Raw genomic sequence first — 106,810 nt, 5'->3', positions numbered from 1 at the left:
AACTCCTTTAAGTTGTGTGACTTTATCTCTCCACACTGACTTATGACAGACATGTGTCTCTCCTCAGTAAAGTTTCTCTTCATGATGGAGGAGGAGTTTTGTTCATTAGCACTGACACTTTATTGATATATATGGAGAAAATACAAATGCTGCCTTCTGATTTGTCACTGATTGTGTTTGAAGATTTCTCCTGATCTCTCTAATAAGGCAACAGTGAGTGTCATTGGCAGCAGCAGTAAGTCTCTCTCTCTCTCTCTCTCTCTCTCTCTCTCTCTCTCTCTCTCTCTCTCTCTCTTTAGGGGATGAGAGCACCCTGTTTCTTCAGTGTCTCTGAGGGAGAAGAGGAGAAACTTGTACTGAATTAATCAAACTGTGTTGAGTAAGAGACATGAAGAGCTGTTTGACACTCGTTTTACTGTCTTCAGTGGTTACACGTATCACAGCTAGTGAGTAAACACTTTGGGTCATGAGATAAATTATATTTTTTCTATATCTTTACTGTTTTGTAAATTTGAAGTGAATTTAAATGTATCTTACATGACTTTACATATTTTCTTCTGTTCTATATTTCTCCTATAATATCACATTATTATTGTGTTTGGTGTCGTGTTGTTGTTGTTGTTATTAGATGGTCATTTTATGATGTATTTCTCATGGACAGACAGTGTTAACGTGAGACTTGTAAATGGGAACAGCCGCTGTTCTGGTAGAGTGGAGGTTCTTCATAGAGGTCAGTGGGGAACAGTGTGTGGTAGGGGATGGGATAAGACAGATGCTGAAGTGGTGTGTAGAGAGATCAGCTGTGGAAAGGCTTTAGCAGCACCACAGTATGGTTACTTTGGAGAAGGATCAGGACCAATCTGGATGGATAATGTGCGCTGTAGTGGATCAGAGTCTACACTGAAGGACTGTGGATCAAGTGGATGGGGTGTTCATAACTGTGATCATCGTTATGATGCTGGAGTTATCTGCTCAGGTAATCTGCTCAATACATCACTCAGTTATTGCATCACTAATCAGCCTTTCTTCTGTAAACTTCACATATACATGAACTTTAATGCAATTTTTTCAAAGTAATTGATGTAGCTGCTGAGTTTTCATTAAATATTAATGTTGAAACAACTTAATTAACAAATTTTTAAACTAAACAAATGTAACTGACATCTATGTAATATCATAGACACAGTAAAACAGATTAACACTCAATGCCTTTACAACTCTAAAGAAAGTGTATTTATGTTTTATATTAATTTAATCAGAAACCATAAACTACGGAAGGTTTACAAGACTTGCTGATGGACCTCATCTGTGTTCTGGGAGATTAGAGATACTTGATGGAAACACGTGGGTTTCAGTGTGTGATGCTGCCTTTGACCAGCAGGATGCAGAGGTTGTGTGTAGAGAGCTGGACTGTGGGGCTCCTGTACAGGTGTTGGGAGCTGCTGCTTTTGGCAAAGGAGAGGGTCAGATGTGGACAAAAGAGATTCAGTGTAGAGGAAATGAAACACTCATTCGATTCTGTCCATCATCATCTTCAAGAACCTGCTCCCATGACAACAACGTGGGACTGAAATGTTCTGGTAAAATGGCAATGTTTCAACCTGTGTGTTAAGTAATCAAATTCTTCATATAGAGTAAATACTAAACATGCAGCACTAAATTATATTTGTTTTCTCAATACCATCTTATGAACTGTTCTGTTCTTCAGGAAGCTTATTTGGGTTCAGCAGGACTAAGATTTACTCAAAAAATGTCTGTTCTCTTCCCTTTATTTTCCTTCAATTCTATTTATTCGTCCAGGTTACTCTGAGCTTAGATTGGACAACGGGCCAGATAACTGTTCTGGTCGAGTGGAGCGTCAGTATTTCAATGAGTGGGGAACAGTATGTGATGGATGTATGGATATGAGAGCTGCCAGTGTCCTCTGTGGACAGCTGAATTGTGGGATTGCTGTGTCTGTTGTGGGAGCGGACTGGTTTGGAGAGGGAAGTGGTGAAATCTGGGCTGATGTGTTTGATTGTCAGGGGAATGAAACACAACTCTCACAATGTCCCATCACTTCATGGAGTCGAGCTGAACGTTCTCATAGACGAAATGTTGGAGTCATCTGCTCAAGTGAATATTTTACACTCAAGCTCAGATATATACTGTTTCTTCATAACATTAATATATTTATTTTCAGTTTCCTCTCACCTGCACATCAGATATGATGTGTTCCTTTATTCACATGAACTAACTTTCAGTATTTAGGTAACATTTCAGAACTTCTCTTCAGATTCGTCTCTGGCTCTTCATGATGGGCGAGTGCGGTTGTCTGGAGAGAGAGAGTGTGAGGGGGAGGTGGAAGTTTACATCCATCAGGTCTGGAGAAGAGTTCTGCTGGACTCCTGGAGTCTCACTGAATCCTCTGTGGTCTGCAGACAGCTGGGCTGTGACTCTGTGCTGAAATTCTACAGCTCCTCTTCATCCAGTCCTGAACACAGTCATGAGTGTGTGATGGGCTTCCAGTGCTCTGGGAGTGAAGCTCATCTGGGGAACTGCAGCTCTCCACAAACTCTCAACTGCAGCTCCACACAACAGCTGTCAATCACCTGCCTTAGTGAGAACAACAATATCTGGACATTTTCATTCTCTGACAATAGATTTATATAATTTAACATGCATTTCTCTTTATATATATATTTATGTGATCTCAGGTCGTGGGTCCATCAGGCTGGTGGGTTCTGGAGAAGACTGTGCAGGGAGGCTGGAGGTTTTTCACAACGGCTCATGGGGGACAGTGTGTGATGACTCCTGGGATATTAAAGATGCCCATGTGGTGTGCAGACAGCTGCAGTGTGGAGTGGCCCTCAGTAACCAGCAGGTACCAGCCTGGTTTGGTCCTGGTTCTGGACCCATATGGCTGGATGAGTTGAACTGTGAGGGGAATGAGATGTCCCTGTGGAACTGCTCTTCTCAGGTTTGGGGAAAACATGACTGTCAACACAAAGAGGATGTAGGAGTCGTGTGCTCAGGTAAACTGTACACTGCAGTGATGTGTATAACTGCTGTTTAGTAACATAAAAAATTATTTAAAACATATTTTAACTTCACAGTTAATGATATATATACAGTATTTGATGTTTACCTCCATCCATTGTATGTAATACTTATTGAGAATGACTTTAGGATGATTTGCTTTATAAATCAGAATGGGGTTGGATGAGAGTAGAAGTTAATTCAACAAATTATTTTGCATCCAGAGTTCAAAGAGATCAGACTAACTGATGGTTGTGAAGGGACTGTGGAGGTTTTCTACAATGGATCATGGGGTAATGTATGCTGGAACCAGATGGACAGAGACACAGCGAGTCTGATCTGTCAAGAGCTGAACTGTGGAAGATCTGCCAGTGACCCCGGTAACTCACAAGGACTAAAGTCAAATTGGCTGGATCAATTTAAATGTCGTCCACATGACTCAACTCTGTGGCAGTGTCCATCTTCAACCTGGGGAGAGAATGACTGCAGTGAAGATGAAGTGGCCAAAATTTCCTGCTCTGGTAAGATCATTTACAATTATTTGAGATGGTTTCAGTGGTCGTGATTCTATAAATATGATTTCTTTTTTTAATTTTTTTATTTGTAATGTAAATTGGGAATTAAATTGTTTAATGTTATAATCTCAGAGGAGAGTCGTGATTCTCCACACAGTCTTCTGACATGTTCTACCTCACAATCGCCTCACCAGAGACAGTGTTCACGTAAGTGTTTCCTTTTGTCAACAAATATGTTAAACAAGACAGCTAAATATTTATTACTGTAAGCCTGTTTTCTAAATGTTTTTTTAATTTTGCACTTGAACCCTGAAATATTATATTCAAACTAAATTGTAAGTTTATTAATTATTATTATAATTTTAGTTTTTTTAGGATTCCTAGTGTCAGTTTCAGTGTGTTTTTATTGTTGTAAATGGGTTGATTAATTGTTGGTTGACGTGTGTGATTCAGATCATGTTCCTCTGAGAATGAGTGGAAAGAAAGGCCGGTGTTCAGGGAGACTGGAGGTGTATCATAACGCTGTGTGGGGTTCAGTCTGTGATGATCAGTGGGACATCAGGGATGCTCAGGTGGTCTGCAGGCAGCTGGGTTGTGGAGCAGCACTGAGTGCTGATGGGAATGCAGCCTTTGGTGCTGGTGAAGGTGTTGTGTGGCTGAACAGAGTCGAGTGCAGAGGGAATGAGATTCACCTGTGGGACTGTCCTCTCTCCCTGAATAACCACACAGACTGCTCACACAAAGAGGATGCTGGACTCACCTGTGCAGGTGAGATTATTACACTGTTGAAATCAGAACTGCCTCCCTTTAAGATAATACCCAATTTATTTATTTGTTAATTTTAGCGCTAATTATATTCATTTTATTATTTTCAATATGACAATAATTTCAGCATTTTTAATGTGTTTGTTTTTACATTAACAGATTTGTCTGTGTCCACTACTCCTGCCCCAACAACATCAGCTTTTCCTCGAGTTTCAGAAACAAAAAGGAGACCAGCACGATCAACATCAATCACTCGTCCACAAAATCCTCCTCCTCTCTCCATCCCTCCAGTGGTTGTGATTGTATTTGGAGCTGTGCTCTTACTGCTCTTACTGCCACTCATTATACTGATTCAGCAGAACAGAGTGATGAGGAGAGGTACGACAGATGCACACATCATATACAAGTTCAATTCTGATACAATCAACTATCTCAGACACCAAAAACAACCTATTGATTTTTTTTTTAATGTCTGTGGTGTAACTGTAATACTGTATCTTATTCAGTGTCTGTTGTGAACTGACAGCAGGTTTGTCTGTCTTCACTCACAGCTCTCTTTAAGTGGAGACACAAGACTCTGACTGAAGCCGTTTATGAGGAGATTGATCACAGACACACAAACAGACACAATCACTTCACTCAGAGGGGTGAGACATCATGAGAGAACATTATTTAAAGCTTTAATTTGTGAAATATGTTCATTAAATACAGAAAAATGTTGCCAGAAATGGAAAGATATGTTCACAAGCAAACACTTCAGTAACTTATATGTTAAGATCTGTGACACCAGTGAAACATGGAAGAAATGGCATCCTCCAGCTACTGTATAATTCATAGATCTGTCACGTCATCTAAATTATGAAGCACATCAATGTTAAAATCTGATCCACTGAAGGTTTAATGTTGTCAATCAGATCACATTCTGCCTTAATAATTCAGATCACATGTGTAAATATTAAAGTCAATGTCTCTCATTAATGTTATGTTGGAGAAAGTGTAGATGAGAGCATTTATTATTAGTGCTGTTAAACCTCCTGTTTAAACCATCACAGAAAACCACAGAGATGCAGGTGCATGTGTGTGTGTGCGTATCAGTGAGTGAGTGAGTGGGGGTTAATTCTTGTATTTATAGGTACTGCAGGTGTGTGTGTGTGTGTGTGTGTGTGTGTGTGTGTGTGTGTGTGTGTGTGTTTGCCTCATCCTGTGTGTATTTCTGGAAGCCGGCAGTAAGGAATGGGTTCATGTGAGGATACGCGTGTGTGTGTGTTTGCAGAGTGCAATCAATGTGGCATACAATTTTTTAAAAAATTTTGTGTCTTTTTCTCATTCCTTTTTTTAAGGAGATTAATATTGGTGTTTCAGTATTTTTTATGAGTTTTAGTGTTTTACTGTCGTCTGATTTGATATTGTCTGATTCTCACTAACTCCGTGATCTCTATGATGCAGTGAAAAGAGTGAAATCTTGAGGAAATGATGATTCAGTCTGTTTGTAATAAACGTGTTTCAGGCTGATCTCCTCTCATTTAACAGGAAGTCTCATCTCTGAAGAACAGCATTCTGGGTATGAAGATGCTGAACTTCTCTCAGGTTAGAGAGCTGATGAGTGTTGATTCATGTCACATTTCAGTTATACAGTACTTACATTACTTGCAAATTCAGCAAAGAAATGTTAAGTATGTAATTCACAAACTCTACCACTCAGGGCCGGCCCAGTCTCTGTTGGCGGCCTAGGTGAGATTTTAGATTGGTGCCCCCCAGATCACCAAAACACAAAAAAAATATAAGTGCAGTAAACTTTAGGTCCCTTTCAGCACACTAAAGCACAACATTTTGAGGTTAGTGCCATCCACGAATGGGTCAATCTTTTGCAATCAATCTTTGTGCAAAATAAATCAAGGATCTGTGGTTTCCAAACTGCACACATCTGGACTTCTTTGTGGCAAAGTACCATTTTTAATACATTTCAGGAATAGTATCATTAATATGTTTAATAATGGCAATAAATTAAAAACAGACAAGATCAGATGCCAATAAAAATAATTTTATGCTTCACACTTTTCAGTCCTCCGGTGCCCAGGTACTCTATGAAGATCAAATTTCAATGATAAATGCTCTTTTGGCATTTTCCATTAACAGGCAAGTGCCAGCTTTACAGATCCCAAACAGAGGTTTCTCTACAATTATCTGATGGACCCATTTGTAAACTGTCCATCATGGTCTATTTTTCTTATCAATTATATTAGTTTAAATTTCCCTGATACGTAGTATATTTGATGTTTTCTCCGTGTAGTCAGCAAGTCAACATTTTCGGTTGAAAGTGACAATTCATGGCAAGCGCGAGTTTAATGAAACTAGTGTCCTTTTCAATAATTAGAGTTGGGGAACGCTCTTTTAAAAGTGTACTTACGTTATTGATATTTCTAGCAGCAGAGCAATCTGGTGATGTTTAGACAGACAAACAATGTGCAGGCAGAGAGTGGGACACAAGCGAGCATGAGATAGCGGGTGGGCACACGAGCAAGCAAGATATAGAGAACATTTAAAGGGGTCATGAACTGGATAATAAAAGTTTCCTTGATATTTAGACATATAAGAGGTAACTGTACCATAAAAATATACTGTACATTTCAGAACTCAACTTCCTCCTCAATCTAAAAAGAGCATTTTTAGTAGCCACCCTGCTGAAACATCTAGTTTTGAAATCTGTCTGTTTGTGACGTCATGAAACCTTGCTTATTTGTATTTACACATCCCACAAAACGCGTCTTCAGACCTTTGGCTCCGCCCACTGGCGCACAGTTCAAGTCAAGAGAGCAGACCTTGTGTGGCTAACTATTCCAAACATAACACCTAAGGGGCCCATTTTGACTATTTTTGAATATATTCCTGCACTAGACAGACATCTTTGGCCGCTTGATACATATCTTGTGCCACTTTTAAAAGATGCGGTGTCAAGTTGCAAATCTCTCATTCAGCTGATGCCTCTTGTTTATTTGAGCACAAACGCAACATGGACGCATTCTTTCGCACATCTGCACAATTTCTAATTGTTGGTGTATGTAAACATAGGACGTCTTTGATGATGGACATCTTTGACAATGGACGTCTTCGACCCTTTGTTTCTGCCGATGTGCACCTCAATGCAGCTTCAGTGTGTATGTGCGTAATTTCAGCATTCTTTGGACAATGATGTGTTGGTTTTTATCGGCTCATGTCAGTGTCGATTGCTTGTGAACAGACAAAATATGATTCCAGCTTTGCAAAGGAACTGTTATTGAAGGAAGGGGCCGTTAAAAACACTTATAAGACGTAAGTAAAGCGTTTCATTCATGAATATTTCAAATAGCATGACTGTTTGATAGTTTATGGTGCTGAGTGTTAACAGTTGTGCTTGAACAGTTTAATATATTCAGATGCAATGTGTTAGATGTGCGTTATGTGTAAACCTTGATATTTAGTTTTAAAATGTTCTTCTGAATGAGTTTGCTGAATTTGAGGGGCTGCATCATGTTATTCAATCAGAACATTGACCGTTTACGATGAAGTTTTAAGGAGACATTTAGGCCAAAACTGAGCGTTTCTGACTGAGGTTCAAAAACAGGGTGAGAAAAAATCATATATTACTAAATTGTGCAAAAAAACTTTCTTGACACTATCAGTGGACCTCAGGGAACAAAAAAATATTATAAAAAAATAGCACTTCATGACCCCTTTAAAAAAGCACTTTGAAAGTGTGTGTGCTCTCAGCAGAATAATCACATAAGGACACGGAAACATTTAAAAGTAACAAATATACTGAATGTACAGTGTGATAGTCCTACCTGTGGAAAGCATCTTAATATGAATACAAAGTTAAATCCCGGACCGTTTATTTTGAAATCCCAGCCAGATGCTTTTTCAGGTCCTAAAAAGAAGAGAAAGGGACGTGTGGTCACCTTATGTAACCATTTATCCATAAAGTAAGGATGTTGGAGGCACATGTTGCACAACACAGGTGTAGAGGGGCACACAGTGATCATGAGAGGCCACACTTATGAAAAAAATAAAAAAACCTCTCGTGCGGCGCCCCCCTGTCATTTTGCACTCTATGCAACCGCATATGTCGCCTATGCCACAGACCGGCCCTGCAACCTCTGAATTAAATATTTGACCGTCAACTCAATGCTATTGAAATACTGCAGCTTATAATACTAATATACTAGAATCTCCTGCTCTGTTCTCCTGTTCAGAAAAAGAGTTCAAGACTGAATATTATGATGACGTCACCAACGGCAGTGGCATAAAAGGTCAGTGACATTGTTTTTAACTGATCACATGATTTCATTGACACCCGTTTTATAAAATTGGTGGCTTTATGACCTGTAAAGAATATATTTTGTTTAAAAAATAATTATTTTCAATGCAGAAGAGATGGTAAAAGTAGTCACTCCGGGATACTATGATGATGTCATCACTGATGGACTGAAACCAGATTGTGAGACCGGTGAAGTTCTGTTATTCTATAATGACATATTTTGAATAATCTCCTAATCTGTGTACTAAAGGATAAAATAAAATTTGTTTGTTTGTAATGGAATCTGTTTCATGTTAAAGTTGCAGAAGACTCACCTGAGAGGTACGATGATGTCATCACCACAGGACACAATTTTGATATTAAAAAAGGTATTTTATTATTTTATTGCATTTATTAAATAATATTAATCTAAAATCAAGCCCAGTATAGATAATAAAAGATTATTTTTTGGCTTATATGGAGTGGTGGTGGCGTAGTGGGCTAAAGCACATAACTGTTAATCAGAAGGTCGCTGGTTCGATCCCCACAGCCACTACCATTGTGTCCTTGAGCAAGGCACTCAACTCCAGGTTGCTCCGGGGACTGTCCCTGTATTAAGTGCACTGTAAGTCGCTTTGGATAAAAGCATCTGCCAAATGCATAAATGTAAATCTTATTTCTTCATTTGCATGTGCAGTGGACACACCAGATAATTATGATGATGTCATCATTAATGGACACAGCTCAAAAGGTGTACTCGGTGAGTCACAATGTTTGTATTATTACCGTGTACTAGTGTTGGGTATCGAGTCCACCTTAGTCGAGTCCGAGTCTTTAAACATAGAGTCCGAGTCGAATCCGAGTCCAAAAGGGGCCGAGTCAGAATTAATCTGTTCATGAATCTGAATTAAAATTTTAACCGTAAATCAACATCAATATTTTAAGCTTATTTGAACTTTCAATATAAATGTAACAAAAACACCTCTATATTTTATGATTAGTTTCCTGCTGAACAATCTTCAAATGTGCTTTAGGTGTATGAAGACAAAACTGTCCTTCAACACACTTCCTTTTGCGTTCTGTTGACATTTCAATTATTTGTTGCTCTTTCCCTCCATCAAATATAGACTGAAGAAAGTGAAAGATGCGATAGTCATTAAAACATAAAGTTATAATTATTTCTACTTCATTTTCAATTGTCCTTTCAAATTAGTTTATTATTTCTTTAGATGGGGATCATTTTAGATAAAACTATATACTGAGATTTCTTCATATCTGCCGACTGGTTTGGGAAAATAATGAGTCAGCACAGTATTAATTAGCATTGCTGAGAAGTTACATCAAATGCTACATCTGAAAACACTGGTAAAGCCCAGTGCTAATATTAGAGCCATTTAACACAGACATGAATGTTAATTCATGGAAAACGTGGGGCAGTTCTACACACTGCTTTTGCATCTAAAACCCTGATGTGTCTGTGTGTTATCATTTAAAAAATAAGAGGTATCATAAAAATGTATTTAGTACCACCTTGAAGAAGCTGTTTGACAACAGATATTCACATACGGTATATTTCACGGGACAAAATGGTAACTGAATTTAAACAAATGATCCTGTTCAAAAGTTTACATTCCCTTAGTTCTAAAAGGATTAGTTCACACAAAAATGAAAATGATGTCATTCTTTACTCATCCCTGTGTTGTTATATCTGTGTTGATTTTCTGTCTTTTTCTTAACACAAAGGGAGAAATTGTGAAAAATAAAAATTGTGCTCAGTGATGTCACACAATGGCAGTTTATGGTGACCACTTCTTCAAGTTTCAAAAGAACACAAAAGTATAATTCAGAAGTCTAACAATTTATTGTATGCGACTCGTGTCTTGTTCTGAAGGAATACGATAAGCTTTGGTGATTATCAAACCGAAATCTGATGTATTATAAAGTGAAACTCTTCACCGACCGTTGATCTCCTGTGCGCATTCATGAGACAGACTGCACGTGAGTTTTGGAGATACTGGCACCAGAGCAAACCCTTTAATATGGCGTGTTGCTTTCTCAATGATTAATGACGGTTTGTCCTGAGCTGTGAAGCTGCCAACTTTTCGTAAGAAAATGACTGTACATTCTTTGGTTTCCCAGCATCTTCTGCACATTTGAGTTCTTCGTAACAGTGGCTCAATGATATAGACATCCAGCTTTTGACACTTAGGACAATTGATGAACACATACACAGTTATTACAAAAGGTGCAAACATTCATTGATGCTCAATAAGGCAACATAAGAACCAAGGGGATGCAAACTTTTGAACAGGATAATTTATGTACATTACAGTACATTTTGTGTAATGTAGCTTTTGAAGGGCAGGACTACATAAAATATATAATTTTTTATCTCTTATATTTGCATACATTCAGAAAGGGTGTGTAAATGTATAGGCCCTAGGAATAAAAAAGGGAGTGTGCAAACTTCTGTGATATGTATATATGTGAACTTTTATATTTTATTTTATATTTTGTTTTTCACTATTTAACTACATTACTTAGCTTTTTTAATTGACAAATTCCATGTAGCCTATTCTATCCATATAATTTCATATTGCATGTGTAATTATGAGGAGAATTTAAAATTCAAAATACAATCCCAACATTTAAAGGAATATTCTGGGTTCAATACAAGTAAAGCTCAATCAACAGCATTTGATTATCACAACTCATCCCTCCTTTTCTTTAAAAAAGCAAATATCAAGGTTACCGTGAGGCACTTACAATGGAAGTGAATGAGGACAATTTCTGGAGGGTTTGTGAAATGTGAAGCTTATAATTTTATAAAAGCACTTGCATTAATTCTTCTTTTAAAACTTGTGTATTATTTGAGCTGTAAACTTTAAATTGTCATTTTTATAGTCGTTTTAGGTGTTGTTGACATTACATCATCATGGCAACGAAGTTGTAAAATTGTCTAACTTTATACAGAAAAGGTCAGTAAGTGATTTTATCACACTAAAATCATGTTTACATGGATATCTTTTATGTCTTGTGGTTATACTTTGAAACAGTCAGTATTTTAACTTCCAAAAATTGGCCCCATTCACTTCCATTGTAAGTGTCTCACTGTAACCTCGATTTTTGCATTTTGTTTTTAAAAAAAATTTTAAGAAAAGGAGGGACGAGTCAATGTATTTTTGTGGTAAGCAATATTATGCCACAAATGCTGTCGATTGAATCTGAACCCGGAATATTTCTTTAAGGGCTTGTATGTAAAAAGTGTGTCTGAATGTGACACTTGTCTGATATGGAGGCCCAAACCTGCATAAATAATGAATGAATAAATGTAATAATAAAAAATAAATAAAGGAATAAATGTCTTGATAAAACAAATATAATTATTTTTTTCATTAAATTTATTCCTGAATTTCTTATTGTATGACTTTATTCCTTTATTACAGTATTTTCTATATTTATTTTTAACTTTATTTTTATTCTTTTTAACTTTTAATTATTTATTCATTTATTTTGCATATTTTTTTTATTTATGTGTTAATTTATTTTGCATATTTATTTATTCCCACATATATTTATTTCCATATTTATATATTTCCATATATATTTATTTATACATGTATTTATTTTTACTTTTCTGTGTGCAACATGGAAATGAGGGAGGCGGTCCTTGCGGAGCTCCAGTGCATCATTGGTTGAGAGCTCAATATTACTTATCGGAAGCAAATAAGATGGACCAGAGCCTCTATATGGCTCTGAGATGGACGTCCCACCATAGCACCACCTGACTCGCACAGATTTAGAATATGCAGGGAAACGTTTTGTAGAGAGTTTAACAATCCAGGATGTGCTACAACATTCATACGGGCATACAGCTCTGTTAAAACATCAATAAGCACCTCTACTCTAAATGAAAGATCATTTGATGCGTGGTTATTGACTTCATTCGCAAGTTGCGTAACTCTCTAGATATATGTGAAGAGTCAGCTATACCCTAGATTTTTTTATTGCAGATGTATACATACATAAACGATCAGGGAAATGAAGCATGGTTGTATTTTTTACAATGAACAATCATAACAACAGATGGATCATAACAATAGTATGGATTTGCAGACATCAAAATATGAAGTTACATATGCAGAAAAAAGAGAAAAGGACAAGGTTAAATCATATCATTTATGAAACTTGCTCATTTTGTTTTGTGATTGTAGTATAAACAATACATCTTGGATTGACATAAGCTCTTATGTTTTTAGCCCCACAAATAGCTATAGTTCATATGGCTATGACCTAACCTCACATCAAAACAAGTCAAGAGTAATCGAGCACACGCTTCAATCTACAATAAGCCAATGGTAAACAGGACCCGCCCACATAATTATCATACAAGAGACAGAAAAGTAAGAATAAATACAAAAATAAATAAATGTGGGAATATTTAAATATAAAAATAAATACATGTGGGAATAAATAAATGAATGCATAAATAATAAAAAACAAATGAAAGAATAAAACATTTTTAAAGAATAAAAATAAAAAGAGAAAATAATAAATAAAGGAAAAAATAAATACAAAAAATTAATTCAGGAATAACTTTTATTAAAAACTAATTATATTTGTTTTATCAAGACATTTATTCCTTTATTTATTTTCTTATTATTACATTTATTATTTATTTATTTATTTATTATTTTTGCATGTTTTGTCCTCCATAGTCTGATTTACCTCGAGAGGAAAATGAACATTCAGGAAACATCCCGCTTACATTTTCACATGGATCAGGTTCTTTCAGCTCGTTGTTGAAAACGCATTTTCGCATTATTTTGGGCATTTGCGCTGACTGACGGGACGATACAGAGTGTATGACGTCATTGCCGTGATATCCAGACACATTTCAGATGATTTGCTGAAAGACTAAAATGAAAATATCATCAAATTAACGTGCGACAAAACAACATTTATTTTCTTCTCTGCAAACGACACCAGAGACAATAGCGAGAAGGAAAATGAGGAGATTTAATTTAAGAAGGAAAAAATCATTGACCCCACCAAAAACCGTGTAATTAATTAATCGGGACCCAATCTATAATTAAATTATAAACAAAACATTTTGCTGCCCAAAATATATTTATATTTCATTGTGGAAAAAAATGAAAGAACGTATTTTAAGCAGCTCGTCAATGCTTTTAAAATAAAATTAAATTAAAAAAAATATATATATAGCCTATGTGCTGTCTATCTGTTTTTCAGAGTTGCAGTCTGTTTTAGCAATAAAAATGTTTCCCGACTTAAAAAGTTCCAGTTAATTCATCAAGGACCAGTTTAAGTTTATAACATTGTGTGGACCACAAGAGATACCTACATGTGTGGATACATTACGCCTAAAAAGACTTCATAGCACAATATTAATAATGTTTTTCTGAATTATTATTTTGTATATATTGTTTTAGTAAACTGTGAGAGACATGATGTGGGTGAATTGACTTAATGAAGTTCTTCTTCACGATGAATTCGCGATGCGAGCACCGACTTGGCTCTTCTCTTCCGCGAACCGGTTCTTTCGGACGCTTCGTTTCAATGAAATGGTTAAAAAAAAAAAAACGATTCACCAGTTAATTTACATGATGACGTCAGTTAGGGATGTGCAATACCACTTATTTTCTTTTCAATCCAATACCAAGTACTTTTAGGCCAATATCCACGATATCGATACAGATACTTCTAATAAACTGAATTCTTTGGATCAAATTAACTTAAATTGTGTGTGTATATATATATATATAGGCCTATATATTATTTAAAATTATAAGGCTGCTTTGTTTACCCTTTAAAATGTAGTAAGTAGCCTATGAGCCACATATAAAACCACAAAATTAACTACAGATATTATAATATTTTTACTATTACTAAAACCATGTTATCATATGGATACTACAGTAACGCTGTATTGAAACCATGGTTAATTGTATCAAAACCTTGGTTAATGCCAAAAAAGAAGAAGAAGAAGAAGAAGAAGAAGAAGAAAAAACGATTACTACAGTCATGATTAATACAACATCACTACAATAAATCCATGGGTACTTTTCATAAAGGTGTCATTTATTAATGAGGATTACAGATCATTATCAATGTTTTAAATACTCTGAATTTAAATAACCTGTAAAAATTGTCTCACAAGCCCATAATAATAAATGTCACATCTAGGTTTGTCATTTCTTAGTGTGAATAAATCCAGATGCTGTTTTTCTGTCATTGCCTCAGGAAAGCACTGCTCCCTCTTTGAGCGCTGTATGACTGAAAGTGTGAGTGCTGTCTGTGACTGCTGGTGTATTTTACCATTTCTGGCACGTCAAGATGAGCAGAAGAAAAAATAGTTCCGGTGCCTGTGCAACTATTCGCTCATATAATAGTTTTTTCCACTTCGAAACTCATGAAATGCATTCATATTCACGTTATCTAAATAATAAGTAGTTAAAATCACTAGTTAAAAAAATGTCTTTATTTTTATGTGAGGATCGATATTCTTGATACCACATCAGAATAGGAAGTATTGATACATTAGTATCGATCCGCCCATCTCTAACGTCACAATATATAACGCTAATGCGTCGTACAATACATGCACAAACACATTCAATAAAGTTATATGTAAGGGCTTATATTGCTGATTATAACATTTTATTTCAATTTTTTAGTTTAAGTTATAAAATAAGTGTGTTTATTATCATCAGTGTTTCATTCATTGATCTTACAACACATCCTACATTAAAGTTTTGCACCTAAAGCACCCAATTCTAACACTGATGTACAAACGTGGATGTCCTACACATGTCTAAAGCATAAAAAGTGATTAAACTATTAATCAACTCACCCTTTTTTGCACAAACCATGATCCAGCTCATCACAACTTCAGATATAATCTGCATGCTCAAGAGCAATTTTTGAAGGGGACACCTAGGTTTTTTTTGTTGTTGCCCCGTTTGCATTTGTATTATTTTATTTCTTAAACAATTATTTTAAGAATATATCATTATATTATTTACAATACACATATTTTAATGATATTTTAGGGGGGGACAACCTTCAGATGGGGGTCCGGTTCTCAGTATTTTGGACTCCTCCGAAAGAGGCGATTCTCAGTTCATTGTACTGTTGACACGAGAACTGTTACGTCCAGACAATTCAGTCTGATTTGTGAACTCGTTGGAGTGGTTAATTGCAAAGAAGAGTTGGCAAAAGCAGATATCACCAGTTCGAGGATCATATTTCTCCCTGTTATCAGCTCATTTTGATTCTGAGTGTCAGGCACATCCGAGAGACAGGTTAAGATAGAGTAACTTGTGGATCAGTGTTGACTCGAGACGTGAACAGTTAAGATTCAGTCCGATTTGGTGAACTAGTTCAACTCGTTCACTAAAAAGAACCGGTTCAAAAGAATTGATTTGTTCATGAACTGGACCTCATTACTTGTAGTTTCTAGTACATTGGCTACATACCTGTTTTTGTCATGTCAGCCACCTCGGTAATCATTGTTATACAGCAGTCTACATTCAAGCATATTGATTGACTGAGTGTGCCGCTGTGCAGGTGTGTTTGCTCAACACGGTGAAACAAACTCTTGCAACGTCTCACAGGGTGCTACAACTGCTTGCAGACAGAATGCCCATTTATTTCTGTTTCATTATTTTTATTTATGTATTTTGTTCATTGCATCACAAATCAAAAGCCATGGACTCGGCTGGACTCCCGAGTCTCGAATCCGAGTCGAGTCCGAGTCTGTGACAAGTCTAAGTCCATTAAAATTGGACTCATGATTCGGACTCGAGAACCCCAACTCTAGTGTGTACATACACTCACCTAGAACTTTATTAGGAACAGTATGGTCCTAAAAATAGTTCCCAATATGGTCTTCTGCTGTCGTAGCCCATTCGCCTCAAGGTTCGATGTGTTTGCATTCTTAGATGCTATTCTGCACACTACAAATGTACAGAGTGGTTATCTGAGTTACTGTAGCCTTTCTGTCAGCTCAAACCTGTCTGGCCATTCGCCGTTGACCTTTTTCATCAACAATGTGTTTCTGTCCACAGAACTGCCGCTGACTGTTTGTTTTTTGTTTTTGGCACCATTCTGAGTAAACTCTAGAGACTGTAGTGTCTGTTGTGCATGAAAATCCAAGGAGATCAGCAGTTATACCAGTCAAACCAGCCTGTCTGGCACCAACAATCATGCCACCAATTTTCCCTATTGTGATGGTTGATGTGAACATTAACTGAAGCTCCTGACCCATATTTGCATGATTTTATGCAGTGCATTGCTGCCACATGATTGGCTGATTAGATAATCAAATGAATAAGTAGGTGTACAGGTGTTCCTAATAAAGTTCTAGGTGAGTGTGTATGTTAACATGTACATTAGACATGAGAACTGGGTAATCAAACAGTCCCTTAAAGGAAAAGGGATCCATGAAATTAGTGTTTTACAAAGAGTGTGAATTTTTATTTTCCATGTGATTTGTTCTCACGTGTGTTTCAGAGGGAGTTCAGGAGGAGTATGATGATGTGAAGAGTGTCAGTGAAGATGTGAGAAACCTGTTTGGTAGGTGATTGTAACAATTTTGTGCCCATTTGTTTTCTAACATCTTTCATATTTACATACATTTAATTAGCATTTTTTTTTTTTTTTCATTTTTCTATTTTTATTTTGTTAAAACAGACTATGATGATGTGGGGGAGGAGTCAAAGAAATGAAGGACAGTAAGACTCAGTGGCCACACCCACTGCCTCTGACATCATATTACAGTTTCTGGATCTGAGAAGAGTTTATGAGAACATACAGTGTTACTGAAGATTCAGTGTCTCCATGTTTTTGTTATTTCAAATATATTTGTACTCAACAATGCATGTATTTTTATTTAGTTTATTATTGAATTGATTTGAAAAAGTGATCTTATATCACTTTGAATTTTATATTCAGATTTTGTAATGTTCTTTCATACCTTTTTTAAATGAAATTAAATTCATAGCAGAAATTTTGGACTGATTTCTTTTTTGTTATTATTATTTGACCATGTATTAATAATAATAATTCTATTTACTTAATTTGCCTGATTAATAAATAAGCAAGACATATAATTTACTGGACATGTAATTCACTTGATAGCTAAAAAAACTGTTGCTCAAAGGAACAGCAAAGTTTGACAGTTTCACTGTTTCAATGAAATGAACAGCTATAGGAGAAATTATTTTAAACAGGATTCGGCAAAATTCAGAATATAATAATTTCTTTCAATTGATGAATTGAATTGTAATTTGATTTGTCCTCGTCCCATTGGAAGTAAAATTTTGAACTGAATTGAAAAGAATAAATTCAACAGACGCACACGAGTTTTGTGACAAAGCATAAATAATTAAGATTCAACTTTATTGTCATTGTGCAGAGTACAGGGCCAATGAAATGCAGTTGTTTTCACATATCCCAACTATTAGGGTCAGAGTGCAGGGTCAGCCATGAAACAGAAACCCTGACCTTTCAGTCAGTAACCCAGAGCCTTAACCGCTGAGCCACCACTGGCCCCTCATAATAATAATTACATAATACATTACAAATTGTGTCTATTTATTCTCTGATATGTAGAACACATTTTCTCCAACACTGTCAAAACAATTAACACACACACACACATATATATATATATATATACACTCACCTAAAGGATTATTAGGAACACCTGTTCAATTTCTCATTAATGCAATTATCTAATCAACCAATCACATGGCAGTTGCTTCAATGCATTTAGGGGTGTGGTCCTGGTCAAGACAATCTCCTGAACTCCAAACTGAATGTCAGAATGGGAAAGAAAGGTGATTTAAGCAATTTTGAGCGTGGCATGGTTGTTGGTGCCAGACGGGCCGGTCTGAGTATTTCACAATCTGCTCAGTTACTGGGATTTTCACGCACAACCATTTCTAGGGTTTACAAAGAATGGTGTGAAAAGGAAAAACATCCAGTATGCGGCAGTCCTGTGGGCTGAAAAATGCCTTGTTGATGCTAGAGGTCAGAGGAGAATGGGCCGACTGATTCAAGCTGATAGAAGAGCAACTTTGCCTGAAATAACCACTCGCTACAACCGAGGTATGCAGCAAAGCATTTGTGAAGCCACAACACGCACAACCTTGAGGCGGATGGGCTACAACAGCAGAAGACCCCACCGGGTACCACTCATCTCCACTACAAATAGGAAAAAGAGGCTACAATTTGCAAGAGCTCACCAAAATTGGACAGTTGAAGACTGGAAAAATGTTGCCTGGTCTGAAGAGTCTCGATTTCTGTTGAGACATTCAGATGGTAGAGTCAGAATTTGGCGTAAACAGAATGAGAACATGTACCCATCCTCTGATGGCTACTTCCAGCAGGATAATGCACCATGTCACAAAGCTCGAATAATTTCAAATTGGTTTCTTGAACATGACAATGAGTTCACTGTACTAAAATGGCCCCCACAGTCACCAGATCTCAACCCAATAGAGCATCTTTGGGATGTGGTGGAACGGGAGCTTCGTGCCCTGGATGTGCATCCCACAAATCTCCATCAACTGCAAGATGCTATCCTATCAATATGGGCAACATTTCTAAAGAATGCTTTCAGCACCTTGTTGAATCAATGCCACGTAGAATTAAGGCAGTTCTGAAGGCGAAAGGGGGTCAAACACAGTATTAGTATGGTGTTCCTAATAATCCTTTAGGTGAGTGTATATATAACTAATTGAAATGTGGCCATATGGCACCACACAATGCCCAATACATTGTGATTAAGATAAATCAATAAACATTTGGTGTAAATTATAGAAATTAAAGTTAACTTATTAAATATAATTAAATTGTAAAGCTTCACGATGTAGAAAGTTTAATTTGAGTTGTCATTTACTCATGTTTCCTCACATCTTTGCACTCTGTATTTAAATGGATCAATCAGTTCATCAGATAAATAAGACCAGAAGCTTCATCCTGATCAATACAAAGAGTGAAATAAAAAACAATGAAATCAGATTAATGAAAACTCCCCGCTAACTCCAAAAGTTTCTGATGTAAAATGGCTTGCCCATCCGGCCTACCTAGCTGACATTTTCAGCTGACTTAATGATCTAAATGCAGGACAAAAATACATCAATCTTTCTGATAATATTGAAGCATGGACCAGAAAACTGTCATTATAGCGAACACGCTTGGACAATGATATCTTTGATGCTTTCCCGTTACTGGACGATTTTCTGAACGGGAAACAAGTTAATATGAACTGCAATAGATTATTAATCCAGAAGATGGCAATAGCACATAATAATGTTATCATGATTCAAGAGAAGACACATTTGTTGTCTCAAAGACCTGTTTTCTCCAAAAGAAAGATCCTCCTCTCGGGACTTTTCCACTGAAATTCACTGCAACAGCAGCTGCTGGTGTGCTTCGGCATCTCTTGACAGAGATCTTTGAAACGTCGTGTGCTTGTTGCGCTTGTTTTCATCGCCTTGACTGTGCGGACGGCTTCATCTATTACTTGTTTTAGATCGGGTGGCATTTTCTTGACTGCAAGTGTTTGTCTATGTATCATGCAATGTGTCCATACTGCATGTGGAGCGACGGCCTGCACCTTCACAAATCCACGTTGTTTACCTCTTATGTTCTGCACACTGATATCGCGCAGTATTTCACAGACAGTATTTCTGGTATCTGAATATGAAATGCATTTTGTGGGACACTGAAACATATGAACTCATAAAATGTGTAGTTGGAACTGAACTTTTAGCCTAGTTTTAGACACCCAAGACACCCAGTGGGGTATAAAAATACGATTTTCTGACATTTTCTATTCACAGACGCCGCCAATTGAATGGCCATGCTTTTGTCCACTGTAAATTGAAAATATTTGTCAAGCTATTGAAAGGCTATTAACAGTTCACAATAAATGATCGTGTCAAGACAAACATTTTATTTATTTATTTATTTATTATTATTGTTATATTTTAATGTGAGAAATCTCCGTCTCATTGCCAGTGCTGTGTATCATTCTGTCACACTGTGTATTAGAATATATTAGAGCACCAGACAAAGAACATAATTAATGTAAAGTGAAATTAAATTGACGAGCGAAATCTGAAATAAAGCTTTTAATGTAAGTGACAAGTGAGATGCTCCCTCATGTGGTAACTCAAGGACAAGACACTTGACTGCTCGTCTTTTAGACAGAGTATTTCAGTAAATGTGTTGCTTCCATCTTCTGGATGAGTGACGCATTGCAGCATTAAACATGTTAAATTTTGGGCCGATTTAAATTTTTCCGCAATTATAAAAATATAATATACAAAGTATTAACTTGTTTTTGTTTTTAAAAACATACTGTGATGAGGTGCTGGAGGAGTCAAATAAAGGGGGTGGGACAATGTAAATGAAGGACCACAGCCTCAGTTCATTAAATCATATTACTGTTACTGGAGCTGGAAAGAGTTCGAGTGATCTTATATTGTAATTAAAGCAGTATGTTTTAATGTTGTTTTACATTTTTTTGTAATGAAAGTTCATTTCTTTGCAAAATTTGGCAATAGAACATTTTTGTCAACTATTTGACCTTTTATTTTTATATAAATATGAATGCTATTACAACTGATAAACAAAAGATATGATTAATTTAACATGTTTGCCACAACAAAATCTTTCTTTCTGCACACTTTAAACTTCAATTAACATGTGTAAACCATAATAATGGCCAATTGAGCCACCACTGGATTTACAACATTCAGGATTTATGTGCAAAGATTCTTGTAGGTACACATCCATCAAAACGGCAGTTTTTGCAGGGGCGAAAATTTCATCAAAATGTTGGGGGGGACAATAAACATAAAAATTCTCAAGAGCAATTTTTGAAGGGGTTTTTTGTTGTTGCCCCGTTTGCATTTGTATTCTTTTATTTCTTAAACAATTATTTTAAGAATATATCAGTATATTATTTACAATACACATATTTTAATGATATTTTAGGGGGGGGACAACCCTCAAATAGGGGGGGTCCTGACCCCCGACCCCCGCGATTTCCGCCTATATGTGGTGGTACAAATTCATTCAAATACAAGTTTGAGTCTTCTTTTGTGGATTGCCTCTGAATTATTTGTGCTGAGCTTGAATCTTTTGCAGCAGCAGTTCCATCTGCAGGTTGAGGTTGGGCTGACCCTTCTTGGTTTTTCTTTTCAATAACTGATATGTGGCCATTTTCTTCTCCTTGTATTTTTTTAAAGCCTCCTCCCTCTGAGCTTTGTCTTTCAAGAATTCCTGTAAAGATAGTGAAAAAAATTAATCAGTTATTTGCCAAAGAATGTAAAGAGTGATGAATGTATATGCTTGATATAATAAAGTATGCATCTGTAATGACTTTAATTAGGAGATATATATATATATATATCTATTATGGACTGTAGAGAGCATGTATTTTTGGGGAAAACACAAACTGTTGTTTTCTGTAAATTCATGTTGTTTTAATGGAATAGTTCTGCAACATAATACATCATCTGGATATAATCGTTTTAAATTGGCCAGATTTTCCTCACTCACCTCCCTTTTTCGTACACGTTCCTCCTTTATCCTCTCATATTCTTGCTTGGTCTTCTGGTAAGATGACATGTCTTTCTGTTTCCTTTGGACGAGTGGGGCCATGTGGGAGCTGATGACACAAATAAGAAATTTGGCTTTATCGGTTCAAATGACAGCAAATATTGGCAGAATGTTTCAATAATATATATATTATACAAACATATACATTCATACATATATAAAGAGTAAACTCATACAACTCTAATTTAAATACATAATAAATGTACCTCTCAAGCTTTGATGTCATGTCTGGTTCATTAGAAAAATCAGGGGCAGTATTTTGGTCTGAAGAGATGTTGGGTGTTGTGTTTGAAACATGTTTCTCAGTGAAAGTAGAATCCATTGGCACAGTGAGTTCTCCCTCTTCTTCTTCATCCACTGTTCTTCCTTTCCATCTTTTCTTCTTTTTCTCCTGTTCTTCTTCATCTAGCCTTTCCTTTTCACCTTGGTACAGATGCTTTAGATGCTCTGGATATTCCTCCTGTATCTGCACTTTTGAATGTTGCATTTTCTTTCTCTCCTTTTGAAGAAGTTTGTTGTATTCACGTTTTATTTTCTGCTTCCTGTTGAAGGCCCTGGCCTGATGCAGGATATGCCAGACATAAGAATAGATTCAAAACTACAGACTACATGCTATGCTGTGTCATTTTAATCAACAGTGGCATTATATAAACAAACTGGCTTTGAAAGGGTTACAATCCTAAAAATTAATGAATATTTGATAGTTATGATGAAGACTGATGTTAGTTTAAAAAAATTAACTAATTGAAAGTGGAAAATAATATTAATATAGAATATTATTATTGCAGTCCCACTGTACATTTGACCGTTCGAATGAATTTTATCCTGCTTTGACTACCTAGGTCTTAAACACCCCAAAATGTCAACAGTGTCAGTCACAGCTTTCACACATATTAGAGATTTTCGCTCTTTTCTGTGTCCATGAGTAATGGCGTTTAATGACACACAAAAGAGGAAAATAGACGATGTTAGGCACTTTCCATATCGTTGAGTGTCGCGAACTCGCACACAGTAGACTTTTACACGTGTGATGTTTGGAGCACGTTCATGTTTGTGAGACCAGTTGAAGTGTTGTCTGCTGTCAGTTCAAACCATGAGCACATGGGGGCTGTAGAGGGTAAGCTGGCAAAAAGGTCTCTGTTTACATGTACAGAGTTATGGTGAATCTCAGTAATTAAAGTAAAAGGTGCACTCAGTAATTTTTTCACCTTTTAAAAATTTGACTCCATAAGAAATTAATTATAATTTTAAAACCTATGTATAAAATATTTTTATTTAAATCTACATGGAGAGGGTCTCTTCATGGGGCAGCCATACTATAATCACATGACCAGGCGAATACTACTTGCACAATCTCAGTAACTGCCTTGTTATTGTCAATGGCATCAGTAACTGAAAACTTTTGCATTCGATTGATGCTGCATCCAGGCCCCTAGATGTCAGTGTAAGTCCAAGATAACATGCATAAAAAATACTGAGTTCACCTTTATTGTGGCTAAATTTGTTCTAAAATCTTGGACTGGTGTTTGGGGCAGCATTGTTTCTTACATTGATGGGTGCAAACAAACCAAAATAATACTCCTTTTTCACTCTACATCTTGCCATTGTCTCTAGGCATGATCATAATTTCATGCTTGATTACACTTCCTAGTACATGACACATGCACTGAGTGCTAGATTGCACAAGAAGTGTAATCAAGCTTGATTGCCAAGGAGACTGCATATGTAAAGATTTATAGTGAAAATTGAGTTAAGTTACATTTTGGTCTGTTTTCACCTAAAACTGATTGGATTGCTTCAGAACACATGAATTAAACCATCAAAGTATGATGGATTACTTTTATGTTGCCTTTATTTGCTTTTTGGAGCTTCAATATTTTGGTTCAAATCCACTTACATTGGATGGATCTAAAGAGCAGAGATATTCTTCTAAAAATATTTGTTTATGTTCAGCAGAATAAATAAAGTCATACACATCTGGGATGGAATGAGGGTGAGTAAATTATAAGATAATTTATGGGTGAACGTTTCATTTAAATAAATTACAGTTTTTGTATTCTATTGCATCCTTTTCTCCATCTCTCTTTTTTTCAGGTGATAGACGTGGGTTCGGTGAAAACACTGATGGCAAAGAACAAGGGTCCAGAAACGAAGATCTGTGGTTTCAGATAAGCCCTGTGCATTTCCAAAAGAAGTCCCAGAGAATGTATAATAGGCCCAAATGGTTCTGATGCAGGAAGCAGCTTCCTCAGTATGCTGTCGATAGATGTCATAGAGGACACATCACTCTGTGTCCACCCCAGCCAGCTGAGCCTGGAGGAGAGAAAGAAGAGGAAGAGGGAACATCTGGAGAGGAAGGATCGAGAAGGGAGGGGAAATGGTGGCAATAGTGATCTTTATTCCCCTCTGACCTCATATGGCACTGCAGAAATTGAACTCAAGACACTTATCACAGAACAAAAGGTGAGGGCTGGTTCATGAGATTTACAGCTGCCTTTGTGATCTATTTAAGAAGTCAAGTTGCAAGTCAAGACTTCATAAAAGTTATGGAACAAATAGAACTTTGGACATTTTTCCTTTCAAAATATTTGGGATTTTAAGCATTTTGGTCATGCTTTTACATTTGTCACTGTGTAGTGTTTCAATAGCTTTTTATTTTTTGTCTTTGTGGAGGAATACAAATGTCTTGGACATCCTCTCTCTCTTTTCTATGGCTGTAAACCAGGATGCTGTTCTGGTTGGCTTGCATACGTGTGGAGATCTGGCCCCCAGCACTCTGCGGATGTTCAGGGCCAAGCAGGAGCTGCAGGCAATTTGCAGTGTGGGCTGCTGCTACCACCTGCTCTCTGAAGAGTTTGATCAGGACAGTCAGGGTAAAAGCATTTCCTCACAGTACAAACACACACATGCTCAAATGTTTCTCTGTCGGTTTGGGTTCACTGGCCTTCAAACAAAACAAGATGTTTGTGTGAGAGAAAGAGAGTTGGTTTTTGTGGTTTATGAGGACATTTGTTTAGGTTACAAACTAGTAATTACGAGGGTATTATGCTATAAATGTGGTTTCTGCGGACACCTCTATTGTCCCTGTAATTCAAACGGCTTACAAAAACATACTAAACAACATTTTGTTTTGGTGGAAAAAGTACAAATGCCAAAATTCTTCTGTGAGTGTTAGGTTTAGGGTTAGGTGTTGGGTTAGGAGATTATATAGTTTGTACAGTATAATCGTCATTACGTCTATGGAGAGTCCTTGTAATGAAGACAGTAGGTGTGTGTGTGTGTGCGTGTGTGTGTGCATGTGTGTGTGTGTGTGTGTGAGATTATGTGTTGCTCATCTCTGTATGTTTTTACCAGCAGTGTGCAGCCCCATGCCAATATTTATTCACACAAGTCTTCCTGTACACACTACTCCCTTAATACTTGGTGCTTGTCCCAAGAGAGCATATGGTATCTCTCTCTCTCTCTCTCTCTCTCTCTCTCTGTATCTTAGTCAAACACACACACACACAGTTATGGAGACATTTCATATTTCAGACTTCAAAACACTTTAATGCTTTATGATTTTGTTCCACACCAGTGGCCCATTTATCACCCTGTTCTTGACCAAGAAGAGCATTTTTACTAATTTTCCAGCCAAGAAAAGCAGTATTAATGCTCTGAGAGAGCACAGTACATTAAGTGTGACAGATGTTAGAAATGCCAAACGTTACTGGTGGCCTGGATTGTCCCTCCTTGAAATGCACTTCAGAACGATATGCTGAAAAATGCATCGGACAGATTTATTAGTTCGAGAATAAAATTTTTTGACTGCAGAATATGGTATTTTAGTTGCAGAATTACTATGAATTGTTAAATCAGTGTCCCTTCACATGGGGTACAGCAAGACAATAGTGTGTTGCTGTTGTTTTATAGGCCTGGCGATCACATTATAAACTACCACATCATAAATTGCTATTGGAACAAAGCTGAAATACATGTGCAAATCTTGGACTAATAATCTATACACTTGCCCCATCCCCCAAACTAAGGACTGTTCAAATGAGTAAGAACAACATGTGGTGTTTTTAGCATTATGATGTCAGTGTTTTCAGTGCTTTAGTATCTCAGTGCTGAAAGCAAAGCATCATGGAAGGTTTCAATCAGAGGACACTCTATTTAACCGCAAAGGCTGCATGGGAGAAATGTGCTGTGTTTGGGGATCTGCTTTCTATCTTAAAGGGTTTTGAGACATTTTAGTTGTCAGTGTTTGTTGGTCATAGTGTGTAAATGGAGTGTATAGCTTTCCCATGAGTCTGTATTTGAGGAATAAGACCTGTTTCTGTGGTCAAAATATCAAAATGTCAGCGTGTCTCGTAAGTCTGTTTCACACATCGCAAGAACATCTCACATCTCTAAGCACATTTCTCATCAGCAGCCTTGCAAAAAGGTATTATAACAAATTATGTTAGTATATAATCTGTTAGATAAACTCATACCATACCTAATAACCATGTCACAAATTGAATATGTGTATTTGTTATTATTAGTGCTTATATAGAAGCTTTACTCCAATAGGTGTAATTAAAGGGATAGTTCACCTAAAAATGAACATTCTATCATCATTTACTCACCCTCACGCCATCCCAGATGTGTATGACTTTCTTTCTTCTGCTGATCACAAATTAAGTTTTTTAGAAGAATATTTCAGCTCTGTAGTTCCATACAGTGCAAGTGAATGGTGGCCAGAACTTTGAAGCTGCACAAAGCACATAAAGGCAGCATAAAAGTAATCCATGTGACTCCAGTGATTTAATCTGTATCTTCAGAAACAAAATGATAGGTGTGAGTGAGAAATCAATATTGAAGTTCTACTCCCTGCCAAGTAGGTGGTGATAAGCACGAAGAATGTGAATCATTATGTGACCTTCAAGATTCTGGCCACCATTCACTTGCATTGTATGGATCTATAGAGCTGAGATATATATATATAATTTTTGTTTTTTTGTTTTTTGTGTTCAGTAGAAGAAAGTCATACACACCTTGGATGGCAAGAGGGAGAGTAAATGATGAGAGAATCTTCATTTTTGGGTGAACTATCCCTTTGGCTTTAGTTTTAGACTCGTGCAAATGTTCATGTGGAACAGTTGTGGAATATATCCAGTGTGCTTGGCCATGTTCATTGTGTCCAGTGTGCTAACATTATGTTCTAAATAATGGTTATAATGGAGGCTTCTAGTTCATGTATTTTCAAAAATTAATTAATTACTGTCAGAACAATTCAATTCTGCTATAATTAAATATTGTACTCAATTCATATAACAAATGCTGCCTCAAGCTCTTTAGAAACTTTGCTCTTACGCTTTTCTCTGAGGCCCTAGAGAAGGTGTCTGCTGGAGGAGGGTTGAGTACTTGATTATTTCATTTATAAAATAATATTTTCATGCTTCAATTAAAAAAGTATCTCCCCTACATTTGTATATAAAGACTGAGATTTCATGTAAGGACAGCTGTTTGCACAGCTGACTGTAATGTGTTGTTCAGGCTTGAATTTCAGACCTTACAGGATGTGTGACTCTGAATATTTATCTGATTAAATTGGTTGGACTGTATATTTTACAGTAATTATATTTGTTTTCTCTCTTACGAGTTCAGAGGTGAAGCAGTCAGCATGTACAGTCTATTTGTGGTGTCCCCTGCATATGTGATTTTTTTTGTATGACATAATTGTCATGGAAAATATTACACAATCTGTTTTTAAAACACCCTCAAAGTTGGCAGAAACAGCACAAACATTTCAAATGATGGAATGATTAAGTAAAATAAAATTTTTTTAGGGATGTGCAGCTTTTTTTGTGTGTGTGGTTTCATTATCAAGCTTTGAAATTAAATACAAATGTGATTGACTGGGTTTTCTGTGTGTTACAGCAGCCAATGGAGATGCTGTTTTATAGGGTGATTTTCCATGTCATTTTACGTGATCACTATGATTGCCATAAAAGTTATCAACAATGTGCACCTAACAATTTTCCATTAAACTTCCATTAAAGATTTTGTGTCATATTTATGAGTATGCTATATCTGCATTGTTACTATTCCATAAATGCAATTTTTTTATTAGCATTAATCATTTGTCAATTTGTTTAATGACTTTTAGATAAGAACTCATTTGGAAAGATACATAATTTGGTGCCACATCTAATTTTTTCAGTTCATTAGAAACTGGTTTGCCAGTAACTGGTAACTTGCCTGTAATAGTTTCATGCAGAATTAAAAAAAACAACATATTCTTTCTGTTATTATTGTGAAAAACATTCAGTAAAAATGGAAACACATTCCCCAGACCCCCTGATGAGCTGCTGTCAGCATGAAACGCACATGATGACAAATATTGAGCTCCCTCACTGACGCCGTTCCCTTCCCAAACATCGGGATCAAATATCTCATCAACAGCACTCTCACAACATCATCTGCTCATTAGACAGAAAACTATTGCTTGTCTTTGTTTCATTTGCCAGAGAGCTTCAGTACACTAGAGGAGAGATTAAAAGGGGGTCCAGATTCCCTCTGGTCTTTCCTTCCTTTTGCAGAGGTTGGGAAATGTTTATCAAGACATTTGATCTGCACAGTGCATACCTGATTCACTGGTGACTGATGCATGTGACTCAAAGATTAAAGATCCTTTTCAGCTTTAATTAGAGACTATGAGGCAAAGCTTAACCATCAAGTTACAGTAATATGCAAGTAAACAAGGAGTGCAAAGTTTATCCTCTGTATTTAACATCTTGTAATATATAATATATCTATCAGATTCATAATATATATTGATATAACATATAATAGTATTTGCTGAGGTACAGTTTTAAATAGGAGATTATCTAATGAGTGATTTTTGTTCCATTGGCAGTGAGAAACATGTTGGAAATGTATACTCCAAAGCCCTGCTGTTTTGGAGTATGTCAGACGAGCACTTAGGAAGCTGGATCTGGATGAGCCTAAAGTAATAACAGATTGATCTCGTATTACCTTTAATCTCTTCTCAGTCTGCCCACATACATAAGGACCACCACAATGAAGCTAACAATATAAACAGAATAGATGTGTGTATGACATCCAGAAAAAATTGGTACAAAGAGAAGGGGCAATTAGGGAAGTCAGTCACTCCCTGGTATTTGATGCCTGGTTGGTGAATAAGGCATAATCATAGTCCTTTATTGCTTTAAATTAATTGGGTTTAAGTTCTTAAGATTGAGTTTAAGCCTCTTTTTCATATTCATATTATCTCTCATTCTCTCCAGCTATCTGACAGTGTCATTCAGAGCTATTATGAGTGCTATAGTCCCAGGAAAGATGAGATGGTGGCTTTTAACATGGTGAGTATCACATAGAGAAAGTTGTTTGTCCTGCATTATTTATTTAAATCTAAATGTAAATTTCATGCTGGGTATTTATTTTTCTCAGTTGAAAGTAACTTTGGCTCCATGTATGGAGGGTCTTGTCCTTCTGGACCATCTTTGCTACTTGAAAGAGCAAGTAAGAAACCAGCCATTTGGACAAATGCATGCTATTATGTTCTGCATGGTTGCACTAGACATTATGAAAGAATGCTATCTGGATGTTTACCAGTAATATATTGTATTATTCTGGCTTTGTAAATGTTAGGCTCTTTAATCCGCAAATAACTGGAGAACTGTTAGGGGCTTTTGTTTCAGGCTTTACCCATATTGCATTCGTCAGGACCACAGCACAGATTTTCCTAATCTGCAGCTTATTTAACAGCATATGTTCCATTGTTCATCATAAATCAGCCATACGTATATTGCAACTACAAAATAGTCAAAGAAATTTGCTATTTTCAGAGGTTTGCTCTTCTGAGACTTTAGCAGTAGGTAATTGCATGTCTTGTGCAGTTTGGCATATGCTAGAAGTTCAAGAGATAGTTCACCCTCATGCCATTCCCAATGTGTATGACTGTCATTCATCTGCTGAAAAAAAAACGTTTTTTCTAAAGTCTTTTAGAAGAATATCTCAGCTCTGTAAGTCAATGCATGTGAATGGTGACCAGACCTTTCAAGCTTAAAAAATTCAAAGGCTGCATAAAAGTAATCTATATTACTCCAGTAGTTAAATATATGTCTTCAGAAGCTATATAATAGGTGGTTGAAAAAAAAAACAGATCAGTATTTAAGTCATTTTTTACTATAAATATCCACTTTTCAACTTTCGCTTTAGTGAAAATTGGATATCTATAGTAAAAAAGGACTTAAATACTGATCTGTTTTTCACCCAAAGTGATTGCATCACTTCAAAATACACATATTAAATCACCGTAGTTGTATGGGTTACTTTTATGCTGCATTTATGTGTTTTTTTTATGCTTGAAAGGTCAAGTCACCATTCACTTGCATTGTATGGAATTACAGAGCTGAATGTTCTTCTTAAAATTTCTTGTTTGTATTCTTCAGAAGAAAGAAAGTAATACACATCTGGGATGGAATAAGGGTGAGTAAACGATGAGACAAGTTTCATTTTTGGGCGAACTATCTCTTTCAGCTCCATATCTCCAACTTATACTAGTTCAGAGATTTAGCGTTTCACCTCTGTTTCCGTCAGGCCCACTGGCCTTTGATCATAAAACCTCAAACCTTCTTGCGACAACAAGAGTGTTTGGCTAAACCATCTTTAAAGGAATTAAAAAAAAAAAAATTAGGGCATGATAAAATATATATTTTTTATGGTCAAAAAGTTTTTATTTATATGAAATGTTTATATGAAATGTTTTGTAAGAAAATGAGAGAGTGGATTGAAGAGTTTAATACTTTTAACTTATCATCTGAGATAGCCCCATCCATACTTTGGGATGCAGAAAAAGCTACTCTGAGAGGACATATTATATCATATTCCTCTTATAAAAATAAAGAAAGAAAGTCAATTACTAAAGGTCTAAAGGAAGAACTGTTGTTTAGAGAAGCGCTACATAAGCAAGATCAATCTGAAGAAAATTGGAATAAATTAGTTGTAGCTAGAGCAAATTTTAATTTAGACCATTCAAATTACATTAAGCAAAAAAGTATGTATTTGAAACAAAAAATACATGAATTTGGGAACAGACCAGGTAAACTATTGGCACATTATTTAAAAAAGGAACAAGCTAAGAGAACTATAATGGCCATTAAAACTGAAAATGATGTAACATACGATTCATTAGAAATTAATAAAACATTTTTTGATTTTTATAATAATTTATATAAATCAGAAAATATTTCAATCCCTGAGGCAACAGCTTTTTTAGATCGTTTGGATTTACCTCAGGTTACAGTCTCAGATCAACTAACTATCAATAAAAACTTCACTGAGGAAGAGCTGCTCTCTACAATTAATTCATTGTCAGCAAATAAATCACCAGGCCCAGACGGGTTTTCTGGAGAATTTTATAAAACTTTCTGGCCACAACTTAAATTGGTTTTTATGTTAATGGTTAATGACTTCGCTAGTCATAATACTCTTCCTGCATCTATGAAAACGGCTAGAATTTCTGTTATTTTGAAAGAAGGTAAAGACCCTCAGATTTGTGCCTCATATAGGCCTATAAGTTTGCTTAATTGTGACTATAAAATTATTACAAAACTGTTAGCAAAGAGATTAGAAGCAATTCTCCCTAAGTTAATAAAGTTAGACCAAACTGGATTCATTAAAGGCCGTCATTCATCTGATAATACTAGACGGCTGTTCAATATTATTCATTATTTGAATCAGAAAAAACACCTTCACTATTAATATCTCTTGATGCCGAGAAGGCGTTTGATCGTCTAGAATGGGATTTTCTGTTCTTAGTATTAGATAAATTCAAATTAGGTTATAACTTCATTCAATGGATTCAAGCAATATATAACACTCCAAATGCAACTGTTTACACTAATAATGTAGAATCTCCTCGAATGTATTTAGGAAGAGGTACCAGACAAGGCTGTCCTCTCTCTCCATTATTATTTGTTATTGCTTTAGAACCATTTGCTGAGTTGATTAGAAATAATCCTATGATAAAGGGAGTGACTACAGGCACGCAATATCATAAAATTTCACTTTATGCGGATCGATACTTTATTATTTGTTACTGAACCTATGTTAACCTTGCGCCATGTTCTGGCAGATATTCAAAAATTCTCTGCGATTTCAGGGTACAAGGTTAACTTACAAAAATCAATTGCTTGTCCTCTTAATATTCCAAATGAAAATAATGTCAAGAAAGAATGCCCCATTCCCTGGTCTGTATATGGTTTTAAATATCTTGGAATTCAAGTGACACCCGTTTTGGATAAACTATTTAAGGACAATTATAACCCTTTACTGGAGATTTGTAAAAGAAACTTCAGACCTGGTCTGCCCTCCCACTATCTCTTATTGGGAAAATTAATGTTATTAAAATGAGTATACTCCCTAAGTTTATTTACGCTTTTAATATGTTACCATGTTATATTTCTTTTTCTTTTTTAAGCTAATTAATAGATGTTTAACAAAGTTTATATGGAACAACAAGACTCCATGAATTAAGTTGTCCACTTTAACAAAATTAGATTTAAAAGGGGGCTTAGGACTTCCAAATTTTCAGTGGTATTACTGGGCCTGCGAAATTAGAAATATTATAGGTTGGAAGCTGGAAAACAGTTCCCTGTGGGTAACTTTGGAATCATTAGTATGCTATCCATTGGAGATTACATCAACACTTTATGTTAATAACTTGAAGTTTCTGATGAGTGTAGAGGGCTGCCCCCTTACAAGCCACACTGAAAGCTTGGCAGGATTGTAATAGGTATTTGAGCACAAAAGGTCATATAAGTAAAAACTCTCCTATTGCAATTAACCCTGACTTTTTAGCACTTTCCCAAACTGATTTTCGAAACTGGTCACTTCATGGGCTGAAAATATTTGCGCATATGTTTGATGAAGACTCTAAGTCTGTTAAATCGTTTACTGCTATTTGTGTTGAATATCAAATTCCTAGAACAGATTTTTTTAAATATCTGCAGGTTCGTCATATTATTACATCTCTACATAAAAAGGGAAAACTTAGATTATATTCTACAGAGTTGGAAAAATTTATTATTTCTGCTACTTCGGTTAAGGGGAAGATTTCTCATTTTTATAAAATTCTGTTAGAAAGCTCCCCAAATTCTTTTTTTTCTCTGAGAACAAATTGGGAATTAGAGCTTAAAAGGAAGTTCAGCGAAAAAGAATGGTTAACTTTGTGTATTAATTTGACCTTACCTTTGAGTGTGAACATTAAAGTTAAAGAAACTAATTATAAATTTCTGTATAAATACTATATAACTCCAGTGAAGCTTAATACATTTAATGACACAAACTCTCCTATGTGTAGAAAATGTGGAATTGAATTAGGAACATTCATGCATTTATTTTGGAATTGTAAAGCTATTTTTTCTTTTTGGGGGAAGATTCATAAAGTAATTCAAGATATGTGTAATTGTACTTTTGAGCTATGCCCTATGTTATATTTATTGAATTATGATATTGAAAATAAGTTTCCCTTTACACAAAAATGTGTGTTTACAATGTTTTCTTATTTTGCAAAAAAATGCATACTTACTGCATGGATTTCCCAGTCAGGACCCACACTGGGTCAATGGCTGGATCAGATAATAGATTTGTTGCCCATTGAAGAAATTACAAGTAAACAGCATTCAAGACTGCAAGAGTTCCAAACCACATGGTCCTTAGTATTAAATTATATAGAGACTATACAATTATCAACTTAAATGGAATAATGGATAACCCACAGACTGTGTAGATTCTTTTTTTTTTTTTTTTTTTTTTTTTTTTTGTTGTGTGTCTTGTCGATATACTTAGCGGTATTCTTCTTGGTGTTTTCTGTGATTGTGTTGTGTGTAATGTGTTAAATTGTTAAATTGTGAATTAAAAAAAAAAAAAAAAAAAAAAGTTTTTATTGTGTGTTTCTTTGGGAATCATTTACATACGATTTTACAGGGTTCACCTTCAGTCATACATTGTAAAGCAAGTAAAATCTCCCCATTGTCAAATCTGTGTGGTTTTCAACAGAGGTTTAATTCTAAGACATTAAAAGGGCTTGGCAACATGATAAGGTTTCTCATTGACAGCTCTGTAAACTCCACTACTCACGTGTAAATCATAGCCAACTTTAGTATTTGCCGTGGGGGGAATTTTCTTGACTCTGGGTCTGATGCCAACTATATTAACGTGCTCTGGTCAGTGATTATGGTCAAAAAGCTGTACTCAGCTAAACTGATTACTGGACCTGATCAAAAAACTATTTTTGCTGTCTTTCTTGAAACTGAATTTAAGTGACTGTTAATCCAAAATAATATGCTCAGACTTGATATATAAGTAACGGCATATGCTAATAACTGTTCCAACCCATTCCCATTTCCAGTTTTTAATGATTTACAAAGGAATAATTCCTGATTTTAGATAAAAAACACATTATAAACATGCAGATTTATACCTTAAATATTACAAATTCACATCATTGCATTTTCAGGGACTTTATACAATTAATTGGTGATTTGTCTCTTTTCAAAAAGGGGAATGTTTCACATTCTGCTCCGGTTCAGCTCTTTGACCTGCTCCAGTCTCCTAGATATTATGACATTGTTGATATAAAGGAATCTACAGTTGTTTGAAGTCCAAAGCTGTTATGCCAACAATCTAGTGTCCTTTGTGTTTTACTTGTTTGTTGTTGTTTTTGTTGTAGGGGAAATGCTTATTTTGTTAAATTTTGTTTATATTTTAAGGAATATTCCATGTTAAATCGATAGCATTTGTGGCATAATGTTGATTACTACCAAAATACATTATGAATCATCACTCATTTTCTTTTAAAATAAAACATCGAGGTTACAATTAGGCACTTAATGAAAGTGAATGGGGCCAATTTTTGGATAGTTTAAAGGCATAATGTGAAGCTTATAATTTTATAAAAGCACTTACATTAATTCTAATAAAATTGTGTATTATTTGAGCTGTAAAATAGTTTACATAATCATTTTTACAGTCATCTTAGGGACTGTTGACATTACATGTTCATGGCAAGGAAGTTGTAAAATGTATTAATTATTTTTTCTTGAAAATATTTGTAAAATGTTACAATATCTGGGCATTTTGTACACCCATTTTTGATAGATATTAGTGCCAGCATCTCTAAAGACCCGAATATGTAAGTGTTTGTGCAAATTACCATTTATTTAAGGATTAAGAAAAAGCTATGTTGTTGGCCTAAGTATTTGACCAGTCAGTGAAACACTTTGCCACAACGAGTCTGTTGTCTGCTGCACATGTTTCTCTCATGAATAGTCTCATGTATTCTTGCGGATGTATTATGCCATTTCCTGTTCTGCAGCTAAATTAAAGAAAGGAAAAGCTTCAGGATATATGATGCACTCCAAAACGTCTTACAGAAATAGAAAAGCGTTGGGAAACAGCCTCACTCCCTTATATCCTGAAATGTTTAATTTTTCTTTGCATGCAAGGGAGTTTGAGGAAATGCTTCTCATTCGTCTCCATGAATGTCTAGCACCGCTTTTATACAAACAAGTTTCTATTTTAGTTCATCATTAAAAATACAATAAGGTGTTTTTCTTCTCCTTCAGCAGAAACAGTCCTTGTGAGGGGATCGTTTTTCCCTTCACTAAACAGCTGCTGTCGCCTGTGGTCAAACATGAACTGTGTGTGTCACTGGCAGAATGACTTTAGGCTTTAAATAACAAATGTTTCCAAAGCTGTGGGAGAAGACACTAACTTTTGTGGACTTTTGTTGATTTGTAAAGTCAACTTTAGTCTAAAGGACAGGACTTATTTGTATCTGTTTTAGCTGTGTGGTCAGTCAGACCCTGAGAACCAGAATCATGGGGATGAGAGGGAAAGTCTATGGGGAGCCAACCTTCCGGCCAGCAGAGAACAGAAGAGGAAGTTGGGATGAAACAAGCAATACTCCTCATCTGGTATGAGTGCTGAAATGAGGAACTGTATGGGAAAAGAGAGGGGAGAGTGAGAGCACAGGATATTGTAAGGGAAGAGAGGTGCAATTTATCTTTCTCAGTTGATTCAAATGAACCCAACAGGTTGCAGAGATAAATATATATTCTGTTATTATTTCTCTACCCCCTCAGTCTCTTCTCTTTTTTTCTACCGCACATGCCAATCCCATCCACAATGATGCATGATGAACTCCATATGAAAATAATCAGCTTCTTGGTGAGAAACTGTTTGAAGTGTTAACAGGATTTTTGGGAACAAATGTATGTCTGGCCAAAGGAGGTACAAGAATAAAGTAATGTGTTCTTATTCTGTTATTTCATTCTCTCAGTGTGTTCTGTGGCAGATCCATAGTCATGTGATGTACATGTGATGTCATTATGGGCTTCAACCCAGATGTAAGAGTAAAAATCACTATACTTGATTAGTTATGTCTAAAGCCATCCCAAAACACAGCATGTCATTTATTAATTTAGCTTCACTTTTTTACATGGATACAAATTATATGCAATTTATATAACTTTTTAAAATTTATTTACATCAATAATTTACATCACTAAGTTTTTCAATGTAAACATTTTCCTATAATACTCTATCTTTATTACCTGCAAATAATCTTTCTTTAGATGCCTTTACAAGGCCAACAAATAGATGACCATTCCTCTGTTTATTGGTGTAGATTTGCTTCATGCCAGGCAAAGAGACATCAGCCTAACCTCTGACTCATTGCATGATATAGGCCAATCAATTTGATTAATGCAGCTGTTCAATGTGCTATATCTTGAAATGCTTCAATTGATGCTAATTAATCCACCACATTTGTTGAATTGCATCCAGCAGAGGTGTTGGTAGTTTCCTGGTCCTATCCAATCTGTGTACACTTCCTGTAATCAGTCCATTGTTGGTATTATTCCATGATTTGCAGTTCGTACAGTTTCTATCTGACAACCATGAAAATGGATGTTTCCAAAAACTCTGGAATAATTTTGCCAGTCTGCTAACGTTTAGACCATTTTGTGTAATCAAGCAGAAAGAAGACTGAAATAAGAAGAGGATGATGACCTTAATATAAATAAAGATAGGTTAATATAAACAGGATAGCAGTGCCAAGCTGACACAATAGAATAATTTTGCGATGCTTTTTTTTCCAGCTTTGCTTTTTTCTTTTATCTGGGCAGAAGGGTTTTGCTCTTGGTCTCTTGGCACAGTTGTCTTTGGGGTTTGAAAGTCTAAATTGCTGCTATTTCTGAGCAGGAGTGGTCCAAATTGTGGCACTCTTGATTATGACTGACTGTTTCCTGTTTGATATATATCAGCTATGATGGAAACGTCTGTCCAAATTAGAAAATATAGAAATTATATAAAGCTACTCCCAGTAATGTGCAAACCCAAACATATGCCCAGTGCTGGATAGATTATCTCAATTTGCAATCCGGTACTGATTACAAATTACATGACTAAAATTTAAATCAGTAACTTAATCTCTTGGTTCATATCTTTTAGGTAATCTTAGCTGATTATTTTTGGATTATATCTGACCTTATTCTTGTTTATTTGATGTCAAATGCGTTCAAGGAAGTTAAAACATAAATTTTTTATAGAATGATGCTTAAATGCATCAATCCAAATATGAGGATTTATATGATTTTGAGTTTTACTTGCTATTTTTGTCCAAGATGGCGGAAAATTTTTGTGTGAATTATTCTTATTTAGAAGAACTATTGTCTTCCTGGGTTGATATTTATTTTTTATTTTTTTTGTCCAGATTTCCATAATCAATAATTAGTGAAGGTAACTGGATATGATGTTGACATAGTATTTCACAGCTGTACTGAACACAGTAACTTGCAGAATTATTCATCATGAGAAGGCATGGTATAATGTATATCAGCAGAAGGCTGATTTAATTAAATATATAAAATATATGTATTTTTTATTTATGGGATCAATAAATTAAGAACAATTTACTGCTTGATTAATATGTTATTGTGTAATCCATCTATAATCTGATTACATGTAATTTAAAAATGAATCAAATTACAAGGAATTCATTTTTGTAAATGTATTACGTAATCCAGAATACAGGTAATCCGATACTACCCAGCACCCTGCCTCAGGAAGAAAATGTATGTATCAGTTTCAAAATAACTTCTGTTGTTGGTCTGTGGTCCCGTTATTCACATTTTAAATTTAAATTTAAACTTGGACTAAAAACTAGCTCCAGTCTTAGTTGTCAGCAATCACCTATCCTACAGTGTACACAAAAACCATTTTATTTACTTGTTAACCAATATTACGCACCTAAGTGTTACCACACAATTCATCTCCTATATTCACTGCCATTTTAGATAGAAAAATTGAGTCTAAATTGTTTCACCTCTGTGAATAACAACTAATCGATTAATTCTGTTTGTGGCAGAATGGAGCACTGAGCCAGTTTATATCGATCCCTGAAACAGCAGATGTCCTCCCAGTGGGGTTGATACTGGTCAAGGGTCAACTGCTAGAGGTAAATAGGGTGGAACAAGTGTGGAGTGACCACACTGGGGCTCAAGTGTTGTCCTTTGACTCTTTCATCCTGTTTATAACATGTGGATTCACACAATACACAAAGTAATTAATTTACGTTCTCTAAATTAAATAAATAACTAAAATATTAGAAACTAGTGTGTTTTTATTTGATTGTGCTTCACCTCACCCCTTTTTCATTATTCCGTGAGTCCTTATGGCAGCAGTCCATCATTTTTATTTATTTGATTTGACAATCAGAATCTAGGCTGCATGAAAGCATTTGCATTGTCACACTGATCAGCCTCTAAATCCAGACTCGAGCTTCCAGTGCATTAGATAGCTGTGTGGCTCTAACGTGATTTCACGCATGCGCGAACTGTCTAAATAACGCACGTGTGCTGTGTGTCTTTAAGAGGATCGTGTCACTGCAATGGGTTGCTTCTCAATCACTACGACTTTCTGCACGAAGAACAGCTGAATACGGTCCGTTCTAGCGACTTCGCACAGCGCAAACCAATATGTTTTTTGGGCTGAAAATGAGTTAGACGTTAGAGAGATTATGTTTGAAACTTCTCGCTGTCCGGATAGATTGATTGAATGGGGATTCACTTGTCGCAGAGTAGCGAAACAATGAGGACAACAACAAACAGAGAAAGGGAGTGATCCGTATCGTTCATTTCTTTACTTAATTTCCTCTTTGGCGTTGAGAGATGATAACGGAGCTGGTGTGCGGTGCTGTGGCTTTGCTCCTTTACATGAACACACTGAGCGCAGATTTCTGCTATGATGACAGGTACAGTACTCTCTCTCTCTCTCTCTCTCTCTACCATTTCTCCATCACTTCACCTCAACATGTCATTCACACTCAATGACAGCAAAGCAAGTTATTGATATTTGCATGAATCACATACTATATGACAATTTGAATTCAAAACGGAATTATTAATAAGAAATATAATAATATTAAATCTCAAACACACTCCCTTTCTCTCACTAATACTGTTTTATGTTATAGGTTATGTTAAACACTTTTCTTTAAAGAGCCTAGTACCTGTTGGGACGGGTTACCGTTGGCATTTTATTTGCATGGGGCAGATTCAAGTTTATGAAACAGCTGATTTTATTGTATTTTATGCAGTTGCATAAGCATTGAGAAAACATTTATGTTGTGAGATATCTGATGCTTATTGTAAAATAATTCGGTTAAATTAACGCTAAAATATAGTTTTTTAAATACACTGCAAATTATTTATTACTTCTCTAAATGTAATCAGATTATTTTACCAATTACTTAATCTAAAAGTAATCACATTGCTAATTGTTTTATTTTTAAGTTACTTTCTAAATCGCTTTACTTAGAAATGTTTTTGGTTTCCTGCTCAAATTCGAAATGTCTATATTTCCTCATTCACTGTAGCACACCCTTCAGCTGTCATGGAAATGCAAAAAGACGTGCATATAAATTCATATTTTAAATGTATTATACATATTATTTTAGCGCAAGTAATGTAATTATAAGTATTTACTTTAATTGAAAGTCAGTAACTGTAATCTGATTACAAAAATGTTATGTGATGTAAATTTTGACTAAAAAGTCATTCGATTACAGTAGCTAATTACTTTGTAATCGGATACACCCAATATGTATATATTACTGTTTATATTATTTCAGTAATAGTTTAAAATGTATTGGAATATACTGTAGTAACATCAAAAGGCCACATTATGAATTAAAGTTCATCAAGAGTGGCCTTTCCAGGAGTAATGACAATACACATGCAAAGACAGAACACAATATTACCCACACAAACAATAAATACCATCAGGGTTTCATCATTTGACACTAAAATAATGGATCAGTAAACATTTACTTAACTACATAAAATATAACATGGAACACTCCAGTGTACGTAACTGATATAAAAAAAAATAAGAAGAATCATAACTATTTCCATGAAATGTAATGGGTCATGCAGAGATGCCCAATTATTGTTTTTCACCATAATTTTAACAATAGTTTGCTGTAAAAGTACCTGCTTTCTCTTGTTAAACATAATATATATATTTTTTTTGTGTTAACTATACTAGTGATGCACCGGTGTGAAGATTTTTGTCAGAAAACGATTTCAACAAAAAAACTGATAACGATACCGATATTTTGCCACTTACATAATTTTTTTATAAACTAAATATGATAACATGATGATTGCTATGAATTTTTCATATCAGCATTTTAATGCTTATTACTGATATGGAGATGGCTTTAATTTGGTCAGTAATTGGCCGATAGATATCGGCAGCCGATAGATACATCGTATCCCTAAATTATACAGTAAAATTAATACTTTTATGTCTAAAAAATATTATTTAAAATATGATAATTTTTCAGTATTTTACTGTAAAATACATGTATTTGTCTTGTTAAATATGTTATTCTTTTTTTACCATATACAGTATATTAAGGTAACGTCCTGGTAATCTATTAAACATTTTTTGAATGTAGCATTAAATTAAATTATGGGCATTTTTTGTTGTTTATAGCTTGTTTATTGCCTGTGGTTAGACGACATCAGAAGTGGTTGTCAGAGAAACTGATGTGCGTCTCCTCTTCTGTATTGAGATGCTGGTAGATCTCTGTGTATAAGAGCATTCTGTCATCCTTTATCATCAATACTTCATACATATATGATTTTTTCTGCAAAATTGTGCCTGGCATAACCTGGGTCATCTCTCTTAATGGGTTTATTGCAGCAAAATGACCCATGAAATGGTTTAGCATAGCCAATGCAACAGGAAAGTTATAATTTGTGTAAACAGCACCAGCTGCTTTTATTTTATTTTTTTAATGATCTACTTTGTGACTTGTTTTGGTCAAGTGTAGTTAAGCAGGACAGTGGAGTTGTTTGGTGAGGTGATGCAAGCAGTGTCTCCAACACTTTCTAAATGTTAAATTATGGTTTGTGACCCAGTGTTCATTTAAACCCAAGAGATACATGTGTGCTCTTGACTGCCCTCAGAATACCCAATCAGTACATTGACCCTACAGAGCCATTCATCAAATCGAACTTTGCATATAAAAGTGCATCCTTTACCTTGTCCCTGGGGTATAAGCTGCTTTAATTTGTGTTTGTGTGCAAGACACAAGCATAAGGCATAATCAAAGACTCTTGTGATTGGTTCTCTGTGACTCCAGACTCTGTTTTCTGACCATGTTTGACTGTGGTAATACACCAGCTGTTCTTGGAGCACTGAAGTGCGGTTGCAGTGGTCTTGCAGATCTCTGGGATACTGCACTGCACTCTGTCTCTGTTTTCTTAATCACGTCAAGTGTTTTTCCTTGGAACAGTATGGAGGCTTGTCCACACTCTATGCGCCAATGGTAATATTAATAAAACACAAATGTTCATTCGGCACAAAACAATTCCTGGTATGAAATGAGCAATTCAACTGAAAAGGATGTCAGACAGTCATATTTCTACTGGGGGGCTGGGGTTATTATTGCATTTTATAATGTTTGAGAGAGTCTGTCTGCAAAATTATGTGATTGTTTGCCAACTGTGCTACGTAGTAAAAGCTTTCGCTTTAAATCTGACTGTAAATTAAAAGACCTGTCTTACATGGGTTTTAAAATCTGGTTGTTCTACATACAAGGGTAGGCAGAGATAAGGTCTTATCATAGAATCATACACTCATCTAAAGGATTATTAGGAACACCTGTTCAATTTCTCATTAATGCAATGATCTAATCAACCAATCACATGGCAGTTGCTTCAATGCATTTAGGGTTGTGGTTGGTCAAGACAATCTCCTGAACTCCAAACTGAATGTCAGAATGGGAAAGCAAGGTGATTTAAGCAATTTTGAGCGTGGCATGGTTGTTGGTGCCAGACGGGCCGGTCTGAGTATTTCACAATCTGCTCAGTTACTGGGATTTTCACACACAACCATTTCTAGGGTTTACAAAGAATGGTGTGAAAAGGGAAAAACATCCAGTATGTGGCAGTCCTGTGGGCGAAAATGCCTTGTTGATGCTAGAGGTCAGAGGTGAATGGGCCGACTGATTCAAGCTGATAGAAGAGCAACTTTGCCTGAAATAACCACTTGTTACAACCGAGGTATGCAGCAAAGCATTTGTGAAGCCACAACAACCTTGAGGCGGATGGGCTACAACAGCAGAAGACCCCACCGGGTACCACTCATCTCCACTACAAATAGGAAAAAGAGGCTACAATTTGCAAGAGCTCACCAAAATTGGACAGTTGAAGACTGGAAAAATGTTGCCTGGTCTGATGAGTCTCGATTTCTGTTGAGACATTCATATGGTAGAGTCAGAATTTGGCGTAAACAGAATGAGAACATGGATCCATCATGCCTTGTTACCACTGTGCAGGCTGGTGGTGGTGGTGTAATGGTGTGGGGGATGTTTTCTTGGCACACTTTAGGCCCCTTAGTGCCAATTGGGCATTGTTTAAATGCCACGGCCTACCTGAGCATTGTTTCTGACCATGTCCATCCCTTTATGGCCACCATGTACCCATCCTCTGATGGCTACTTCCAGCAGGATAATGCACCATGTCACAAAGCTCGAATCATTTCAAATTCTTGAACATGACAATGAGTTCACTGTACTAAAATGGCCCCCACAGTCACCAGATCTCAACCCAATAGAGCATCTTTGGGATGTGGTGGAACGGGAGCTTCGTGCCCTGGATGTGCATCCCACAAATCTCCATCAACTGCAAGATGCAATCCTATGAATATGGGCCAAAATTTCTAAAGAATGCTTTCAGCACCTTGTTGAATCAATGCCACGTAGAATTAAGGCAGTTCTGAAGGCGAAAGGGGGTCAAACACAGTATTAGTATGGTGTTCCTAATAATCCTTTAGGTGAGTGTATACCTGAACAGACTGCCAGAGGCCATCGTCCACTGTTTGGTATTTGTTTTGAAAAAAATGTGCATTGTGCACAAGAAGGATGGTAGCATTTACAACTTGGACCACAGAAGGCTGGCCATTTTCCTTCATTCCTTTTATATTTTGCATCTGCAACAGTCTGTCGCCGAAGCATGTGACCCTAGAAATGGATAATGGACCTCAAGGGGGAATTACAAAGAAAACATCCCCCTCTTTTCCAGCTGTGAAACAAAATGCACATTTAACCAGTTCTGTTGAATGTGTGTTGCTGAGAAGCTACTAAAGAAACATGGATTGTATTTTATTTTGTGTGTGTGAGCATTACACAAAACCTTTAGCTGTTTTTCCATTGCTGTATTTAAATTGATGGGTGTGTGGTGCACACATGTGACTCGTCAGTGGAGAAATGGCATAGCATTTTGTGGCTTTTAGGTGGAGCATCTGATTATGCATGTGTGTGGGTGTGTGTGTGTTTTAGATGTTGTCTTTGTGATTGGTGGATGGTGTCACAGAGAGCATGTGTTTTACAGAGTATGAATTTAGCTATAGTTTCCTGACAGATAGCAATCTATGTGGACGTAACTGAAAGACAGACTATAAATGACTTAAAATATGCACAAAGCCTTGCCCTTTTTATCCTTACTTTATCCTGTCAATATTGGAAAAGACTTAAACATATTATTAAATCAAGCTTTATCATTTTATTATCTTTGCTGAGGTCCACTGATAATGTTAGTAAAGTGTCACAGGTGGACTCCAATCAAGTTGTAGAAACATCTCATCGATGATCAGTGGAAACAGGATGCACCTGAGCTCAATTTTGAATGTCATGGCAAAGGCTGTGAATACTTATGTACATGTGATTTCTTTTCGTTTTTTATTTTTAATACATTTGCAAAGATTTCAAACAAACTTCTTTCACATTGTCATTATGGGATATTGTTAGTAAAGTAATTTTCCACACTGTCTCTGGGGATCTGTCTGAAACGACCTGTGTTGGCCTAAGTGCCTCCTTAAAACATCAGTGTAAATGCCCACTGTTATGACATGCTAACATCATGCAGCCCCTCTAATACAGCCATATTTGAAACTCAATTGAAAGCGAATGAACCAGCTCCACAACATTATAAAACTAAATTTCAGGGTTTACACAATGCAATACTGTAAGCACAGCAGCGCCATTAATCAAACAGATATGACATTTGAAATATTCCAAAATATTCCGGAGCCAAGTGTTTTTAACTGCCCTATCCTTCAATAACAGTTCTTTTGCAAAACTTAAATTGTATTATCACTAGTTTACATGCAATCCACACTGATATGAGCTGAAAAGCATACAATCCATGCTGATTTGAGGTGAAAAACCACACATACATTGTTCAAAGCACAATGAAGACACACACAGAATCATCGTGCACTAAAGCCTGGAATGCATCAAACGGTCAAAGATGTCCATCTAGTGCATGTTTTCATATAGCACAGATGGGCTTTGTTGAGTAGTTTGTGCTCAAAACAAACAAAGGCAGCAGCTGAATGACAAAAAATGGCATCTCCTCTTCAGTGATGTGACTTGACACTGTATCTTTTAAAAGCAGCGCCAGATACATGAAAACTGTCAAAGATCTCTGTCTAGTGCATGTTTATATTCAGTAATAAAAAATAGTCCAGATGGTTCCCCTTTGGTGTGCAGGAATAGTTATGTCTGTCCTGCTCATTCTCTGTCTCTCTGTGTAAGAACTGAAGCACAAGTGGGGCCAAGGATGTGATGTGATGACCTAAAGTAGGTGTTGATGTTGCTGTAGAGGCAATCATGAATGAATGGACACCCAAATGATGTATGGAAGTCACTGAGTAGAGAAGAGTTCTGAAATTGACAGTGTGTTTTTGTAGTAGAGTGACATTTTATATGTCAAAAAATCAAGTAAACATTTATTTTTCATGACGACCCCTGTAGTATTGCGTTTAATTGGATTTTAAGTTGAAATAGTGAATTTATGAATGTTTCCGCTGCATGCATGAAATCAAAACAAAATATTTTCATGGTGTCAGAAATCAGACATGGGCAACATATGGCTCGTGGGCCAGATCAGGCCCTCCACATGGTTTAATGTAGCCCATGCCTCATTTATCGTAAAAGCGTTTTTTTTTTTTTTTTTCATTTGATATTTTAGATAACTTGCATTTGGACCTAACGTGTCTCCACAAGCGTTTAACATGCTCAGGGTTGCCAGATAAGAGACGCAACAACCCCAGTTTAAGATTTATACTTGCGCAAATTAGAAATAGTCTAAAATTTTTCTATCTCTTGCTTTCCCCTTTGAACAAACTTAGCGATCTGTAGTGCAATATTCTGCTCAAGGAAAAGTGTTATACGGCTACTCTGTGTCCATTCTTGAGGCTGCTTGTAATGTTTGCTGCTACTTGGCAGGTAAACCTTCTCAGTGATTAAATTAAATATACAGTGCATCCGGAAAGTATTCACAGCACTTCACTTTTTCACATTATGTTATGTTACAGCCTTATTCCAAAATTGATTAAATTCATTATTTTCCTCAAAATTCTACAAAAAAATACCCCATAATGACAACGTGAAAGAAGTTTGTTTGAAATCTTTGCAAACTGATAACAAAAAAAATGAAGAAAAAAAAAAAAAAATCACATATTCTGTATATATCACATAAAGGCTGTGAAGTATTCAGAATATACAGCCTTTGCTCAATACTTTGTTGAAGCACCTTTGTTAACAATTACAGCCTCAAGTCTTTTTGAGTATGATGCTACAAGTCTGGCACACCTATTTTTGGGCAGTTTCTCCAATTCTTCTTTGCAGGACCTCTCAAGCTCCATCAGGTTGGATCAGGAGCGTCGGTGCACAGACATTTTTAGATCTCTCCAGAGATCTTCAATCGGGTTCAAGTCTGGGATCTGGCTGGGCCACTCAAAGAAATTCAAAGAGTTGTCCCATAGCCACTCCTTTGTTATTTTGGCTGTGTGCTGTGTGCTGTGTGCTTCCTGTTGGAAGATGAACCTCACAGCATGATGCTGCCACCACCATGCTTCACTGTAGGGATGTATTGGCCAGGTGATGAGCGGTGCCTGGCTTCCTCCAGACATGACGCTTGCCATTCAGGCCAAAGAGTTCAATCTTTGAATCATCAGACCAGAGAATTTTGTTTCTCATTGTCAGAGTCCTTCAGATGCCTTTTGGCAAACTCTAGGCAGGCTGTCTTGTGCCTTTTACTGAGGTGTGGCTTCCGTCTGGCCACTATACCATACAGGCCTGATTGGTGGAGTGCTGTAGAGATGGTTGTTCTTCTGGACGTTTATCCTCTCTCCCCAGAGAAACGCTGGAGCTCTGTCAGAGTGACCATCGGGTTCTTGGTCACCGCCCTGACTAAGGCCCTTCTCACCCAATAACTCAGTTTGGCCGGGCAGCCAGCTCTAGGAAGAGTCCTGGTGGTTCCAAACTTCCATTTACGGATGATGGAGGCCACTATGCTCATTGGGACCTTCAATGCTGCATTTTTCTGTACCCTTCCCCAGATCTGTGGCTCTATACAATCCTGTCTCAGAGGTCTACAGACAATTCCTTGGTCTTCATGGCTTGGTTTGTGCTCTGACATGCACTGTTAACTGTGGGACCTTATATAGACAGGTGTGTGCCTTTCCAAATCATGTCCAACTGAATTTATCACAGGTGGACTCCAATCAAGTTGTAGAAACATCTCATCGATGATCAGTGGAAACAGGATGCACCTGAGCTCAATTTTGAATGTCATGGCAAAGGCTGTGAATACTTATGTACATGTGATTTCTTTTCGTTTTTTATTTTAAAAACATTTGAAAAGATTTCAAACAAACTTCTTTCACGTTGTCATTATGGGATATTGTTTGTAGAATTTTGAGGAAAATAATGAATTTAATAAATTTTGGAATAAGGCTGTAACATAACGAAATGTGGAAAAGTGCTATGAATACTTTCCAGATGCACTGTAAAAGTAGATCTCTGCATCATTGACATGCAAGCCAGAGACGAATCTGTATATGTATTTTTTTATTTGTGCAATTTAGAAATGTTGAAGTTTCTTCACACCTGTATGTTAATTTAACTCTTGCAGTAATCATTTATCATAGTCATGCAGCCAGGGTTATTCAGTTGTGTGCTGATAGTCAAACCATCGAGGAGACCCGCATCATGACCCTTTTAGTAGGTAAACGGGTAATGTTTTAGAAAAAAATATGTAAACTCGTCCGCTTTGTGACAAATATTATAATTTCTATAAAAAAAATATTTTTTTAATTATTAAAACAGACCCCTGATGTAGAGACTGTTAAATTGAATAATAAATTAACAGGGAAGTAGAGATGGTAAAATAAATTTATAAGCTCAGCCATTATTCAGTTTTTTTAATGCCTGATAGAAAAGTATCTACATTTGAAGAGCAATACAATACAATACTTTAGGCAATTGCAGAATAGACCCATTAGTCACAGATACACTTCAGAGAATTGAGTACACGACTATTTCTGGGCTTAAAAGATACAAAATCTAAATCAATGCAGAACATTGTATCTCAAAAGGAATACAATATGGACGCCTAACATAGTGATTTTACTCTTTGCATTAAGTACTGTAATGTTTGTTGCAAAGACACTTCTTATCATATGCTGTAATTCAGACCCAATTGTTGTGGAACAGAAAGCGAGGGAGAAAGGGATTTAAAGAGGGTAATTTGAGATGTTTGGAAGCATTAGAGAGTGGTTTAACCACAGAGTCCCGAAAATGCATCACAGAGATGATGTATTTTTATGAAGGAGAGGCAGATGGGCTTCATCAAGAGCACCAGCATTTCTGGTGCTTTTCAGAATAATTGTGAGTGTTTTTTGGTAACAGAGTGAGAGAGGGAGAGAGAGAGAAAGTGGCAGAGGAAAAAAATTTGCAGAGTGGGTAACTGGACATCGTAGATACTGAGAAATAGAGGTTGGATTTGTTGCCATGGATATAGCAATTTTATAAAAGACTCTGCATTTCCCCCTCGACCCCTAATGTGCTCTATTATTCCACCAATGCAGAACACATGTACGTTTTTAGCTTTAAAAGCAGCGGCCCTATTGATGTATGCACATGCTCCGTGGGAGTGTGTGTTGGGGGTCGAAGTCTTGATTACTTGCAGATTTGCACTGGTTAGATTTCTGTGCCCAATTTTGAGGAGCTGTCAGCAAACTGGCATGTTTTAACCTTGAAAATCAGGATGAAAACCCTCATGTATTAGCCCATGACACCAGCCTCCCTGGCGAACAATCTTGGAGGGATATTTCAGGGTAGAGTTTCTTGAAGGAGGAGGATATCGCTCTGTTCGTCACTGAGCTGGTCTTGGTTTGGATATTCTGTCATGGGATCTGGCCTTTTGTTCCCAGAAACATGACAAAATAATGGTTCTTTAATAGGAAAGGACATTAGCTCCTGTAAGAAGTTACCTCCTATGAGGTAACTTTTGGAAACAAGAACCCCTTGACTGAAGTGTCCAGAAGTACATTCACTCATAGAAATCGTACCAGCATAGGATCAAAGGAATCTGCTGAGCAGTTACTGAATTATGGGGTGTTCACACATGATGACAATTTCAGCCCTAAAGTCTTGCAGAGTTGAGGCATAGCTTCCCATCTAGGTTAATATTCAACAGACATCAGCATTTGTTTGCTTATGGATACAACAGAAAGAAACTGTACAAATATTTTAAATGTATGTGAATATACGTTACCGGCAAGTCTGCCTGCAAGTTCCCTGAGTTCATGGCCATAGTATAGTCAACAAATAAACCAACATTTATGAGAGCCTTGTCTGCACTGGTGTCACATTGCACTGGCATCTGCTTTCTCAAAAACATAGGTTGGCATAAAAACTTGCCTCAGTAGGGGGAAATTCAAGCCCCCAAGGATTACACACTTTCTTAACTGTTTGCTGTTTGTGTGATCATAATGACTCATTGTGTATCATCTTTCGGTAGCTCCCGCTCTCAGCGATCTCTCACTTTTTTCTCTCTCTGCCACCTCCTGTCTTTGTCTTCCTCTTTCTTTTGTTCTCTGTCAGTCTGTGCATCACCAGCAGCTTCAAGACATTTTACAACCAGAGGAACAGGGGAAAGAGTTATCCATTCTCAATGTCAGACAACTCTATTGGAAAAAAAATTTAATCCTCAAATGATTTGATGCCTTTTGCTGCAAGTATATTAATAACAGCCATCCTCCTAATGTGCTTGTGTTGAGCTCTGTGTGTGCATTGGTGGATATAGAGAAGCCCCTGAACATGGTGTCATGCTGTGATGATTAGGTGTCTTGGTTGTCAGGTTAATCATGGGTGATTATGGTGTCTGCTGATCTGTGATCCTGGTCATCTGTTCAGAGGGAACACAATGAGGTGTACTAGTAAGAGCCACTCCAAATCCTGTCCTATGGTGTGTTAATAGGGTGTGTTCACACTTGGCAGGTTTGGTTCAATTAAAATGAACTCTGGTGCGATTTCTCTGTTAGTGCGGTTCATTTGAACAAGTGTGAACGCTGTCACCAGAACCTTGGTGCGCACTAAACACTGAACCGAGACCACCTGAAAAGTGGGTCTCGGTCCGCTTCCAAACGAACTCTGGTATGGTTCGATTGATATATGAATGCAACATGGACCAAAGACGTCTAAACGAATCAAAAACAGGAAGTAATTTGCCTAATACTGACCTTAAGCATACCTGGTTCTTCTCATTATAGGAGCTATGTTTCCCATTACGGTTCGGTACTGGCGTCGGAAGAGCCCATCAGCTGTCCTTGCAGCATATCTTCCTTTGTGTGTACAAACAGAGGAATTCCTGGCATTGTTTTGACTCCTTTATACATTTTTATTAACTCTTTGTTTGTTCTCAGCTGGTAAAAATACCACCATATATACATATATACAGTACATCCAACGAGCGCATTTCGCCATCATTGTTGACGATGTTCGGTAAGTTCTGTAAAAAAATATACGTCATAAAAACTGTCCAATCAGGTAGTGACGTTTCCCTGAAGCCTTTGGTTTTGTATCTTTAGGTTCAGTGTTAAAAATGCCAATGTGAATGCTAAACGATCCAGGACTAAATGTATCATTTTCAATATTGGCCCGGACCAAGAGAACCAAACTACAAGTGTGAACACACCCGTAATCTTTGTGCTGTTTTACTTCCAAACAAGCAAATGTGGCTCTCCAAAAAATTCTGTTTAAATGGTTTAGCCTATATTGTTCTTAATTTCCTCATTCAAAATTTTGTTTACCCTGAATCCACAATATTCTCAGTGAGTCCAATGTATTTCGCTAGGTGGGCAGAATTTCCCGTTGGCTAGCGGAATTGCGATTGGTTAGCGTTTTGTGTGTAGCCGGTCTCTGCTTCCTTGCATGTCATGTGGTGTGAGCAGTTATCCTAATAATAAAGCAAAACTAAAGTTTTATCGTAAACAGCAATTTTATGATAAGAAACAACTCTTAAGCACAGCGCTCCAGTCCCAGGTGCTGCTGCTTCTATTAGCTGCCTACAGAAGGATTGACTTAGAAGCATCTGTTTGAAAAAGCTTCGGAATAATTTGTTTGTGTACTCTTTTTCACTTTATTGGCAAGAAGTCAACAGCAGGTATTACTTATATTGTCCACCGTTATGGTCCGGCTACGATAGACGTCCAGAAAAGGAGCACAATAAATTACATATACGATAGCATTATTGTGCTAAATGGTGTGCGTACATGCGCTGAAATTTCATTCGAAATTTTGAGTTTCTAATAAGTGTCTGCCTTTGTGAATGCTTCATGAATTGAAATGGCATAATTACGGAGTATAAAAAGGAATGCTGTTTTTCCTGAACTGTCTGTGAGAAGTGATGATGTTTTCAACTATTTTCATGCTGTGATGCTAAATGGATAAATTCTACAGTGAAAGATAATAATTATTAGATGAGACATGTACAGCATTGAGATGTTTTATCACGTTTGAAATTAATTGTATTCTGATTATCCTCTTTCATGCGTTTTTTTCCTGCCTCCAATTCACTTTCTTCTTTGCTGAATGTGAATGTCTTCACTTAAGGGGAAAAGGTGATTTGGAAAACCACGAACTTTAATTCAGTATCAATAAAATATATTTGTACATTGGTTTTAATGATACATACTGTTTTATATTTTCTTTACAGAGAACATTGAACTTTTGAGTACAATGTTTATAATATATGTCCAAATAAATGTTTATTTGTATTCCATGTAGTTATTTTTGTACTGTTCAGTTTATTGTGTGGCTGCTAAGACATCGTTATTTCCTACACAAGAACAATAAATTAAATCTTATCAACATGATCAGTTTTTCAGTCAACATTAAAACATTTAATGTAGGTTATAGCTTTTAGATACGGTGATTTAAGTATGAAAATTAACAATTATAAAACTAGATTGACATTACTACACATTCATCTCCCACAAAATAATTGTATTTAATACAAAAAATGACAGCATGAAAATATAATTGCCTGAATTATGCAATGCATGAGCAACCTGCTGTCTGGACCTCTCCTGTATCTGCAGTAAGTACATAATCTCGATACAACAAACTCTTCAGGTTCTGACTAGACTCAATATATGCTTTAAAATAAACATAATTATCTACAGTTCTCAAAACATGTCCAATTTTACAGCTGTGAAGGCGCTAATAGGCTATATAGCATGTAAGGTTAGTCTGATCAGGTTCTTCCATCAAAGGATAAAGACTCAACAAAATAACTCAAATGCTTCTATTTGCGATATTTGGCGATCATTCTGAAATCTATAATCATTAACAGATAGGTGAGGAAGACCAATATTGCCTCGCTATAATTCTGTGATCATATGTTCTCGAGTTTCTGTCCTTTTTAATTCTGCGTTAGTACATAACATAACGATTGTTTAACCGGATGTTCCGCCCACATTGCCCGCAAAGTCAATAAACAAGGCAGCTTATGATGCATTTTTAAAGTGGAGAGTTTAGCTTTATCTGTGCTTGACATTATTCATGCCACAGGTGTATACTGCCAATGCTACCTTCAGCACAAATAGAACCCCTCATTTTGTCTTTTTGGATGGATGTTATAAATTACTTTAAATTAACTACAAAGATTTAGTTAATGTTCACATTAACCATCAGTGATCTCAGTGTTCAGTGGCATGATTGTTGGTGCCACACTGGTTGGTTTGAGTATTTCTGTCACTGTTGATCTCTTCAGATTTTCACACACAAATATCTCTAAAGCAGGGGTAGCCAACCCTGCTCCTGGAGAGAAACCTCACCGCAGAGTTCAGATCCAACCCAATCAACAACACCTAAACCTGCTTATCAAAGTCTTTAGGATTACTTGAAATTTACAGGCAGGTGTGTTGGAGCAGGGATGGATCTGAACTCTGCAGGAAGGCAGTTCTCAAGGAGCAGGGTTGGCTACCCCTCTAGAATTTACTCAGAATGGTGCCAAATACAAAAACATCCAGTGAGCGGCAGTTCTGCCGAAGGTAAAGCCTTGTTGATGAGAGAGGTCAATGGAGAATGGCCAGACTGGTTCGAGCTGAAAGGCTACGGTAACTCAGATGACCCCTCTGTACAATTGTAGTGAGCAGAATATTATCTCAGAATGCACAACATTTTGAAATTTGAGGCGGATGGATTTCAGCAGAAGACCACATTGGGCACTTATTAGGACCATACTGGAGACTTTTCCTCTGATTACGCAAAAATCTTAGCTTGTATAGCTAATGCGTATGTGTGTTGTCAAGTTATTTGACAGGCAATGTCTGTATCTAAAAGTTGATTGGCTCTTTTACCTCTAAGGCGGGACTTTATTTCTATATCCGTTGACTGTTGGGCAGTCCAATTTCTCCCATTCATTTTAAAATATTTGGCCAGTTCCACCTCGCTCTTAAATTACTTGAATATACTGTATTTCTAGGTCATTATTGCTGGTTTACTAATTTGAGGGGATGATTTTTATATCCTCTCTTTATTAAAAGAAAAGAAAACCAGACGGAAAGGAATTATTATGTTTTTGAAAGGACTTCAAGTTTCTCACACCTGTACCCCTCCAGAGGAGAGCCTAGCAGTCTAGATTAATGCATTTCCCATTACAGACCCTCAGTATTTTCTTTAGGTGGGATAGGACATTGGTTTTAAGGTCTAATTACTTAGCCTATATACATTCCTTTTTTTTAAGATCTAGGCCTACTACTAGCAATTTTAGGCCTATTAGGTTTCAATGACAAATAGAAAAGTTATTGTGAATACAACATGGATTCATCAATATGAATATCTTTGAGGATTTTAACCACCTTAGAAACCAAGGGAACAAAGTGTCTAAAAAAAATCATTTTGGCATATTTAACCTTGCCTGACAAAGATTTATCTATCATTTTATATGTTGAACCTGTATAACATCACTCGACCTATTAAATAAACTTTGTATGTACTGTTGGGAGGGGGGCATCAGTACTTTGTACTCCAACTTTGTTCCGCCCAGAGCAATGAGACATAATCATTAATCACATCCAGGTCATATTTCATTCCTATTTAAATTATTTGCGGTCTGTGATTCATCAGGAGTCCGGAAACAGTCTGTTTGCTTTTCCTGTTTCTCCTGATAAGACCTGGATAGAGAGCATTTTGCCTACCTTGTAAAGAAAGATCGCTGCGATATGAGGACTTGTTGAGGTCCGCTGTCTGCACTGCTCTCATTGCTATGCAAAGCTATTACCGGTCAAATTATACAGTTAATTTATGGTTCATTTGGAGGGTGTGCATGTGCTCTTGTGAGAAATGGAAATGTGACATGACAGACAATGGGGACCTGCATTTTCTCTCCAATTATTTGTCAGGAGATTCTCTGTTAATATGGCATTAATTATGGCTATTGTTCATGTCTGTGAGACGGGGTTCGAAATTAACACCCGCCAAATGCTGGTTCCCAAAGAAAGTATTCTTTTGATCTGGTTCCTTTTAGTGAATTAACAACTACAGCGCTAACAATGTTGTCCAATTCCCAAATGAACGACTCGATGAGCCTGCTCTTTTTAGTGACTCAAAGAATCATTTGGAGCTGTCTGAATTAACTCACTCCAGATAAACCAAGAACTGTTTCTATGTTATGTGTACTTAAGGCTCAGGAGACTCATGAGAGTTACTTACTGGTTGTAATAATAATAAAAAAAATGGTCTGGGTAAGAAATCTGACTTGTTGGAAAACATTCTCATCTACGAGCCACATTGGATGGTGGGCTAAAAAGTCAATTTCAGACCCTGCTGTGATTTAATAAAATTTAAATTGCTCTGCTTAGCTGTTGAGCTGCTTGTCTGTGGTGATTTTCTAGGATACAGTTCAATGGAGAAAATCGTCTGAGTCATCTAAAGCTGCTGAGCACTTTATTAGGAACACCATGGTCCTAATATTGCCAGACGTAGTCTTCTGCTGTTGTAGCCCATCCGCCTCAAGGTTTAACATGTTGTGAATTCTGATATGTTATTTTGCTCACTACAATTGCACAGAGTGGTTATCTGCATTACCATAGCCTTTCTGTCAGCTCGAACCAGTCTGATCATTCTGTGTTGATCTTGCTCAAAAACCGACTTCCTGTTCCGGTTGCTGCCAGCACGCTGCACGAGTCTGTGTTTGTAGCCTGCTAGCCTGGTTAGCATTGCTAATTCTTGCTTATTCACATTCATCATTTAATCCTTTTTGCCATTTTACCGTGTGCTTCGAGTTTTTCTTCTTTTCTACTGTTTCAACTGTGTGTATATTGCCACGCGCACCCGTTTCTCGTTTTTTATTTTTTCCGCTTGACTACATCTCGCGTCTCGACTGCATGCATTCATTTTCTCCACTGTGTTTTACTTGGATTATTGCATCAATCACAAACATCTGCTGATTAGGAACCACATCGATCTCAAACCCTCACCACTGCAAGAACAACCATAACATCAACAACAACAAACAATTGCGGTAAGTCATGGTATCCGCTCATGTTATTTCTTCTTGCATTGCATGCCACATGTTTACTATAGCTGCTTCTGTCAGCAGTGAGGGATTTACATGTGATAAATGTTAGGAATTAGTCAGGCTGACGGAGAAGATTAATGAGTTGGAGACATGCATCTGAACGCTAGTGGAGGTCAGTGAGAAAGATAAGATGGTTGATACTGTTTCAGATGCGGGTATAACAGTGAGCAACACACACACACTTTGGTTCCGGCTGAAGAGCTCCGGCAGCAGGGCGTTTGGGTGACGTCTCTGCGGCATACTCGTTCAGCAAAGTGACGCCACTCTCCCATTCCTGTTAGGGTTTCCAATCATTTTCCCAGCCTTAATAATTGGTGATTCTATTGTAAGGAATGTGAAAATAGAGACTCCAGCCACTAGTGTTAAATGCATTTCGGGGGCTCGGACATCTGACATCAGATCAAATTTACAAGTGCTGGCTAATGCTAAACATAGATTTTCTAAAATTGTTAATCATGTCGGCACTGTGGGAGATCACTAAAGATAATGTTAAAGAGGTGTGTGAACTTGCAAAAACGATGTCAGACACTGTAATATGCTCTGGCCCCCTCCCAGCTCAATGTGGTAATGAGGAATATAGTAGATTAGTGTCACTATTAATGTCTGACTGGTGTCTGAAGAATAGCATAGGATTTATATGGAAGAGTTTTTGGGGGTAGAACTGACCTGCTAAAGAGAGAAAGACTTTATCCCTCCAAGGAAGGTGCTGCTCTTCTCTCATGTAATTTGGCTACAAGTCTTAATAGTGATAGTATTTGAATAACTGGGGCCCAGCACAGGAAGCAGAAAAATGGTTAATCTGAACGTCTGCTAGCTGCCTTGAGATGTCATGTAGGTCACATAAACTACAACATAGAGAATGTATCACCTAAATATTATATAGAGACTGTGTCTGTTCCCTGAACTATCAAACACAGACCCCTTACTAAATAATTTGGAACAAAATTAAGGTTAAACTTGGAAAAAAACAACAAAAAAAAAACATTGAAGATAATTATCATATAAAGGTAGGACTGCTAAACATTGGGTCTACAAAAGCACTAATTGTAAATAAAGCTACTACAGATCATAGTTTGGATGCACTCTGTTTGAATGAAACCTGGCTTAAACTGGATGAATATATTCGTTTAAATGAATCTACTCCCCCAGGTTATGGTTATAATCATGAGCCTTGTCTGAAGGGTCGAGGTGGATGTGTTGGTACAATTTACAGTGACGTTTTTGGTGTTACTCAGAGGACAGGATAGAAGTTTAAGTCTTTTGACAATAATGCTTAATGTGACATCGTCAAATATAAAAAAACTAAATTCTGTCATCTTTTGCCCTTGCTACAGTACAGTATATAGATCACCCAGGCCATACTCTGGTTTCCATGGTGGATTTGCACATTTCCTATCAGATCTAGTGGTTAATGTAGACAGAGTTTTAATTGTTGGTGACTTCAACATTTACATAGAAAATGCATACGACACATTGGGATTAGCATTTATCGATATTCTCAACTCTCTCGGAGTCAGACAAAATGTGACAGGACCAACTCATCACCATAACCATACGCTAGATTTAATTTTGTCATATGGAGTTGATGTTGATACTATAGAAATTCTACCACTGAGCGATGATGTCTCAGATCATTACCTCGTCTCTTGTTTGCTGCAATCAGCTAATGTCACAATACACACCACGCTATTGTTCAGGTAGAACTATTCTTTTGACCACTAAAGATGGCTTCACTAATAATCTTCCAGAATTGTCTCAAATACACTGTAAGCCAAAAAGTCTAGAAGAACTCAATGTAATAACAGAAAATATAAATACAGTCATCTCTAGCACTCTTGATAGTGTCACCCCCTACAATTGAATGAAAATGAAAGAAAATAGCCCAGCACTGTGGTACAATGATCACACTCATGCTCTCAAGAGAGCAGAAAATGGAGCGCAAGAAAATGGACCGCAAGTGGAAGAATACAAAATTAAAGGTATTTTGCGGTGCATGGAAGGATAGTGTCTGCGGCTTCAGACAGGTACTAAAAGCTACCTGGTCATCATATTTTAGCAAACTCATAGAAAATAACCACAACAATCCAAGGTGTTTTTCAGTATTGTGGCTAAATTGATTAGGAATAAAACATCGACTGAACCAGATATTCCGTCGCAGCTCAATAGTAATGACTTCATGAATTTCTTTACTGATAAAATTTAAATAATCAGAAATAAAACTGGAACTATGAAATCAACTGTCACAGCACCTCAGAAAAAAGTGTCTTGTAATTTCTCACAAGCATTTTCAATCCTTCAGTCATAGGTCATGAAGAGCTAACAAAACTTTAAAATCAAATCCACAACATGTATGTTAGATCCAATACCAACTAAGCTCTTAAAAGAGGTATTCCCTGTAATCTCAGAACTTATTCTTAATTTTATTCACTCCTCGTTATCCTTATGACATGTCCCAAGAAATTTTAAAATGGCTGTTGTGGCATTAATTAAGAAGCCACAGCTTGATCCTGGAGAATTTGTTAATTTTAGACCGATTTCAAATCTACCATTTGTGTTGAAAATACAAGAAAATGTAGTGTCCTCCCAACTGTGTACATTTCTACAGAGAAATGGTATACATGAACAATTTCAGTCAGGATTTAGTCCCCATCACAGTACAGAAACTGCACTTATCTGAGTTACAAATGACTTGCTCTTATCATCTGATCACAGCTACATTTCTCTTCTAGTGCTTTTAGATCTTAGTGCTGAATTTGACACGATAGATCATGAAATTCTTTTAAATAGACTGGAGAATTGTGTTGGCATTAGTAGACTTGCATTATCATGGTTTAGGTCCTATTTATCAGACCGCTACCACTTTTATGTGTAAATGAGGGATTATCAAATCAAAGAAAAGTTAAGTATGGAGTGCAACAGGGATCAGTTTTAGTTTTAAGTTTCCACTGACTGTCGATTGATCTACTGTTATGTCGTCTTCTACAGCAAAGAACGTAGGTGTAATATTTGATGCCAATCTGTCCTTTTTGAAAATAAAATTTCCAATGTTTGTACAACAGCTTTTTTCCACCTCAGAAATATTCCAGCTCCTTTTGCTGATACTGAAAAACGGATTCATGCTTTCATGACCTCATTATTGTATTGCATTACTGGGAGGATATCCAGCAAGTTTAATAAATAAACTTCAATTGTCTCAAACTGTAGCTGACAGAGTGCTGACTACAACCAAGAAATATGATCATATTAACCCAATTTTATCATCATTTCATTGGCTACCTGTTCAATGTTTTATTCATTTTAAAATTCTGTTAACTACATACAAACAGTGACCTTCTGACATGCTATATTCCATCACATTCATTACAATCACAAAATTCTGGCTTGTTAATAATTCCAAGAAAATCAAAATCCACAAAAGGAGGTAGATCCTTTTCATATTTGGCTCCTAAACTATGTAATCGTCTCCCTAACACTGTTCGGGATGCAGACACACTCGCTCAGTTTAGGTCTGGACTAAAGACTCATCTATTTAGCCAGGCATACACCTAATTTATCAATCAACTCACAATTAGGTTGCTTTATTTAGGTCTACTGAAACCAGAAACATCTATCATGATCTATAACTCTGCATAAAATTCAATGACATCTACACTAATATTATTCTATTTGTTTCCATGTCTCCTGAGGTTACCAGAGCCGGCCAGATCCTGCTCCGCTCCTGCTTGGTGTCGGACTCCACTGCTACGTGATGCTGAGTGATGTTGACAAACAACAGCCAGTGTTAGCCAGACATTACTTTTTTTTTTACTTCAGAGGATGAACTGATGCCAACTCCAACTGTAAAACATTGGAAAATTCATATGCCACTGCCTGAACCTTGGATTTAGGATGGACCCCACCGAACCTCACCGAAATAACCTGCCGGTTGAACTGCAATGCATCTCATTGATCTCTGCCTGAATCATCTTTGTCTATTGATGGACTACGGTCTTGAAATGGAATACATAGACTATAATTTAATTACCAACAAAAGCCTTCATCAGCCAAATAATAAAGGACACTGCATCTATGTGAACTTCTGCAGTTAATCCAGGATGGGTGCTTTTACAAGGACACGTCTATGTACATTTGCGTCAGGTAGACGCTTTTGATGCATCTTGCTTTGGTTGCATCTCGTCATAAACGTATTGTTTTTAGGAAAATGTGTCAAGTTGAATGTAGTTTGAAATTTAGAAAAACAAGTGTAATTTTTTTTTTTTTCCTGTACAGCTGCATGTTGCCTTTACAGCTGGAGTTGTGCTTACTGCCCCCTGCTGTTTGGGACTTGCAAAAACATGAAGGTGGTCCTTCAAGCTTGAATTGCTCCTATGTTAGTAATATTCCTTATTACAGTCCGATGGCATAATTAATTGCATAATTTTTTTACATTTTATTAATCGCACTGAATTAATGCATTATATTGGCAGCCCACGTACCTTGAATACTTTGATATGTAAATTACCTCTGTTATGATTGGCTAACCTCCTTGTACTTTGTATAGATGGTAGGTGGGCCAAGTTTCTAAATTCTTCCTAATTTGGAAGAATCAGTTAAAAATGTCACTGTTTCAAGATTTAGTATCTTATTTTAACTATGTATTATGTGCAGACTAAAAAGAAGACAGATATTTTTACTACTCATACAGTGTCTGTAGTAAGGCCACATCAGTAGGGCTTGGAGTATGTGATTTAGCTGGCCTCACTTGATTTTAATAAATGGAAAGAATCCATATTTCAGATTGAGATTTAGATAAACTGCTGCCTGCTGTGTTTATCTGTCTTAGAGAGTTTAAGATCTTAATGTCTCTCCAATATGACATTCATGGTCATTCTCCAAGAACAATGGCTGCAGACATCATCTGTCAGTATCTGATGAAATGGAAATTTCCACTGCTTTCTATTAAGCAAAGAGTCATTATATTGCTCATTATATGGCACATTGACATTTTGTTTATGTAATTTGTTAATGAATATGTTTGAGTTAATAAATTGTGATCCAGTAGTAAGTCTCACGAGCACATAATCTCTCTTTTTCTCCATCTCTCTCTCTCTCTCTCTCTCTCTCTCTCTCTTCTGTCTTTTACTTCAATCCCTCTCTTACACTTTAACAGCTCCATGAATCCCTCTTACCTTTCTCTCTTCAGTCTTCCATCTATTCTTTTACCTTGGAAAGTTCTTATTGACTTAAGTCAGTGAGAAGGAAAACAACCTCATGATTGGCATCTATTGAGTTGACTGAATAGTGAGATTGACTAGTAGGGAAATTACCTGTCTTTTTTTATCTGTGTCTTGTTTTTCTTTGTGCTGTGACTATGTTAAAGATGCATTCTAAACTAAATGCCGCACAGCAGTGGAGAGCCCTAAAGCCAGAATGAAAATTATGCAACTTTAACTTTGCAGATATACCAGTACAAATGTTAAATAGTAGGCAAACCATCATACATTAATAGTGATATTAAAATATTTTACAGTTTATGTGCTGCAAATGTATATTGCAGCATTACATACTACATTTTTAAGGAGAGTTCATGTTATTTCATATACAGTGTTCCAATATAAAGGTTTTTGACACATCTAAAAATTATGAATCTGCAGTGACTAGGGATGCCACGGTGTGAGTTTTTTATGGTTGCATTACAGTTCGAGAAAAACATTGTGGTTAACCGGATTTACGATTATTTGCACGTTTTCTTATTATGCAACAGCACTGATGCAACAAATGCACATCATATAACAATTGAACGTCTAAATGGACATATTTCTGGGGGATATGTGGACACTAAAGGCAGCCCCACAATAAGAAAACATATTAATACACACACAAAAATAAGAAATAGGATATACTCTAATGTAGGGAACTACGCTGCTTATGAGCATCCCGACCTCAGTGATGTGCTACAGTGTAACCAGAGTACTTCAAAAGTGCATAATTGTAAGATTATATTGGGTGTACAACATGTAGTTCATGGCATCCAGCAGTTTTTTTCTCTTTTGCATCAGTTTATTAAAGCAATCGGTTGTCTGTCAGACACCCAGACATAAAGAATCAAAATAAAGAATCAAAAATACTGTTCACAACATCTCACAAATAAACCTTTTTAGACTGCATAATAATGGGAAGCCTGCTTATAGCAGGCGATTTAAAGTCCGATCATGACTAAAATTGACATTTATAGGTGAATTTGTACCGAAGCAATGCTTTAAAGTCGGCATGTAACGGAAGTTGTGACCGACTTCCATATTGTGACGTATTTCCGAGTGTAACAGCTTATCGAACAAGAAAAAATTGTGGGATGGGTATTTGAGTTTATCCATTGGCTGTTGATTGGATTGTGAAAATATGGGTGTTGCATAGTGGAACAGAAGCAGATCTGAATGCTAGTTTGCAGTGGACACACACCCTTACAGTGTCAGTGAATCAGTGAAATTGAGCAGTGATCACAACACATTTATGATCAAACTGACAACATAAACGCACAAGCACATCGCGGACTTTGCTTACGAAGAGGCTAGAAGAAAACTAGAGAGTAAAAGAAAACCATATTTTAATGTGAAAAAAACATTTACTCATGCTGTGCATCCCAAAATAACTGCATTCAAATATAGAAATAAACTCCAGAGGCATCCAAAGTGTTCTATTCATTAGTGATCACCTCAGCTATTCAGGAATTAAATGTTTTAAACACATCCACAAATTCGCCATTATTCCTCCTCGTTCTAAGTATAAATTCAAGCCAGCTGAACCGTAACCAATGAAGTTTGGGTTAAGGAACTGAAACAAGGTTCAATGAATGAGGAAGCGGGAGATGGTGATTCCAATTCGTGTATGTCACTCTTTATTCTCATCAACATAAACACGTTCGCATAAGACATATAGGTGAAGCTTCAAAGGGCAAGTCAAGTATGGCAATGGCCAACACACAAAATAGCTTCAAGTGTCTCTCCCAGTCACATGCACATACGCAGCTTTGTGGTGTCTGTTTCTCTCTCCCTCACTCTATGGACTGAGCACCTTTTTATTTCCCCCATCTCTGTGGCTTTGAGCTTAAAATCACAATATGTTGTCTGATAAATTATTTTTTAACATTTTGAAAATTGCAGATGAGATGAGTGCTAAATACACAACCACTAGCCCATATTCAGACCATAGACAATCTTGACCATTCCCTGTTCAGTGTGGTTTTATATGTGTATCTTGAGAGAAAGAGCAGTAGTGGGCACACCTGGCTGCTTGCAATCTCTGCCAATTAGTAAATACCTTGAAAATGGTTTCAAAAAGAAAAAGAAATGATGGAGAGAGAGAGAGGGGCCAGGGAGGAATAGATGGAACACAGGACAAATAGAATTTAATTAATCGGTTCAGGATTTCCTCTTGCTTCCTCTCGCCTGGTTTTGTTCCATTTCTTTAGGGTCTGGTGTCTGTAATGACTAGTATGAGCTGGTCAAACAATGAAAGAGCCCCATTAGAACCTGCTGTTCATCATTTTTGCATTTGCACACTTCACTTTCATGTTCTTTTCCCTTTATAGGAAGGAGCGAGCCAGTAAATTTAATCCATTCTGAATACATTCAGCTGTTCTCTTCTCCAGCAGGTGGGAGTTTTGTAGGTCACTCTGCCACAAGCTTATATCTGCTGATAAGACCAAGCAGACATTCATCACAGATATGAATAAAGCGACAATGCAAGTGTGGCTTAAATGTCCAAATACTTTTGTGGACATGTGCGTTTTCTTTGTTGGGAAATAAGTAGAGACATCTCTAATTATTAAAAGCAACAGAACTAATAGATCTGTGATGGTTCTACCAGTGTTTTGCATTTTGATTTGTGCAGTAAGGCAGTCAGTAAGACAGATAAAGAAGCATTTAATTGAAGTATTTAATCGAAGCCGTCATTTAACACAGCAAAGCAGACAACACAGAAATTACCTTTTAATTATCTAATTAGACTCTATTATTACAAAGCCTGACAAGAGGATGTTGTATCATGCTGATAATATTCCAATGCCTATTTACTTCCCTGAAATGCACATTTTAAATATGCATTTGTGTTGAAATACAACTGAAGCCTGGTAACCTGTTGGGTGGCCAAATAAAGTCTCCACCCATTGCCTGGTGAGAGCATTTGAATTTAATTCACTGCAGCACATGTTTGTAAGGTGAGTAGATCTACATATATATTTTTATTAAAAGCACCTCTGGAGACTGCCAATAAATTGTTCAAGCACTTTTCAGATGTGCAGCTCCACAGCTGTCACAGAATTCAGACAGTGAGACTTTACGGGGTCATTGAGACAGATTTACTGTATCATTGTCTACAGAATATGTTGTGCAATTTTGAAATAGTGAAATGAAACTGTATATATATATATATATATATATATATATATATATATATATATATATATATATATTGCCCTCTTCTTTCCTGTTCACCTCTTATTTGTCATTCTGTGAGATACATACAGTAGATTGCTCAGGATTGTCAAAATATGCTATTAAAATCATCCATCAATCATCCATTACAACCACAATTATTATCCAATATAATTGTTCACTGACTATGTCACACCTACTCCCAGCTGCTTAATTACTGCGTTACTCAATTAGGCCTACTTATTTTAAATGGTCAAATCTTTGTAAATTGTGAAATACTCAATCCTAAATCCTCAATACATCCAGACAATGTGCCTGATTAATGGGGCTGCAGAGGTTTTACAATGCATTGATTTCTTTTAACTACTGCTCTCTCTGTGGCTAACCTTGCCACTGGCCATCTTATGGACATCATCCATCATTGGGATAACAGTGCTTCTTTGTGCTGAGTGTAATGGCTATTCCATTAGCATGGCATCGCTCTGGGATTAGCCCAGATGTCTCATAATGGAGATTAATGTTTGAGGAAACTCTCAGATCAATTGTCAAAGTGAGAAGTATCACAGATCATTGGGTCTGCTCAGATCGTTGAAATCATTCTGTCAGTCGATGCTATTTTTATGATGGTCTAGCAGTGCTTTTTTATTTTGTCTGGAATTTCTATTTGCAAACATTTAGATACCTGCCACACCACTGTGGGAGGCATTTAGAAGAGCATTTAAATATGTGAACACTACAAGTAAAACCTTAAAAAAGTTCGCCCGGCACGCTGTTACGAACCACTGAAACTAACTCAAAAACACCTTCCTCTCAGATTATGTTCTAAATAACGTCTTATGCATTCATTCTTCTTATGAAGTAAATCAGGGCCTTTATAATCCATGTTAGCCCAACATGATTAGCAAAAGTTGTAAAGAGGGTCTTGTGTGTTTCCATGGAAGCAAGGAAATCTGACCTTTTGCACAAAGGAGATGTCACAAATTTGCTTATTTCTTATTATTGACCAAATAGAGAATCTTAAATATTTCTTCTTTATTTTGCATTTCTTTTTTTTTTTTTTACTTTCTGTTTTACATTTGTTTTTTAAATCCCATATTCTCAATGCCGTATCAGACTAGACACCACTGTATATGATTAAATGCTAAAGGCCACTTTGGCTGTAATTTCTTGGTCTGATTAAACGCCCTCATCGCTCTTCTCTCTTCATTCTGTAGCCATATGCTCACAACAGGTCTTGGCAAGTGTTTCCCCTTTAGCTGTTGTTGGGTTAATCAGGAAGTGTGTTCTCTGAGTAGATGAAAGAGTCTAGCTCAGATACTTTTGAGACTGCAATTTCCCTGCTTCACCCAGTCTGCCAGTGTGTTTGATGAGGTGGACAGGGAAAAAAAGTGTCTGAAAGAGGTATGTCTGCCCTGATTGTCTTTTATACCCAAGTCTTTATTCTCATGAATGGGTTCCAGTTCTTCAGACAGAGGGCAAAATCCTAATCAGCATACTAATGCCACTGTTGTCCTCAACATCTGGCTAGCTGTAAGTGTTCGGTTGCTTTGATCATTGGCTCTTTAGTTCAGTTTGGCTTTTGTTAACCGCATGAGCCCACTATTTTAACATGATGAATACAAAAGTACTCTTGTTGTGGAATAAGCGGACTTGCGTGTCAAGCGTCTTTAAAGGAAACACCCCCGGCTTTATAACTTTAATATAGTTATATTGAATGTGTTATAGTTTTATTAAAGTTTAAATAATAAAGAAGCAGGTCATGTAAATAACTACAAACTCAGAAACTGGCATTTCTCTGTGCGGTCATCGGCACTTCTATGAGTCGCGTGTAGAAATCCAATCTAAGGGGGAGAGATTGAAACTGCACCCGGCTTATGCATACTCTGTCACGGGGACACTCGTCCCCCTCACGCACGCTTGCTTAATGCAGCTAGATTATACTTTAACGTGTTGTCTCTTGACTTATTGAATGATAATATATGTGTCACTGTGTGTTTCTTATTGTGAAGATAATTAGCAATACGCAGCTTTATTAATAAGAGAGAGTTTGTTTTTTTGTGAGTTAAAGATGGATTGAAGTGAACAGAAAGGTGAGAGAGGAAGTCTTCTCCCCCTTAGACACTGCAACAAAATAAGTTTTTGATTTGTTTTTGTTTAGGCTTGTTTTCCAATATAAATATCTAAAATTTATTTTAAATAATGTTAAATAACTTTAGTAGCTATACTGCAGAATAATTTTGTTTTATCTGAGAATGTTGAATATAATATTAATATATTATATTAAAATATTAAAATATCTAAAAATCCTAAAAAAAAAAAAAAAAAAAGATGCATTCACCTGAGAAAGAGCATATAAGATATTTGGACTTGCTTTTAGAGAATAGATCTTGAATATAAGTATATTTTGTCTTTACTGCACTCGCAGAAGTATAACCAAGTGAAAAAATACACTTATAAACAATTGTCCTTTTAGTGACAATGTACTGTCCTGTAAATCATTTTGTTTGCATTATGGCAGAGTATTGATTCAGATTTCCCAATTCTATTCCAATTCATTAGCTCTCGGTTCGATTCCAATTTCAATTCGACATTGATTCATATGGGAATATTTCAGTTATAATGTCCCTTTTTCTTACATATGTAAGAAATTCTCTCCCAGCTAATGCTGTTAAATATACAGGGGACCCTCTAACTAGGTTCATTACGAAAATATTAATTGTACTACTTATATTTATTAGTAGTGACCTGGGGTTGCAGGGATGGCAAAAAAAAAATATTTGCTTGGCTATATTGGACTATATTATGGCTTAATTCTGAAGTGAGCTAGTCAACCAACAAATTATCTTTCACCACTGAGATTGTTAAAATGTAAAACAAAAACAACAAATGCACACATCGCTTTGGCCCACCTTCTGTTAGGACCAGTTTAAAGACATTAAGACCTTGTCCTCCAGCTGTGACCCTAAAACACTGTGGCTCCATGATCCGCCATAATCCTGTTAGCATCAGATTAACTCAGATTACAGATTAAATGTTCCCCTGCACAGTGATGCAAAACCTCTCCAATACTCTGTACTAATCAGTCAACTGTCATTGGGTCCTTTTTAAAATTCAAGTGCCCTTTTTTATTCTTCAAACAGACTTGGTGCATTGTAGTTAGCTGCCTGCAAGTAAACTTTTTTGCCAAAAGCTCAGTTGAGTTTTCAAGGCAGTGCTTATCTGTGGGTTAAATATGGAATGGTAAGCAATGATGTAGCCAGTCACTACGAAACTTAAATATTATGGTGAGACTCAAGTGGTAAGTGTCATAACCACCTACTTAAGAACATCTTCATTTACAGAATTGTGATGGGACCACACAAAATCCAAAAACATAGTGTACTTATAGAGGGTTTTTACTTGTCTGTTTGTTTGTCTTTCTCTCAATTACATCTTTTTTTAATGGGTTGGTATTGGCCTTTAGAACAGTACACAGTTATTTGCAAAAGTTACTGTCATGACCACAGAGCAAAGCTGCTCTAAGCTTTATTCAAAGTAATCAGATTTTCTGTAGCCCAACTGAAAAACAAGATTACATAAACAAATGTACACAACAACAACATTAACAAATGCACTAGATAAACCAAATGAGAGTTATTAATGTACTATTGTTTGCAAACACTGTGGTCCATTTATAATAATATCAGGATCTATTGAGTAGAAATGCATAAAGTGTTACACAGATATTACAGTTTTATTCAAATATTGAGACTTCTGTGACACAAACTTTTTCAGTCAGTGCTTTACTTGACAATTAATCTGCCCATCTGGAGTAACAGATCGTAGTCTACAAATTTGGTGGTGTGTGGTCGTATACTGGGCCTTGACCTCTGTGCAAGGGTCATAGCGTGATGGCATCCAGAGCTCTCTTCTCTTTCTCAGCATTGTTTTTCCTGACTTCTGAAAACATTGCAAGCTTTTTTTATTATTATTATTATTTTATCCCCTTTTCTTCCAATTTGGAATGCCCAATTCCTTCTACTTATTAGGTCCTTGTGGTGGCGTTGTTACTCCCCTCAATCCGGGTGGCGGAGGACAAGACTTGGTTTCCTCTGCTTCTGAGAAAAATTACTTGTGTCATGCACAAAGTAGATGTCCTAAATGACTTTCCAAATCTATAGTTTGCTAATATTATATCTGTGGAGTGGTTAAAAAAAATTGTTTTAATGACTTCAATCCAGGGCTGGACTGGGAAGAGAAATCGGTGGGTGTTCGCTGTCTGCATATCACGGCGCCGTTTTGTGGTCCGTTCTGCATAACGTGGCGGCTCATTTTAGCTTATCGCGGCCCATTCAGCGTGTTTCGCGGCTGACCCACTGGCCCGCTTGATTCTCCCTATGGCCAGTCCGCCCCGATCGGCCCCAAAGTGCGTCGGCCCACCGGGAAAATGTACGGTATGCCAGAATACCAGTCCAGCCCTGCTTCAATCTAACTGTATGTAAACATCTGACTTCAACAGTAAAGTTGTTAGTTGAGTGATTGTAGTGCTTTCACAGTGTTCTTAATTATGTGATAGCATAAACAGCAATCACCCCAGGGATGAAACTCCACCTGGTGTGTAAGTCTGTATACAAATAAAACAAAGAGAACAAAATGCAGATAATGCCACTGTTGATGTATTTGTCATAATAAATGTCCCTTAAGGCAATATAGCACACATTTATGCGTTAACCCATCTGTCTGCAACTTTTCTCTTTTTGTTCTCCCTCTCCTTTAGCCGAGCAATCAAAACCAATCAAGATCTGCTACCAGACACTCCGTGGACGAACATTCTGTATGATGACTTCTGGGGCACCCTGCTAACTCACAGTGGCAGCCACAAGTCTTTCCGCCCTCTTTGCACCCTCTCTTTCCGCCTCAACTATGTCCTTGGTGGCCTGGATCCATGGGGCTACCACCTGGTCAATGTGGGCCTGCACTGCTGCGTCACTTCCCTTTTCACATCACTCTGTCGCCCCCTGTTGGGTGGAGGACCATGGGGCCTGTTGGCAGGACTGCTCTTCGCCTCTCATCCTATACACACTGAAGCGGTAGCTGGGGTGGTAGGGCGAGCAGATGTTGGTGCAGCATTTTGCTTCCTATTGTCTTTGCACTGCTATGCCCAGTACTGCCATCTCAGGCCATACCCAGGGGTTATATGGCGGGCAGGGCTGTGGATGGCCGGGAGTCTGGGTGCTGCTGCTGCAGCCTTACTGTGGAAGGAGCAGGGAGTGACAGTTTTGGCCGTGTCAGCTGTTTATGACCTCTGTGTTGTGCATCGTCTTCACCTACGTCAAGCGATGATGGTACTAAAGGTAAGATTTGTGTTCTTGTGTGACTGGTTTGGAACTAATTTGCTGAGAAAGACAGATCTACAATTACATCAACTGTTTCTCTTATCTGATTCTCTTTAAAACCTTAGAAGAGTTATGCATCTGGTGGACTTGCAGAAAGTCTTTAGTGAACACAAACAAAGAATTTTGGAATAATATCTCAGCTATGAAGCAGAGGTGAGAGCAAGTCACACATGTTCAAGTCACAAGCAAGTCTTAACCATCAAGTCTCGAGTAAAGTCTCAAGTCCAGTGCAGACATTATGGTATATTGTTGAATTTTGAGAAGGTTTAGATAAGGCAAACACACATATAGAGGCAATGTCGGATCATTTCAAACTTGTCGCGCTACAAAACATGAGATTAATTGTGAATCATTTTAATTTACTGACAACCCTCAAACATTTGAACAGTAATTTTACATATATTAATCTTTCTAGATAATGAAATGATAACGAAATGATTTACTTAGCTTTTCTTGTTGTTTTTGAAATGTCTGAGGAAATTTGAGGTTGTTGTGGTTGTATCGGTTATTTTTGCATTGTATATTGTGCATCTGGCCAATCTTTTTTTTTCACACAGTGCAATTCGAAATCTTTATATCCAAAGGAGATTATTTTGGGAACTCGACAATCATCTGTCATTTTGGCGCGTTGTGAGCACATCATAATATTGTTGATTTATGCAGATCACGTCAAGTCTCGAATCGCTGATTCTCAAGTCTAAGTCAAGTCTTTTTCTTCATTTAGTCAAACAAGTCACATGTCCTTAAATTTGTGACTGGAGTCGAGTCAAGTCATGTAATTTGAGTCCCCCACCTCTGCTATGAAGTTCCATACAAGGCAAATTAATGGTGACCAGAACTCCAAAAGCTCCAAAAAGGAGATAAAGACAGCATAAAGTTATCCATATGACTCCAGTGGTTTAACCAATCTGGTTAAACCAATTCAGTTGGTTTTTGGTGAGAACAGACCAAAATATAATTCCTTTTACACTGTACATCATTTTCATTGCAGTCTTAAGGCACACTTAGTGGTGATTGACGCATGCACAGAGCGTTAGATGGCACTATAGGAAGGCATGATTGAGCATGACTGCTGTGTAGATATACAGTAAAAACAGAGTATTCCCAAAACCAACTGAATCGCTTCAGAAGACATTGATTAACCCAATGGAGACATGGATTTTGATTATGCTAACTTTATCTCCTTTTTTGAGCTTTTGGAGTTCTGGTCACCATTCACTTGCATTGTATGAACCTACAAAGCTAAGATATTCTTCTAAAAATTGTTGTTTGTATTCTGCAAGTTATACACATCTGGGATAGCATCAGGGTGAGAAAATTATTAGAGAATTTCCATTTTAAGCACACAATATAATGTTTTAACCTATTTTTGAGTTTAAATATTTTTGGGGATCAGTGCCTTTCTTAAAATATAACTTAGCATGATTTGCCCTGTTTAACTAACAAATGACAAATATTGTATAATAACAAATGCCATGTACTGGAATAATGGTGCCTTTTTATGTTAAATACCTGTAGAATGATTATATGGGCACCCTCATACTTGAACCTCATGATCTGCTTATATGATGCAGCTTCCCTCCACCCTTTTTTAGACAGTAGGCTAAGAGTAATCTCAGCGTGTCCAGTTTCCGAATTCAGAAGCCAACCTCATCCCAGCTGCCGGCATCTGTGCTTTTTTATCATGGCCTTTGTGCTGCTATGTTTACAACTTTTCTTGCTGGTAATCTGGAGTTCCCTGTGAGAGGCGGCAGGGAGAGTTATCGCTCTTGAGATTACAAATTCTCCACACAGCCACGAGCGCATGGGAACACAAACAGAGGGTGAAAAAGAAGGATGAGGAGGAAGAGAAGAGAGGAAAGAAAACCATGCCCTTTCTTCCTCCCTTTCTCTTTATCAAAGCACTTTCTTATTTACTTTTAGTCCCACATTGTAAAAGCAGCCTGAACATTGGCTTTCACTCTTTCATAGGGGCCCTATAAAATGCAGAATGAACAGTCAACAATAAGAAATCCCATAGGTTCATCTGGAATGGTTTTTTAACAATGAGGCTTGCATACTTAATGCCACATGTCTCAGACTTTACATTCATGCAGTAATGAATGCTATCAAAGTAAGGAAAAAAGATAGGTCACACTCATTGATATTCTAGAGGCTAGCAAACACCAGTGATATATGTTATTGCTTTGCAGTGAAAATCTAAAACAGTATGCTGTAGATTAGTTTTTCTTTTCAGACGTATGAATGTACAATGCAGATAGAGAGCAATTTTTCATCCCATTAGCTCTCTAATCAGAATGAGATGAGCTTAAGCTTGGGTGATTGTCTGGAATGCATTCTGGTATTTTTCAGCAAATCAGTGGTGCACAAGGCAGTGAAAATTCTCCACACCACCAGCCAACCTGTCTTACTCTCAAAGACAAACAAAGAGAAAATAGTATATTGATGAGAGAAGTTTTTGGGGAAAAAATATTGCTCAATTAAGTGGATCATTAAATGGATCTTTGAGAAATGAAATCTCATAAGATGTAATTCAGTGATAATGCACACAATATTTTGACTAATTTGTCTGAATGTTATCTGGGTGAGAATTTGCTCATGCAGTCAACAGCTTGATTAATTTGATGCCATTTACTGTATGCTGAGACAGGAAGCTGTGAAATGAAACAGGATGTCCCATATCCTTACAGATTTCACACAGTCAATTTCTGGTGTATAACAAGTTTAAGGGGAAGATTTGAGTCATGTTGGTGCAAATGGCCTAGTTGTATTTCTCCCCATTTTTTCACAAGCTTACTCATAAATATGTAGGTTGTATATTTACTGATGTAGGTGTTTTTTTTAGAAGACTATGGCGGTGGCAAAGGTCTCCAATTAGATATCTGACGATGCTCCTCTCCTGTGTCATATACTGATGTTAAAAATATTCAAAATAAATGACCCTCAGTCAAATTGGATGGTGTCCCACTGAAGAAACTCACAAACCTCAACCTTCCTCAGGAGTGCTTTGATTAGGAGAAACTAGACCAGGCACCTCTTTTGCCCTCTCAACAAACTCACAAGAAGCTGTATTGAGGTCAGTTCATCAGTCCTCTAATGCCCTGTCTACTTCTTTCTGATTAATATACTGCAGAAATGTGCTGAGTCAGGGGATTGCATATTTGTGTTTTTTTTTTTTTATGCAGTTAAGTTGAAACATGGCCTTGTTCCTTCCATATAAGTTATTTGTAAGGCAAATTCTTTTTAAGCGAGAATAAAGTCTATTTCAAATATAGCGAGTCCATATGGCTTGGTTACTATGGCATGCTTGGCCTTGTGGTTTATCGTACTTATGGAATGTCATAACAAACTTCTAATCAATGGCGGTTCATAGACACTACTATATATGTTGCAGCACACTTCAGTTTTTTTGTAGTTAAGCGCCAACTAATACAGCAAACATCAGAAGTTAACGATGAAGAAATATAGCTTCAAGATTTAATAACCTGTATAGGTTGTGTATCCTTGTCAAGGGACAGTTCAAGCTTGTTAGCCATAATCTCTAATTATTTACATATTAATTGATGAACTCTATGAACTCCACTTTCTTCCCCCTGGTTTCCCATACCTTCCCTCCCTTGTCTGGTACTTACGGGGCCTCCAATCCTGCCTTGGTCTGTGCCTCTGGCCCTGACCAGCTCTATGCCTCCTACCTCACCTTAGTCTGTGTGTCTGTCTGTGTTGTTTTGTCTTGTCTTCTGTTTTATGTTCCCTTTTTGGGATTCCAGGTGGTGTCCTTTTGTGGGGGGTAGTGTCAGGACCCATGTTCTATGTTTGTGTTGAGCATATAGATCAGTGTTTATCTCCTTGCCATGTGCTCTTTCTGTCTTTGCTTATTTGTCTATGTGGGCGCACAGCTTCAGCTTTGGTTTCCTTGCTGTGTGCTCTTCTGTCTGTTTTGTGTTTCATGTTGAGAGCATGGTGTCTGGATCCTGACTCTACTGTCTAGTTCGGTTTCAGTTCTGGCGTCAGGTTGTCATGCTCCATGTCTTGTCTTTCTTCCCACCCTCCCTCCCTTGGTCAGTCCCTCCTGTGTTAGTGTGTCTGTTTTGGATGCCAGGGGGCATCTGCCAGGGGAGAGTACTGTCACAGTCTCCCCTTGTGTTGAGTCCTTTGTCAATTCGCTTGTTGTTTTTTCCACTGTTGGTTGGTTCCTGTCTGTTCATGTATCATCAATCGGTTTTCTTTTTTGTTTGAGATTTCAAGTTTATCATTCTGTTTTCTGTTTTCCCCACTCCTGTTTTTTTTATTTTTGTTCTTTGTCAAATAAAGCCCACATTATTGCCTTCCTGCGTTTGGGTCCTGCTTTACTATTTTCCTGACACATTCACTCTAATTACATTTGGCCATTATGAGGTGCTGCCAAGTACATGACACAGACACAATGATGGCTCAAATGACACAAAATGGAACTGAAGAGATCTTGTTACTCATGCCTGCAAGCTTTGGTGAGAGCGCATACCTTTAGTCATTGTTGTACTTCCATGTGCAATTAGTTATTATGTACAATTCTTTTTCTTTTTTGGTTTAAAGAGGTTTTGGACATTCGGAGACGTTTTTGGACATTGGAATAAACTATTTTTATAATGCTATAACTTTTGTTTGCTTCGTGGTATCGACACAAAATTTTTATCTGTTACAGGTGACATGATTGGGAACAAAAAACATCAGTTTTTCTACCTTATTTGCACCCTGAGTACAATGTCAAATAAAAAAGTTTTTTTTTTTTAATGATACCAAACAAAGTCCATCTTTGTAAAGTTATAAGCCTTTAATTTTGGACATGTTACTGAAACAGTAAATCTTTAAAAACATCTTCTGTGATTAAAGGGTTAATCCTTATGTGAAATTGGAAGAATGTAGAATGTCTCAGGGTATCACTAGCCTTGAGTGAGTTGAGTGAATAGTTGTAAAACCCATATCTGCATTGACTGATTAATTCTGCTTCTCTTCATTTCTAGAGGAGGAACTTTACCTTGCTGGTCAGTCTGTCTTTGCTGGTTGGCTGGGGAATGATCCTGCTAGCAGCTCGGTTTTACTGGATGGGCAACAAGCCACCAAACTTCTCTAACTCGGACAACCCAGCAGCCGACTCACCTCATTTCCTCACCAGAGCGCTCACATTCCTGTATCTGCCAGCTGTCAATGCCTGGCTCCTCCTATCTCCAGACAGACTCAGCTTTGATTGGTCCATGGATGCTCTTCCTCTGCTCAGAACCATCACTGATTGTAGGAACCTTCAGTCTGTTACATTTTACTCAGGATTTGCTCTCCTGGCCTGGTTTGGCCTGAGAAGCGAGGGACCCTCTCCAGTCGGTGAAACGAATGGAAAATCCTGCATGAGCATTGGAAAGTCTCAAACTAATGGGAACTGTCATAGTCACTATAACAACATGTCCCTCCAGTACAGAAATCACAACATAGACTCAAAATCTTTATACTCTCCCAGTAGAAAAAATGGTTATCATAAGCTAAATTCCTTCAAAACTCATCAAAGGTCTCTTCCATCTACGGAGAACCTGGTGGTCTTTTCGCTCGGGCTGCTGGCTTTACCCTTTGTTCCAGCCGTCAACCTGTTTTTCTACGTGGGCTTTGTGGTGGCCGAGCGGGTGCTCTACATCCCCAGTATGGGCTTCTGTCTGCTACTGACCGTGGGGCTGAGGACCATGTTTTTTCGCTCCAAATCAAGACACACTAGAGCCGTCCTGCTGAGCTGTGCAGTGGGCTTGGTGCTTCTCTACAGCCTGAAGACTGTTAGGAGGAACCAGGACTGGCAGAATGAGGAGATGCTTTACAGGTCTGGCATTGCTGTAAACCCCGCTAAAGGTATGCTTGGAGAATACTGGAGAGCGAGAGATGATTCATTTAAGTTTAACTTGCTCTTACGCCTTCTACATCACCATTAACCAATTCTGCGTGTATGCTGCTATATCAGATATCACCGCAAGGGATATATAATCATAATGCTGTCATGTCAGTATCGCAAAATTAAATACTCCGTAAAAAATGTATTTGTTCGTAATGCTTTTCTTTGTGTCACTCAGCTTGGGGTAACCTTGGTAATGTCCTGAAAAACCAAGACAAAATGGCTGAGGCAGAGAAAGCATATAGAAATGCACTTTATTACCGAGGCAATATGGCAGACATGCTCTACAACCTGTGAGTTGATACACAAAAACACTTACACCAGCACGTATGTTCACATGAAATCATTCATTGGTAAATAAAGAGAGGGATGGCTTTATGTATAAAGGAGTTAAGACCTTTTTACAAGCCAATATTTATTTTTTATCTTTGTTTTTATGACTACATAGATCTCTCTCCCACTATTGTCTGCATGGCATTAATTCTTCACAGGACAGTGCTGGGCTGTGATAATTCAAGTTCAAACAGCACAGTTTTCCATGGAAACACAATCCAAAAAAAGTTTTGCTGGCCAAAAGACAGAACAAATGTACACAAAATAGATTAGGAGGTTTTAATCAGGTTAAGTTAATCAAAATACAATTCTTCATTATTAGCTCCTCATATTGCATTAACTAATGTTAACAAATACAACTTTTGATTTTAAAAATGTATTAGTATATGAAATGAACGTCTAGCTAAGATTGATACATGCTGTAAAAGTATTGTCCAATGTTAGTTCATGTTAACTAATGTTAACAAATGGAGCATTATTGTAGTGTTATCGCCATTTTTTAATGCTCTCTCCATATATAAAGTATTTGTATTTATATAATTATATAATATTATATTTATTATAAAAATAAAGACAGCTATGAATTTTCATGTATAAAGACCCATTTATACTGTGTGAAAAAAAATTGTATGTGTGATATTATAAATACTGCATGCTGTTGGCAAAATTAAATAATTTGCTTATATATTGTCGTTGTACTAAAGCCAAATATTTATTAAAATATTACTTTCTATTAATTTGACAGCATATATTTTTTGCTACCCACTAATAGAGTATTGTTAGATGTATAAAAAAAAGAAGAAGAAATAAAACATTGTGACACCGTTTTAATTTGTCCTGATTTGTAATCTTGGAGGGTAGCATGCAGGCACCTCTAACACCCATTAAGCCTGGAGAAAAGCTGAGAATTCTGTGTAAAACTGTGAAATGAGGGTTAACTCATGCTCTGTGTCCTCATTCTATCTCTTGATTCTCGAGCAGAGGAAAAGTCAGATAAGTTTATATATTATATTAATTTGCTCATGAATTTGGTAGAATCTCTTGGACCATTAAGTCCTCAAGCACCAGAAACTGTTACTTCCTGTTAAGCTGTGTGGTTTATTTCATTCAGGGGTTTACTGTTACAAGAGAGTGAGCGATTCTCTGAGGCTCTGCATTACTATAAACAGGCCATTGGGAGCAGACCAACTCTGGCCTGTGAGTTCAACTCTTCATTTTCTCTCTAATTTGTTTTATTTCAGCTTATTGACAAAGTGAAAGAGTTTGTTACTGGGTAAATGGTCTATTGAGGACTGTTTTAGTTTTCCTTCTTTTCATCACCACCTCTCTCTATGTCCTCTTTTCAAAGCTGCATACTTGAACATGGGCATTATCCTGGTGTCCCAGGGGAATATTGAAGAGGCCAAGCGCACATTCCACACCTGCGCAGCCATCCCGGATGAGAACCTGAAGGACCCTCATGCCCACAAGAGCTCTGTCACCAGCTGCTTGTACAACCTGGGCAAGCTGCTTCATGAGCAGGGCCAACACGAGGTACATCATCAGCGAGCCTTTTGCTAAAAACAAATGTTGCACACTTGAGATCAGCCATGGCTGTTTACTCCTCAAGTATGCCATGAAATCTGCACAAATATCAGCTAATAATCTTGTGATATGAATCATGTCAGAGGTATAGTCTAGCAAATGCATTGATGTTCTTGAATGAATGACTCCTTAAGTGTTTAGAATGAAAGTTCTCCTTGTCACAATAGCACATGCTGTTCTTGTGTGTGCCACAGGAGGCACTGTCCATATATAAGGAGGCTGTACAAAAGATGCCTCGACAGTTTGCGCCGCAGAGTTTGTACAACATGATGGGTCAGTGTTGTTCATTTCTCACTTTATGTGCATTGTAATAACTCATTTGCAGTATTTGATATTCGAAAACACTATGTCTACATATATCAATTACAAATTTATTTAATAAATCAATATCCTCTCAATCTGGGGCTTTGTACTGATCCTCTACAGGTTTTAGGTTAAATTAAATTACATTTGTATTTTTATTTATATAGGGCTTTTCACAATATACGTTGTTTTAAAGCAGCTTTACAGAAAGTCATGCCTTAATGTCTTAATGTCCCCGCTAACAGCTTTATAGAAAACATATCCAGTGGATCATTGTAATTGACAATTTTGGACACCAGAATATTTTTATACATCAAATTCTGTTTCCAGGCCCACAATCCATCCTTTTCTTCTTTTTAAAGAGAGTCAAATAAACATGCATATCATAGCTAAAATGCATATAGAGTCTGTAGTCTGGACTCCCTAAATGAACTGCTTACTTAAGAGCTGAATGTGACAAGTTTTTTGTGCTGCTTTTAGATTTAAATGTGATCTTAAAGGAATAATTCATTAAAAAAAATACAAATAAATCTATCACAATTTACTCACCCTCATGTCATTCTAAACCCTTTTTTTAATTCCCTTTTTCTCCCAATTTCAAATGCCCAATTCCCACTACTTAGTAGGTCCTCATGGTGTCGCTGTTACTAACCTCAATCCAGGTGGCAGAGGACAAGTCTCAGTTGCCTCCGCTTCTGAGACAGTCAATCCGTGCATCTTATCACGTGACTCGTTGTGCATGACACCGCGGAGACTCCCGGCATGTGGAGGCTCACTCTACTCTCCGCGATCCACGCAAAACTTATCACGTGCCCCACTGAGAGTGAGAACCACTAATCGTGACCCAAGGAGGTGACCAAATGTGGCTTTACCCTCCCTAGCAACCGGGCCAATTTGGTTGCTTAGGAGACCTGGCTAGAGTCACTCAGCACGCCCTGGATTCTAACTCGCGACTTCAGGGGTGGTAGTCAGCGTCAATACTCCTTGAGCTACCCAGGCCCCCCGTTCTATACACTTTTTACACTCATTATTTAATTTTTTTCTGCTTTACTTAGGGCTTCTGTGGGGAAAAATAATGTCTGAAGATGTGACTGGAATCTAATATATATATATATAAGATACACATAGATAGATAGATAGATAGATAGATAGATAGATAGATAGATAGATAGATAGATAGATAGATAGATAGATAGATAGATAGATAGATAGATAGATAGGACATTTCTCGGTATAATATATTTTTTATTCTATATATATATGACATGGTAAGGGCTTGGTCTTGGCGGACTGATCTGCTCTACGCATGCAGCTGCTGCTACTTGACATGAGTAAATATGCTGCTACTGTTGCACGGAACCTGTGTGCTGCTGCTGCTGCTGCTGCTGACTGAGAAGCATGCTGATTCTACAGAACAAACATAAAATCCCCCAAACCATGTTAAAAGAAATTAAATAGACAAGACAAGCAAATAAGATGATCCCTCCCCCAATGAGCAGACCTGACCACCAGACATGTGGGCAGCAGTGAGGTAGATTTCAGTCATGTATAGCAAGCAGTGTATCCCTATCATGTGTTAAAAATGTGTTCCCATTGGAGCTTGTCTAGTGTATTTAGTTATTAGTTTTTTGTAGATGCTGCAGCACCTGAACAGCACATTTGCACTGCTTGCAGTGTCAATAGGTTTAGTTGCTCGTCCCTAAGATGCCACAGTTCAGGTCGCTGAACCTGAACCACACTTTGTGCTCAGCAGGCAGAGTAGATGACAAGCATAATGAATTATGATTGAACACCACTGATTATGAAATTAAAAGTGTAAGCCACAGGGAATATTCTTCTATTTAATATCTTATACTGAACAGAAGATGCAGTCATACGATACAGCCTCAGAACCTGTTGGATATTAGTATGAATTTGTTGCTGCATTACACAAGCGGTATGTCTTTCAAAGTGCATGAGTGACCCTAGATGATACATACTGATTTATGCAAATCAAATGTATGCCTAACTAAAATGACAGACACGAGAATGCTGACTGTGCAGATAATGTCATCATATCAACTGGATCTTATGACATAACTGGTAGTTTAAATGCCAAAGCATGCAAAATACAGCCTTACATCCAATTACTATATGCCTGCTGATTTCAATTTAATGATTGAAACTGAAACTGAAAAAAAAAAGACTGAAACCAAGGAAGCTTCCATAATAGTTGGGCTGATATTACCATGAGAGGGTCCGAACAGTATGTCTCTGGAAGATGCCTAGCAGCATGGATTTCTGCAAGGGAAGGTGGAATAGAAACTGCATCTAAATCAGTGGTTCTCAACCAGGGGTGGGGGCCCACTAATGGGCCTCAGTACATTTACAGGTCTTTCAAGATCTTTACAATTATTCAGATAGGAAATGATTATGATTATATATTTTTTACATTACAAAACTTTCAGAAAATGTTAAAATTAATACTCCTTTCAACATCTTGCTTTAATGAAGAATATACAGTTTTAGACGTTCTGGAGTACAAATTATTATGATTAATAGATTTAATCTATTGCCAACAGTAGTTCATTTCATTAAAATTTGAAAACCGGCTTTGTCAATATTACAGTAGAAATAGAGGAAATATCTTATAATAATAATAAAATACCCTACATGGAAGGTCTTTGACAGTGGGGGGCATTTAATCAAAGGATGTAAACCACTGATCAAAATACATTCAGGTAAATTTTCAAACACATTAATGGCATTCAGTGGGCATGCATGCATTTATACATAAATTACATTGCAACAACTGATGATGGCCATTATGCTTTAAAATATAAAATCAAATATGTTTATATGACAGTTTAAATCTGATCTGAAGCTTCCATCATTTATTCAAAACCTGCATACAAAACTTACACCGAGGCTGAGTTTGGAGAGTTTGTAGATTTATGCAGAGTTTGGAATGGCACACCATCCCCGCCGTGTGTGTCAATGGCAGAAATAGCATGGAAGTACTGTAGTATGCAATTCCGAAACCAGCCCAAGTCTAGTTTCAAATCTTTCTACTGAACTACTATTCCAAAGTGTTTTAAAAAAAATGTATTAAAATCTCCATTAATCTACATCTTATGGAGTTTTGTGTTCCTTGCCACAGTCGCCTACAGCTTGCTCACTGGGGTTATTAATACAATTATTATTTAATTATTTTTAAACACGATTAAGTATCGTATTTTATCTAAATTACACAATGGTGATTCATCGACTTTATAGTCGTCTGTTAATGCTGATCTTCTGTAAAGCTGCTTTGAAACGATGTGTGTTGTGAAAGGCGCTATACAAATAAAATTGACTTGACTTGACTTGTGAGGTTGGTTTATTACTTCTGTTTAAACGAGATATGCACATATTTGCATACGGTATATGATATTAGTTCTATTGACATTTTCCTTTTATCATTAGACAAGATAGTTAAAGGTTACAGGGAACTGTTGAGGAGAGAGAGGGAGAATGAAACAGGCAAGCACTTTAACATTATGAGCTCAAACGCTTCTGCCGCGGCTCCGATATGCGGACCGTTTAAATGACACCGTGTTGCACACCAGTCTATTATTGTAGAAACACGATGGCACAAAAAAACAACAAAATGAACAGTTACTGGTTGTTTACATGTCTCAGTCACTTCTCATGCAAGCAGGCATTTTCGGCACCCTCAAGAAAACAAATCGGCCAAAGAGGAAACTTTATTTACGGTTATTTGTAATTATTAAAAAAATCAGAATATCACCCAATTTATCAGCCTCGACCACTAATGTCAGCACAACCACCCATATAATAATAATTTTAACAAATTGTTTAGTAAACTCTGTTGCTCAGGATCAGTCATGTTCTTCAGTGTGTCGGGGTCAGATTCATTTACATATATTGTTGTGTTACAGACTACAGCTGTCTTATCTGGCTCATTCATGGGTGGAATATTCCTGAGGGGTTTAGAACTGCAATTTGGAAGTTGGAAGTGTATGATATGCTGACATGAAGAGCAGGGCATTCTGGGTAATGTTACAGTATACAGTATGTCCTTTCTGACTTTGATCTCACAGGTGAGGCCTATATGATGCTGAACAATCTAGAAGAGGCAAGTTATTGGTACAGAGAGTCACTGAAGGCCAAACCTGACCACATTCCTGCCCACCTGACCTATGGAAAGCTGCTGTCCATCACGGTTAGTTAACCTGGTAAACATATTTTTCTGATTTGACATTATATATAATCTTGGTGTAAATAAGGTGGCTCCAAGAAATTGCTTTTGTTTTGTTCTCAGTCATGTCAGCTGTAACTGAGAAAAAGTTTGTGTTGATTCAACAAAGCAATTAAAAGTTATAGCATTACAAATATAATATATCCTAGTGTACAAAAATGTCTCCAAACAAATAAAACATAATAATTGTACATAATAACTAATTACACATGCAAGCATAACAATGACAAAAGGTTTTCATAGCTTGAAGACATGATTTTAGTAATGAGATTTCACAGAATGAGTGCCATTTGAGCGCCATCATTGAGTCTGTGTCCTGGACTTGGCATGTAACAGTCACCAATCATATGTCTCTGCCCAAATATTGATGATTTTTGCACCGATAAGCATTCTCTGATTCTACATCATTTCCGATGACATCATCTGATCCAGGAAAGCAAACGTGTTCTCAGCCAGATTGCAAGATGCCAGATAGACAGATGCTGTGTACTTCATGTCAATTATCTAATGATCTATGCATTCTATTACCTTGATTGTGGGCTTGAAAGACAATCTCCTCCTCTAAGTGCGGTCATGTGATTTTATGGTCTGTTATTTTTCGTGAAGTTATAAGCGCAAATGCGGCATATAAGCAACACAAACATAAATGACAAAGACATATACTTAGCTAATACTCGCTACATTTTTTGTCTGTAAAAACAAATAGGCTGGTTGTATTCTACTCTTTGAGAGCTTTCCAAAAACATATGGCACATGGCTATTAGATGAGATTAGATGTTTTTACTGATTGCAATAATATATACAGTGGAAAATTTTTAATAAATAATCAAAAAGAACACTTTTTCTGCATTTTTTTTCTGCAAATTTCAAAGCACTTGTTCGGTTTTGATTTTTACATCTACATGCATTGTACAGTACAGCTTCTAAGCTTTTAAACGATACCTATTTTGTAGTTATTCATATTTCAATCATTTTTATCATCTGAGCTTAAAGGGTTAAGTGAGTGTCCCATGTAAGTGTGGCCATTCCTTCTGAAATCTGAACTGAACATCTTGTCATAGTTTTTTATAACGCTCAACAAGTCAAAATCTTCATTAAATACAGTTTAGTTGTATTTTATAATTGCATAATTGTAAAAGTCTTTTGTGATGGGGAAAAGATACAAATTCAACCAAAAATGTTATTTCTGTCACCATTTACTCAAACATATGTTGTTACGAACCAGTATGACTCTTTTTTTTTTGTGAAACACAGAGGCAGAATTTTAGGGACTGACAGCCTCAGTCACCATTCAGTTTCATTGCATCTTTTTCCATACAATAAAAATTAATCGTGACACACTTCTGGTCAATTTTTTGTGTCTTTACAAACTAGAAATACGGAGACAAGGAAGAATGAACAATGTTTTAAATGGTAGATGACCTTTCTTAAGGCTCATAGAGCAGAGGATAGAAATAATTGCTTTGTCCTTGAGAAGACTGTTGATAGAAAGATACATCTCTCACATCCACATGCACATCAGGTGGTTTTAAAGTGTGATGAGACTTTTATGAGCCTATAGTATACACTTTTTTGAACTGCACATTAAAGACAGACACGCATTCAAACACACATACTTTGTAACTGTATAGAAGCAGGGATCCCGCGGATCCTTGCAACATCTTACGTCTTAAATTAAATTTTCCAAAATATAAGGTCATAAAATTTTTAAATATCTTAAATGATACAGCAAAAGTCTTAATTATAAGTTAAACTGGTCTTAAATTTTGGGGCAGAAAGACAGGAATATTGATATGACCTAATGTAATTTCAAACTTCAAAAGATTTTGATCTGATTAAATAAATGCATGCGGTATGTCCTTTAAAGTGAAAATGCAGCACTGTTGTATTTTTTCCAAGCACGCGGGGGATTGTGAGTGTTTCCCGCAGTTCGCAATCACTAGGCCATATTGGAAATTTATGACAAGCGATTTCTAATGATCAACTGTTGATAATGACAATATAGTGTTGATGAAATATGACAATGTTTATTTTTCATTGTTTATATTGTAATATGTTTTAGATCATTGTAGGAGTGCACATGTCCCTTATATTTGACAGTTTCTCTTATCTGTTTGAATGAGCAGGTGGAAGCAGTGAAGCGCATACATTTCAAAATAAGAGTATTTCAACCTTTAAAGTTAAAAGTTCCGCACTGTGAGTCTTTTTCTTTTTCTTTTTCCTGTTTAAGGACTGCATCTGGAATGTTATTCAGTTTGGACTCCTGTGGCCTCTGTCTGGCCCTCCCCATCACAGGAAGACTAAGAACGTTTAATATGGGCTACCAATTTTAAAAACTTTTGGAAGATGCCTTTCTTTCCACACATTGTCATATCAGCAGAATCCTATATCGGTCAACCTCTAATTTGTCTAAATTGAGTTATGGCACATTAATGGTACATTAACCCATTTTAAGTGATCTATAGAAACGTATTTTGAGTATTTTAAACTTGTATATGACCTACCCTGTTTTACTGATAAGCATTGTTAAGGCCATGTTGAATGTGTACCCCTGCCTGTTCTGTGATACATTATGTAGTTTGTGTGGGTTTGTTTGGTATGGGGATACTGTGTTCATTTTGTTTGTTCAGGTCTTGGAAAAAGTCCTGAACAAATAAAACCCTGTGAAGGGTTTTTAATATGCAGAGCTTGATGATAAATAATTGCTGTACAGCACATTTAAAGTAACCTCTTGTTATAACTGTGTCTAAATTTTAAGCTCAGGCCCACCAAGAAATAATTATTAAAATATTAATAACTTAAGTCTTGACCAACACAAAATAGGTATAGTTTCAAATCTTGGAAGCACATTACAATGCATGTGCTTTGAAATGTGCAGACAAATCAGAAGTGTTCTGTTTTGATAATTTATTAAACATTTTGCACTGTACATATTATTTTTATCTGTATAAACATCAAACTGATCAAATTGCCATGTGCCATAATGTCATTGGAATGCTCTCAAATAGTAGAATTCAACCAGCCTATTTGACAAAAGTAGACAAAAATATAGCAATTAATAGCTAAGTATAAGTCGTTGACATTCATGTTGGTGTTGCTTATATGCCGAGTTTTTACTTATAACTTTACAAAAAATAAATTAAACATTACATTTTGCATACCATAAAAATAAAAGTGAGTAATAGCTAAGTACATGTCTTTGACATCATGTTACATGTATTCAGGTGTTGCTTATAAGCCACGTTTTCACTTATTTCACAAAGCACTGTAATATGCTATCTGGCTAAAATCATGTTAGCATTCCTAGATGACTTCATCAGAAATGATTTATTATGATTCCTATTAGGATTCAGCTGCAACCAGAGGGGGAAGTCATCCAAATATGGGCAGAAGATTGTTTACTCTAATTGCACATGGCCACCAGGAGATGGCGCGAATTACGTGACACAGACTCAATGATGGCTCAAATGACACAGTATGGAACTGAATGAGATCTCGTTACTCATGACTGCATGCTTTGGAGGGAGAGCATACATTTATTCATTGTTGTATTTGCAGATGTAATTTGTTCTTATGGACAATTATTGTTTTATTTGTTTGAAGAGGCTTTTGGACATTTGATAATGCTTTAACTTTCGATTGCTTATCGTATCAACACAAAATTTTACTCTGTTACAGGTGACATGATTGGGAACAATGTTTTTCCTTATTTACACCCTGAAGTATATCCTTTCAAATCCTTTCAAGTACATTTTTGGATTGTGTGATTTTTATTTATTTTTTAACAGTTTCTTAGGTCTCATAATTTATATCATTAAAAACATTGACTTTAAATTGATACCAAACTATTGACCCTCTTTGATAGTTTTAATTTTGGGCATTCCATTGAAACAGGACATTTTTGAAAACACATTCAGAGCTTTAATGGTTAATAACAGTTCAGGTGTAATGATTTCTTGATTTCTCTACAGGGACAGAAGTCTGAAGCAGAGCATTACTTCCTAAAGGCAATAGAGCTGGATCCTACTAAAGGAAACTGCTATATGCATTATGGTAGGTTTCCTTAACATTGTTCTCTACTTGTTGTGATATTTCTTGTTGTCATTTCTAAACAAGCATCCATTATAGAGTAATAAGCACAGCAACTGTCCTGTGATAAAACTTATTTTTAGTAGACGCACAAATCCAGTGATTTTTAATGATCCGAAAGCACAGTCATAGTATAGTAGGTCATCCGAATATTCTTTCATTTCCATACAATGCACAGTGTACTGAAATGTATGATATTATCCTATTCTGCTCATAGCCGTACATAGCAACACATACAGAATGCTGGCTTCACAAACATTTCTACTAAGAAACCTTGTATGTGTTAACAGCCTCTTCCACCTCTTGCAAAACCACGTCCGTCCTCATTGCTTATATTTATAAGTAAATTGAGGATGTCCTGTAGCACCAGATGTTCATTGTACCTCATGTCCTTACTCATCCGCAACTCAGACTCTTTCTGCCTTTGTGTCAGTGTTTTTGGATGCTTGTTCTGTATACCTGGACAGATCTTAGGCTGTTTAACCTGTGGGGTTTTGGCCTGCTCTGTTTGCATTGTTTTCCATTCGGTGAGCTCATCTCTGTTTCTCTCTCTCTCAGGTCAGTTTCTGTTGGAACAGTCTCGCCTTGAAGAAGCTTCAATGATGGCAGAGAAAGCTGCAGAGCTGGACAGTTCAGAGTTTGATGTGGTGTTCAGTGCTGCTCATATGCTCAGGTATGTGTGTCTCTTCCCCTGTGACCCTCAGTAGTTTCAGCTGCATTGCTTCCCTTGAAGGGAGCTCTTGTGGTTTGTGTCCACAGTTTTCCTGACCAACCACTGGGGGGGCACCATGATGATTCTACTGGACTGTTTTCTGGTTCTGTTCTTCCTTAGAATCAATGTAAAAAGTACAAAACGAGCGATCAAGATGGAGAACGACAACCATTTTAAGTGCCAGTTGGAATAAATATTTGCCCAACTTGTGCAGTTGTTGACTGTCATAACAACTCGAAGTAGTTATTGATATCAGTGTCATATTCATGTCATCTACACTCTCCTTAAACTTTGACAGGTGAGGCACTGTCAAAAGACAGTCATTGTAACTCTGTAAGTTATTGGTACTATGGAACCACGTGTTATTTATTTGCATTTAATATATTAAACATCACATTATCTGCTAAAAACAAAATCCAATGCGAGTGAAAACATTGAAGCCCGGAAAACTAAAACATGCTTCTGTTATGAATCATGGAACACTTCCGCATTCAGGAAAAGCTGGATTAAAAGAGCATGTTTTCATACTTTATTTCCTCTGATCACTGAATGCATGAGGTCTGTTGGTTTGTAGGGTTTCTGTAGCATTTTATCATCAATAGTTCACATATATTTAAAATAACCTATATTATAGATTATAGTACTGTGTGTGTGTGTGGGGGGCAGGTTTAAGTGTTTTTTTTAGGTTACAAACTAGTAATTACAAGGGTATTATGCTATAAATGTGGTTTATGAGGACATTTCTAGATATTTCAAAATTATGTTTTATTGAAAATGTAAAAATGCAGAACATTTTATGTGAGGGTTTGGGGTTGTGTTAGGTTTAGGGGACAGAATCTATAGTTCGTACAGTATAACAATGTGTGTGTGTGTCCACAGGCAGGCCAGTCTGAATGAGGCAGCTGAGAGGTATTATGGGAAGGCAGCAGACCTAAGACCTGATGTAAGTACCATCTTTAACTCTCTTGTTAGATGTTGTAAAGTGACCCTGCAAAATTATTGAATTGTGAAGTACACTTTGCAGAGATCATTATATATTCCTTTAACTGCATGAAAATTAAATGTTCATATACTGTGGAGGAAGTCAACCAAGGCAGGTGGAATAAATACTTTATGCCACAGATATTATGAATAAAATCACGGTACAAACCATTTAGTATTTGATACAATTTCTATAGTGACAGAGCGTATTTAGGCCATGCCCACACCGGGAGCAATCCAACCGTCTCCATTGACTTTGCATTGCTAGAGGCTGCCTCCTTGTCATTTATGACTTATAATAAAAAACAAAACAATGTCTAAAAGCTGCTGTGTGACGAGGTGTACAGCAAACAAGCTAACTAACCCAGAAATACATTTTTATAAGATGTCGACCCCAAAAAACAGGTCGACAGCTGGAGACGGTTGGATTGTTTCCCCCCCAGTGGGCGTGGTCTTCAGATTATGACGCGTTGCGCTCTGTCTCTATATATTATATTAGTATATTTAATACAAAACGTAGTTGAGCCGTTATGCAAGTGTCTTGAAATGAAAAGAAATAGGAATACTAGAAAGGTATTTTGCTTTATCATTTTAAGTCACTTTGACCCAGAAACACATTTTGAGTTCTATGCACTCAAGTAAAAAGAAAAAAAATTTGTACCTATCTTATGATATCATTATTATGTTTTGATTTCAAACCGTTGTCAAAATATAAAAATGTAACTGTTGGCTGAGACTTTCCTTTTTATTTGAACTAAAACTCAAAATGTGTTTCTGGGTCAAAGTGACTAAAAATGATGAGGCAGGTGACATATTATTCAAAGGATGTACACTAATGAGATGAAGACACTAGTCATATCAGCGTGTCCAGCTGAATATAAAGTTAAAATAACTACAGTATTTTCTTTTGCGTGATGCTGCATCTAAGTTGTTAGGTGTCAGTGCAACACAAGAATATTACTGTAGACTGCTGTAATGCTATAATGCTAAACAACAGAAATTACAGTGTAAAAATAAACATTGAAGAATCTAAAATATGGATTCTTGTTAGTTTTTCTAGTTTAGTGAAGTCTGTGTGTCTGAGTCTGCTCACCTTATCTGCTTCTCCAAATATGTAAAGTTCTCAGTAGTGCAGAGTTATATACCCAAATGGCTGATGGTATCTTTCTGTAAGTCAAGTGGTTGATATCATTTAACTGCTTCAGGGCTGCCCCTAGTGCCTGATTTAATGCCATCTGCCACTGACATGGCCACCAACTAGTATAGTGTGAAAAACAGCTACCGTTCAGCCAACGTCAGAGACCGCATCATTACTGCCTCTCACAGATTTCAGTTATAATATTGAATAATGAATAATCAAATACATAAATGTTGTTAGAATTTGTGTGTTGAGACCTAAATGTTTTCCTCTTGTATATTAATTTACTCTCACTTTCACTCAGCATCCAGCTGCTCTGATGAATCTTGGGGCTATCTTCCACCTTAATGGGAAACTGAAGGAGGCAGAGAGCAACTACCTCCGTGCACTGCAGCTCAAACCAGATGACCTCATCACTCAGTCCAACCTCCACAAACTCTGGAATGTCATGCAGAAACGGGGCCTGCAAACTACTGGGTCATGATCTTCTTCCACAACCCCTGCAGATATTTGATCATGGGCCCACAATACTGAGAATTGCTTCGAGGCTGGAGTTAAATTCACATCTTTCATTCAACAAACCTTGAGAACAGAGCTGGAGCAGCTACTATAAGTAGGCCACCACAGTGACCAGTACATTAAGAAAACCCCAGAGAACTCACGAGTGAATGTTGGATGCGATTATCCTGGTGGCTTTACTGATGCACTTACAGTTGAAGGGTTTTGTGTGATTACCGCATCATTGATGACCAGGAGCACCAATGAGGAGAACATTCAGTGTATATGTCAAGAGAAACAAGACAATGTGGAAGCCATTGTCTACTGCCAGTCATGTATTTTTCCCCAAAATCCTTCAAAATATATTTGCAATAATTTATTGCTAAAGTTCCGATCAAGTCTGTTTATTTAAATTTGTTGGGGGGGTTGTTCATGTTCAAGTCTTCTCTTGCACAGAAACATTTAACCATAATAAAGAGAAACATTTTTATATTTCCTAATGCCTGTTCTTTGTAGCTAATTATGACCAGTGCTAGGTAGATTACTTGTGTATTGTAATCAGGTACTGTAAAATCGTTACCATAATCTCATAGATTACATTTTGGTGTAATCTAGTCCTATTATTATTGGATTATTTATGGATTACTTTCAACCTAGTTCTATTTTGTCACATGAATTTAAGTAGGATAATCATTTTAAAAAGAAAATGTATTCCATTCTTTATTATTAAGAAAAAAGCTCCTTATGACATTTTTAAAAATGAAAGAATTAAACATTAAATCTAACATCAATGACAGTGCATGGCCAAAATGTATAATTCAAAACAATGAGGCATCAAGTTAATTTTAAGTGGATTAAAGGATACCTGCATTACGAACATTAATGACCATAAAATCAACATAAAACAATCATAAAGTGAAAAAAATCAATGTCCATAAAATCAACAGCAATGAATATGAAAATTATCAATGAATTATTACCAATTTACTGCCGTTGCTTTGTTAATATGTAATCATGTAACATATAAAAAGTAATTGTATTCCGATTATGAGAATTTTCTAATTTACATAATACAGATTACATGTAATCCAGTACTACCTAGCACTGATTTTGACCATTTGATTATCTCAATAATAATAAGTAATTGTGAATTGAAATCAATCAAAAGTCTTTTAAAACAAAGATTAAAATAAAAATCAAAGTGCTGTGAAATCAGATGACAAAAATATTTGTTTTTCTATACACACACACACACACACACACACATATATATATATATATATATATATATATATATATATATATATTTACACACACACACAATCACCGACCGCTTTATTAGGTACACCTGTACACCTACATTATTCATATGATTTATCTAATCAGCCAATCGTGTGGCAGCAGTGCAACGCTATGGGATAGTCTTCTATGAGACTTGGGCGCCCAACACTCTGTCACCGGTTTGTAGTTTGTCCTTCCTCGGACCACTGTCTGTAGGTACTTACCACTGCTGACTATGACCACATCTGGTGAATACACAAATAAAGATTAATATTAAGAGCTTTAGAAATTATCAACAGACATTTTTAATCTGTAAGATTTTTCTGTAGCAGCCAGTGTCGAGGCTATGATGATCAAATGATCTTGTCCAAAGGTGAACTCAAGCTGTAGCTTATGTTGGGATTTATAAAAGTTTCAGCTTTAGAAGGAGAGCTTGAGCATTGCAGTGTATGTATACACTCACCTAAAGGATTATTAGGAACACCATACTAATACTGTGTTTGACCCACTTTCGCCTTCAGAACTGCCTTAATTCTATGTGCCATTGATTCAACAAGGTGCTGAAAGCATTCTTTAGAAATGTTGGCCCATATTGATAGGATAGCATCTTGCAGTTGATGGAGATTTGTGGAATGCACATCCAGGGTACGAAGCTCCCGTTCCACCACATCCCAAAGATGCTCTATTGGGTTGAGATCTGGTGATTGTGGGGGCCATTTTAGTACAGTGAACTCATTGTCATGTTCAAGAAACCAATTTGAAATGATTCGAGCTTTGTGACATGGTGCATTATCCTGCTGGAAGTAGCCATCAGAGGATGGGTACATGGTGGCAATAAAGGGATGGACATGGTCAGAAACAATGCTCAGGTAGAACGTGGCATTTAAACGATGCCCAATTGGCACTAAGGGGCCTAAAGTGTGCCAAGAAAACATCCCCCACACCATTACACCACCACCACCAGCCTGCACAGTGGTAACAAGGCATGATGGATCCATGTTCTCATTCTGTTTACGCCAAATTCTGACTCTACCATCTGAATGTCTCAACAGAAATCGAGACTCATCAGACCAGGCAACATTTTTCCAGTCTTCAACTGTCCAATTTTGGTGAGCTCTTGCTAATTGTAGCCTCTTTTTCCTATTTCTAGTGGAGATGAGTGGTACCCGGTGGGGTCTTCTGCTGTTGTAGCCCATCCGCCTCAAGTTTGTGCATGTTGTGGCTTCACAAATGCTTTGCTGCATACCTTGGTTGTAACGAGTGGTTATTTCAGTCAAAGTTGCTCTTCTATCAGCTTGAATCAGTCGGCCCATTCTCCTCTGACCTCTAGCATCAACAAGGCATTTTCGCCCACAGGACTGCCGCATACTGGATGTTTTTCCCTTTTCACACCATTCTTTGTAAACCCTAGAAATGGTTGTGCGTGAAAATCCCAGTAACTGAGCAGATTGTGAAATACTCAGACCGGCCCGTCTGGCACCAACAACCATGCCACGCTCAAAATTGCTTAAATCACCTTTCTTTCCCATTCTGACATTCAGTTTGGAGTTCAGGAGATTGTCTTGACCAGGACCACACCCCTAAATGCATTGAAGCAACTGCCATGTGATTGGTTGATTAGATAATTGCATTAATGAAAAATTGAACAGGTGTTCCTAATAATCCTTTAGATGAGTGTATATATATATATATATATATATATATATATATATATATATATATATATATATATATATATATATATATATATCACATACATACAAACTGTTGTAATATACATATACAAACTGATCACCTGATTTGGATGTAAATACCCTCAAATTAAAGCTGAAAGTCTGCAGTTAAAGCACATCTTGTTCGTTTCATTTCAAATCCATTGTGGTGGTGTATAGAGCCAAAAAGATTAGAATTGTGTCGATGTCCCAATATTTATGGACCTGACTGTATAACAGTTAGTTACGGTCCTCGAATCTGATTGGATGAGAGATATTCCATGAGCACTGATGGTCCGGCACCATCAGTACACGAACGCTTCACTGTGTGTGTGTGTGTGTGTATCAGAATAAGAATCAGCTTTATTGCCAAGTATGCTTACACATACAAGGAATTTGTCTCTGTGACAGGAGCTTCTAGTGCACAGCAATACAAAAAACAATACAAAAACAGCAGCAAGACATAGATAATAATACAAAAATAATAAAAAATAATTATACACACAGACACACACATACATAGATATACACATACACATATATAGAGCAATTCTAATACAAATCTGTTACATGTTATGTACAGTGCAAAATACAAATCTATCATGTACAGTGCATTTTCTTTTTGAATGAAATGGCAGAAGAGGTAGATGTGTTGGATAAATATATATAAAAAAGACTAAACTGTGTATTGCACATAACTATTGCTCAATGGGGCAATTTTAACTGTTCATGAGATGGATAGCCTGAGGGAAATAACTGTTCCTGTGCCTGACGGTTGTGGTGCTTAGCGTAGGCCAGAAGGCAACAGTTCAAAAAGTTGGTGGTTGTTATATCACTCCGCTTGTGTTCATGCCATTCTAAACTAAAGTTTTAGAGCAGTGCAGATCTGTTAAGAGTTGTGGTTTGTCTTTTTATTACATGTATTTTTTTTACATTACATATGTTAGCCAGCAGGTGGTGGCAAAAGTTCATTTTTATGTGTAATATGAGCCAATTAGGTGATGTGAATTGAATCCGCTTCAGCCAGTGTTTACAATACAGCACTATATGATCGCTTGTATATGTAATAGGAAATAGCTTTAAACGGCTTTAAACTAACAACTTCAGCATTACGGCTCATCATAGCTGAGAGACACAACAGACTGATTAATTACACAAACTGCTTACACTGTTTAAAATGGAGGACATTGCGGTTTGTCAAGTGAATGACTTTTGTGCACAGGCTACAGCGAAATAGGTAGAATTACCCCTGCTTGGACTGCTATTTTTACACTGAGAAAGCTGATCATCAGAAAGCTGACAGCATCTCTGGTTGGGTGTGGCAACAGGTGATAACATACGCTGTCTCTCACTCTCTCTCACACACACAAACACACATCCATCCTTGTTTATACAATAACTTGGTAGAAACAGCACAAGCGGTGATACTATTTCTGGAGTGACATTTTTTAATTACTAACGAATGTTTGGACGCATCATTTGGTTTGAACCAGCAAGAGCAGATTCTGATCCACCGCGTAATAAAGTAGTTACGAAGAAGCACAAATGTTTTCATGACCTTACTCAGTTTTTCCTTTTTTTTTGTTTTTACATTTACTTGTTCATTGAACTGTTGTATATAAGCAATATCACACTCGCAATCATGCTATATGGCCCTAAATCAGCTGCTCATCCTGATTTTGCCAAGTGGAGGTTGTTATCGAGGACATCTCTTTTTTCAGGAAAACGTCAAGATTGTTTTATTGGCCAGCCCTATTGATAACATTGCCTTAATCTCTCACATCAACCCAATAATCTCAGTGATAGACACAGAATCTAGTAAGCAGAAATATTAAATTTACCTTGATATGTTTCTTCCAATTAGAGGCAGGATTAATGCTGATATCTGGCTTGAGCAAGTTAAACTCACATGACACAGTCAAGCAATTGGCCTTTTTCACTGTGAAAATCCCTTTTAGGTGCAGCCGTGATGTTCAGGTGTTGAAATGTGTTTAAGGCATCCTCCACATCCACAACAGTTGGTGCCATATCTGCAGCTCCTGTTCAAGTTTTTTACATGATTTGATTTGACAGGAGTCACAAAACTCTTCCTAGCAAATCATATTGATGGATAAAAATACAATCAGGACAGGGAAGTAGCTAACACAGACGGTGGGAAAATAGCGCATTAAAAGTTGTTACAGCCAGTGGCGGAACTAGAGTTTTATATTTGGGGTGGCCAGGGGGTGGCCACTACTACTTTCGGGGGTCCACACACACACACACGCGCGCGCGCGCGCGCACACACACACACAATGTTGGTTTTCCCTGTTTTATGGGGAATTTCCATAATGATTTTTATACTGTACAAACTGTATTTTCTATCCACTAAACCTATCACACTCACACAGTACTCACATAGAGGAAAGTATTGGGTCACTCTGTTTGTGTCTACAAGTGTTGAACATCCTAAATATTTTCAGAAAATAAAGCTTAAGTACCAAGGAGACAAGATACAGTACCATGTGTCTGTTACATTAAATGCTGAGTTTAGTTACAAAAAACCTCACATTTATAAAAAAATACATAAAAGGATTTCACACAGTACTTACAGAGAGGAAAGAATTTACAAGTGTTTATAAGTGTTGAACATCTCCTGGCAGCTCTGGCTCACTGTCTTTCTCAGAACAAGAGGTCTCTGTTTCATCCCTTGATACATCTTTTTATAACACAAGAACAATTTGTGTATAATCACAATATAAATGCCACAGCCATCAACAACAAGAACACACATGAACCAACATTTTAAACGTCCAAACCTGTATGACTGACTTTCTTCTGCTGAACACAAAATATTATATTTTGAAGCATGCTGGTAACCAAGCAGTTTTGGTTCCCAATCACTTCCATAGTATATAACCCAAAACTATTTGGTTACCAACATGCTTCAAAATATCTTCTTTTGTGTTCTGCAGAAGAAGGTCATAGGTTTGAAATGGCATGAGGGTGAGTAAATGATTATTATATTATTTTTGGGTGAACTATCCTTTTAATCTGACAAAATCATCTCAACGTAAATTCCTGAACTTGGCATGTGACTAACTGCCTGCGTCTGGTAGATGCGCTGACCTGTTGGTGGTCCTGAAGTCTGACCACATTGACTCTGACTAGCCTCAGCTAGGGAGCTGCTGGTGATGCAAGGGCTGGGGTCTGTTTGTACCTGATCTACCTGTTTGTGCTTCTTTAAAAAGATATCTCTCCCTTTCTTTTCATGTTTAATTGATCCTGTGCAAAAATATGACAGCCTATGTTTACATATAATCATCCAATTACCAACATTTTTGTCTTAATTACAAATCTTTATTTTCATAACTGTACATTAAAATCAACTACCAGTCTAAGTTACCAGTTTGATCATTGCTAGCCCTCTGAACTGAAGTAACTGAACTAGCTAATCGATTTGAAACTGCTAAATGTTTACTCGCTGAAGCTGTATCCTACTTCCCCACATTAGCTAAACATTTGTATACTGTAACTTTCATACTGCACGATATATGCATGTATTACTAGCGCAGATGTAATCGTAAGGATTGTCATGCTAAATTTGCAAAACAATCTCTCTAATCTGATTAACTGGTAGCCTATTGGAGCCTTATTAACTCACACAGCATCTAATAAAATGTATTCAGCAAACAAACATAATGCTAAACCTTAACTTACTTCAAATATGACGTTTTCTTATTCTTCTGTATCTTGCAACTATATTCTCTCCTCCTCGGCTCGTCGTCCGTTTGAAAACTGCTCTGTACTTAAAAAAAAAGTACAATTCCTGAGGAAAACTACTTAATTACAGTAACGTGAGTATTTGTAATTCGTTACTTTACACCCCTGGATGGATATGAAATCTGCCAGTATCCTCTGTAGACAGCTGAATTGTGGGATTATTGTGTCTGTTGTGCAAGCGGACTGGTTTGGAGAGGGAAGTGGTGAAATCTGGGCTGATGTGTTTGATTGTCAGGGGAATGAAACACAACTCTCACAATGTCCCATCTCTTCATGGAGTCGAGCTGACCGTTCTCATAGACAAGATGTTGGAGTATGCTCTAGTAAGCACACTATAAATCATGATATTAAAGGGGAAATTCACCAAGAAATTTAAATTCTTTAATTATTTTTTCACCCTAACGTTGTTCTTGGCTTTCTTACTTCCGTAGAATGCAAATGGAGATGTCTGGCAGAATTTTGCTTAAATCACCATTTAAGTTCATGGGTTTGGAACAACATTGAGGTGAGAAAAAGGTTACATAATTTTCACAGTTTTGGGTGACTATTTTTTTATTTAATTCATAGTACACTTTCATTGAGATAAATACTGAATGACAGATATATGCTCTTCATATGTACATTTAATATGAAAAATCTAAAATATGTAGACACTGATGTTAAAGTACAGTATTTTGTAAGTAGTACAGTACTATGATAAAATTATAGTTGTATGGGAGAATAGTACTATTAATATTTAAATGTCACATCAATCCCTCAGAGTCTCACTGAATCCTCTGTGGTCTGCAGACAGCTGGGCTGTGACTCTGTGCTGAACTTCTACAGCTCCTCTTCATCCAGTTCTGAACACAGTCATGAGTGTGCGATGGGCTTCCAGTGCTCCGGGAGTGAAGTTCATCTGGGGAACTGCAGCTCTCCACAAACTCTCAACTGCAGCTCCACACAACAGCTGTCAATCACCTGCCTTAGTGAGAACAGCAATATCTGGACATTTTCATTCTCTGACAATAGATTAATATGAATCAACATGCATTTCTCTCTCTCTGTGTATCTGATCTCAGGTCATGGGTCCATCAGGCTGGTGGGTTCTGGAGGAGACTGTGCAGGGAGGATGGAAGTTTTTCACAACGGCTCATGGGGGACAGTGTGTGATGACTCCTGGGATATTAAAGATGCCCATGTGGTGTGCAGACAGCTGCAGTGTGGAGTGGCCCTCAGTAACCAGCAGGTACCAGCCTGGTTTGGTCCTGGTTCTGGACACATATGGCTGGATGAGGTGAACTGTGAGGGGAATGAGACTTCCCTGTCGAACTGCTCTTCTCACGTCAGGGGAAAACATGACTGTCAACACAAGGAGGATGTAGGAGTCATGTGCTCAGGTAATAATAATTATTGTTTTTCAGTAACTGTGTGAGAGAAAGGACCCCAGACGCTTAGGAGGCTATAGTTCTCACCCTGGGGTGTCGGTCAGAACACAGACAGGAGACAGGAATCAGTTCAAATACTTTACTGAATGTTTGTTTAACAGCACATGCATACATTATCTGGCACGTGCACACATAGACATCAAATGGAGGTTTTCTTCAGTGAGAATTGTTATGTTTAAGCAGTGGTCTGTTAATGTATATATGCATATACAAACAGAATACAAATCTGGCACTGACACAGTCTTCTGTTATACAACTTGGCTTTATTTTTAGCTAACTGAACCAACGTGTTCAAGAATTTCTAAACTGTATTTTTTTTTTTATATGAAAGGGGTCAAAATATACAGTCAGGGGGCCAAAAATACCTTGCTATTAACTGTGTGTAACTTATGTTGTAGAACAAAACGTGAAAATATATTCAAGTGATGTTCATCAAAGTTTTTATTATTATTATTATTGTTAAAATTATTATTATTACTTATAAATAGAATAACTATTCTTAGACCCATTCGTAGTTACAGATCAAACGGTTTATAAATCTTGGTCTGTTGCTGCCACCCTCTAGAAGAAATTAATATAGCTGATGTTAAAAAACTAATAGGAGATCTCATATACTTTGGAAGAAATACATGAGCAAACAATCTGAATCAATACACTTTAATTATCTTATTAATAAATTAAATAGGTTTATTGTACATTGGCGTCATCTGCTGGTCAGAAGGTGAATGACACTCTAATCACCTTTATGGTCTTTCTGCCTCATCTTCTGAGAGAAATAATGAAATACTTTCACGTTAAAAGTATATTGTAAAAAAAAAAAAGAATAGAAACGAGTTTGCAATATATATATATATATATATATATATATATATATATATATATATATATATATATATATATATATATATATAATGTGTTTTCAAAAAAGTAATTATTATTTATATTGTAAAGTCTATTTTGCCACCCACTTGTTTAAAAAAGTTTAGGTCATATACTGTGGTCTTGGTAAGCGTCTGTTTACTAATAAAACTGGATTATACATTTTTTAAATCATGAATGATTTAAATGGTTGAGTTTACTGTTTTAATAACATGCCAATATGTTATTTAGCAGTTAGTTATCAGAGCTTCTATCTCATATCTGCAGGTGTTTGGCTTTGATGTGTATAAACTGGAGTGTTTCCTGTATCCTGTAAGTCAATACTACAGTCACTACTTCTCTAAATATAGTGTGTGTGTGTGTGTGTGTGTGTGTGTGTGTGTGTGTGTGTGTGTGTGTGTGTGTGTGTGTGCATGGCTCCCCTTTGTGAGGCATCTTCATGGGTGGGGCGAAGAATCCCTGATCAGCACTGACGTTTTTGATGTATATGGAGAGAATCAGAAATACCTCTTCTGATTCGTCACTGAAGTTCTTTGATAGTTTCCTCTGTTCTGTCTAATAAGGTAATAGTGAGTGTGATTGGAGGGTGTTTGACATCTTTTTCTCTCATTAAGGGCTCAGAAGACCCCTGTACTTCTGTTTCATCAGTAGTGAGGAGAAGCTGGTACTGAATTAACAAACTATTAGTAGAGCAGAAGAATATGGAGAGATGTCTGACACTCATTTTACTGTCCTCAGTTGTATATCTCATCAGAGCTGGTAAGTACATACAAATGCAAAAAATATTTCAATACTTTATCAATAAATTATGGTCTTGCATTTTCCGCCTTCACTTAAAATGAATCTTTATTCATTTTCTGTTGCAGAGATATGTATTAACAAGCACATGTACTGTATTTACCTATGGAAAAATCACATGAATTTCACATGTGAACACATGATAATAACGTGTGAACAAATGAGAGTGTGATAAGTTTTAATGATTTAATTTAATTACATGTGATCGCTGAATAATAATAATAATAATAATAACCATTGTAAATAAATGTAAAAATTCCACAACTACACAACAATCACATGTGAATTAAGAAAAGACATTGAACAGTCATAAACTCTATATCTGCTAATAAATGTGAAAATCTGTCTATACCTTTATTCCTCTCTCTCATTGTTTTGCTCAATATTTAGAGAGTGTAAATGTGAGACTGGTTAATGGTAACAGTCCTTGTGCTGGTAGAGTGGAGGTTCTTCATAGAGGTCAGTGGGGAACAGTGTGTGATGAATTTTGGGATATGGCTGATGCTGCAGTGGTGTGTAGAGAACTGGACTGTGGAAAACCTGTTGATGCTCTGCGTGATGCTCAATTTGGACCAGGATCAGGACCAATCTGGAAGAGTCGAGTCATGTGTACTGGATCAGAGTCGACACTAAAGAACTGTGGATCAAGAGGATGGGGTATACACAATTGTGATCATAGTAGAGATGCTGGAATAATCTGCTCAGGTAAACTTTGTTGGATATTTTTTATTCTTATATTTAAATTATTTATTTAGTTTTTATTTAAAATGTTGACATAAGGATCATAATCTTGAGAATTTGTGTAATATTATTTTTAGAATACTGTTTTGTTTTTTCAGGAGTCCGACTTGTTGGAGATTCTCGCTGCTCTGGTAAATTAGAGATTCTTCATGAGAAAACATGGGTTTCAGTGTGTGATGCTGCCTTTGACCAGCAGGATGCAGAGGTTGTGTGTAGAGAGCTGGACTGTGGGGCTCCTGTACAGGTGCTGGGAGCAGCTGCTTTTGGCAAAGGAGAGGGTCAGATGTGGACAGAAGAGATTCAGTGTAGAGGAAATGAATCTCAGATTCAACTCTGTCCAACATCATCATCAATCCAAAGCAACTGTTCTCATGACAACATCATTGGATTGCTGTGTTCTGGTATGAGTTCAATAAAAAAATCAACAGAGCAGATTATTATTTAATTTTATAGTAAAATTTCAGTCTCCATTCACTCTTTCCCTCTCTTGTTCTTTCTCTGATATTGACAGACATAATAAATGTGAGGTTGGTTGGTGGTAACAGTCCCTGTGCTGGTAGAGTGGAGGTTCTTCATAGAGGTCAGTGGGGAACAGTGTGTGATCAAGGTTGGGATATGGCTGATGCTGCAGTGGTGTGTAGAGAACTGGACTGTGGAGAACCTGTTGATGCTCTTCGTGATGCTCATTTTGGGCCAGGATCAGGACCAATCTGGATGAATAATTCAATGTGTACTGGATCAGAGTCCACACTGAAAAACTGTAGATTAGTAGATTGGCCTTATGACTGTGATCACAGTAAAGATGCTGGAGTCTTTTGCGCAGGTAAGCACAAAATTTCATCTTATCACATAAACTGTATTTGAACTCTGTTTTATAAATGTTCCATGCTCTCTATTCTTTTTACAGGCATCAGGCTGGTCGGAGGTTCTCATTGCTCTGGGAGATTAGAGATACTTCATCAGAAGACGTGGGTTTCAGTGTGTGATGCTGCCTTTGACCAGCAGGATGCAGAGGTTGTGTGTAGAGAGCTGGACTGTGGGGCTCCTGTACAGGTGCTGGGAGCAGCTGCTTTTGGCAAAGGAGAGGGTCAGATGTGGACAGATGAGATTCAGTGTAGAGGAAATGAATCTCAGATTCATCTCTGTCCAAGATCAACATCAAATGAAAACAACTGTTCACATGAAAACAACGTTGGACTGGTGTGTGCAGGTAGGAGTTACAACACACAGATATTTATTTTATTAGTCACATTTTAACCCATTAAATCTCTTTTAAATGAACCTACCCATTAAATTCACTTGTATTAGGACTGATGTGTGCAGGTTCGAGAACATTTTCAAATAAACTTAAATTAATAAAAATTCGGTGTGATTCGACCCGGGTTCAAATCTGCTTTTGTCCCACTCTTATTCCTATACTTTTTCCTCTTTCCGCTCTTAATATTTCCTTTAATTCTACCTCTAATAAATAAAAATTAACATTGAGGCTGATTTCCTCGCAGTGTCGACAGTTGGCAGGTTCAGAGAAGGGTTTTATCCGTGTAAGGGGCAGATTCTGTTGCGTACTTTCCCTTCTTTGAGGTACGAGGGGTGATGTCTGTCTACTGCGGCTGGCATCGATCATGTCTAGATTTGTATTAATCTTTTGATTAGAGGTTTGGTTAAACCCTAAAAGAAATTAACCATGGTTTTACTATCATAATATTGTAGTAACCATGACTGTAATAACTATGGTTAATTTTATGGTTATTATGGTTTTACTACAAATACCATGATTAAACTTTTCCATGAGCATTTAACCAAGCACTCATAACAATTTTTTATATATTTATTCAGATATTCTTGTTGCACTGTAATCTGTCTTGGATACTGTTATTCTGATTCAATTGAAACTTTTTATTCAGCACTTTTCGAACTGCTGTTTCCTTAATATGAATCATTATGGTGTATTATTCCACTTTCGTAAATCGATTTGGATAAAATAATCTGTCAAATGAACAAATGTAATATAATGTAAATGTAAACTATGTTTACTCTATTAAAAATCTTGGTTAATTTTCATAGGTTTGATTTAGGGGTGGGGTGCGATTTCTATGGGACTCCAAACACAATAAATTGACACACACACACACACACACACACACACACACACACACACACACACACACACGCGCACACAAATGCACACACACACACACGCGCACCACACACAAAAAGATCCCCCATTTAGCCTTAACAGACTGTAGGGGCAAGTGCTGTTAGCGAGCACCTATGAAGGCCGGAACGGTACACAAACCGTGCACGCGCGCGCACACACACACACACACACACACACACACACACACACACACATTGGGTTTCCATGTTTTATGGGAACTTTCCATAGACATATTGGTTTTTATACTGTACAATCTTTGTATTCTATCCCCTACCCCTAAACCTAACCCTCACAGAAAACTTTCAGCATTTTTACATTTTCAAAAAACATAATTTTGTATGATTTATAAGCTGTTTTCCTCATGGGGACTGACAAAATGTGTCCACAACGTCAAATATTTCGGGTTTTCTATCCTTATGGGGACATTTGGTCCCCACAAAGTGATAAATACATGCTCACACACACACACACACACACACACACACACACACACACACACACACACACACACACACACACACACACACACACACACACACACACAATAAACATGCTGCAGTGATGCCCCTATACTGCTTGTTAGTATTTAAATTGGGGTGTAAATAGAATCTGTCACTATTTGCACCGGGGTGTTAATAGCATCAACCATTATTTGCACCAGTGTTGGGGTACAAATAATATCTGCCACAATTTGCAATGGAGCATTAATAGCGTCGACCATTATTTGCAATAGGTTGTAAATAAAATGTCGAGTCCCCTGAGTCCAGACTGAACATTAATTGAGTTTCATACTAGTTTTGTCTCTTCGTGTGATTCTTTGTTTCTCACTCTCTACCTCTGTCCATCTCTCATTCTTACTTTTCAATATATACAGACAGTGTGAATGTGAGACTGGTGAATGGCAACAGTCCATGTGCTGGTAGAGTGGAGGTTCTTCATAGAGGTCAGTGGGGAACAGTGTGTGGTGTTTACTGGGATATGGTTGATGCTGCAGTGGTGTGTAGAGAACTGGACTGTGGAGAACCTGTAGATGCTCTGAGTGATGCTGATTTTGGACCAGGATCAGGACCAATCTGGATGAATCGAACATTATGTACTGGATCAGAGTCCACACTAAAGAACTGTGGATCAGTAGATTGGGGTGCTTTTGACTGTGATCATAATAAAGATGCTGGTGTCATCTGCTCAGGTGAGCTGCCCTGAACCTGCCTTATATTAACCCCCCATGAATCTTTTGATTATTTAATGTAATGCTCTCAATACCCAATGTTTATGACACTGTTATGACACACAATGTTTATGCCTCTAGTGAGTGTTTTAAAATTATTGTAAACAGTTTTTATTAAGTATGTTTTTGTTTCTCTCTTATTTATGATGCTTATGTAGACAAATTTGGATTATCACTGTTTATGAAATTATTTATCATTGCATATATCAAAGTTTATAATGTAAATACATTTGTTTTGCCTTCTATGAAAACAGTGCAGTATATATTAAACTTGTTTTGTCTTGCTACTCAGGCATCAGGCTTATTGGAAATTCTCGTTGCTCTGGACAAGTAGAGATTCTTCATGAGAAGACGTGGGTTTCAGTGTGTGATGCTGCCTTTGACCAGCAGGATGCAGAGGTTGTGTGTAGAGAGCTGGACTGTGGGGCTCCTGTACAGGTGCTGGGAGCAGCTGCTTTTGGCAAAGGAGAGGGTCAGATGTGGACAGAAGAGATTCAGTGTAGAGGCAACGAATCTCAGATTCACCTCTGTCCAAGATCACCATCAATCATAAACAACTGCTCCCATGAAAATGATGAGGGGCTTCTGTGTGCTGGTAAGAATGAAATTAATGTCTTGTAAATATGTCTGAAATCCCTCCTTTTTTCTCTCATTGTATTTCTTTCTTATTTAGACCCCAAAAATGTGAGACTGGTTAATGGAAACAGTCCCTGTGCCGGTAGAGTGGAGATTCTTCATAGAGGACAGTGGGGAACAGTGTGTGGTGTTTACTGGGATATGGTTGATGCTGCAGTGGTGTGTAGAGAACTGGACTGTGGAGAACCTGTAGATGCTCTGAGTGATGCTCATTTTGGACCAGGATCAGGACCAATCTGGATGAATCTTATATTTTGTAATGGATCAGAGTCGACACTAAAGAACTGTGGATCATCTGGATGGAATTTACCTATCTGTTCTCACAACTTTGATGCTGGGGTCATCTGTTCAGGTGAATAATGCTAATGATACTATTGCACCAGATTCACTATGAAATCAAGTCTATTTCAGATTATACAGTATACTCTATATAAGATACATCCACATTGTCACACATTTAGAACCTTTAAAAAAATGATGTAATATAAACAGGTCACAAACGTTCCAGACTGGCTGATGGACCTCATCTGTGTTCTGGGAGATTAGAGATACTTCATGAGAACATGTGGGTTTCAGTGTGTGATGCTGCCTTTGACCAGCAGGATGCAGAGGTTGTGTGTAGAGAGCTGGACTGTGGGGCTCCTGTACAGGTGCTGGGAGCAGCTGCTTTTGGCAAAGGAGAGGGTCAGATGTGGACAAAAGAGATTCAGTGTAGAGGAAATGAATCTCAGATTTCATTCTGTTCAATGTCTTCACACAAATATAATTGCACCAGTGTTAGCAACGTGGGACTAATGTGTTCTGGTAAAATATCAATGTCCCTATTTATTTAATTTTTTATAAATTATAATCCATGAGTTATATATTGCATTATGTGTACATACTGTTTTATACTGCTTGTTACTTGTTACTACTGTATTCTCTCTGATCTGTGGTTAGGTTACACAGCGCTCAGACTGGTAAATGGCCCTGACGTCTGTTCTGGTCAAGTGGAGCGTCAATATTTCAATAAGTGGGGCACCGTATGTGATGGATGTATGGATATGAGAGCTGCCAGTGTCCTCTGTAGACAGCTGAATTGTGGGATTGCTGTGTCTGTTGTGGAAGCGGACTGGTTTGGAGAGGGAAGTGGTGAAATCAGGGCAGATGTGTTTGATTGTCAGGGGAATGAAACACAACTCTCACAATGTCCCATCTCTTCATGGAGTCGAGCTGAACGTTCTCATAGACAAGATGTTGGAGTCATCTGCTCTAGTAAGCACACTACACTCTATAAATCATGAAATTAAGAGGGTAATTTAGCCAGAAATGAAAATTCTTTCATTATTATTTCACCCTCACGTTGTTCCAAACTCGTATGACATTCTTACTTCTGTGGAATAAAAATTGAGATGTTTGGCCATTTTTGGGTTTGGAACAACATTTAGGTGAGAAAAAGGTTACATAATTTTCACAGTTTTGGGTGTCTATATATTTTTTTAAATTCATAGTACACTTTTCATTTAGATAAATACTGAATGACAAATATATGCTCTTCATATGTACATTTAATATGAAAAAACTCAAATATGTAGACACTGTGATCTTAAAGTACAGTATTTTGTAAAGAAGTAAAGTACTATTATAAAAAATTTAAGTTACATGGTAGAATAGTACCATTAATATTTAAATGTCACATCAATCCCTCAGATTCATCTCTGGCTCTTCATGATGGGCGAGTGCGGTTGTCTGGAGAGAGAGAGTGTGAGGGGGAGGTGGAAGTTTACATCCATCAGGTCTGGAAGAGAGTTCTGCTGGACTCCTGGAGTCTCACTGAATCCTCTGTGGTCTGCAGACAGCTGGGCTGTGACTCTGTGCTGAACTTCTACAGCTCCTCTTCATCCAGTCCTGAACACAGTCATGAGTGTGTGATGGGCTTCCAGTGCTCTGGGAGTGAAGCTCATCTGGGGAACTGCAGCTCTCCACAAACTCTCAACTGCAGCTCCACACAACAGCTGTCAATCACCTGCCTTAGTGAGAACAGCAATATCTGGACATTTTCATTCTCTGACAATAGATTAATATGAATCAACAAGCATTTCTGTCTCTCTGTGTATCTGATCTCAGGTCGTGGGTCCATCAGGCTGGTGGGTTCTGGAGGAGACTGTGCAGGGAGGCTGGAAGTTTTTCACAACGGCTCATGGGGGACAGTGTGTGATGACTCCTGGGATATTAAAGATGCCCATGTGGTGTGTAGACAGCTGCAGTGTGGAGTGGCCCTCAGTAACCAGCAGGTACCAGCCTGGTTTGGTCCTGGTTCTGGACCCATATGGCTGGATGAGGTGAACTGTGAGGGGAATGAGACGTCCCTGTTGAACTGCTCTTCTCAGGTTTGGGGAAAACATGACTGTCAACACAAGGAGGATGTAGGAGTTGTGTGCTCAGGTAAAATGTCGAATTGAATTCAAATATTCATAATAGCTTTTTCAATTGTTGGATTTTTATTTTTATTTGATTGATTATTTCTATTTAGACTTCAAAGAGATCAGACTAACTGATGGTTGTGAAGGGAATGTGGAGGTTTTCTACAATGGATCGTGGGGTAATGTATGCTGGAACCAGATGGACAGAGACACAACGAGTCTGATCTGTCAAGAGCTGAACTGTGGAAGATCTGCCAGTGACCCCAGTAACTCACAAGGACTAAAATCAAATTGGCTGGATCAATTAAAATGTCGTCCACATGACTCAAATCTGTGGCAGTGTCCATCTTCAACCTGGGGACAGAATAACTGTCATCATGATGAGGTGGCTCATATAACCTGCTCAGGTAAATTTAGTTTTATTTAGATTTTTGTAAATATTTTGAACTTTTTCAGATCACAAATAACTGCAAGTTTTTGGGCA

General features: G+C 37.1%; 5 protein-coding genes and 1 pseudogene across 5 annotated transcripts in view; 5 read left to right on the top strand and 1 right to left on the bottom strand.

Annotated features, from left to right (window-relative positions):
- The first annotated feature begins 642 nt into the window (after nt 1-642).
- LOC127637501 (scavenger receptor cysteine-rich type 1 protein M130-like) lies at nt 643-9,016 on the top strand. Its single transcript, XM_052118591.1, has 14 exons — nt 643-976; nt 1,260-1,580; nt 1,801-2,115; nt 2,276-2,599; nt 2,697-3,014; nt 3,243-3,539; nt 3,666-3,740; nt 3,987-4,301; nt 4,458-4,676; nt 4,850-4,945; nt 5,829-5,885; nt 8,528-8,584; nt 8,704-8,781; nt 8,892-9,016. The coding sequence occupies exons 1-14, from the start codon at nt 643-645 to the stop codon at nt 8,987-8,989; spliced, it is 2,904 nt and encodes a 967-aa protein (XP_051974551.1). The 3' UTR covers nt 8,990-9,016.
- A 12,710-nt stretch (nt 9,017-21,726) lies between these two features.
- On the bottom strand, nt 21,727-23,279 carry LOC127637500 (thyroid transcription factor 1-associated protein 26 homolog). Its single transcript, XM_052118590.1, has 4 exons — nt 23,274-23,279; nt 22,437-22,789; nt 22,171-22,279; nt 21,727-21,891 (listed from the first exon to the last, which is right to left on the bottom strand). The coding sequence occupies exons 1-4, from the start codon at nt 23,277-23,279 to the stop codon at nt 21,727-21,729; spliced, it is 633 nt and encodes a 210-aa protein (XP_051974550.1).
- A 52-nt stretch (nt 23,280-23,331) lies between these two features.
- Nucleotides 23,332-34,883, top strand: LOC127637499 (probable methyltransferase-like protein 25; annotated as a pseudogene).
- Nucleotides 34,884-39,133: 4,250 nt separating this feature from the next.
- LOC127637393 (protein O-mannosyl-transferase TMTC2-like) lies at nt 39,134-89,699 on the top strand. The gene is made up of 12 exons (XM_052118425.1): nt 39,134-39,538; nt 68,901-69,477; nt 74,520-75,384; nt 75,603-75,717; nt 76,869-76,954; nt 77,106-77,290; nt 77,536-77,614; nt 81,727-81,848; nt 85,856-85,937; nt 86,532-86,646; nt 87,565-87,628; nt 89,109-89,699. Exons 1-12 carry the CDS (start codon nt 39,456-39,458, stop codon nt 89,286-89,288), a joined length of 2,553 nt encoding a protein of 850 aa, XP_051974385.1. The 5' UTR covers nt 39,134-39,455; the 3' UTR covers nt 89,289-89,699.
- Nucleotides 89,700-96,296: 6,597 nt separating this feature from the next.
- Nucleotides 96,297-99,018, top strand: LOC127637498 (scavenger receptor cysteine-rich type 1 protein M130-like). Its single transcript, XM_052118589.1, has 5 exons — nt 96,297-96,380; nt 96,818-97,025; nt 97,119-97,436; nt 98,631-98,675; nt 98,978-99,018. The coding sequence occupies exons 1-4, from the start codon at nt 96,297-96,299 to the stop codon at nt 98,642-98,644; spliced, it is 624 nt and encodes a 207-aa protein (XP_051974549.1). The 3' UTR covers nt 98,645-98,675; nt 98,978-99,018.
- The window catches only part of LOC127637387 (deleted in malignant brain tumors 1 protein-like), a 13,039-nt gene continuing 5,246 nt past the window's right edge, over nt 99,018-106,810 (top strand). The window contains exons 1-13 of the mRNA XM_052118419.1: nt 99,018-99,122; nt 99,552-99,866; nt 100,001-100,303; nt 100,414-100,725; nt 100,810-101,112; nt 102,935-103,249; nt 103,581-103,883; nt 103,962-104,276; nt 104,417-104,728; nt 104,864-105,178; nt 105,614-105,937; nt 106,031-106,348; nt 106,437-106,733. Of these exons, the coding sequence (XP_051974379.1) occupies nt 99,065-99,122; nt 99,552-99,866; nt 100,001-100,303; nt 100,414-100,725; nt 100,810-101,112; nt 102,935-103,249; nt 103,581-103,883; nt 103,962-104,276; nt 104,417-104,728; nt 104,864-105,178; nt 105,614-105,937; nt 106,031-106,348; nt 106,437-106,733 (3,790 nt within the window). The 5' untranslated portion in view covers nt 99,018-99,064. The remainder of the gene's footprint in view (nt 99,123-99,551; nt 99,867-100,000; nt 100,304-100,413; nt 100,726-100,809; nt 101,113-102,934; nt 103,250-103,580; nt 103,884-103,961; nt 104,277-104,416; nt 104,729-104,863; nt 105,179-105,613; nt 105,938-106,030; nt 106,349-106,436; nt 106,734-106,810) is intronic.

Source organism: Xyrauchen texanus, chromosome 45 (genome assembly GCF_025860055.1).
Source record: "Xyrauchen texanus isolate HMW12.3.18 chromosome 45, RBS_HiC_50CHRs, whole genome shotgun sequence".
Taxonomy (NCBI): Eukaryota; Metazoa; Chordata; class Actinopteri; order Cypriniformes; family Catostomidae; genus Xyrauchen; species Xyrauchen texanus.
This window is presented reverse-complemented; position numbering and strand designations above follow the sequence as displayed.

What these genes read in the sequence shown, in the direction of transcription:
- LOC127637501 (XM_052118591.1), top strand. Translation starts at nt 643, where the DNA reads ATGTATTTCTCATGGACAGACAGTGTTAACGTGAGACTTGTAAATGGG. An exon ending in TGCTGGAGTTATCTGCTCAG is followed by an intron (nt 977 to 1,259) that starts GTAATCTGCTCA and finishes TAATTTAATCAG; the next exon opens with AAACCATAAACTACGGAAGG. An exon ending in CAACGGCAGTGGCATAAAAG is followed by an intron (nt 8,585 to 8,703) that starts GTCAGTGACATT and finishes TTTTCAATGCAG; the next exon opens with AAGAGATGGTAAAAGTAGTC.
- LOC127637500 (XM_052118590.1), bottom strand. An exon ending in ATGACATCAAAGCTTGAGAG is followed by an intron (nt 22,280 to 22,436) that starts GTACATTTATTA and finishes TTGTGTCATCAG; the next exon opens with CTCCCACATGGCCCCACTCG. An exon ending in AACGTGTACGAAAAAGGGAG is followed by an intron (nt 21,892 to 22,170) that starts GTGAGTGAGGAA and finishes CTATCTTTACAG; the next exon opens with GAATTCTTGAAAGACAAAGC.
- LOC127637393 (XM_052118425.1), top strand. Translation starts at nt 39,456, where the DNA reads ATGATAACGGAGCTGGTGTGCGGTGCTGTGGCTTTGCTCCTTTACATG. An exon ending in AAACTGCTATATGCATTATG is followed by an intron (nt 85,938 to 86,531) that starts GTAGGTTTCCTT and finishes TCTCTCTCTCAG; the next exon opens with GTCAGTTTCTGTTGGAACAG. An exon ending in AGTGCTGCTCATATGCTCAG is followed by an intron (nt 86,647 to 87,564) that starts GTATGTGTGTCT and finishes GTGTGTCCACAG; the next exon opens with GCAGGCCAGTCTGAATGAGG.
- LOC127637498 (XM_052118589.1), top strand. Translation starts at nt 96,297, where the DNA reads ATGAAACACAACTCTCACAATGTCCCATCTCTTCATGGAGTCGAGCTG. An exon ending in AGATGTTGGAGTATGCTCTA is followed by an intron (nt 96,381 to 96,817) that starts GTAAGCACACTA and finishes TCAATCCCTCAG; the next exon opens with AGTCTCACTGAATCCTCTGT. An exon ending in GCTGTCAATCACCTGCCTTA is followed by an intron (nt 97,026 to 97,118) that starts GTGAGAACAGCA and finishes ATCTGATCTCAG; the next exon opens with GTCATGGGTCCATCAGGCTG.